Source organism: Centruroides vittatus, unplaced genomic scaffold, assembly GCF_030686945.1.
Source record: "Centruroides vittatus isolate TY-2023 unplaced genomic scaffold, ASM3068694v2 contig_1916, whole genome shotgun sequence".
Classification (NCBI taxonomy): Eukaryota; Metazoa; Arthropoda; class Arachnida; order Scorpiones; family Buthidae; genus Centruroides; species Centruroides vittatus.
In genome coordinates this window covers 91,656-209,044 of record NW_027121179.1, presented here as the reverse complement: position 1 = coordinate 209,044, position 117,389 = coordinate 91,656, and the positions used below count along the sequence as shown (strand labels likewise).

Here is a 117,389-nt window from a genome sequence, read left to right as displayed (position 1 = left end):
AATTTATCTGTCAAATCTTTTGCGCTCAAAAAGAGGACTTTTTTTGGTGTTGTTAACTGTGGATTTTGCCAAGCATGACGTAATTGGCTCGCAAAAACTTACAAACCAATCCACACTCGTGCCTAGTCTCCAATTATGCGAGCGGCAACACAAATGTTTTATGCGGTCCAACTTGCCAGGTAAGACTGTTCGTGTTGCCGTTCGCAAAACTCAAGATTGAGGAATCTGGATTGATTCTTTCTCCCTTTAGTCACCCGGTGCCCCACACTACATACACAAAGACTGGGGCGATGTAAAAGTCATGCTGCTCTATTCTCAACCTGGCATCTTACTTTACTCGTGCGAGAACAAATTTAAATTATTTTGATGGTGGAATCTGCTGCCAATAGTCTGCATCCGGACTTCTCACCAATTGTGTGGTAGTCTGGATGTAGCCTATTAAATGTAACTATTTATTAGATTCATAGTGGAGCTTCTATTATGGGAACAAAATTTAAAACAATTCTCAAAATCACTGTGAAGGATAATAAACCCACAAGAACCTTATTATATCTCAGTAATGACAAATTTTAATTAATCGAAGAAATTAATTAATTAATTTGTCGTTACTGAGATATAATAAGGTTCTTGCAGGAACAAAATTTGTTTGTAGATCCACAGTTCTTATAAGTGGCTCCATCTATGGCATGAAAGAATGACTGTTATGGTAATGCATTTTCAAAGATTTTGTCCCTTCATTAAAGTGAATTTTATTAATAAAACAGTAGAGAATTGTTGCCAATTAACATAAAATTTGTTCAAATGAAAATTGAAAGTGAAATCATTTACTATGATCCAAAATATAACATGAACTCGCCTTTACCTGTAATTCGTTCCTCTAGGAGAAATTTTTAGTCGGGGTGAAAGGAAAAAGATAAATCGACGTCCTCCTCCAGAATTATTCCCATTCTATACGGGAAGGTCGATCGACTTTTCTTCTTTTGATCCAGACTCGGGACTGGCTAGCATCGAAAGTCCAGATGGGATTAAACGATCGCATCCGGCACTTCCGAGCTCCCCACCGCTTAACTTTGGCGATATGATGGGAATTGGTGTTCTTAGGAGAAGTCTAGGAAGAATGAATTAATTGCCGATTATAAAAGCACTTCCAACGTAAAATGAATAGAAACATGATTTTTTGCGCAGCCCTTTGACTGATTGAAACAAAAAGACACTACCATTTTTCAATAATTGTTAACAGGAAGAAAAACCTAAATTTGACATAGATTTGGTTTCAAAATAGTCTACGCTTGTCTTTATTTCCAATTATTAGAGGGTGATTTGCTAATTGTGACTCACTTTTTTGCTTAGTTTCTTTCATGAAGCACCTGTCCATGAATTGTGTTTGTCTGCTTGATGTGTTCTCCATCTCATTGGCTCATAGCATGACATCATTGTTTCCACAATTCGAAGACCTTCTTGCAAGTTTTGACCGATACCAATGATCACTCCTGTTGAATTACTTTCCAACGACCATCTAATGTTGTAGCCTTACAAAGAAAGATGTTGCTTCAGGAAGCCAAATCCAAAGAAATTCATGGGGCTGATGTCAAGTGCTTTGGTGGCTATGTCCTCTGCGGGAATGTGATTTGGTCCACCTCCAGCCTTTATACAACTGCTTATCTCCAGAAGTTATCTATTTGTATGATTAGATGCTTTGTCATGGTAAAGAGTGACTTTTGGCTTCTACAGCTTTGGAATCTCATGTTCCAAATATGGTTTCAAAATGTTCTCCACGTAGTAATTAGTGTTAACTTTCACAATTTTTGGCACTCTGATAAGAGGTAGTGTTTCTAGCCCATCATTCCTCCAACAGTCATAAATCCTTGAGGCCATCTTTTGTAACATTTGACGAGCCATTCTTCTGGCACTTCCTCTCCGGGCAGCACGTACAGAATTTTTTGAGTTCCATTGTAGTAATCAAGGTATATATACACTTCATCTAGGATGGCCATGTACTCACTTTTTCCTCCATGCAGATGCCTCTCATAGAGCTTTTTTGCACGTCTGTTCAGTTCAGTTCTGTTTCTACACAGATGCCTTTTCTTGGTATCTGCTAGCAGATCTTCATGTATTATGGTGTTAACTGTGAACTAAGATATACCCAGACATTTTGCTATAGTCCTTTCAGTAGGTAGATTTTCTTTTCTAATCATTTCCTTATCTTCTTACTCAGATTTGTGAGCCCATGGAAATATTGAATGTAACCAGAAGCACTCGCTTGTCGCTTTTTCATTTTGTTACCGATAACTCTGATAACTGTAGACTGGGAAACTTCAATTCCATTTTTCTTGAGAACTTTTACGACAGTACGGAATGAAAGACCTTCTTTGGAAAGCAGCTTGATGTGCACGTGAACTTCGTTCACAACTGCTGTCTCCATTTTTAGAACAATTGAACTAAAAAAAAAAAAAGACATCTACCAGTTTTCAAAATTTGATTTACATTTGACAAGTAGAACAAAAGATCGTGAATTCGAGTCATAATTAGCAAATCACCCTCTGTATACGCATCCTCAAGGACCTTAACTTGCACTCAAATTTGGTCAGTGTTGAAAAAGACGGTCCTTTAATGTCGGTTGATAAAACCAGAATTTTTGATAATTGTAGTCTTATTTGCTTACTCTGAGTAACATCCCGTATAACAAGTCTCAAGGCACTTACAATAAGTGGATTCTACTGCTTTAGGGTAGCTTAGTTTCCAGTTCACGAGAACGACTGAATAGATTATCTCGTATTAGGCTATGGCTGCAAGTGGTCGAGTGCTGACGGAACAGAAATTTTATTGCTCGTCAGTTGGTTTCATGGTATTCCCTAGTAGTCTTTAGCCTTAGATTCTGGTGAATTATTGTAATTGGTTATGTAAAAAATTATTGACCAATGGGGAAAATTATTTTTCATAAATACTAACTGGCCTAAGTAACATTTGCTTCTGTAATGTGCCCTTGTTTGAGCTTTACGGCTGAGTTATGTCGATTGGTTATATACTTTATGGGAGGATCCAAGTCATGGAGGAAGAGACTTGTTCTCAATTGGAGAAGGACATCTAGAAGACATTAGCAAAAATCCAGTAATGAGTTGCTTAACTTTCCTGGCAACATTTAAAGCTGCATGTGGTGCCATCTGTTATGATGTTTTTATTTACTTTTTGCCATAGACATGCGTATTGATGGAAGATTCTTCTACAGTGATGTAAATGTCCAAGAAGTGTGCTTGGGAAGTCTATCACAAACCATCTACCGAACCTCTATATATACCCGCATTCTCCTGTGATCCTCCGCAATACTTTTTGCCATTTTATAAGCTTAATTTTTGGGGTACAAGTTTTATAAAAAAAATCGTAAATGCTAATAACAAAAAATTGTTAAGTCCAATCTTACTTGACACACAACCCTGACCTTTAACCACCAAAATTTAATAGTGTTGAACTTTCCTAATACACAAACCTGCCTGCAAAATTTTGGAAATTTTCAACAAAAAGCACAGGAGTTAAGCTTTGAAGTGGATGAACAAAGCCAAGCCCCCCACAGGAAGAACCCCCAAAATTTTTTGCATTTCTCAATTTTGGACTCTGGACCTTGAAACAATCTTGGAAGGGGGTCATTTTTTGACTGATTGCAATACTTTTCCTCTGTTATATACAACACAGCCAGGAAAGTAAAAGTCACGAGCCACCTGGTGGACCGAGTTTACAACACTTTTTGTTTGTAAAATAAAATCAAGATTACTTTAAGGTCACATGTAATATTCTGGTTTGAATATCAAAAATATTAAAGTCCATCACTGCTATAGTCAATGTGGTGAAAGTAGACACGAGCCAGCCTTAACAGGAGTCATTGGATGGAAACGTGTGAAAGTTGACACATGGATCTTATTCGTACATCACACACCATTGTATAATATAATAATTCACCAATAAAATTTTACAATATTTTTGGTTGTTCTCGGATTAGGGCTATTTAAAATGATAACGATTTTCTATGATGAAACCATTCTAACATACGTGGGATGATCAAAGTAGTTTTATAAAGCCCATAATGGGCATAATTTTATTGCAGAAACAGAATTTATCTGCAAGCAATTTGGATAATTTTGTTGAGGAATGTCTCATTCCATTTGGGTATTTATTATCGCAATTTGTAGCTCATTTGCCCCGTCCCTACTGCCAAAGACTCCTGGTGACGACACTCGTGCATCGTTCTAATTGTTGAAGTTGCCAACTTGGGCCATTTACTACCCACACTGGATTGCATTTGATGGTGCTTTGATTTTTAACTTGGAACTGGTAAAGTTACTGTGATTCCCTCCTATTTTTTGCAAAAATGCAGCAATGTTACCTAAGCTTTTTTAATTTGCAAAGATGTCTGACGAAGACTAAACTGTAAATCGCGCATCTAATGATCTTGGTACGTTAATTATCAGACTTACAGAAGGAAACTCGTTTTTGTCGTCGACGAAATAATCTAAACATTTCTCCCAATTTATCAAACAGCAAAAATAAAAATTTGTAAAAACTTTATTAGAAACGATAAGAACTGTTTTTAAATTAAAACCTGTTTCTCGAAATGGTGTAAAATAAAAATTAAAAAAAAAAGAAAAAACAATGCAGAATTTCACAAAACCCCATTTTAAACATTCTTCTCTTTCTCTCAATTCTGTCTCTTTTAATGCAATATAATCTGTGAGCAGTGTACATATATAATGATCGACATCTCTTTTTTTTTTTAGCTTGGCAAAAGGTTACATCAAACCATACAATATATACAATTGTGTTTGGGCCACCTGCTTATTTTCTTGTTTCTTCCCTTCCGCAACAACGACCGGTAACAATACATCACAGCTTCATGGAATTTTGATGGCAGTTTCCTTTACAGACATATACAAGAATCGAACGTTGGACCTGTCCGCATAATGGAATGATTTTTTTGTTTTTTTCCTTTCAACTACATATCGAACACCAATTACTTTTCTGCATTTATAGCCTTACAAATAAATAAATGACTTTCAAATATGGCTATATATATAATATATATATGTATATAGGTATATTTATATATAATACAGAAATGAAACTTCCATAATTATCCAATCACTGCAAACTCAACTGGATACACAAAACACTGTTTTCGGTGTATTGTTTGATTAGAGAGGAATCTTTCGACGACGATGTCTCGCAGCTAGACCGACTTGATTCTATAATTATAATTTACAGATTACACATCATTTAATTACAAAGGACACACATTTAATCTGTTCCGAAAAGCCTGAACTTTGCTGGACTTTTTATACAGAGACGCAGCTTTTTTTTTGTGTTACGGATGTTTCTTTTTAATTTACTCTCTTTGTTTTGACTTTTCTCAAAAACTCTCGTCGCTTTCCATCGTCTGTAACTGCATGTCTTCTACGTCTACAACCGAACTGTCGTGAGATGATTCGTGATCGACGGGGCCCGAGCTGACACTTGCGACATCGTCCACTACTAAAATATAAATTTGTTTAAAATTTAGAATATTGTACCAATGGGAAGGAATAAATACGGATGTAAGGCAACAGATGCTGTATGTACTTTTTAATGTAAAAATAGTCTTTTTTTATAAAACAAATTACAATCTTAAAATCAATAAATACATTTACGTGCCTTGTTCGTGAGGTGTAACTACTTCTTCGTCATCATTAGTGTATTGTTTGTCGATTGCCTCTTTTATTTGATTATTAGCACCTTTGGGATCTAGATCCATAGCCCACGAAAAATTCATTAATGCTAGGTGAGTGTTACCAAGCTTTTTATGCACCTGAAAATAAAGGCGTCGTCAATAAAATTTAACTTTCATTTGATTTATATTTAAATACTGTTACCTTTCCTATGAGAAAATATACAAGAGATTCTTTGGGAACGAGCTCCTTCAATTCTTCGAGCTCCCGTAGAGCATCCTGATGGCGATCCAAAGAAAAATACACGGATGCTCTGTGAAATTTACACAATGGGTTTTTTGGATCCATTGCAATTGCTTTGTTTAATGTGGCAAGAGAAGCATCCATCTTTTTCAATGCATGCTGAACCTGAAAATTAATTACAAGATATTTTTCCATCGATAAAATGTCATAGATGACGTATACAATTAATTGTACAAAATACTTACAACTCCAATATGACACATAAGAATTGAACTTTGAGGATTAATCGCAAGAGCTCTTTTGAAATGTGTTTCTGCCAAAGTAAATTTTTCTTGTTTGTAATATATCATACCAACACCGTACCTAGAAAAAAATTTATGTTATATGCAAACCAAACAATTCAATCTTCAGATATGAAAAAACCAACCAACCAAGCATTGTAATGACGTATGTCAATTTTTAATGCATTTCTAAAGCAATGAATGGCACGGTCCATCTCTTCTGTTAATACGTGTTCATGTCCTAGTAATGTATAGGCATAAACAAAATCAGGATCTATTTGTATAGATCTTTTTAAGAATTTAATGGCAGTTTCATGTTCTTTTTGTAAACTAAAACAATTTCCTGCTGTGCACCAAGTCTGAAAAAAGAAAAACCGCATAAAGATGGAAACAGAAAATTTATTTCTAAATGGAAACGATATCTCACCTCAGCTGCCTCTTTGTCAAATTCTGTCAATTCCTGGGCTAAACCAGAAAGAGCTACTTCTTGTTGCATATGCCACAGTGCAGTGCTATAATATTCTATACCTTTCACTCTATGTGGCTCGAGCCTACGAACTTCTTGAAATATGTTAATTGCCTGAATGAACAAAAAGAAAAGTTAGAGTATCGATTATATATTAATTGAGATACTTAAATTAAAATCACCTGTTCATATTCTGCTAGTTCAAAATGTGCTCTTCCTAGTGCTGTAAGCACCCAACCCGTATAGTAATGATGAGGAGGTAGCCTACTAAGAACTTCTATGGCTTTTCGACAACAAAAGTGTCCGAGATATAGACAAGCCCAACCGAGTTCTTGTAGTAGTTGCATTAATCCTTCTACAGTAAAATATTCAAATGTAAGGTATTTTCTATGTAAGAAAATAGGAATTATCATTTATACCTATATTAAAATATGCAGGAATTAGAATTATTTAAGTGTTAACTGTGAACATTTGGTAGATATACAGAATACTTGTCATTGATTGGTGGTGAATATTCATTTGCAAGATGGTAAAATGTAGCTTTTCTGATTTTAGTCTTGATGTTGGCCATTGGAGTTTAAAAGTGCTATGAATTTAATTGGCAGTGTTTGAACTTGATGCACTTGTTCGGTTTTGCTTCATTTTCAACACACTGCACACCTGTTTCGGCTGGTGCCAGAATCATTCGATTGGATGCAGCTGAAAACATTTGCAATGTTGTTCTCTTTGCTGACATAACGGACTCTATATTTCTCTAGCATAAACTGTATCTGTTGCAAAATGAACAGCTGTGAGGTCCAGCCGGAAGAGATACAGGCCATCTGAGTGGTGTTTCTTGAGGAATGGGATTGAGGCTGATCCCAGTTTTCAAACCTCTTCTTAATACACTCCTTTTCGTATACTTTTTTGTTGATGCAGAGGCAAGAGGGTTTTATGAACGCTTGAGATCTTTTAGATCTATTGCTATTCCAACCAACACTTTGAGGAAATTATGAATGGCATTTAAATTTTACCTAAAGATCAAGATCAACCTCAACCCCATTCTTCCAATAGTTTGTGTTGTTCCTGGTGCAGTCACGTCTATCAAAGGTAAAATAAAATTTATCATTCATAACCATACCCAGTCCATTTGAAGCTTTGAAATTGTCCTTGTATATTTTGGGACTGACATTTGCTTGACCAGTATGTTAAGAAACACATTAATGAGATATTTTTAACTTTCTTCTAAGTTTTCTTAATGATTGTCCATCCTTTCTGATCATCTCTCTTTCCAATGACTCTCTCTTGCTATGTCATTGGGCTTTAATTTGAAAAATTTATAGACCTATAAATTTCCACTGCTGTCTACATGTCTGTCCTTCCTTAATCTCGAGAACAGAGTTAGATAGATGAAAGTTGAGACCAGATATGAAAAGCTTAGGACAGGAGGCCCCAATTAACTATATATGTTACCAGCAAAACTCGATTTTACGCCAAACTAGGTTTGCCTATGCCAAACTAGTTTAGAATTATTATTCAAGTATATTAATGGTTAATTTCAGATCATCATAAAACACAAATAAGTTCATTTTTAATTTTAGAAGTTATTTTTATTATTTCATTTGAATTTTTGAAAATATTTTTGAAAAGTAATTACCTTTAAAGTGCATGGCTTAATAAAAAAATACAAATTGATAAGTACTGATTAGCTTATTTTCATTTTGTAGTTTTGTACAAGTGTTGTGTCACTTCTAATCAATGCTGTTTTTGGTTAATGTTACCCTAGGCATCGAAGATGGCGGTTCGTCTCTGATTCCAGCGATCAGAAGACAGGGAACAGTGGGGACACACATTCTAACCTAACCTAACCTATTCTAATAATTTGGTTGCTAATAATTATGGTAATTTGTTAGGTTAGGTTAGAACGCACGTCCCCACTGTTTCCTGTCTTCTGATTGCTGAAATTGGAGATGAGCCGCCACCTTCGATATCTAGGATAACATCAACCCCGTTTTTTATAATTAAGTAGACTATGTTTGAATAAATATTGTTCATCTAATTGATTGCCTTTTAATTTTATTTTAACTATTAATATATTTAACCATTAATATACTTGAATAATAATTCTAAACTAGTTTGGCCTGACACACTTACGCCAAACTAATTTGGCCTAGGCAAAACTAGTTTGGCGTAAAATCAGGTTTTGCTGGTAACATATACAAACTTATCGTTTGCACCAGAAGTCACATTATTTCAATTAAAAAATTTCCTCCCAAAAGAAGTTAGATAGATGACCAGCATAACTCTATTGCTAGCAGGAGAGTATGATGTACAGGGGTAAGACACTAATAATTTGAGGTGGAGAGCATATACAGTGGTGCCTCGCATAACGTATAGCTAGAATAATGGATGCTGCGAACATCGGACTTTCTGTTTGGCCGTTATGTGACTCGAGCAACGGACTGGCTGCGAACAACGGACTTTCCGGCATAATTGGTGACTGCTCCATGGGTGCATTCTTTAATAGCAGTTGCTCTGCGTCTCCACTACTACGGGAGTGTGCTGCTGTTTGTAGGCATTTAGGACGACAGTGAAAGAAAGAAAGATGGCAGCGGGCGCTGCCATCTTTCTTTCTTTCACTGTCGATAGTATCGATAGTTCATCATCAATAGTATCGTGATGGAGGAATCTATAATTCTAAAATATGAGCTTCTAAAGGCAAAAGAAGGGTCCCAATTGTAAAATTTAACCATAAAATGGATTATTTGTTGAAAGAGCATTCAAAATAGCCACGAAAAAAATTAGAATGCCAGCTACCATTCGAAAAAAATTCATAAAGATACTTACATCACCGTGTGCACTAACTCGTGCTTTCACAATTTCTAAATTCTCATTCATAAAACCACATAATGGACCCGGAATTGAAACTATCTTAGTCATGGAGGACACCATGTTGCTTTCCACCGTAAACTACTGCTACAAACAGCTGTTTTTGCCATTTGATGGTGTGCACTCCCACTGGAATTTAGGAACACATTCTGCAGGAATTTTTAAACGGATGTTGCTTGCGCAGAGTTACGTTGAGGAATAAAAGAACGCACCCCATGTTCATTTTTTTTTATGACACAGTACAGTTATTTAATGCTGCGGAACAAATTAGATGTTTTAACATGTATTTCTATGAAAAAATGCATTTCGTATAACGGACATTTCAGTTAACGGACGTGCACCTGGAACAAATTAAGTACGTTATATGAGGCACCACTGTATTTTAAACTAAATAAATTAAAAATATGATGAAAAATTGCAGTCTGGCATTGTGATGATGTTTTTAATTGTCTGTCATTCACATATTAGAAATCTTGCAACATTCTTAATACTTACAGCCTTCCTATGATACTTTAAACTGTCCCCTTCTTGTCATCCTCATAACCATAAAATGCTTAACTGTGAAGCCTCCCTTTTCCTCGTGTTTGTAAAATTGACTAAATACAATTCTTTGCTCTTCATTAAGCTGTCCCTTTTGTTGCCACAACGATATTAATTGAAATCTAGAGCCCAAGCAACAATCTATGCTAGCACATTCTCAAATTTATATTTAAAAAATACTAAATATTTCTATTAAAATTAAAGCACGATTTCCTGTATATTGTATAATGCAACAGAATAAAGGCCTAAATTTTATTACTGCATGCAAATTAATAGCTACAGGACTGACCATTGTAAGGACAAATATATTGGGTTACATGGAGAAATACATGATTATGTGTACAGTTTCTGTATCAGTGCACCTCAAGGTATGCAAGACATGCTGGAATACATATATAAAAATAAATTTATTTTACTACATCCTAGTTATGTTTATTTTTATGTTGGACATACATTCCTACTGTAGTTGCCGTTTTGTAAAAAAAAAGAAAAGCTTAGTAATTCAATTTAATCCATTAATTTATCATATTTTTAAGCTGTTACTACATTTTAATTTATATACCAAATTCTATCAAGATATAGGACCACCTTACTTTTGTTAAACGAAAGAAAAAGTATTTTTGATGTAGAATCATAATATGCATTAAAAAACGAATTCCCATTTAAGAAAATAAGTTGACCTCATTTTCACCAATTGTAGCACCATCTAAGATAAAACTGATAGACTTCAACTGGGTCATAAGGTGGGAATAACATTTTTAGTTGGATGCATATTTTTCAAGTTATTCCAGTGAAGTGATTAAAATGGATCACCCTGTACACTTACAGTGATCACTAAATTATGATCATACACATGAAAAGTGAATGTAGTTTGTCATTCATGTGAGTTGCAAGAGCAAGAGCAAGAGTTTGCCTATTTAGCATAAATAAAGTGTCAGTGGTTCAATAAATAGTAAAATTATGAACATGACAGATGAAAGGAAGATTAAATTGTGGGAGTTTGAAGAGCTGGTACCTTGATTTTCCAAATGGCTGAACTGGTGGTTGTTCAATAGCTGCCATAATTAAAATGTACCAAGACTGGCATCAAAATGCTAAAACAACAACCCAATGGTAAAACTGCAAAATATGGCAAAAGGTTGATGTTAGAGTTGAGCTCTGGGTCCAACAATTCGTAAATGCAAACAGACAACATGTTGTTCAATACAACATGGGCCAACCCAAAAGAATATCTAGTGTAACCATGTGTTGTGCACTCACACATTTGAGCTATACCAGCAGACCACCACTATGAGATTCCTAACCAATGTTCATTGACATAACATTCACTTGGTGCTAAGAATATGCAAATTGGATGTTAGAAAACTGGAAGGTGTGCTGTTGGACAAGTCACATTTTTTACTCCACTATGTGGATGGTTGTGTAAATATTTGGCATCAATAACATGAGGCTCTTGATCTGTTATGTATAGTATCAACAGTGCAAGCTAGTAGGGCAGTTGCAGGGTGTCAGACATGCTTAACTGGCAGGAACTTTGACCCCTGGTGCATGTGTAACAACTTACGACTGGTCCCAACTATTGTCAACTGCTTGCTGACTGTACAGTTTTCCTGCCTTTTTTTCTCTACATTATATTTTTTCAGAATGGAATGATGTCTTTCATGATAATAATGTATAAAGCAATTGGGCACTGTTATGCAGGAATGGTTTGGCAAACACATTTCTGACTTCCAGCATGTCAATTCACCTTTGAACTCCCAATATTTGTTCTTTAAAGTGGGACACTATGGAAAGGCACATCGGGAGTTTGAATATACCAATCACTTCCATACCTATTATGCAGGCTGCACTAAACACAGCTTGGTTGGCCCTACCTTCAAGCTTCAAATCATGTTGAATCAATGTCACATCAAGCAGCTGTTATACTGAAGACAAAAAGAGAATCTACAACATAATACTTAGGCGGTCACAATTAAGTGATTGCTCTCTCTCTCTCTCTATAGTTATTAAGTATACACACCACACAGAAACATCTTAGAAAGTCTAATAAAAATAACTGATGGTAAGACAAAAATAAAAATGCTGTTATTTCAAATAATGTGGATATCAGTGAGACTGATATAGCTTTATTATGCTATATTATTGCATTTATTAGCCTAATTTCTATCAAATTTTTTAGCATAATACTAATTGCTACAATTGGTTTATACATATTAATAGATTGTATATTGTATGTATATAGATTATATCACTGCTTAAAATCATCATTGCACATTAGTAATAAATGTCCTTACCTGCTGAAGACTTTTGCATATTTAAAGCAGTTTGTGTGACCGTTGCACTGTTGTTTGAATATATCTTTTCTTCTAATTGAACGTCTGATTTATTTAGTTCATTTAATTCACTTTCCTTTGGTTGTGTTAAGGAATTCTTTGTAGACCTAGTTTTAGTCTTCTTAGTAGGTGTTTTTGTGGAGATAAATCTTCCAGTTCTGTTGGAACTTTTGTTGTTTTCTTTAACCGAATTAGAGCTACTAAACAGACGTGAACTTCTTCTGACATTACTTAAACTACCGGGAGGAAGGCTACAAAAAAAAAAAGAACAAGAAAAATCAAACAACTGCCTGTTAATTTTAAAAAGCTTTGATAACATCTACAAACCTAGACTGAAGAGAAGGGGTTTGAGAGATGTTAAAATTTGTAGTATTGTTGTTATTTCCAGACTGACTGAAGATTTGAAACTTTGGCGTATTTATTGACTGACTCCTCCTTGTCATTGACTTGCAAAATATAAAAAACATGATTAAATTGAATTTTATAACGAAAATTTTATGAAAATCAAAAATACCTTTTTGGCAGAAGCACGAGGGTCGTTACTCTGTGCATCGATTAAAGGAGAAGGAGAAGGTGTGATATATGCTAGAGTACTACTGTTATTAGATATTACGGCTGTATTTCCACCAGTGGAAGAAGAAGAATCGAGTAATAATACTCCAAAACTACAAGAAAGATTAATGTCAAAAATAAATTTAACAAAATTTAATGTATCTTTATGTATAAAAACTTACCTAGGAGTTAAAGTACTAATTGATGTTGGCCCTCCAAACATGCTATGACAAACACGTGACACTGTTTTATTGCTAATAGATTTCATAACAGAATTATTACTAACAGGTACCCAAACATTATTTTCCGGTGTAAACACTTCTATGTTGTTCGGTTCGACATTAGACCTAATCAATGCTAACGGTGAATGCACTGAGTAAGAGGAAGGTGCCGAGATCATGGAAACTTTTCCTGTAATCTGACTAGTATCCTACAGCAAATAATAAAATTATTCTGGCTGTCACAAAGTGTTTCCTTTCAGTTTTTAATATACAAACCTGATTTATTTCGGGTGTAGAAATACTTTCCGAGACTCCTGAATTTCCTGTGTTTGACATATTTTTATTCATTAAATTTACAAGAGGATTATTACCCTGACATGTGTTGAAATTCTCTAAGTTAGTTACATTAAATATTTTTGTAGGGTCTAATCTTTCACCTGTTAAAAAGCAATAAAAATGTTAGAAGTAAAACAACGAAATATTTCCAAAAAATTAATGAATAAATTACCTAAATTAACTAATGATTCATAAGATGTCCAAAGAAATGGATTAAGTTTAAGACTTTTTCTGAAAGATTCAATTTAAAAAATTATTATTAGAAACTGTTAACTATAACAAAAATAAAATTTGATACAAGAATCAACTATTTACCTATAACTTTCTATTGCTTTACCACGACGTTCTGTTTTTCTACACAATTCAGCAAATAGCTGTAATGCAAATGAAGCTGCATCTCCGTATTCATTTATGATGTCTTCAATACTTTTCGTTTTTGCAATACTACCACCTGTTAAAGCTAGTTCTGCTTCTCCGTATCTAAAAAAATTCCAATACAAAATTTTTAAAAAATTTATACAACAAAAAACAGTTCAAAATTAAGAAGAAATTACTTACTTTTTCAAATCCATGCAGCATCTGGCTAAAAGAAATGAACATTGTGACGTTCGGCAGCCTTTTCTATGTAGAATGGAATAAGCAGATGCTGGTTTCCCCGCCCGATAATAGCATGTTGCCAAAAGAAATAGCGAATCATCAGAAGAAACTAGAATAGAAAGGAGAACAATTATAGAATTTTTATATTTTTACAGAATAAGTAATTTGAAGTACAGTTTATTTCATCAATTTTTAGTATTAATTCTGTAAGTATGAAACTGGTGCAAATTATTATTAGATTATATCTTGAACTATAATCAAAATTAAAAATACCTCTACAGAAGCAAAAACTAGAGCACTAATTTACTTTTTTCAAAGAGGGACCTGAAAGAGGCCTTTCCACAGGCCTGTCTTGAGCTCATCAGGCCAGGTAGTGAGGGATAGGGCTCAATATATTCAGGACAGTTCACTTCCAAAGAACATTGTGGAATTTTTCAACTGTCTGAATTCAGTCCTGGGTCCCCTACAACAATACGCTGATGCCTTAACTATTACAGTATCCGATTGGTGAGGCAACATAATCCTAACTTACCCAATCCCGTCAAGTGGTGCTTATCCAAATCTGAATTTGGATAAGCACCACCCGGCAAATTGGTATATTTAACCAATTTTTAAAAAACTTTAAGTTAAAACCAAGTAGAAAAACTACTCTTTAAAATCCGACTTCGAGTGAGTTAAAAACAAATAAACGGAAACGAAAAGATGTTATACTTTTTTCATAACTTTATTGGTACTATTCCCCAAATGCATTTCGCCAAGACTCATCAGTGGGTAAGTAGGTTCCGACAATCTCCGTTCCTTTTATGCTGGGTGATGTTTTCCCAGCATGCATCTATCTGCATACCGTCATTCAGGTTGATCAAATTTGCATATTCTTTTATACAAAAATGTTCTATTATTCTACGTTTTATACAATTTTCTTCTTTATACAATATTTTTATATTATTTCTATCGATATTACATAAATTATTTTTATAGTGTAGATACCACGGCGATTCTTCTCTTTTTAATCTTATTGCTGCCTCATGTTCTTTTAAACGTACTTCTAACTTCCTTCCGGTCTCCCCGACGTAAGATTTCGTTTGTGGACAAGTACAAGACAATTTATAAATCACACCTGCAACATCAAGTTTGTTTAACGTATTGGCATCATCTTTGTTTATAACATTAATTATATTTAACAATCTGTTTTTTTGTTTTGCCACAATACATATAGAATACTGTTTGAAAATTAATTTATATCTTTCATAAAGTTTATGTACATACGGAAATTTAACATATATAATATTTTCATTATGATTTTTTACGTTGTATCTGTAATCTACAAACTGATTGTACCACTTACATAATAAATTCTTTGGATAATCATTCAATAAATATTTTTTAAAAAGTTGTTTTATTTCTTTATCTATATCTTCTTGTAAGGATGTCCTGTTCACTATTTTTTTAAGGTCCATAGTAAAGACGTTTTTCTTAGTTTCTACGGGACAGTATGATTTGTAATTAATAGTCTTTTTTGTATTACATAATTTTTCGTACTTACGGAATAGCAGTCGGTTTTCCTTTCTTAATATAGTAATATCCAAGTAATTTAGTTCCTGATTTTGTTCTTCTTCACTGGTGAACTCTAAGTTGTTACTCAAACTGTTTGCATAGTTTTCGATATCTTGGGATGAAGTTATTTTTGAGTCATATATAATTAATATATCATCAACGTAACGTGCGTAGAAATTTATACCTGGAGCCTGTGATATATTTTCATCAATCGGTATCATGCAAATATCAGCCAGTTTTGGTCCGACAACCGATCCCATCGAGATTCATACTTTGTCCCGTAGAAACTAAGAAAAATGTCTTTACTATGGACCTTAAAAAAATAGTGAACAGGACATCCTTACAAGAAGACATAGATAAAGAAATAAAACAACTTTTTAAAAAATATTTATTGAATGATTATCCAAAGAATTTATTATGTAAGTGGTACAATCAGTTTGTAGATTACAGATGCAACGTAAAAAATCATAATGAAAATATTATATATGTTAAATTTCCGTATGTACATAAACTTTATGAAAGATATAAATTAATTTTCAAACAGTATTCTATATGTATTGTGGCAAAACAAAAAAACAGATTGTTAAATATAATTAATGTTATAAACAAAGATGATGCCAATACGTTAAACAAACTTGATGTTGCAGGTGTGATTTATAAATTGTCTTGTACTTGTCCACAAACGAAATCTTACATCGGGGAGACCGGAAGGAAGTTAGAAGTACGTTTAAAAGAACATGAGGCAGCAATAAGATTAAAAAGAGAAGAATCGCCGTGGTATCTACACTATAAAAATAATTTATGTAATATCGATAGAAATAATATAAAAATATTGTATAAAGAAGAAAATTGTATAAAACGTAGAATAATAGAACATTTTTGTATAAAAGAATATGCAAATTTGATCAACCTGAATGACGGTATGCAGATAGATGCATGCTGGGAAAACATCACCCAGCATAAAAGGAACGGAGATTGTCGGAACCTACTTACCCACTGATGAGGCTTGGCGAAATGCATTTGGGGAATAGTACCAATAAAGTTATGAAAAAAGTATAACATCTTTTCGTTTCCGTTTATTTGTTTTTAACTCACTCGAAGTCGGATTTTAAAGAGTAGTTTTTCTACTTGGTTTTAACTTAAAGTTTTTTAAAATTGAATATTTTACCGATCCCATTGGTTTTTAAATTATTTAATTAGTTTCAGTATATTTAACCAGTTGTTTGCGCGGTACTCCCACTGGAGTAACCTGTTTTTGTTAAACTGTCGCGCAGTACTCCAGTTAGAGTAAGTGTCAATTCTTTTTCGTAATTAACTAGTTAGTGGCAATTTAAGCACTGATTGGCTTTTACCTACAAAGACTAAGTCTGTTTCAATGAATAAGATATTGTTACTACCCCATATTTTAAAATTTACTAACAAAACTCCTCCTTTCTATGTTAAGTCTATGGGAGATCTTTCATTTGTTCATTTGACAATAAAATCCTAGTTAGCATGCCTGTTGGGCACTAATTGGTATATTATAGCTAAATGACTATCCTTTAACCAATAAGCATCGACTTGGGTTTGTGGGATGGGAAGTTTCTTCGAAAACGTTATACCAACTCGGAGCTACATTGTCAGCTACAAACGTAAACAAACAATTATAAATCATTATTCTTATCTAGTTTTAGCTTGAATTTAATAAATTTTTATGTATATTTATCCTATTTAACAAATAAGCATGTTTTTTAAACCATTCAGCCATAAATCTTTCAAAAAACAAAGTACTTCCAGTTATCGTAATACTTCTGTAATACATAAGAAATATGTGTATAGTCGTTAATATAATAAAGTAATAATCGCTTATTATAGTCTACTATTAGTACAATAGTGTAAATAACATATAAATAGAATCAAATACACATCATCAATAATAAAAGTGTATTGACCTAGATTTAGAAAGGACACCATCCCCCATGCGATTAGCGTTATAAGCTATAGGCTGTAGTATTTCTCTACGTGAATTTAGAAAGCTGCAGTTTTTTTATTTGACAGAAAATAGACATATCTAAGTAATGTATATAACAAATTAATGGAATATTTATAAAAAAACAATTTTTTAAAAAATATTTTAAAATCTTAAATTTTATTAATTTTTTTAAAAATAAATAATATTTTGAAGTTAACAATCATAAAGTGTAATATGTACGTGATAGAAAATTGAAAACAGATCATATCTACGACAATTTTTAAGCGAGATATCGCAAATTGAAAAACCACTTTAAAAACCACAAAACGTCTACGCAACAGCGGTGTTGTTTCAGATTACTGAGATGCACAGCTGACAGGTTAACTTGCAGTGGAATATGTTATGCACCACAAACAACATTATTGCATGAATTTATAACTTGATAATAATTTTTGAGTTTTGATTCACTAGAACTCAGTTCCAATGCTACAGCATGACCCACCTTAAACTGATGTTGAAAAGCGCTAGTTCTTTCAAGGCAACTTCATAGATAATTTAATCGGCCAAATGTACTACGTTGAAATTAAAATGACAGGTGACTGCAACTAGTGTAGTATATATTATACTAGGATCACCTGAAAATTGAGCCAAAAACCCAAATCCCAGCTTAAATCTATGGCAGTTTTGTCCCCACGATATTCCTCAAGCATACATTCCAATCAAGATTCCAAAAAGCTTACAAAATTTGCTGACCCAGAGTCCACATACTCCCCAAATTTGGTCAAGATTGGTCAAATGGTTTTAGAGGATTTAAATCCGATGACATTCGACCATAAAAAAAAAATGAGCCAGGCAAGCAAAGGGAGCAAACAAGACCAAAAAGTACTTAAAATTCAATTTATTTCTGATAAAAATGTAAAGTACAGTAGAGCATCGATTATCTCAATACCGATCAACTGAAACCTCGGTTAACTGAAAGCGTTCCAGTCGGAAAATTCAAATTTCCGCTACCGCTGTGGCGCTGCAATATTTGTCTATCTCTTGGACTACTTCAATATTATTTTTGTTGGTGTGCGTGTTTTAGCTGGAAGCATTGGCACGACCACAAGAGGGTACTTAAGGACGTGCCAGTATTTAAATGAGGCTTTTTTTCCATCGTGAGTGGTGAGCTTTGCTTGTTTTGTGTGGTGTTTTTCTGAGGACCGTATGTCGTGCTGAACTGGAATGTTTTTGATACTTGATTAACTTCACAAATATAATTTTTTTGTTTTTATATTTTTCAATATATTTATTGTGTTTGTGCAAAATAAAGAAATAATTTTTAATGATACAATAGCCACGATTATTATTTTTAAAAAACTTTTATTAGGCATAACATCAACGAAAATTAAACGCAAAGCGACATGCAACGGAGAAAAATTTTAACATGGGATAAGTTAATATATTTTTTGTACGTGATTAGTTATCCGAACAACCCCAGTCCTGAAATGTTTTGGAGAATCGATGCTCTACTGTAATATTGTCAGGTATAGTTTCTTCCATTTCACAAGATTTAAAAGAAAACTGTGATATAAAGTTCTTTACAATTTTTAAAATGTGAGGCATGGGTAATAGACTTCTGCCCAATCTGCTTCCAGACTAATTAATTTAGAAGTTATAACCATACAGGCCATGCTTTGTTTTAGCAACAATGCTCTGATTTATACAGCAAAATTAACCTTTGAATGATTTCTTGTAAACAGTTTTGCTGACTATCCTCCTCGCAGTCCTGATTTAAATCCAATAGAAAATATATGGGGAGCAAGAACTGTATATGCAAATAGAAAGCAATACAACTCCACCTATGATCTAAAAGACGTAATTCTGTCTGAGTGGCAAGCCGTCAGAACACTGTACACAGAAAGTTATTAATTTGACGTTTATTATTAATTTTTATGACTGTTTTTATTTGATGAATCTATCATTTTAGCTATTTTGAGCTCCATAACTACATTTGCTATGGTTTATTTTTCTTATATAATCTGTTGTTACAATGGCCTTTTAACTTTAAATATTAAGCAATCGTTCAATTGAAATTTTATTTTGATGTGTTCTATCATTTCGCAAAGCACTGTATCATCATATAAAAACCAAACCCCAATTGCATTACTAATCAAATAATCAACACATTTAAATTGGTAACAAGAACATATTTAATTATAAAAATAAAATCAATTTTGTCACAATTAATTTGGTGTAATACATAATTTAAAATTAATACCCTTTGAATTTTTTTTTATCCCAAAACTTTTGGTATGGAGAACAGAATTAAAAAAATGTTCTGTATATTAAAATAAATCTTAGGATTGTTTTTAAGTCTGCTCCTAAGTAAAAAGAATAAAAACAATTCAAAATTATACAAAATTTTATAAACAAATCCATTTATCATCATTTTCAAGAGTATTTTCTAATTTTATAAATTTTATAAAATTATAAATGAAACTTGCTACATTCATTTTTTTCTACTTTAAATGTAACCTGAAAACAACAACGACTGAGTGCGGTGCAGATTTTTAAAAATTCGCATTTGTATTTTGCTGTCTTTAAAATTTATTAAAAAAAAGAAGAAAGAGAAACAAAAGACAAATTTTCTGTAAAATTCACTGTCTAAAAAGTGAATGTGATGTCACACAAAATCATGTTATGTAACAAATGAAATCAAATATTATTTAGTAATGTAATTAAAATTGACATTTATTATTTTCTTTCAGTGATGAATTCTCAATTTTATTTAGTAAATCGTAAATTTTTCTATGCTTTACATTGTAATTTTTCTCTTTACAAAATGAATACTGTATTTTTTCACATTTCTGAACTTACAATTCGGAAATATTTAAATTTGGAATGCTTCTTGACTGTTGGATGGCCATTATTATTATTCAAAAGCTCCAAGTATGAAAATTTTCTCTTGTTTATATTTAATTTTGAATACATTATTAACATTTTTACTCTAATAAATTATTTTAAACTAAATTTATTTGCTAATCATCATCCAATTTGTCTAAAAAAAAAAAATAATTTATTAAGAGTGGAATCATTTTAGATTCAGAGAAATATATAGTAAGTTAATTTTATAGACAAGAAATGTTTAATATTCCTTAATGTTGGGGTCCATGAAGTAACGTACACACAAAGAGGAGGGGATTTACAAAAACACATCATTGTACACAATAGAGAGGGTGAAAGGGAGTCTCAAAAAATTGTGGATGTAATTAATAAACATCCCAAATTTAAAGACTTTTTGTATCTAAGAATAAAATTACTATTTTTAATCATTTAGTACTAGAAATCATATCTATGTTTATCTTATTTGTTTAAATATTATGAAACATTTTACAAATTGTAAACTGTGTAATATATGTTATACAGTTTACATTATACAACTGTTACTAATACTGTCTTCTAAGAATATTTCATAACTTAAATGTATGCAAGAGAGCATCTGATTCAACTATATGTGATACTTTCAATAATTTTGATGTAATGTAAGGATTTATTTAAAATTTAAAAACAATTTTTAACATTTTACACTTACATATAAGAAATGGACTGATTGTGTTTTAATATTTTCACATTCTAGCTACAATTTACGCACATTGTACAAAAGAAAATTTGTAAAAGGATAGGGATTAAACAAATTGATAAATGTAATTAGTTTAGAATGAATGACACATTAATTTTTTAAAATTATAATAGAAATAAATTATATAAACTGGATATACAATAACAATGCCTCATCACATTTGTATTTTAAAATATGAATTTATACAAATGTTTTTTTTAGAAGCACACTTTAACAATTAATTATTAAATCATCAAGTGACATTCTGCAAAAAAAATAAACTACCTTAAAATTAATTTTATACGTAACTGATGTATAAATTACAATATAGTGTTTTTACAATATAGTGTTTTTTAATGCACGTTTTAATATATACAGTCAAACCTGTTTTTATGCGCTCTTTTTATGTGCGATTTTTATTTGTGCGATTTTTTTAATGCGAATTTTTAATTTATGCGGTATAGTCGGCGACTAGTCTCGTGCGATTCGTCATGTCTTACGTTGACTTATTATAGCTAAATAAACTTATTATAGCATAAATGCACTTATTATAGTAATATTATTGCATGAATATGCGAAAAATGAAACAATTTACTTTTTAAGTCAACAAAACACCACCTGGACAAAAATATGTAAAACAGACGATAGACCAGACGATGCAGTCAAGTGCTGACATCTGTTGTCAATAAATTCTATTTCGTACGGTTTTGAGTTATTTTCTATGTGAGACTTTTTTTATGCGGTCCCTGTTGACCGCATAAAAAAAAATATTTTTTAATTGTGTTGCGAAAACTATTATTTACAGCCATTCGTGAAGTTTTGTGAGATTTTTTTTATGCGTTCTTTTTAATGCGGTCCCTATCCCCCGCATAAAAACAGGTTTGACTGTATATATATTCACTTTTAACCTTAGCAATTGCATAAGTTAACAGTAATTTAGAATTTTAACTTTTAATATATAGTACAGATTTCATATGAAATTAGAGCAGACTGAAGAGAGGGAAAATAATATGCATAGATAAATATAAATTTATTTTTTCACACTGATTTTATTAAATAAATATTTATGGAAACCCGAGTTAGATCACAGTCAAAGTATTGACTTAATATTTATTGTCTTGCTTCAACTTCCCAAACAAGATTTTATTTAAGTTAGTTATCAGCTTATTGGTTGTAGTGTGATTTATTATTTGATATTATGTTATTGTATTCTAATATTTATATTGCTAATATAGTCTGTTGACCTGTGAATATGATTACAGTTTATACAAATGAAAGCTGTTATTTTTAATTTATTAACAAAGTATTTTATTATTATAGATAGAAATGTATAAATATTTTATATCAATTATTATACCTTATTTATGAACATTCTAAAAAAAAATGTTAATAAATAATATTTGAAGAATGCTGAAAATATGTTATTTAATAAACAATAATTTATTTTACAACTTAATTTTTAACAAGAGATTTTAATTTTTTTATTTTGCTGTTTTGCTATATTTTATTGTAACATCTCAGTTAAACCATGCATTAAATTTTATTTTTTACATGTTTAAAAAAATTATCAATTTACATACTATTTGCTTGTTTTTAAAAGTCTAATTTATGTTTATGATATATATTTATTCAGTTCATGTATTATTATTTTTTAACCAAACCATAACTGAACTTTGCTAAAAATAAAAATGTTTTAAGTATATAAGTTAAATAGTTATAGTGCACTAGAAACAAAATTGATACATATTTTACTTAGTAGAACAGGTAACAATAAAGTACAAATTCCAAAATAACATATTTGAAAAGCAAACTCCCGAAAGCAGATTGTAGATTAAGCTATATATCTACTCTATACAAAAGAATATCAATCAGAACATTGAACTTTCAACAAAAAGTTGCTTGAGCAGCAACATCAACAAATATATCATATATTGATCTTGTAACTTTTAATGAAAGCTATAATTCAAAAGATTAAAATATTTTGTGTACAAGTTTACACAAGTTAGAATAAAAAAGTTTAGGGTATTTTTAAAATATCACAAACTATCCAAAAAATTTTTTTAAATGTTTAGTATTAAACCATGTTACAAATACAAAAACATTCTGCAAATATCTTCGATGAGTAAGTACAAAGAAACCTACTGTCTAAGGTGTCAATCTAAAAAAAGATACTACTATACAAAGAAAGTGATCTTTCATTTATGTTAAAATGACACATGCTTTGAAAACAACTACAAGACATTGGAAACACATCCTTTCTGAATAAATATATAGGATGACATTTGAATCTATTTATATATTTCATAAGTTTATATTTAGCAGTTGTTGGCTAACATAAAGAATTTTTTTAATCAATTAGATATATAAATTTAGAATTATTAACAATAAAGACAAACTCATGAAAGTTTCCATGTATTAATTATTGAATATACTGTACACAAATTTCTAAATAACCATCTTCAAAGAAAAAACATGCATTTTTTAATAACAACATAATTGAAATTTTGATTTTAAATAAAATATACAGTGAAACCTGCATAAACCAGACTCGTACAGTACCAAATATTTTTCCCATTTAGGCAGATTTCCATCTTATTAAGGTTGGACAGATTTTACTGTAAATGTAATTTAACATATTGTTTGTTTTGTCTTTATCATCAACGTTTTGGATATTTATTTTAATTGATAAACAAGAAATGCCGAACTATTTTTCCGATTTCAAAACATTAATTGAATTCTTTCTCTTCAGTATTTTTATTCCTACAAGAATTATATCAAGTAAATAATATTGTGTAATGTATACAACTGATTAAATCTTGTATTAAAATGTGCAAATGAAATAAGGTGATGTTTATTATGTTTCTAAGTAAACTTTGTTTCTTACTGACAAATGATAAAACTTACAGACAATGTGTATTAATTTTAAAACAACTTACCTTCTGCACAGAGCCTTTCAGCCAAGAAAATGGCATCCCCATAAGCATAATGATCTAATGCATGCCAGATAGCTGCCTGAAAATTCAAAAATTCAACAGATATAAGAACGAAGAAAAACAATGAAACATTTTAAAATATCTATCATCATTTTTAAATATTCTATTCTGATTAAAACTAAAAGTATGTATCAGACTAATTACAAAAATAAATCTAATTTTATAAATTAATTATGAAAGGTCAAATAAATGAATGAGAAAAATATGATATCACCCACTATTTCCTTATCAAGAGTAATTAGAACAATCTGCAGATCCATAATTTATAAAAAATGAAAGGAAAAAATAAAACAAAAATTACTTTTTCAAATTTAATTTTCAATTTAATGAATTATTATATATTATAACTTTCATAAATTTTTCTGTATCGTTACAAACTAATTACTCTTGATTATATTTTAATAAAATATCAATCCATTATACAAAATCAAACTATTCAATTCAATTCTAATATTTAATTAAATATTTAGAGTAAAACAACCAATAAAAGTATCTTGTGAATCAAATTTATTATATTATTTTTTATAATATAATCATTTAATTTGCTGTTGTAGCGATGCTTTGATTATATTGAACTGTTTTATTTCAGTATAGAGTCAATTCTGTCCATCCGAAGAACAAATTAACGAATTAAAAAATTTGAATTTAAATGATTTTAAACACTCCAATAAAATATTTGATACATTATTATACATTTATTAACTTTTTTTATATTTATTAAAATATTTTGAGGATTAATTGACACAAAACAAATATGTGATTAAATAACTAAAAATTTAAAATTGTGCTTGGTCATATTGTACAGTGAAGTACGACCGCGAACAATGTTGTACAGTGATACTGCATAATAATATAGTCTATGCACGATATGGTACAACTACATGATAGGAATATGAAGGTGTTTGGAATAAAAACTAACATTAACAAATTAACCTGACAGAGAATGCAAAACTGGGCAAATCATTATTTTACTTTCACAATAAAATGAAGATTAAAAAATCCCCAAAAATTTTTAGTGTGGTCCTGCTCTGATGTATTGATCCCTTCCATCTCCACCTACTGCCCTTGTGAGGATGGCCAAACCACCAATGGGCTTGATGAAAAGACTTTCTTAGTGCCCACAGGATGGCAAGAATTAAAAAAAAAAGAAGAAATTAAAGACAAAAATGAATTTTAAACAGTTGTTTGCAACAATTTCCAGATTTGTTAAATTTTAATTTTGTTCCCAGATTTACTTTTTCTGAACAATTTTTTTTTAAAGGGCAAATATGATAAATTTGCTAGCCTCTTATGACACGACGATAGTCTTGGAGATGAATTCGTGTGAGTTAGCACAGAAAGTGTTTATTCACAAAGAGCCATATTGTAATAGATGGAATTAGTAGTATATAATGTTATGTAAGTATTTTCAAATGCAACTTGTTTATAAACTACTTCAAATATTCCTTAGCTACAAATGATTTCTTGTTTTGATGATATTGGAATATTTAACCGTTTTAAATGATCAATTCCATCGTAAAAGAGATTTTCTGCTGATGAAGGAGCTGCTAAGAGAACATGGCTTTAATAAACTGTTGATTAAATTCAACTATTACTATATAATATCAATTTGAAGAGAATTTCTTCATTAATTGTGTTAATAACAAATGTCACACAACTGTCTATTGGTGTTACAGAAAAATATGTTTAATCCACAAGTACTTTCGACAGTATATGACTGTCCTTTTCAGGAAAAATGGCAAACAGAATGCTACAAATCTAGAGATAGAACTGTTTCTCGCACAAAAGCATGAAACATAAATTACAGATAAAATTAATTATATCACCTCCTTTTTTTTATTACAGTATATCTCTTTTTAATGATTATAGATCATCTAAATATATAAAATTACTTCTCCTGACTGACTGACTAATTGATTCATCATTGCCGAGAGCAAACTGCCGAACCTAGAGGTGAAATTTGGTACACAGTTAGGGTACGTCATGGAAACGCACACTAATAAGGGATTTTTCAAAATTACCCCACGGGGGAGAGGAAGAGCATTAAGGCTTAACCGGAAGAACGGCTTCTACTGTACTATTTTAGATGCGATTTTTTGTTTTCAACTACGTTTAGTCTTTATTGAGTACTTAGGTGTATTAAATTGATAACATTTCAGACATTGTTATAAATATTTTTATACATTTCGATTTCGCGGGTGAAGTCGTAGGTAATAGCTAGTCCAGCTCTAATAAACCTGGAAGGACTTGTTGAATAAAAAAAGTTATAATCATATGTTTCACACATTGGTAATTCAATAACTATCAAAAACTGTAACATTTCTATAATCAAGGCTATATAGCAGGGGTAGCCAACAAGTCTATCGCCAAGCCAATTTTGGTCGATCGCTCGCAATGTCTTGACTTAATGTATTATATTTGTAACCGAACACAACAGTATGCATGCAGTTATGCATGCATACTGTTGTGTTCGGTCAACTCATAAGCAGTGCACCACTTACTGAAACACAGTGTATAAACATAGTATGTATTTCACATCTCCCCCTCCCCACTTACACTATGCTTATGACAAGTCGATCGCGACGCATTTTTAAGATAAAAAGTAGATCTTATGTATACAAAAGTTGGCCACCCCTGCTATATAGTAACTATTTTTCTCAATAACTTCACTATTTACAATAGTCAGTATTTAATTTCCTGCAGATAATCATATTTGTTTTCACACCACATTGTTAGAGCTATTGTATGAATGTAAGATTTGGTAAGAATCAGATAAGAAAAACTTTTTATCTTATCTAACACACATTTTCAGTTTCCGAAACCAGTTGTCGTTTAAGTTTTTCCTTTGCTAATTCCTGAAAATTCCTATAACTGTTATAATACGCAGCATAGTTTGATGGAAAATATTCTAGCCACTTAAATTTTTCAAACTAATCCTTTTGAAAACTTTGACTGTCCTTGTTTTATGGTTATAATTGAAATTTTATCTGCATTATATCTTCACCTTGACCTGTGTCATCAAATTTTGTTCTTTTTCCTTCAATCCTTTTCTTCATAAATATATTTAGATTCGCCTACCTTCATACAGATCTGTTCCATCATATTTTAAAGAAAAAATGTCACAAAAGTAAATTTTAGCAAACAAATCTGTGACATCATATATGCAGACCAATCCACCACTAAACATTACTTCATTTTCAATTACACTTGTAATTATTTCACATAAATTTCAAGGACTCACATAAATTATGATGTGGAAGTAACCAGGCAGCAGTTAATATTTAATCAGTTACCCTTTGTTCACCCAAGTACAGGCAATACGCTTCATTGCTTCTGAAGTAAAATCTAATGACGTGCAAATGTTGAAAGTATTCAAATCTTTCTTTAGCATGCTACAGGACAGCTAATTAATTTTTTTTTTAAATTCTGAATAATTTTAATATGTTAAAAAATGAAAAAGAATTGCTTTTATTAGTCTTTTTTCTTTTTTTGTGACTGGAGTGGCTCCACCCTCGCCACATACCGTATTTACTCGCATATAAGACGAGGTTTTCATTCATTTTTCACTGCTTCAAAAACCTAGGTCTTCCTATACGCACGTGCAAAGGATTCTTTGTTTTTGCAATAATTTTTGTGAACCATCTAATCACGTTTTTTACCAGATACTCACCCTCTGGCGTTTAAAAACAGAAGTATTTTATCTGGATCATTTGAATCGTTCTTGTGTATTGTCAAGACTAAAGATGAATAGCAATAGGAAAAGCAAAGCTTTTGAATTGAATTCCAAAATTACACGGGAGCCCGATATAAGTTTTAATTCATTTCCACGTGAAAACAGATGATTATTTGGAAATCAGAATTCGGAGAAATTCTTAAGTGTAATCAATGGAGAGTGGATTCGACTGTTAAGAATAGGCAAAAAAGGTTCCCAATTGTCCAGCTTTATGTGAACAAATTATGTTGTCGATTTTACAAGATTTTTCCTTAAAGTTTAAAATGCCAGTAATTTTTGCAGGACAATGTGTGCATTTACGTGCATTTGACATAAAATTAGAATTGTATTAATAAATCTAATTTTCTTTATTTTGATCTTTAAAGTCACACCTCGTCCTATATGCGAGATCGTCTTATATGTGAACAAATATGGTATATCACATTAGTATATTTACGCACACATCATGATTACATTCTATACTCAGTTATGTTTATCAGGTTTTGGGTAGGGCCACCTCTAAAACATCATTAAAATGCATTGTCATCAGACTTAAATATGTCCTCTCAAAGTTTCAACCTTTATATTAATTAGAAATGAGTGAAATTTGAACTACGAGAGTTGAGGGCATGATACGAAGCAAGTTTAAAAGCATTTAAAATAAAAAGAAAAAACATTATCATTTCTTTGTCTTAGATTTGTGGCTCGTTCGATGGTTCAAAATTCATTTTTAATAAATAAACTGATAAATTCATAAAATATCTGGCTAAAATGTTGGTAAAGCAGGTGTATTATCTTTACAACTGAACACTTTTGTAATTTTTACTTTATAGCTCATTAATTTGCAATATGACATTTTGATTTTGTTAGTTAAAAATCAGTTTTGAGCAGTGCCTTGTTTACATGTTTATGAACTTCAAGGAAAGTGGATGAACATGCCATTTCTTTGCAATATTTATTATTGATTTTGAGGCTTCTAAAACTATGGGTTTAAGGGTATTAGGGGTATTATTGTTTAGGGGCATATATATACTACGTATATGAGACATTCATACTATGCTACGTACATGAGTAAGCAGTCAAGGCACTTTCCTTAAGCTCAGTTTTAGAAACCCCAAAATCAATAATAAATACTGTCAAAGACATGGCCCTTGTTCATTTACTTTGCTTGAAACAGCATTCTAAATGTTTGTCCAAGCAGCAATCTGAAATTGAAATTTTTTCTGATAAAATAATGCTACGTTTTTCAATCTTTAATTCTTTGTGATTATTAAATTTCAAAATAAGATAAATTTCGTTTTACACTGTAGACACGACACTCCAAAAAAGCATGAAAATATAATCTAAAAAATGAAATCTATGTAAAATAATCAAATAAGAGAAAAACAAACTGGAACAGGAAAGCATCACAGAAGCCCAGGAATCATTTAGGTAAGATTTAGCCCCCATCTAATCATCATCTATAGCCATGATTTTAAGACAATGCTCATCTAGTATCTAACTTTCAAGAATGTGTGTAATTTTTTTAGCCTGACACAGACTTACACCTGTGCACATTGTGCGCGCATGCAAGTGTATGTGCACTTGTATATAGTTATAATGGCATCACTGATTCACTGACAAGAAATGCTTAAGTGAAAGCAGGCATATGACAGAAAAGTTAAATGGCATGGCTGAAAGAGATGTTGAATATGTTACCCAATAACCAAAATCTTAAAAAATTATAAAATATTTGTGTTACAAAGGCCTCAAAATTTAATTCACATTATTTTCTGACTTCTTATTGATTACTTTTTATGCGAATTTCTGATATGTGGATTTGAGTATTTGTAAATGTATATATGAAAAGCAACCCAAACAGTTAAAAATGCTATAATTCTGCTGAAGCAATCAAGGGTACACACAAATGCACACACACACACTTTGATTTATAGATAATTAAAATTAACATAAATTTAAATCTAAATTTTTATTTATGTAATGTGTATATATGTGATGATGAAATAAAAACTGAGCTCACAGAAAGTAGCACAAATTCTACTTTAGATTGATTGTCTAGTATGGAAGTTTCAAACTCAAACACCGGAAAGGGCCAGTCAAGTAGATGTATATCAGACACGGACCATATTCAATATTATTCGGTAAACCAAAACATACTGTAATTTTAAAAAAAAGGCTAACAAAAGCCCTTTTATTACCAGCCTTTATGATCTATGTAAATAGTTAGACATTTGAATTTTTTCTGTTTTAATCTTTACAATGTTACAAATATTGATTTTTAGAAAATAAATCAAGGCTGCAAGCCAGATATGAAGCCATAATGGCCTGCAGGCCACCAGTTTGCAACCTTGGTCTGGTACGATTCCCAAAAAGGCTGCTACCACCCCTAGAGGATGTAGAAGACTCAATTGGGTGCTAGAAAGCAAGGAAGACGAAAATTCATTTTGAAACAATATATATAAGAAATATATGCACTAAAAGAGAACAGTAGTCTGAAAAGTTTGGGAAACACTGGTTTAGTAGTTTTGGGCCTCAAAACAGTCATCTTTTTTGGAAAATTTGTAAGTTATATTACTCATTTGAAATCCCAGCAAGAACTGAAATCGTTATTTGTCATTTATATCTATTCATACATTCTCAACAATGTATATTTTGTCTATAAAATTTTATTATACAGCATAAACAAATATTTAAAAACTTGTCATACTTAAATTACTGTTTGAATGACTAAAAAAATTACATTTAAAGTGAAGGATAGTTTATTTTTTTTTTACTGAATTTTGAAGTGAAGTGGTGCTTAATAATTTGCAAACTAATTTAAATAAGTATTGTACAAGAATTAGATTGCAGCTGCTTTAATTTGTTGTGGAATTTTTCAAATATTCTCTAGAGAAGAATGAAATATAATCTTTATTTACTAAGATAACAAATTGATCAATGCATAAGAGTTAATAAAATATGTTAAACTTTCTTGAAATAATAATAATTTTTATGTTTTCAAACAATCAACTGATAGAACGCTGACTGCAGACAAGCTACTCAAATAACTTTAAAGCAATAAAGAGTATAATCGTAATATTCCAAAAAGTAAATTTTAAATAATCATTTGTTAACATGTTAAGTTTGACTTAATCACTTTATTTATGTCATACAGAGGTATAACATCAATACTGCTATAAATCTGAATTTAAGTGGTTTAAAAACTGATGTGTCATGAAAGATCATTAACAAGCTTTGTACAATTTTTATGAAAGACTTGTTTGTTTTTATGTTGAAATATTAATCAGAAAAGGATTTAAGATTTATATCTTAATTGATTCAACAGTTTTTCATAGCCTGGAGCATCGAATGATAAGGAACAACAATCATACAGGTCTTCCAAAAAAAATTTTAGTTTTGAATTATTATAATTATGTTAATTATTATCCAAGAACATCACAAAAAGTGTCCAAGTTTCACATTTGTCCATTACAATTTCTCAATGTGTGCACCTCTGCCGTACAACACACATCCAATTGATATTCAAATTCTCTTCCTGCAATCACTACAACATATCTGATGTTGTTCCTCTCACAGTATTCATAATTCTATAGCTCCTGCAGCTTACTCTTATCACACAGTGATGAGCAATTTGAACTTTGAAAACTGCAAACTACAAATGCCTTCATTCACAGAAAAATATATTTCTTTTTGACCATACATACATAGATGGGTCTTAGTCTACTTTCTGTCCCTTCACACGCTATTTTTTATCAAATGCTATTATTAATTTTGATGTGCTACCGCTGGAGGACGTTGTTAACTGTTTTACATTTTGGTGGCAAATGGAAACCTCCATAGAAAAGTCCACTTTGCCGCGTGGAATTGTTATTGCCTTGTACAGCATGTGAAGGGACAGAAAGTAGACTAAGACCCATCTATGTATGTATGGTCAAAAAGAAATATATTTTTCTGTGAATAATATAATTTGTCCTGGCAATTTTTATTTTTTACAAATGCCTTCTCTGTTGTGGAATCACCAATTTCATTTACGGCACTTCCTAGAGGTAATAGCCAACAAGATGTTTGAATGCAGATGGCAGATGAAACTCGGATGATTACTCTATTGACTGGTGTAAGTCGTGTACTTCTAGGATAATAATTTACATAACTACAGTAATTTAAAATATTAGCATTCATATTGGAATACCGATAGTTATATTAAAACCAAATGATTGTCGGATTAGATCAAGTTATATTACTGCTACTATTAATAATTAAATGCTAAATAATTTGGCCTAGAGGTAGGCATTAGGCACCATCTCTTATTAAATTTAACAATTATAATTAAATTAATATTTATTAATTTAAAAGGTTCTGGAAGAAAAGAATGGCCCAGAGTGGGACTCAAACTTGCAACTGCTGCTTACTGTGCAGATGCATTGCCAGTTACACTACCCAGACCTTCATCATAGTAGTAACTAATATTTAAGTATTATATATTATAGCAGTAATATATCCCAATCTAATCCAATATTGTTTGGCTTTAATATCATTATCAGGCTTATGGATGTTTATACTTCTATACCTACACAATGCTGAGGTAAAGCGATAACTGGCCAAGTGCTATAGTGGGAGTATATAGGCTGTGGGCACCAAGTCATTTCCAGTTGGCACCATGAGTAACCAGTATGGTTATATCTAAATTAATAGTTCTGAAAGTGAAGATTGGATGTAGATCTGAGTAGATTAACTGGTAACACATCCACATGGTAAGCAGCAGTTGCAAGTTCAAGTCCCGCTCTGGGCTGATTATTTTCTCCCAAAATATTCTAAATTATTTAATTTAATAAGAGATGGCACCTAATGCCTACTTCCAGTACCAAATTACTTAGAATTTAATTATTAATAGTAGCAAGAAAATAGCCTGATTCATTACAGTGTTTGTTTGGATTTGATTAATAACATCAATCTTCGAGATGTTTATATATGTATCTGTTGCAACTATTCTGAAATTCAATTTAGAATTACTTTTATAAGAAATAAAAATAATTCTAAATTAGAGATGAATGTTTTAATAATGTTTCCTGTTAGATTAAAATATCTTACAGAAAATAATGTTAAAATACTAACTCTTTTTGCCTTGTCAATGCTAAGAAGGTCTTTTTTTCATACCCATTACAGATTCAACCATGGAGAAGCCAGATGGCAAGGAACACAGTCCAATATATCCAAGTCAATCTAAGTTTCTATGCCAGACTGGATTAAAATGTGTATCTCCAAAATGATAAACTAGTACCTTTACTGTCTTGGTTGTCCCAGAAAATACTAAAAACATTCAATTTCCAAATGAAATTATGTGCAGAAATTGTATAATTTTGACAACTGGCATAATTTACCTTCCTACATTAAAGCAAAATAATGCAGTTTAACTTAATATTAACAATAAATTATTATTAACTTTTATAAAACATTTTTTTATCATTTAAACAAATATAAACATCCATTAGATTTTTGATTAAGGCCAAATGATCTGCCTGATTATAATCCAATATAATCCAGAGGATCATCTGTCACTTAAACATTGTGAATATTATTGTATAGTATGTCAAGGAGAATATTATTTTTTATATACTAATTGTGTGTGTTGTTTCATCACTAGAATCTATACTGAATCATTCACTAGCTTTTTACCACTAGAAATACCACTCTACATATTACAGTTAGCTTCATTCATTCACGTTATAAGTTATTAATGATCTGAAATATGTTAAATCAACACATTAATATTTTCTGCTAACATTGTTGAGACTTTAAAGAGAAATGTTGAGTAAGGCTAAAGCAAAAATATAAAAGTTCAATATACACAGAAATGATTGTGGAGAAAGCAGTAGAGATGATATAAAACAAAATAAATTATAAAAGAATTTTGTGCTATAAACTAATATATTATACCTCAAAAACAGAAATCCATTAGAGATCAAAGTTAATGATTAATTAGGGTATTAAAAATTTCTCACAGAATAACTTGATCTTTGTATTGCTATATGTGATCAAAAATTTTGACTGCAAAGCCAGACTTCGGTTTCTGGAACTCAAACTGGATTGTTTATTGTTGTGTGAGCTCATATTCAAATACCTAGTAAAAGATCTTGGGAATGATGAGAACTTTTTGCTTATTCTTGATTCTTGTATTCAAATACTCTTAACTTAATTGTATGCTCTTTGGAATTAAGCACAAATTTGCTACAAAAAACGTAACAGAAACACTTTTCTTGATGAAAAAAGGTTTCATTTTCTATTTTTTTTTTTTTTAATGAAAGAAAATGCATTTTGGACCATATGCCTCCTTCAGTCCTTATTACATGTAATGATAAAACTGTAATATAACTAATGGCAACAACTGGAATAACTAAGTGTCAAAAACACAGAGTAAAACTAGTAAAAGTGTAGAATTAAAAAATAAACCTTGCTAAAAAAATGTATAAGTTCTCTGTAGCAAATCTGCACTTTATCCCAAAGAACATAAACCAAACCAGAGAACAGCAAGCAATCAAGTACTCTTAACTTTAGTTAAAATTGCTTTAAATTAAACCTAATAAAATTTTTTTACCTATGTTAAAGTGATTTTACTATAAGAAAATGAATGTAGCTACGTGGCATTTATCTGGTATAGTTTAAACATAAAAAAAATGAAGAAGAATGTACTGAAAATACAGGCAAAATAAAAAAAAAATTTGGTACCATGCAATTCTAGTTTATACATGTTTCGGTGTATATACATTCATAACAATTTCAATGATAAAAATGTACAACAGCTTTTATCACCGACAATTTAAATTTTAAACACAGTTATTATTTCATACTAGGACAGCCGACTTGCAGAGTAACAAATTCCAAACAGTGTGGGAAAATACTATCAACTTGAAAAAGTGATGAGAAAAAGAAAACCTACAAACTTGGAAACATTTTTCCTTCCCTTGATAATTACAATGACGACGAGACAGCTGGATGGCCGAAGCAGTTAAGGCGTCAGCCTACTACTTTGGGAAATTTGGGATAAAATCAAGTAATTTTTCATGGGTGGCCTGTTCCCAATGTATCAGCCCCATCCCTCACTGTCTGTCTCTTTTGTGAGCCTAGTTGAACCATGATGTATACAATTAAAACATGTCCTCTTAGTATATGTACACTTGTACACAAGCGCACACACAAAGGAAGGTAGAGAGAGGGGGGAGCAAACTAACAGGAAAAAATTTTTTAATTATAATTTGTTTGGAATGCCAACTTCTCACAAAGAAAAAGATGATCTAAAAAGAACATTTCCAAACAACTTTTGTTTTCCAAAAACTTTTTAAAAGAATATGTAAATTCTGTTCTCTGAACCGAACATTTGGCATCTTCACTTAATACTTTAATAATTTATTTCACGGACGATACTGATAGAAAATACATTGACATAATCTCATAAGAAAAAGAAAAAATACATAATTTTCTCAGCCTTATTAAAAATAAATGCATTATAATTTATCGAGCAAGTTAAAGAAAAAACAATTAACAAATTGTTTTTTTTTTTGTATTTAATTAATTTGATTTACAACATTACTTATAGTTTAATTGGAATCAGCTGACCTATAGCTAAAACTGGAATTATTAAGGCCTAGCTTCTTTGTGAATATTTAAAGATGCACTGTACATTCATAGTTTTTGTTTCTGTCCTCGTGAAAAGAATTCACTATTTAATATAAAGTAATAAATTTAATCTTTATTAGAAAGATCGGAATGGTATTTATACAACAACATTTAAAGTAATAAATATAATTGTTATTATTTAAATGCTTTTTAAAAATTTCTCTGGAATTTGAGAGAGAATTTTAAGAATGTAAAACTATAAATTCACAAGTACTTTTACTGCTTATCTGTGTGTATTTTTAAATTTAATCAAAAGTAATGAGTTATTGTTTCATTAATAAAATCTTTAATTTGCAAAACAAAAAGTAACACTCGATTGATAATTTAAACACCAAAAAACTTAAATTTTTTAAAGATCGCTCATATGATTAATTATAAGCACATAAAAGTTTTATAAAATGCAAATTAATCTTCATTTCTTCTACCAAAATAAGTTTTTTTAATATTAATAATGCAGCTTTAATAAAGTACAACTGAAAATTTTCAATTGAATATTTTACATTAACGAACTTAATGTATAATAATAATAATAATGCCAGCATATCATTCTTTAAAGTTTCGGATGATTCTAATTAAGCTGTAAATAAACTTAATTCTATTCCGTCATCTTTTACTAAATTAATTATAATAAAATTGTTTGTTTTTAAGTCGAACGGAAGAATCAGCAAGGTTAAACAATACCAAAGATAATTATAATGACACCGCCAGTGTAATTTGTAACAGAACAATAGAAAATTAACAGTAATCTTTCATTCTGTTGGACAAGTTATAATTAATTTAGAAGTAAAAAACACCGGTAATTGAAAATAAAATTTTTAAGCTGTTCAGGTTCTGTAAATGCTCTATTTTCGGATAAAATCTCGGAAGTTAATTTACGAAGAACTAAAAAAATCGAAGAGGGGAAAAAAATAGTGTGAGGATATCCTCAATGAACGTTTCTATAACTCGACTGAATGACAAAATCTTATTGAATGAATGAACGGCTTTAAATGAACGATTTTCTGGTGTTAAAATTATTTTAAAACACTTAAAAAATATTATAATTAGAGAAAAAAAAAATTTAATTTACACACAAATTTTGTCACGATTCGAATTTTTATGTGAAATAAATAAAATTCAGCAGCTGTGCAATAAAAATTTGTAATTTTTATTCATTTATTTGTATTTAACCTTAATAATCAAATATATATCTTGCATAAATATAATCTCTTCACATACGAATATCTGGTTTACAAATAAAGTAGGAAATCAATCTTCGGATGCACGAGTCTATGATAATGGCCTGTAATCTGTTTTTTGTTACAAGGTTACTGACTTCTGTTTATCTAGCAATCATGGATTATTCTTGATTGTTTGAAATATCTAAAACTGTTCGTATCTGAACTAAATAATTTTTTCTTTTAATAATTATAAGGATTCTTAATCTTTAGGAAATCAATAATTTTCAATTAGGTCACAACTCTCTGGATCTCTCATATTTATTTAGAATACATTAATATTCATAGGGGCTGAAAATGGGTTTCTTATGAAGGTACTCGAAAACATTAATCATCTCGTGATGTCTGTGATAAAAATTTAATTAAATGTAAAAAAAAATTAAATTTTTACTTTTTTTACATGAATTTTTTTGCGCTAAAACACTCTACACACAGTAAAATTTGATTATTATGCAGAAATCGGATGTAAATTATACACTTTACCTATTTTCTACTTCAGTTGTGTGTAATAACAAGCTGGAAATGATTCTTTTAACCATGAAACCATTAAAAAAAAAAGTGTGTCACTATTTTCTGAAAATTATTTAAATAAATAATTATAAAAGTCTGTTCTCGAATTTTAACGTATTTTATGCTCATTTTAGTAGATCGAGCTGGATCAAAAACATAAACAGACAGAGATTTCATTTTTATAATTTAGCAGCATTTAAAATTGTAGATAATGTTTTAAATAATATTTTGTAAGCTTTTCCTTACATATATTTGTATTAATACAAATAAATTAATAATACTAGTATTTTCTATTAAATATAAAGTAGATCATCATAGCAGAGGTCCTTGAAAATTAAAATATCGTACATGAATACCATAAATGTAGCTGCTGCTTAGAAAAAAAATTTACAACTAACAGTTCCTGGTAACCATGAATACATGCAATTTGGAGAATTCATTAGCCTATGGGAGATAGCAACTTCACATATAAGACACAAAGTGATTTTTTGAGCTTTTATTTTAGACAAAAATTGCATCTTGTATGCTATAAAGTATGATAATTTTTTTACTTTATATATTTTGAAATTTCAACAGAAAAATCAATCCTACATCCAATTCAAATTGATTTTCTTGGAGAAAAACTTCTTAGGAACCCTAACACCTTTGATCATCTCTTGAAGAGTTTATAGCCAAAACAGCGAGAGATTTCTAAAATATTTCTGTCCCGACAAAAGTAATCTGAATTAATTTATGTTTGAGGAACTTCCTTAACAAATTATTAATACTTCTACTTATTCAATACACACACTTTTTTGTTTGGTAATATATGTAAGAGTTTTAAAGACAAATAGATAACAATTAATACATTGAACTAACTCCAATATAAAAATTACTTATAGAAATCAAAAAATTAGTTTAAAAAGTAAACTTAAGTTTTCACAATTGAATTGAGTTTAATTTAGCTATTCATCATTACCTGTCTATCTGAATTATGAGTCTAGCCCAGGGGTCCCTAACTTGTGTTCTGTAGAACCGTAGGGTTCAACAATAAAATCTGTTGATTCTAGTGATGTATCAATGTGTCAGTGCAGATTTGGAATGTGAGGTGTAACGCTTGACACGGCAATGAAATCCATAAAAACAGTAAACTTAACCAAGAGGCAGAAAATCATTTAAAAAAAACTTTAAAAAGTATCCAACATATAAATAATAATACAATTGTTAAATATGCTTTAATTTGTCAATATTTGCAGTGCAAGCCTATTGAATGTAATGACGAGTGGCCAGTCAGATGCCTGATGGTACTATACTGTACAATACATACTACGGTACTAGTGATGAGACACTCATGTCAGATGAGTGTCACTTGTCATCAAGAGTTCGATTAATGTCCCATTATCTGTAGTGCGTTGTAGTGCAATGGTATAGTGTAGAAGCAGACATACCAGATCAAAGACTATTAGAGTTTTGCACTGCAATCATTTTGTGATATTTTAAGTATTTTTCATAAAAAAATATAATGGAAATCATATACATTTATAGTGCCTTTAATATTATGTATATCCTGAAGTAAAAAATCATGGAGCATTAGCTGCAAGAAGAGTTTTGAAGAAAAATGTAGCAAGTACTTTAAATGTTTCTGGTGACAAGGAGATAAAGAGTGCACACAGATGAAAGTACAAATCCTGGCAGTAGCTCTGTCTACAATATTGAAAGAAAATAAGTTTAACCCTTCACATTAATGACCAGTTTGAATTAAGTGATATTAATTGCTTTCCATTATTAATCTTTTTTTTTTTGTATTTTCAATAAATTGTTTTTGGTGTTTCTATTTGCTGTTTTATCTATAATCACTAAAAATTGTCAGGGTTCCAATATATTTTTTATTAAGTTCTGTAATAAAAAAATTAATTGGGAACTGCTGGTCTAGCCAATCCACATAACAAGCATGGAAAAGACCCTCTTAATGACTGCAAGAAAGCAGAAGAAGGATTCTTAATTTTTAATGTAATGTAATACTTTACTACAAGTTATTTGTAGTCTATCTTCCAGAGTATCAAAGTCAGAAACATCTTTCAATTCCGTATTAGGCTCTTCTGAATCAACAGTGGATTTGATGTTCACATCTTCCTAGGTGCATATTTGGTGACATTTACAGCATCAGAAATGTAACATTTCCTGAAAGAGTGTTGCACAACTATTTCTGGAATTTTCATCCAAGAACCTTTTGATGCTACTGAAACAGGCTATCAAGATTTGTGCTAAGGATGGCCAACCAGTGGTACATTCACCAAAAGTGGCTTATTGCATGATTTAGAAGTGATGCACTGAACCCCAGAGAATTTCTTTTTAAAATTTCTTATATTATTCATATACATCTAATTCCATTTTTTACACAAACGTTTTTAAACAATTTTGATTTAACACAATTTTAAAAAATAATAATTTGTCAAGTATGATCCTAATGAGAAACGAATGTTTTAAAGTTTTAATGTGATCTGAAATTGTTAATGTCATCTTATAGAGAATTATATAAAGTCCTAGCCAAAATACAAACCCAGCCATTAATAACTGAATTCATTCATTAAACCACTAACATCAGCACCACAGGACAATACTGCTAACGTTGTTCAGGAGTTCACAGAAAGAACTTCACCTGTGGACAAAGAACACGATACCAAAAGCATTTTTAGTGATAGTAGTGATATTGCAATTATGTGCAAACCTATGCATTCATTGTCAGAAAGTGACAGCAAATAAAATCTTATTTATAATTCATATTACATATTCTGCCCAATTTTTATGTTCTAATTCTTTACGTTTTTTTTGTTTTTTGAGTAAATTCCTATAATTCATTTTTATCTATGTGCAATGCATATGCAAAAAAAAAAAAAAAAAGTAAGATTATAACAAGATTTTTCATACAGTTTATTTCATTATTTTCATTGATTTCTTAGGTCATACTTTCTAATTTTCCATATATACAATGCATTTTTTACACGAATTTTACACGCAATTTCCAGAAACCAATTTATCATGTAAAAACAGCATTAGGTGTATATGATTTTTAAACTTATAGAACTGTATTAGGCCTTCATGAAAACAGGAATCTTATCTTAAACTTGTAGAACTGTTTTTGAATGTTCGTAATGTTTAAAACAATAAAATAATTTAAGATAAATTATTTAAAAATAATCTTTACTTTTTGAAATAATTTTTTTACAGTTAGTTATCCATTTCTTTGCAAAAAAAAAATGAGGATAAGAAAAGCAGAAGGTGCTATCAAGTGCCAGTTTAATGAACTGCAGGAAAATGAGTTATTTACTGTGTAGGTCCTTCAGGAAAATCATTGTGCATAGTTTGTGAAAGTACTCTCTCAGATAATAGAAGACATGATCTTAACAGACACTGTAGAAAACATCGAACTTAATCAGAAGAAAACGGAAGTTAGTTTGTGGGTCTGAGTTACGGAAAAAATATGTGGCTAAGAAAAAGGAAAAAATGAAAAAGAGAGAAAATATATTTGCAAAACAAAGTTGCAAAAGTATGGCAATGCTGGAGATGTCTTATGAAAGCCTTTGTGTTGGCTAAACAAAAACACAGGCCTTTTTCTGATAGTGAGGAAGTTGTTCAAGCCCTATCTCGAAAAATTTGCAAAATCTCTTGGTGATAAGAATGTTGAAAGAAAAGTAAACAAAATTGCTCTGTCCAAGCAAACAGTTACAAGATGCATTGAAGAACTTTCCCATGATGTTACTAAGCAATTGAAAGACCATGTTCATGCTTGTTCTTTCTTTTCTTTGGCCTAATACCCCGTTTGCACTGAGCATTTCAATCTAGATTGTGATCAAGGTCAGCGACTATGCTGTGGTGCGACCTCTCTTGACTGTTTCAATCTCGACTGAAACGAGGTTCAATCACGATTGACTGAAGGGAGTTCTTGAAACTAGATCCACTCATAAGAGAGATCCCAGAATCCCATATGTGAGAGAAAATACAAGATGGCTGCAGAACACGTGTCGGACTGTTGACAGAGAAATAAAAAAGATATTTGGAAAGATGATGACATCTGTCTATTAGTAGATATATGGCAAGTATTTACAGTAAGACCCCACTTAACGCGTGGAATGTGTTCCTAGATGACAAAGCACTAAATGAAACAGCTTTAAACGAGGTCATTTTAACATAGAATAAACAGGAATAGGGGAACACGTGACCAAATATAAACAAATTTTACTTTAATTTTAAGTTATTTTTATACTAATTTATGTAATAATATATGTTAAATAACACAAACATATGCACACAGAAATATAAAGTTCATTTTTTGTGATGAAAGTCCCGATTTTTCTGAAATTCTTGTTTTTTTATTTTTTTGCAATAAAGTCGTGAAGTTTCATTCGCTTCTTAAGCAAATGTAGATGGCAGAAGATTGCATCCAAAACACCTTGTTTTGCTTTTGAACTCCTTTCAAACTCTGGATCATTTACTATAATTTGATCAACGATTTTGGTTATCATTACCAAACTTTTACTAAGGAAATCTGTAGAGAAATTTTTTGGGTTCTTTGTTTTCAGAATCTCTATTTTCAAGTTCTACACAAATTCCTTGTTCTGACAGTTCTTGAAGGTCATTGTTGGTAAGACTCTCACCAGAAACCTGCAGTAACTCCTCAATATCCTGCTCGTCTACATCTCCTAGTCCTGATGCATAGATTAGGTTGACTTTGGTCAACCTAACAATACAGTGATAGGCTCTTCTCATTGAGAATTCTTGGATACCTTCAGCCATAACTTCTTCCACGCTTCATTCATGCTAACACTTCCACAGTATTTTCTTGCTAAGCGAAGCCGATATTGCCTATGGCATCCATGATGTTATACTTTTTCCAAAATCGCATCAAAACAAACACAGATGATTTAAAGAAAGTACACCTTTTTGCTATCTTTTTCTCATCGGATCGGGTTTGTAAATAATTGTATTATATACGAATCAATGAAATGCCGCGATAATTTAAATCAACGTAAATTTTGAGGTTTTTTTTAAGGCTTCGAGCAAACCGCGTTATATTGAATCAGCGTTAAGCAAGGCCTTACTGTATTTCTAACCAAAACTTCCATTTTGTTTGTTGGTGTTCATGACTTACTGTGTAGTTATGTCAATTTTATCATTGTGTGTAATAGCCAGGTTCTCCTCTGCAAACAGCTTGACATTTGACTGGCAACGGTTACAATCCAGATTGTGGGTAAATCGACATCGAAGTCGATCGTGAATTGTGTGTGAATGCAGTATTACACACTGACATATGTGATGTAGCCCAATTAAGCATTTTTATAAGAGGAATTGACGGTAATTTTAAAATCCTTGAAGAACTTATTAGTCTTGACTCATTTGTCAAGACTCAAATATGTCTAGAAATTCAACAACTAGATTTTAGTAAGCTCATCAGTGTTTGCACTGATGGAGCACTGTCAATTGTAGGTAGAGTTTATGGGACTGTAACTTTACTTGAAGGGTTTTTAGGCTATTCTGTACTAAAGTATCAATGTATTATATGTAAAGAATCTTTGTATGGAAAAACTCTAAATTTGAAGAATGTTATGATACCAGCTGTAAAATGTTTGAATAAAATTAAACAGAAGAGAATTCAGAGAATATTGTGAACTGTTAGATATGGAATATGGTAATATTATCTTTCATTGTGAGGTGCACTGACTTTCTATAGGACAAATTCTTAGTAGTTTTTGGAAGCTGAAAGACAGTGTTCATAATTTTCTGAAAGAGAATGATAAGCCACATGAAGAAAAAGCCCTGTTATGTGGTGAGAAATGGCTATTTGATTTAAAATTTTTTGTTGATGTTACCAGCCACCTCAATGATCTAAATTTGAAATTTGCAGGGCAAGAACAAATTGTTTCCTAGCTTAATAACTGACATCAGTGCATTCAAAATTTAATTAAAACTGTTCATCTCCCAGTTAGAAAATAGGGATTTAAATCAATTTGCACATTTGAAAGAACACAGTGAATCTGTTGAAGATAATGGCAATCATATACTGAGAAACGCAGATTATTGAAAGTCCTTTAACAATTGTTTTAGCAATTTTGCCAAAGATGCATTTATAAATATCTTTTCACTTATTACACAAAAACCTTGACAATGTCTAGTAACATACAAATAAAATTTATTGATCTCAAAATTCTGTTTTGAAAGTGAAATTTAATAAACTTCCATCATTCCCAGATGCTTCTGATATAATTAACTTCTGGCAATTGTTGCCCTGTAAATGTTTTCCAAAACTGAGAAAATTTGCTCACAGTTCTATCATTAGAACTGTGAGCAAATTTTCTCAGTTTTGGAAAACATTTACAGGGCAACAATTTAGTTACAGACCACCTTAGTTAGACATATCTGTCATTTTGAAACAACATATAGATGCAAACAAGCATATTCATCCATGAAAATAATTAACAACAAACTGTGGTTACGACTGACTGATTCAAATTTGAAAAACTGTTTGATGCTTTCTGTAATTGATTTAACTCCAAACCCTACAAGGTTAGCAAATCAAAGCAATTTTAAAAGTCTCATTAAAGTAATTAATATTTATTTTCTCTTTATATGAAATGCTTTTATTTAAAACTACTATATATATATATATATAAAATAAATAATTTTATGCGTAACTGTTAAATATATCCATATTACCAAATTTTAAAAAGGCTGAAAGGGGATATAAGTTTGTATTGCACATGTTAACTAAAAAATGAAAAAATTGATGCCAAAACTATAAAAAGTTGGCCATCCCTATGCAAAGTCAACCCCTTATATATTTTCTATTACAAATATTGGTTTAATAAAATCATTAAAATGACACAATGGAGTTACTAATAGTGACAGAGTAACAAGAGGCATGACACGAGACCTCCTTGAAACTTGAGAAGAAAAATGCATCTTACGTTTACGTAAATACAGTATTGCCTACTCATTTTCCATCTTAAATTCTATTACAATATCAACAACATTTGTAAAAATTAAAAAAAAAATTTTAGATTTATTCATTTTTGACATAAAAAAATTGTTAAATAATTCTTAAGCTAATGTCAAAATTTTTAATAAAACTCTTAACTTCATCATTGCAATATTCTAATTATTTTATTACTTTTAATTACATAATATCAAGAATTTACAATAATCAATGTCCTGTTTTAGAGAGCTAATTTAAACTTTTATCTTTAGGAAGTTACATTTAGCCATTTCAGAATATTTATCTATTTACTGATAAAATTAATGCAGTCTGATAAGAATACAAAATATCAGTCAGATCAATTAAGCCATAAATAGAACAACACTTGCACTTATTATTAATATTGATCTGCCATTTTTGTCATCTAGAAATTATTTTTTAAACAAACAAAGATAATCATCTCACTAGCAATAAACAGATCAAACCTTGCATTAATGAAACATATTACAACTACTGACTAGGGAAGGAAATCACAGTTATCCAACCTGTATTTTGTTTTTATATATCACATGCCCCACATGCACACACAACAGACGGTACCCAAATACAAAGAAACGCATGCAGATAGAATTTAAATTAAACAAGAGAAATAGGACTTTCAACAAGAATAAAACTCAGTATTTTTATATCATCGATAAAATAATCAACAGATAAATAAGAACGATAACTTAAATATTTAATTCAAAAGAAACAAAACCAACAACTTCCTATTTGTTACATAAAAATGTTAAATGTGCAAAATCAACTTGCTTAATGGCTGTACTTTTTACATCATAACTCAAAAATTTTTTACAATGTTTTGTTGTTATTTCATGAATTTATGAAATTTAATTTTGTTTGTATTTCTATATATATATATATATACAGGGAAAAAAATCATATAGTAAATTTATAATGAACATTCAATAACTGTTGTAATATGCAAATTCTGTGTCATTAATTTTATGATAGAGGAAAACTCTAAATAAAATTTTAACTGCTTCGTTCTTTGTTATATAAATGGAAATGTGGTTAAGTTTCCAAATATATCATTATTGAGTTGTCTTTTAGTGACATTTAAAGGAAAAAATATGTATATATATTTTTCTAAATATAGCTTTTAAAGTTCCTTATAAAACATTAAAGATAAAATAATTTGATTTTTGTACACAGACTATGCTATTTTAAAATTATGGGATTTAAATTTTTCAATTTATATACTCTATTTGACAACAATGTTAAAAAATATATATATATATTGTATGAAACACTTCTTTCTTAGAGTAAAAAGTTCCAAATATTTGTAAGCTTATCAATCCATCTTTAAGTAAATTAATTTAAAAATAACAGATTAATTTTATATTACGTTCCCCTAAGATGGCCTATAAGCCTGAAGTGAATTCTGTATATATATCTTAAAATAATGTTCATTATACTGTAGTATTTTGTAAAATATTTTTTTCATGTAACTAAGCTGTTTTATAAAAATTTAATAATTTCCTTTCCATATTATAATACATTTCAGAACCAGAAAAAAAGAAACTTTCAAAAAAACCTTTCTTGATACGAAGTGAACTCACTGTGTACGGCATTACCAAATATTTTTCTTCCAAGCGCTTTCGACGAAACATTCACATTCGCAACATCGTACGAATTTGAAAATTGTAGCGGATTCGTATCGAATGTCGTACAAAAACCGTTTTTATTTAAATTTTGTATGTGTTCTTCTTTTCGAATGTTCACGTTCAATATAAAAATCTCTTATTCGCCTGAAGACGACGGAAATACATTCGTCAAAAGCACTCGGAAGAAAAATATTTGGTAACGCCGTACACAGTGAGTTCATTTTGTATTAATATTACTTGGCATGAATAGCATACTAGACTTTTATTAAATAACCTTTCTTCATTAATCATTTTTAAAATCTTTGACAACATTTTCTAAAACAATGAAAGATATTTAAATATTTAGATGAAACAACAAAAATAAATTCTGGAAATCATCATCTTATTTCTATTATTATTATAATTTAAAAATCACGATAAAATTTAAGAATTACCTGCATTATAAATTGAAATTAGAATGAACTTTTCTTAGAAATTACTGAATGAACGAACATTTTTTCTACTATTTTGAGCTGTTCTTTTTTTATCATTTTGCAGTATTTCTTTCTCATTTATTGTGGTAATCCTAAACTTTGTCTATTTGTACAAGAATTTATCATTCTCTCATGATTTTCACTAAATTTTTTTCTTATAGTACCATACATTTAATTAAATTCACCTATCTCAATCATCTTTAAAATATTCCTCTTCTAAACGAACAATTATTTATTGTGACATGGTCACAACGCCAGGCTGCAATTTTTAATCATACTTTTAATTTATTTAATTTAAAATATATGCTCTCCACCTCAAATTAGTAGTAGCTTATCCCTGTACATCATACTTTAACTTTAACATCAGAGTCTTGCCAGTCAGCTATTAACTGCTTTCAGGGGAAGTTTTGAATTGGAAATAACATGACTTCTGATGTTCATCAGCAGTTTGTTTGTATAGTTAATTGGGGCCTCTTGCTCCTAAGTTTTCCATATCTGGTCTCGGATTTCATCTAACTCTGTTCATGAGATTAAGTAAAGACACATGGATGGACGGACAGATGACAGTGAGAATTTCTAGGTCTACAATTTTTTCAAATTGCAGCCCAATAATTTCTTTTATCCACTTAAATTAACTCTTATTTTTCTCTTCATCTGTATTTTGAAACCATTTCCTATTTCTGGATATCCAAGGTTTTAATTTTCCAATAAGACAATTAAGAGCTCTATAATCATTCTAAATTGTAGATTTCGCAGCGAGATTTTTACTTCTGCTGAGCATTGTTAGCACTCAGCTAGAATTACATGCTGCAAGAGCAAAAGAAGCATGAATCAAGGAACAACTTTGATGAAATAAATTTGCTTTCTGTAGTTCTAAATAATTTTTGCAAAACTTGATGAAAATTTCCAATTAAAACAATTTGTACAGTATCCTAGTATTTAAAATTATTGTTGTTCTCTTTATGAGCAGACACTATAACTGTTTACATGCTGCGAAGTGTATTACCAACAGGATGGTGTTTGCTAACATATTTGGTAATTCGTTCTCAAAGTATGGTCTGTGGGCATTTTTTCAGTTATAATTCTGTGCTGTTTAGCTAGAGAAAAGAATATTTTCACACATGACAAACCTTTTATGTTAGGTTCTAAATAGATTGTGCATCATAATATTTTTTCTCTCATTATTTAAGGTGATTTTTACAAGATAAGTAGAGGACAGAAGACAAAGGTGGTCTGTGGTTCATCTATGACCAGTTTAAGTGGGCTACAGATTGCTAATTTTGAGAACTACTGATTTAGTACATATGTTGATACTCTCAAGGTAAACTGTTTACTAAATGTATCTAATATAGAGATACAGTGAAACCTTGCTTAACGAGCACCTCGCACAACAAGTGATTCACATAACGAGCAAAACAATTTTTTAAAAAACGACTCACTTAATGAGTGACATTTTGCATAAAGAGTGATGAGGAGAGAAGTCCCAGATTGTGCGCATGCTCCATCCTTGCTATTATCTGTGATTTTGTTTTCTGCAAATCGAATTCGCATTCCAGGTTGGTTCATTCTGTGCTAGAAGAAATGATGATGATGATTCACACTCTTTAACAATGTATATTGGATAATTTTCTTTGAATAAATGTTATACATAAAATATCGTATTTACTCACACATAAGATGATCTCACATATAGGACAAGGTGTGACTTTAAAGATCAAAATAAAGAAAATTAGATTTATTAATACAATTCTAATTTTATTTTGTTTAATCACAAATAAATTATCAAATGCATGTATTAAGACAAACAACCATGTTTTCTTGATGCTATCATCTTTTGTCTACTCGGACTTGCCCTCTGAAGCTTTGTTACAATTCTCTGCCTTTTCACTCTTACTCCACAAAGCATTGTCCTCTGATCTATCCAGTGAATTTAAAATGCAGTATTTGTTGAATGACTGCTATCAGCTCTTGAAGAATGCTTTTCCACGCACCTGATACCCACATAGCAAAACCAAAAAATTATAATGCACGTGATAGGAAAAAGTTCATTTTTAATGATTCAGAATGTACAAATATTCATTAAAAACACCAATTTAACAAATATGAAATAACTACATTTATAATCATTGCTAAGTGACCAGCTATTTTCGGATCATCTCTTTAAAAGCGACACTCACCTTGACCTCAATAGCACTCCGCTATAATGGCAGTATGAATTATACACAGTTCACAAAAACGCACAGAATCCTTCACTCACGTGTATAAGACGACCTAGGTTTGTGAAGCAGTGAAAAATGAATAAAAACCTTGTCTTATATGCAAGTAAATATGGTATTTGAGTATTTTTTTTTTTTTTTGGAATGGAACGCATTATCTTATTTTACATTAATTTCTATGGGAAAAATTGTTTTGCTTAATGAGTGTTTTGCATTACGAGTAAGGTCCTGGAACGAATTATGCTCATTAAGTGAGGTTCCACTGTAATAAGATTCTTCTTAATGAACAGTCAAAAGAAAGCTTTAAAAAAATAAAACCAATCATAAAAGTTCATAAAATTCAACATCAGCTTTACAAATAATTAATTAAATTACTGCTTATTTCACAGAGCCAACACTTTTTCTTACACAAAAAATTGTTTTCAGTGAAATACTGTACTGATCCTCTACAGCTCTTCTACATAAAATTATATCTATAGAACAATTGTATCTCTGTTTTAAGTCAATATTGTAAATATACAATGTATGTATGAAGTTAACAATGTTTGGATATGGTTATTATGGCTTTAACTTTTCTTCTTTCTGCAAGAAGTTACTATCAAAATTTACATAAGAAACATTTATTACAATTATTTTCTAAACTTATATTTAATATATTTTATTTTATTTATTTATTTCATTTGACATGTTCTATTGTATTTGTTTATAATTTTCAAAACTTTATTCTCTTGTAATTGTTTTGAATATTTAATTTAAATTTTGTTTCAATAAAAATTTTGTTCCACATCATTCTACTATTAAGTAGATGATTGTAAGCTAAAGGTTAAAACACACTGGACACTATATATACCTTTGTGACATTGCGGCAGTGATAGATGTACACTTCCACAAGTCAAACCTATAATTTATAGCTGAGTCATATTCACCTGTTTTGCCATCTCAATAACATGTTTAACTTTGGCATTAAAACAGATGATGATGTGCTGGGTGCATGACATTAATGTTGTTATTTTTGTAGTCTGGGCTAGTTGTTAACAACAAAAAAAGACCTGTCACTTCTACCAGAGCCTCCATAGAGGTTGTCAAAGGAAACAAACAGCTCTGTCAAAAATTTGGAACAGTGTAGTGTTGGTTTCCAGCAGAACTGTGACAATAACAGGAGGGAGGAATTAACAGGAATGCATGCTTGTACATACACTAGTTCCACTATACACCATAAATGAACTGTAGACTGTATACAACCCAGAACTGTATGATATCACTTTATGTACATAGAACATAGCATGCTGTAAACTGTACGCAGTGTTCAGAGCTTCATTTGTTCAATGCTATATAGTATAGCATTATAGCACTATATATTAATATTATAGTGCCTGGTATGTGCCGGTCTTAAGAATAGTCAGATATTTGACCCCACTGTTTCTTTTGTTTGTTAAAAACTATTGACTTCATGAAATAAGCAGAGATTTAATTAATTTACTTACAGAACCAAGTTTTGGTATGTCTGGCCAAACCAGAATTAACTAGAACAATTATAAAGAGAACTTTAGAGAAGTGTATTGCTAAGGGTCATTAAAGGAAAGGACCTAGATGCATCATTCATTTTGTTTTACTCATATAGGGATTGCCTACAACTTTAGTAAGGTGTCCAGTATAGATAAATCTTGCCAATTTAGCTATTAAATATTTTGGCATTCCTAGAACTGCAGTTTCACATATTTAGAAATTTTATGTAATATCTAATAAAGAATGCTATGTAATATTAATTTCTGAATTTGATAGAATTTCTGCACTATTATTATAAACTAGTTACAGAAATTTATCAATATAACTAACCTATTTAATAATACTAAATCATTTTATGTTAAATGGCAAATAATATAGGTAAACAATTCAAACTCACACATTTAAAAACATTTAGAAAAGAAAGATTAAATATTTAAAGTTTTAGTGTATTTTACAAGATGATATTTGTTTTTAGTTACTGTACAGTAAAATACAATCATTTTAGAAAAAGAAACATGAAATAATCTGGTTTTATATGCAGTAAAACATCTTTATGATGACCATCTCTGAAACTTAAACTGGTCTTTTTAAAGGAGTTGATGAAAATACAATAGATACAAAGTAGTAAAACAGATTAGTATCTGTAGTATTCTAGTTTAACACTACATAGGCTAATGTGTAGGCAATAATATAAAAGCTGTTTAAAAAATGTTATGTATTGATCAACACTATACTGCAAGAAAATTAATTTATTAGTACATTATATATAATTCTGTACACTGTACATGAAAATGTAATGAATACAGTCTTAAATGTTTGATTTAAAGCAATGTTTCCCAATCTTTTTGGATTAGAGGCACACTTTTGAATTCAGCAGTATGATTTTCGAGAGAGAATAATTTTTAAAATAAACTACAGTTGATTTTAAAAATTTTGATAATATGGAAGTTAAACTTACCAAGAGAAAAACACAATTTTAAAAATGTACTACAAAAATAAAAAGACTATTTGAATCAATGCATAAAAAGCTATTATCATTTTTAAACTGGTAAGCTGCAACATTTATAGAAGCTCCAAAGAGTTGATGAACCAATATACACATAGATGCACACAACTTTTTGAAGGGGTATGCCGATGCCACAAATTTTGCAACAACTGGCATATTAACAAATACCTCTTTTTCTCTTCATTTGGCTGGTGGTAAAAAGATGAAAGATAAATGAAATACCATATATTTCTGCAGATAAGACGACCTTCAGATAAGACGAGGTATAAATTTTTTCAGTTTTATAGTTTTAGCATATATCTGTCCTATAAGACGACCCCCAAACTATCAATGTCCTATGAACTTAGTTTAGATCAGCGATCATCATCTAGATAATAATACTGTATAGCATGTATGGAATTATGTCCTATTTGTAATTTTTCGAATGAACAAATTTTATTTTCTGCCTTGCTATTGTTGCAAACGTTTGCACTGATTCGGGCATTCGGGTAATGACCTTGACTATTCACAAAAATGTCATATGGGCTATTCTATTTCATGGACATGCCCTACTCTCTACTAGTAAATAATTACAGTTTGTCCATTTTTTTTAAATGGTTTTAATTTACATAAATTTTAATCTAATTTTTTTGTATCTGTCCTATGAGACGACCCCGGATTTTGGGGGCCTTTTTTTACGATTCAACTATCATCTTATCTGCGGAAATATACGGTATTTTAAAAAAAGAGCTCATACAAAATTTTTTTTAAATATTTAATATTTCTATGACACTCATGATACACAAGTGTGTTGTGGCACACTGATTTGAAGTAATATGAAATGCACATTTGCTTTCTCTGTTTTAACATTTTTGAAAAGACAAGGCCTTTGATACTTTTTTTCTATTTTGTCAAATGAATTCTGAAAACTCCCCAAATCCCATCTAAACTTGTTGCCATCAGTTACCATTTATCTATCCCTATCACTGAAAAGATTAAATTCACTAACTTTAATAAGAATAAAGCATAGTCTAACTTCTTGTTGATGATATTAACAGCAAATTGTGTATATTCTCCATAATAGATCCAAATAGAAAACAACGAAAACATTAAAGTTGGAAGGATAAAAGACTGAGATCAACTTTTACACCTAATGCAACAGTGCAACATTCCCAACATTGTACATTGTAGGCCTACATACCCATGGTTTCAATTTTATCATCCCATCTTGAATGGTGAAACTGGTCACCTCAAAAAGGGTATTTTATACAAAGAGATTGTGTTTAGATGGTTATTGGTTAGGTAAAGGGGTGGTCGATTTAAAAAAGTCCAATGGAATAAAAATTCTGATCTAAGAAAATCTGGTCATCCAGTCATTAATAGGTGAGATCATATGGAGAAGTTTTACTGTATTAAATATTCATAAATTCAGAATTTTTTATTTATTTTAATAACAATAAAATTGATTATTTATAATTTATATTAAAAGATAAAAACAATCAGATTAATAAATTTATAATTTTTAACTTTATTATAGGTTAATACCTATAATAAACAAACTTAGTGTTAAGGAATTTATGAATATTTAATAAATAAAACCAGATTATAGTACAATACAACCATTTTGAAGAAAACATGAAAGAAACTAACTAAAAATAAAATTAATTTTCCTTATATAACAAGAATCTTCATATAGAAAACATTCAATATTTAAAATATCTATTCTATATGTATATAAAATACTTAGCTTAAAATCATCACCACACTTTTTTCTGTCGGAGGGAGGAAAGAAGTGGAAACAGTAACACCAAGAATCAATGAATTGTGCTGAAATTTTTGTTATTAATAGTCTATATTGGGAATAATGATACAAAATTTGTGGGGCAAGGAAATAAAGCAAGTGGGAGCAAAGCCTCTAGTATATTATAATTGCTAACAATAATAAGAATTGCATATAACTCAGGATAACATTAATCATTTCAAAAAGAGAATTTTAAGAAGCATTTAAATTAAATATACAGTAGAGCATCGATTATCCGACCCCCGATTAACCGACTTATCGGTTATCCGACCCCCGATTAACCGACCGCGTTCTAGTCGGCAAATTCAAATGTCCGCTCGTGATGTGGCGCTACAATATTTGGTTATGTCTTGGTTACTTTAATATTATTTTTGTTAAATTTTTGCATGTTTTAGCTGGCAGCACTGGCTCGACCGTGAAAGGGAGGCTAGTATTTAAACCAGGCCTAATACACTATACTAATAATGTATTTTTTCATACTTTTCGGTTATCAGACTTTTCAGTTATCTGACCAACCCCAGTCCCCAATTGAGTCGGATAATCGATGCTCTACTGTATATTCATTTTTTAAACATTTCATTGAATTCATTTAATCGATTACATTATAAATCAATTTTAAAAGTAAATCACTAAAATATTTTAATTTAAATATTAAATAAGCTATACCAGAAAACTATTTAAATATACATTGTTTATAGATGCATTTAGTGTCATGAAAAACGTTTAAATCTATAAAAAGTCACTTTAAAAAAAATGAATTTTGAGAAAAATTCATTTGAGAATTATTAAACTAAATCTTTTAAATAGAAGCATATCATAAGAAACAATTCATATATTTTAAACTATTGTTTCTAATAAATTAATATCAATTTTTCTTCCAATAAAATAATAATAATGGCATTTCATCTTAGTAAAAAATCTTTTTCAATAGACTTAATAAGAACTGACTGAGAATGAATACTTAAGAAACTATTATATAAACTTTGTCCACATATGATCAATAACTACAGGTTTATTTTATATTTATTGTTTGGCTACATTGATAATACATTAATATTTAATTTAAAATGTATAGTTTACTTAATAATCTTATGAACAAAACTGAATTCTTATATAACTTTTAAAAATTTAGTTGATAGATTCAACTAAGTAATACTTTATCAAAAGATTTTTTCTGTGTCACAACATTTAAGAAATCTTTCAACAAACAATTAAATTAATTTCTAAAATTAGTCACAACTCACAATCCACACCGAAGCTCAAATAGCTTAAAGGAAAACATATCAACAAAAGAAAATTTAGTGTTTACATATACATAAATGTGCTGATTATCATCAGCACATTTATGTATATGTAAACACTGAATTTAATTCATCACAATATTGTAAAGAAACAAGTCTCTTTACAATATTGTGACGAATTAAATTGCATGTAAAATAACCTCGTTAAACACGATTCCATCCAAAATATACGTAATAAACTATAAATTTTGTTTTGAAATCAAAAATATGTCATTAGTTTAAGTATAGAAACAAAAAGGCTTAAATACGCAACCTGATATGGCATCTATACTGAAGATAAACGGGCCGAAACAACAAAAACTGGCAACGAAGAAGAATTTTAACGCAAAAGCAAACATTTCCCGCCGTATCAAATTGTCATCCACATTAAAATCCTTCTCGGTTGCTGGTTTCGTCACGTTCGTCACCAAGTATATCGTCGGTGACCGACGGCGTCCACACCGAAGTGTATTATTGTTTACATCAGAATAACGTTGATAAGGAAATTAATCTTTTAACTTGAATGCTTGATTAAGTAAATATATTCATTTGACTTGTATACTTGTTATTAATTAAGAATTAAAGTCAAGTAAAGTAAATCATAAAGAAACAATGAAGCTCAGATGCATGTGTAATGCTTAATTTAATAAGCATTATGATTAAATTTGGCTTTTGTATAGAATATTTAAGTGTGTATCATTTCAATTGTTGAGCATTACATAAAACACGAGATTATGCAAGCATAAATTTAATAATATAATCAATTATTGAAGTTAATTAATTAATTATGTAAGATTAAATTAAGAATTTGAAAATCCAATCAAATAATTTATATGAAAATATTACCTGAACTGGCTCCTGTATAATCATTTTATTATTATTAAAAGATATCTATTTTCAATTATATAACTTATCATAAAACCGTTTTATATCAAAGTACGATTTGTAATTAGTTAAAAGGACTTTTATACGTTAACTAATCCGAAGCTCATCGGCCATCTTCAACAACATTCAAAAACTAACAGCTCCGCACTATCGGTCATAAACGGAAAAACACAATATATCGTTTGGTTTTCTTTTATTTTCGTTTTCGTTTTTATTATTATTTTTTCTCTCTATTCGTCCGGTATTAATCGGTTTTATTTCTTGTTTGAATCTTTTTGATATTTTAAAAATTTTTTCGGATTCGTTAACGGGATATTAATTAATTTTAAATAATAAATGAATGAGGTTCGCGTTTGGTGACGACATTTCGGTTAATAAAAATTATTTTTTTGATGTTAAACTGTAATTATCGTAAAGAATATTTATGAAAATGCCTTTTATATAATATTTCCAAATAATTTATTGCATTTTACATGCGTTTTAAACATTTTTTTTAGAAGCGCAAATGGATGGAAGAGGCGGCAATGACGTTTTGAAAAATCCCAGAAGGCTCGTAAATTGTCATTGTTGATCCGGATATAACGAATCAGTCTTTCGTCCGACTGTTCTCGAATCCAAGATGGATAATTAGAATAGTCATTCTATAAAAATTCCTGGGTATTTCGACTGTTTGGATTTGATCCCGGGTCTGCAGAGTAATAGGCTGTCATCTTAAGTACTCGGCCATCCGGCGTCGGCCAAAATTATGATTACCAGCCTATAAAAATTATTGTAGTCTGTAATGAAAGGTTTTTGTAAAACAATAAGTACAAATGAACGTTTGGTTTCATTAAATGACTTTTTTTTTTTTTTAACTCTTTCCGCCCTGTGGGCACTAAGAGGGCCTCTTTTAGTAGGCCCATTATGGGTTCGGCCAGGCCCACAATGGGGCGACCGGGTGGTGAGGGACGGGGCCCGACATATCCGAACGGACCACCCCCCGAAAAATTCCTGGGGATTATTCGACCCGTTCGGATTCGATCCCGGGTCCCCCAGAGCTGTAGGCTGCCACCTCTACCGCTCGGCCATCCGGCCAATTCATTAAATGACTAGTTTGAGATAACACGACAAATTAAGACTGTAAGTCTTACTTCAATTTTGTCCATTATGGAAATGCCCAACTCACAATTTTGGGAATCGAATTTTCTATCGCGTGTTAAGCTAAATAAAGCACAAAATGTTCAATCAGAAATGTAAATATAAAGAAAAAATTTGGTATCAAGTAAACCAAATTTGTTATGCACGAAGGTTTCGATGCGAAAAAAAAAAAAAAAAAATTAAATTTTAAATTTTAGCCTCTGAGATAAAATTTGGCTCTCTTCAAAATGCAAAACATTATCATAAAATTTTCAGTAGTCAAAAGATTTCTTCGTAAAGATCTTTAACGCCAAAATTCCTTAAATGTCAAATTTGCATTTAAAATTAAATAAAGACAAAATTAAGTAGCTTTTATTATTTTCTATTTCTTTCTTTACTTAAATAAGTTGGGTTCGTACTACGAATCCGGCCTTACAGTATTTTATAACTATCGCCATATGTATTAACGTTGCAAACACTAAAGGATACGATATCGATATGGTTACAATACGGAGTTTATAACCCAGCCCTAACTCACTCAGGCAAAGTGAGCGCCTGTCAAAATCGTTCTCGACTTTTTAACATCCGAAACTCATTAGAAAATATATTTAATGTATACATTTCGGAAGCAGCAGCTCCAAATTTACAAAATATTATATAGCATATGTATTTGCTGATGCAAAAATCACAAAATTAAATTTGTGCTAATAATATTTTTAATCAAAGAAGGAGGAAGCACGTAAAATTTTTGACACGGGCTAGTTGCGCCAGTGCTTGAAACATTTCGGTTACTTTACCTTTAATAATGATCGTATCTTCGCTATCATATAAATATTCTCAGAATAGAAAGACAGTTAACAGATAAAATTAAGTAGCTTTTATTATTTTCTATTTCTTTCTTTACTCAAATAATATAGCAGACGTGAACTTTTGTTTGTGTTTTTACTCTTTCCACCGTATGATCACTAAGAAAACCTTTTTTTTTTTTTAGCATGTCCATTATAGATTCAGTCAGAACCACAGTGGGGCAACCGAGCGATGAGAAATGCCCAACGTGTCTGAACGGAGTATGGAAAAATTCCTGCGAGTTTCTGATCCGTCCGGATTCGATCTCAGAGTTTTTCAGAAAGATGGCAGACCGCTATGTTTTTAAATTTAAAACATATTTTTGCATTACTTACTAATAAAAAAAATGTTCTAAATGATAACTTTACTCCAAAAAGAATTTGATGTTTAATGTGATTTTGATAAAAGGAACCGAAATTAATGTTTACTTTAATTATTTTCTATAAGAATCCAATTAACTCTGCGTATTTTTAGTAAACAAAATCAAAGATGTTTATAATGACTTTATTATTAATGCATTTATAAAATTTGAACTTGTAATATTATATATATATAGAAAAACTTCTACAATTTTATGAGACTTCGTTCAAACAACGCATTGATGTTAATGCTATGGATGATTCGGGGGAAATTCTCTTGTCGGAAGTAGTCGGACAATTTCTATCTTGCATTATGTTATCTCGTTTTATAAATGTATTATCCATTGACATGTTCTTAGCTTTTTTCTTCGGCCCAAACATAACGCACAAAACTGTGCCCACACTAATTACAACTGTAGCACATCCGATAACAGTTATAATAAGAAATTGATCTTCTTGAATGACTGGAACTGAAAAAATGAATTTAATAAATAACTGTTTCAAATGCATAGGATCTTCCAAAATGAATGCTACTATTCTGAATTACTGTAATTATGCTAATTATTATCTGAGAGGTATCTGGTGTACATAAATCGATAGGGTAACTGTTCGAATTACATCTCTCATCTGCGTTAAAACACCTTGATGTATACTATCTGTAGGAAACGCCGTAATCGAAAATATCGGCCCTGCAGCAGAGATGTTTTGCGTTCTTTGGTTTGCAAAATCCAAATTACTCATCATAGTGCAACGTGAGCTTAGCAGACAATTTTAATCTGATCCATCATGTAAGACAAACATTCTTCGGTGATATCGATTTCCAGGAGAACACAGAACGATTCCGATTTCGCTGAACACTGCTGTACATAAAACGGCGTTTCTGTTGTGGATTTGCCATTTTTGTTTACGGTTCTTTCTCGAGGCAGCAAACAACAAGACGTTTGAATGCAAAGAGTGGCGTAGCGTTGGTGTCAGCCGCCTGGGGCGGAGGAAAATTTCGCCGTCCCCTTATTTAGGTATTTTTACAAGATATTATTTATTGTGAAATTTTGCGCCCCCAATAAGTGCCGCCCGGGGCGGGCCGCCCCTGCGGCACTTATAGGGGCCCCACCACGCTACGCCACTGAATGCAGATGAGATATGAAACTCGGACAGTTACTGTATCATCTGGCGTACATCGCATACTTCTCTGTTAATAATTAACATACAGTAATTTAAAATGGTAGCATTTATTTTAGGAAACCCTGTATTGCTAATAGGTTTGTGTAATTAGAAATACCATCATCATGCAACGTTCTGTGCACGAAGTGATTTTGTTCAGCATCCATTCTAGAATCTTGGACATTATTAGAAGTCGAAGATAATGCATCTTCAGTTCCATCCAAATCTTCCATTACCGGATAGCGAACATGTTTCGTTTCTGTGACTTTTTTATTGTTCGGTACATGTATTCTAAAAAATGAAAAATATATTACAAATTAATAAATAACAAAATAAAATATTTTCAACTACAGTTAAATATAAGGCTTATTGTTTTTATTAAATTTAATTCATTTTCAGTGAGATAGATTTACAGTGAATTCAGCAACATACAGATATATGAAGGAAAAATCTGTAAATTAAACTGTTTTTAAAATTTTTTTAGATTTGAAAACATAAATACACCAAAATGATTGAATTGATGGAATAAGGCAACACAACACGTGGGCAATCTGCCAAGTGAGATGATTCCCGGAAAGACTTTCTTTTGGAAAATTGGGTCCTATTTTGTGGTAGACTCCCGGAATTTTCAGATTTTCTTCATGTGGTCACTCTAACGTGGCCAGCCCGGTAAAAAAGCGCTAATGATGGATTGACAATATTTTTCAATACGTTACTTACAAATTAGCGTTATGATAATAAATTCTGGCAATTCTTCATAGATATTTCAATACATATTTTAACTTACGATGCTTGAAGGGAAAATATCTTTGGTAACAAGTTGCATTGGACCAGATATCGTCGAGTGTTATGAGTCACTACATCTTTATTTTCAAACACGACTACAGTTGTCTGGATTTCCGAATTATTCTGAAAATATAATATAATTTATTTACAAGTTTTACAAAATAAAACTTAAAAAAACACAATCAGATCTCGAGAAAATATTATCTCATTCCTGATACATCAGAATATTTAAAGCTGTCGAGAAGACGTGCTTTCTCCGAATTGTTATAAATAAATGAATTCGAAAACTAACATAAAATCACATTCTCACAATTCGGTGGCTGCCACATATTTCATGATGAATTCTCAAACTATAGATGTCCTTCGAACTGCTTCTGTTTCCATAGACTGAACATCTTTCATCATTGCTGTTCTCTACTGTTATTTTCCCTCCGAAATGAGGACCCGTTCTCACCGCAATTTCAGACCATTCTTCAACGCATCGACTGATTTCAGCTGCAACTGTATAAAAATATGGTTGAGGTACATTAAAATATTTAAACAAAATATAATATAAAAATAATCATAGACGTTATAAACTCTTTCTGCCTTGTGGACACTAAGATGGCCATTTTAGCAAGCTCATTGTGGGTTCGACCAGACCACAATGAGTGACGGAGTGATGGTAATGAGTGATGGTGCCCAACTTATTCAGACAGACCATCCTCGAAAAATTCCTGGCGTTTTTCAAACCGTCCGGTTTTGATCTCGGATCTACCATAGTGGCAAGTTGCCATCTTAATCACTCGGCCATTCAACCGTCAAAGAATTCGTCGCCAAATGACGGCCGGATGGCCGAGCGGACAAGGTAACAGCCTTGTCCGCTCTGGGGAACCTGGGATCGAATCTGGACGGGTCGAAAAATCCCGAGGAATTTTTCAGGGGATGGTTCGTCCGGATATGCCGGTCCCCGTCCCTCACCACCCTGCCGCCCCATTGTGGATCTGGCCGAACCCATAACGGGCTCGCTAAAAGAGGCCCACGGCCCACCAGTGACCAAGAGGTCTTCGTTCCCTGAACACTGGGAGTTAGGACGTGGGTTCGCGCCTCGCTCGAATGGGCTGGCCACGTGGAGTTTTCCGGGTTTTCTCCACGTCTGTAACGCTTAAATAGAGGCCAGTTTCCCTTAAAAAGACCACCTCCCCTAGGCAAATCGCCCAAGTGTTGCGTTGCCATAACTAAACAAACAAAAGAGGCCCACTTAGTGCTCACAGGGCGGAAAGAGTTAAGAAAGATTTAAAAATTTTAACATTTTATAGTGTTCCTTTAATTCAAGATATGAAAATAACAATGAAATCTATAGATAAATACAACTCATAAACTAACATGATTGATGAGGTACTAACGTGACTGACAGTAAAATGTAATTTAAAGAATGAGAATTGAACAAAAAAAAAAAATAAAAGAGATTCAGATCGGTCGTCCTGATTTGCTAATATCACGTAAATATCGAAAATAAATTTCTGCCGTCGTGCAAACCCATTATTTAAGAAAATAATGGCCTAAAACACGCAATTGCTCGAAGGCCAAATCGATTAGCGTAAGTGCTCGCTGCTTTGAGGAATTTGGGTTTGAATTCGAGTCGAATTCTCTAAATTCTTTTAAACTCTTTCCGCCCTAAAGTGCTAGAGGACCTCTTTTATTAAGACCATTATAGGTTCGGCCACGAAAAAGCGGCCAGGTGTTGAGGAATATGGTAAAACTTTGGGTGATTTGATCGAAATGCTTCAGGCCCCATCTCTTAAAACCCCTACCGCTTTATTGCAAGCTTGCCGAAATGAGAAAAGAAAAAAGGACCAGTTTCGTGATTATAAGGCGAAATAACTATGTTTCCGAATAATTACAAGCACTTACAATTAAAATAATAATAATAAGTAACTTACATCCATTTGTAGTAACAGTTATGCTTGGTACTTCGAATACTTTAGCTCTCTGTCTAAACTTATTCAATACGTTTTCTGTGAGTTGTTCTTCATATATTTGAGGTTCTATCATAAATGTGTAATTAGTTGACATTCTTAGATCATAAATTGTTGCGTGATAAATTCCATTATCTGTTGGAGGATTATCTTTTGTCGAAAGATAACGTTTTCTGCAACGGTATTTAATACTCCAAACTAATTCGCAATATTTAATGAGGAAATGCAATGGGCGATCTTCGTCTTCGAATTTCCAATTCAACTTAACCGATCTATATCCAGGTTCTGCTGTTATTTGCATTCCTAAATGAAAATTTTCTATTGATATTTTATAGAAATCATTAACTGTTATTGCTATATTTTGTAAAGTTGATGCTTAATGTAGGGATATATTTTTACAGGAATAGAATCCTCATAAAAAGTTCTACAAGGATTCTACTTTTATAAAGATAAATGCACGAAAATCTTGAGGGTTTTTGTAAACTTTTACAAGGAACGTTTTAATTGCATTCGTTGAATGTAAAAAATAAATTAGAAAAGGAGTTAATCAAATTATTTATTTATTTTTTAATAAACATTATAATGGCACAATTGAACTATTTAATTTCATGCTTCACTTTATCATTTCATTGTAATTCACAAAAGTCTTTATCAGAATTTAATTTCGTTAAAAGCATAATTAATATAAGATAACAAATAAAATTATTATATAAAATTCAATATTTTTAACAGAACTGATCCGTAAATAGTAGTATAACTGTCATAATACAGGTTTAAATATAAAACTACTTTTTAGAAGGAAAATAGTCATTAATTTCATATGTTGTGTGAGCATACCAAGAGAGTCCCTTGTAAAAATCTACAAAAATCTTTCTACAAATTTTGGCAAAGATTCAGTTTTCAAAAATCAAATAAACACAGACAGAAAAAAAATCGAATATAAATGTAAAAAGGGGAAAGAAATTCAATTAGATATAATCAAAATTGTCAATTGAATACATATTTTACCTTGATCAAAAGGGTGAGTGATCTCATTAGAAGTGACAAAGCATCCATTTTTAGCAATGGCGATGAGTACTAACAAGAGCATTTTGAGAAAAATATTAACCTATACGGGCAAAAAGACAATATTGAAAAAGAACGTTGTAATATACAGTATATTTTTCATCAAAAATTCAAAAAAATAAAGGTATAAATACGTTATAAAACTTACTTTAATGTGTATCGGGATGCATGACGTGGACGAAGTTTAGATCCAGACAAAACTGCATCATTGGCAGGAAGATTCTAAAATAGTGCAGGAAAAACACGGAAATATAAGGACATCCTGTCTTTTGTGGTAACTCAATTTGTGTTGAGACTAGTACCTGATGTACGTGTTATTTATGGGTGATTCCTGGGATTGTACACAATAGAAAATTTAAATAGTGTAGCGTAGTTGGAGGTGATTTTTTTTTATTTTAATGTAATTTTCTACAGTAATGAAAGATATGGAGAAACTTTCGATTAATTCGAAAGCCAATTTCTTCCATTTATTCCTTAGATATTATCCAATTTGATTAAGAAATTAATGGAAATTAAGCTGTATTTCTCCGGATTTACTGTTTATAATTCAATTTAAGGAGAATTTATAGAAAATATATTTACATTCCACTATATTCACTAAATCTTTTACACCTCATCCGTATAATGGACAACTAATTAGAATTAAAATCAAATTTATATTAATAATTTAACTTCAAAATTTATAATTGATACTCAATTAAATTTAATTATATAATTAAAAATTAATCAATATAACTTTAAATTATTAATTGATGAAATTAATGATTAAAATATTTTTATTTTTTTTTTTTTATTATTGCTGATCTTGTTTATTTTTCGATTCTTTACGCCCTGTGGGCACTAAGAGGACCTCATTTAGCAAGCCCATTATAAGTTCGGCCAGGCCAATAATGGGGTGAGGGAAGGAGTCGACATATCCGGTCGGGCCATCCCCAAAAAATTCCTAGAGACTATTTGACCAGTCCGGATTCCGGGCCCCCAAGAGCGGTAGGCTGCTACCTTGACCGCTCAGCCATCCGGTCGCTAAAAGTAAGAAGACTTTTTAAGTTGGCCTGCTCAGGATACCGAAGTATCCTGAGCAGGCTAACTCTCGAAAAATTCCTTTTCTACCGCCCGAATTTTATTATGGGATCTCCCAGAGCGGTGGGCTAACGCCTATAAGGCATTCAAATTTTAAAAAGTAAACCAATAAAATAACACTAATTGATTATCAAATAAAATAATAATTGATCCACAACGTATGTTAAATGCAAATTTGAATGCATTTTCTTTGTATAATTGTGGTTTATCAAGATTTAAATATATAAAAATGCCAGTATGGAAATTAAATATACAGGAAAAAATGTTTAACTATTAAGTCCTTGTGTTTTTATTCTAATATTTTATATTTCCAGTTCAAGTTTTGTTAACGTATCATACGCCCGACGAGACGCTTCGTGATGATATAATTATTTTTCTAGTGACCTATGTAAAGCTTGATCCTTGGATCAGTGCCACAGATAATAACGTGTATCCGGTCATCGCCAAAATCAAAACTTTTATTTTTATTATATTGTAAATAATACTGTTGTAAATAATAATAATACATTATGAATAAATACATAATAAAAGTTTCATATACTGTTACTGTTGCACTCATTTTATATATTGTAAAGTTCGTTTTAGTATAGATTTAAATATATATTTAGTTAAATACTTTTTTATACTATTGATTATTTATTTTACAGATAAATTGTTTATCCAGATCTATGGATTATATATATTTTTAAATTAATAATTCTGTATTTAAAGATGGCGTTACTCATTTTAGATAGTGGCGTCACCTAAAGAATTTTTTTCTTATCATTATTAATAAATGTTTAAAAATTATTTAATAAATTTTAAAATTAATTTATTTGAGTAACTAATATTTTCTTTATATGTTTGATTTGGAATTTCTGCAGTTTTGTAGTTTGTATAAATGATCGTCATCACCCGAAATTTTCCTGGGGTTTTCGACCCGTCTGAATTCGATTTCGGGTCCACCAGCGCGATCGGCTGCCATCTGGGGCAACCATATAGTGAGGGATGAGGCCATGCCTATCTGAGATACACCGCGTATTAAAAATTGGCCGCCCAGATTCAATTCTGAGATCTCCAGAGAGGTAGACTGACGCCTTATACCCCGTTCGCACCGAGCATTTCAATCTAGATTGTGACCAAGGTCGGCGACTATGCCTTGGTGCGACCTCCCTCGACCGTTTCAATCTCGACTGAAACGAGGTTTAATCGCGATTGACTCGAGAGAGTTCTTGAAACTAGATCCAGTCATAAGAGAGATTCCATAATGCCACGCGCGCGAGAAAATACAAGATGGCGGCGGAACACGTGTCGGGCTATCGACAGAGAAATAAAAAAGATACTGTATTTGGAGAGACGATGACATCTGTCTATTATTAGATAAATGGCAAGAAAAAGTACTGTATTTATTTCTAACCAAAACTTCCCTTTTGTTTGTTGGTGTGTTTGTGACTTACCGCGTAGTTATGTCAGTTTTATCATCACGTGTAATAGCCGAGTTGTTCTCAAGCAGACTGCCTGTGCGAACAGCACAACGTTCGACTAGCGACAGTCACAATCCAGATTGTAGGTAAATCGAGATCGAAGTGAGTCGTGGATTGTGTACGAACGTAGTATTACAGCCTCAACATCTGACCGCCTTTTTTAGAAAGGTAGCAGTACCCGGTGTTCCGAAGTCATGTTTTCCCGCGCATTAACCGGCCCTATACCTTTAAAGTTTCATCTTGATAATCAAAAGGGGAACAGGTGCTTTCGGCTTGATATGGCTGCTGCCAAAACTATTTTTTAAGTTTTTTAAATAATGAAATGATTTTTTTCTAAACACAGTTTTGTAAATGTTCGCTTTCGAAAAATCGCCATTTTTGATAATCATTCAAAAAATAATAAATATACTATAATAAATATTATTTACTTAATTATAGAATTATTTATAACTGAAAAGATATAAAGAATTACATTTTTTTTATTAGAAATTTTTGATTATTTCGGCTATTTTATTATTAGTCGGACGAAGTAATCTTACTCCTCGATTGCAGCGCCTCCCAGACAAAATATATTCTAGGACCTTGCGTCTCACAAGCTATTTGTTTCTTCACACGCCATCTGCCATTTTGTTCTCGGCTCGGTTTGTTCGTAAGGAAAATACAGAAAATGGTAATAAAATTTTCATTACTAAAATTCTTAATTTTTCTAAAATAATTTAATACGAAATGTTTTAAGTTGTTATCAAGTTATATAATAATAATCCAGCCATTTGGAGTTATAATTTATGATTGTTGCTCGTGCTAAGCCTAACTCCACGTGGCGTGAAAATTACTCTGGAAATATGTCTATTTCTAAGTGAATATTTATTATACAATTGCTTATATTGTAATGGCTGAATTTTTTTTATATGGAAATAATTGAATCGAGTGCATTTCCTTTCTTTTGAAGCTAGCATATCCATATTTTTCCAGGAATATTATCACTCTAAATATTACCAATTAATATATTAATTATTGTATACAGGCACAATGAAGTGACATTTTCCTCAACACTAGGCTAGTTGAATCTTTTATTTAGTTAGTATATCTAACTAAATAAAAGATTCAACTAGCCTAGTGTTGAGGAAAATGTCACTTCATTGTGCCTGTATACAATAAGAAAATACAACACGGTTTCAACAACATCAATATTAATTATTACTTATAAGGTCTCTCTATTTGCATAAAAAAATAAGTAGAAACTGAACGTGGATCTTAATGTGTAGTTATGTTGAGTTTTCAATAAATTCTCTTTTTATTTTGTTAAAATAACATCTCAGATGTTGAACAAAGACTGGGCCAATCAGAAATTTAGTATTCTTCATCCTAATTTTTTATTTTCTACACATTTTTATACAAAGTTTAGGAGAAATCTAAAGTTTTTCTTGTGTATAAATGAACAAAGAACGTTTGTGATCCATTGGGGTTGATTTACCCACAGCAGTGGTGTGCTGGCACGGTGACCATTTGGTGCAGTAAGCATTGATAAATATCGCACATAGCCAATCACTTGTATGATTGACAGAATACAGATCAAGTGTTGTAGATGAAACTCTGATTGGCTATGTATGATATTTATCGATGCGGTTAAAGTTTACCTAGGGAACCCCAACAGCCGCACTTCTGGAATCTCAATAGCATTTGCAATTAGAAATGCGAATTTTTTAATTTTTGTGGACCCGAGGACGCACGTTCTAACCTAACCTAACCTATTCTAATAAATTACCAAATTATTCGTTTCTTCTGTTTGCTGGAATCAGGAAACATCATCTAACCTAACCTAACCAATTCTGTTCCATAATAAATTACCAATAATTCGGTAATTTATTAGAATAGGTTATTTTAGATCAGAACATGCGTCCTGGGGCCCATGAAAATTAAAAATTCGCATTCTAATCGCAAATGCTATCGAGATTCTGGAAGTGCGGCTGTTGGGTTCCCTAGGTAAACTTTAACCCTACTTGTACTCCTAATTTACATTAAGTAAGTATAGCATTTATTTGAAAGCTTTTTGTTTTAAATCTGCTTAGGATTTTTATAACTTTGATAATCTAGTTTGCTGTGTTTCCTATCTATGGTGAGTGCTCAGTTTCTTGTTATAGATGTAACTCATGTTCAGTGTGTACATTGCGGGAACACCTTCAATGATCTTATGGAATGAGTTCGTCACATGACACATTCAAAGTATTCATGTTACTACTCAAATAACTCAAGATTTTGTTTCGATTCAGAACAGAATCACATGTTGTTTTTAATGGTGTAAAGTTTGACATAGTTAACTGAGATAACTGACATCAGAATAAAAAGAAGAGGGAATAATAAATTTAACACAATTTCTACACAAATAATTATATATAATTTTTAATTCAAGGACAAAATAAGCAAATCTTACTTAAAATAGTACAGTCATCCCTCAGTTATAACAGTTAATAGGGACCAGAACTGGCCGTGATAAGTGAAAAACCGTGAAGTAGTGTCACCCTCTCATTTTTAACACAATCGTTGCGGGTAGCTTCGGATAGAGCTGGATCGTCGTGGGCAGCTTCAGATAGAGCTGGGGTAGCTGCAGGAGGCAGCGTAGAGGCAGCAGAAGGAGTTTCTGCAGAACGTTTTCAGCACACGAGGAACATTGTGATAGGGAGTTGTGACCGTTGTTTTTTCTTCTGAGCAAAGATGCCCTTGTACAACGCCATTACACCGTCAATACGGTTACTGAATTCTACGGCTCTGACCATGTTGTCGTTGATTTCTTGGGCCCTTTGTTGCAGAGTCCGTGCTATACTGCAGAGCTCTTGCAGGTTTTCCAAGGTAAGGCCATGTTCTTCAGCTTCGTTGTCGTCACCGTTGTCATATACCTCCTCTTCCTCCTCACTCACCGATCTTGTCATTTCGACGAGTTCCTTGTCGGTTAAGGGGTTCGAGTGGCACTCGATCAGTGTGTTCACTTCTTCCATCGTCATGTCGGAGAACCCGTCATTGGCTACCAACCGAGCCAGCCTCACAGCCTTATCTACGGCGGAGTGGTGAACTTCATCAGATGTAAATCCCTCGTAGTCATGGGTGACGTTTTTTGGCCACAATTTCCTCCAACTTGCAATCAGTGTCTGCTCTTTCATCTCATTAAGAGCATTCTGAATGTTGACCATGCACATTGCAATGTTGTATCCCCGCCAATAGTTCTTCAGGCTGAAGACCACGTTGTCTTGTCAATGGAGGAAATGGGGCCCTACATCGTGGACCTCGTGTAGAGGGCCTTGAAGGCCCGAATGACCCCCTGATCCATGGGTTGTATAAGGGAAGTGGTGTTGGGGGGCAGGAACTCCACTTGGACCCCGTCGTAATGGAGACTGGTTGCATGTCCTCCTGCACAGTCCATGAAGAGGACGACCTTAAAGGGAAGCCCCTTTTCAGCGAGGTACAGCTTCATCTGCGGGATAAAGCAGTTTACAAACCAGTCGAATGTGAGGGCTTTTGTTATCCATGCCTTTTTGTTGTGCATCCAGTAGACGGGCAGCAAGGCTTTGTTTTTGTTTTTCAAAGCCCGAGGATTCAAGGACTTGTAAATTAAGCCGGGCTTGAGCATGAAGCCCGCAACATTCCCACACGTGAGGAGAGTCACTCGATCTTTGTGGGCCTTGAACCCTGGCTTCTTCAATTTGTCCTTGTAAAGGAACGTCCGGGACGGCATCCTCTTCCAGAAGAGGCCAGTCTCATCCATGTTAAAGACCTGCTCTGGGAGATAACCCCCTCATCAATTATCTTCGGAAACTCTTCCTCGATGTAATGAAGAGCTGTCTCTTGGTCTGCCGAGGAGGCCTCCCCATACAAAGGAACGCTGCGAAGGCCAAATCTCTTGAATTTTTTGAACCAGCCCTTGCTGGCAACAAAATCACATTTTTCTTGTGAGGTAGGATCACTTGAGGCACTGGTACTAGGCTGAGGTTCATTTTCGTTGTCTTCATTCAACTCTCCTTCAGGAACAAGTCTATCATACAGGGCTTTGGCTTTAGTCCGAATCATATTGGTATCGAGAGTAACCTTCTTTTCCCAACAGTCCAATATCCACACTGATAAGGCATTCTCCATTTTCACAATTCGTTTATTACAAGTCAAAACTCGCTTAGTGTTCTTGGAGAACGATATCAAGGCAGTTTTACGGATATTTACTTCATCCTTTTTTATGTAGCAAACCGTCGATTTGTTCAATCCGTAATGGCGTGCAACAGACGCATAGCTATGGCCTGCCTTAAGAATGTCCAATAAATTAACTTTCTCGTTCAATGTCATCATTTTTCTCTTCTTGGGTTCACTAGAGGATTTAGAGGGTGGAGGACGTTTAGGAGCCATTTTCAAGGGCGTCACAAGCACTATTTTGAACAAAAAGACAAGAGAACAACAAAAATTAGCACACCTCGAGACTAAGCATCACTCAAACATTGATTTGAATGAGCGTGGTCGTCTAGGCCAATTAGCTAATGAGATTCGTCTAGGAAGAAACGTCTAGGCCAATCAGCTTGCGAGATTCCTGAGTCGGGAGGGATATCAAATGGTGGGATGCTAGCCAGCCAATCAGAGACGTGGATTTCGAATTGTGTGGGCACTCCCTGCCTTCTGCTAGCGTGCGAGCAACTTTCGCGTCATAATTCCTCAATTTTGAGTTTTTGATGAATATTTTTGAACAATCCGTGATATACTGAGGCTGTGATAAATGAAATGCGAAGTAGCGAGGGATTACTGTTTTTTTTTTTTTTTTTTTATCAAAAGATCTTAATTAAGGAATAAGTATATTTTGCACAGCATATTCTTTCTCAATTTAAGAAAATATCTCTAATCCAAATCGTCAGTCAAATCTTTGATGATGTCTAGGTAAATAAAGCAACCTGTACAAAATGAAATTTGTAAACACGAGAATAATGGCAGTATTGGTATCATCGACATCTTGAGTATTATATGTATCTAAACAGATTGAGGAGTCAAACAAAGTTGTGAAACCTATCATTCAAAAAAACTTTCTCTTAAGGCTGTACAAAACCAGCAAGACCAATTTTTTGTTATGGTAGGCCTGGACTGAGAAAAACTGTCATTAGCAGGATTACTGCTAATAAAATGAAATTTATGAGAAGAAACATAATACACAATGAAAGACCATAAATGCAATGATGAAGCACTTTAGGAAGTTGTAAGTAAAAAGGTTAGTTTACATGCTATAACTACAATTAACATTTTGTTGCACCCAAAAAACATATCAAGATTTGTCAATGATTCAGATCTTTACATGATGTGCTAGAATATGACCTGTAAGTTGTTTTGAACATGCACAATAGCATTAATTTTTTTCAGATTTGGTAAGAATATAATCTAACACAATTTCAATCTTGTCATTGGTTTGTTCAACAATGCAACATGTGAAAAATCTTAGATATGGTTACTCATTGAACCAAGATTGTCAGTAAGTTGTGAGTTTGTTTGAATGAGGAAATTCATACATATTGCAGTTTCAAGTAAAATGTTTGTAGTAGGTCATATCTTGTAAACAAGTCTTAAAACCAATGATTGACTACATACACAGCCATCAAGCACAATGGAAACAACACATTAAAAACATGACATTGGGTAGACTACTAACCCGGTAGGGGTCACATCATTTGACAGTTCATAGGGGTCGCTGCGTGTCACCTTGACCTGCATTTTAAATATTAATTTATATCTTAACAGTTTAACTTTTTTCACTTTTTTCTTTTAAATATTATTTCTCATTCTGTTTAGTAATTAAATAAACATATATGTTAACTTTGTAAGCCTTAGTTAATTATTTATTAACATTTGAATTTGTGTGTTAAATTTTGGGGAAATTTTTATAAGTATCTGAAAAATTCTATTTAAAAAAACACGAAACAATTAGTGATGATAAAAGTTATTTTTATTATAGAAAAGGTATGTCACTTCATGATTTAAAAAAATTATATTTATTACATTTACATTACATTAATATTACAAATTTACACAGAAGTTAAGGGTCACTGTGGGTCTCCGTGACCCCAAAGAGTCATTATCTTTTAATGCATTCTGCAAAACTGAGTAATGGCCATACGTTCCGATAATAACAAAGAATATAGGAAGCTACTGTGAGTCACATCAGTAAAACATAATTACAGTAGAGAGTCGTTAATCGGAATCGCTGGTAATCTGAACGATTTTCAGTCGGACTGTGTCGTGCTGAATCAAACATTTTTGATAATAGAGATACTTCTAAAGTATCATTTTCATGTTTTTATATTCTTCAATATATTTATTTTGTTTGTACAAAATGCAGAAATAATTTTTAACGATACGATAGCCTCGATTATTATTATAAAAATTTTCGTTAGGCTTAAAATCGACGAAAATTCAACACAAAGCGACACGCAACGGAGAAAAATTTGAACATCGGACAGGTTAATGTATTTTTTCGTACATAATTGGTAATCGGAACAAATCACTAATCTGAACAACCCCAGTCCCCAATTGATTCCAATTAACGACTCTCTACTGTATTAATGATTTGGCAAATCATAATATGAGATGTGCGGGCCAGAATGGGACATGCGACCCCTACCGGGATAAGGAAATACTAAATTATCAATCAAATTAATCTCTCCGAGACAGAGAAAAACTCAGCAAGATAAGAATGGATGATGACGACGACAAGGTATATTAGAAAATTGTGTTTAACTGTTATAATTTGTCTGAATTTTTCAACATTTTTGTAAGAAATTTGAAAAAAATCACTTAGTGTCATGTTTTATTTGAATTTTTAGAAGTTTTTGTACTGTTGCGTTGAATAAAACAACAGCTTTGTTGCTGTGCTACAAAGTGATACACATTCAGAATCGGTTCCATTCTTATTCTTGGAAATAGTATAGTACTGGTTTCTGGATACTGATGTATCAACAAGTATATATTTCAAACCCTAAACTATGACCCCCTAGACAAGATTAAGTTGCCTATGCTTAAAAACATCATAGAGCATAAATTTTTTAATAAAATTGAACTTCTGCCATGTTTCCATACTGCAGCTGCATTACAACATTCAAGATAGTGATTAAAGTACACAGAATGAGAATTTTCTCTAAACAAAATGAGAAAAACATGTAATATATGTAATCTGTTTATTTAATCACTAGATCAGACCATACCATAATGAGGTAAAAAGAACTTGTTGGAATTTGGTTAATGGTGAATTTCATTGAGTAAACTCACCTGTATTAGTTTGTTCTTAAACAAGAACTAGCTGTCATATATATATATATATAAAACAAAACAAAAATTTTTTCCTATTATGGTAACATATAATGGAATAAGCATTTGAACAGTATCTAAGCAATCATCTTTTGTCAGAACCATATGAGAAACTTCTTGCCAGATTTAAAATAATATTGACTTGACAGTTTGAAGCTCTACTTTGTTTAATACTTTTATTTTCAGAAGACAATATGATTCTTAATGGTTTGCACTTTCAGGACTCTTGGTAGTATTTGCTATGACAGTGACTTAAAAATTCACTAATTTTAAAAGCGTCAAGTTTTTTGTGAAGTGTTTGAAAAAATGTACACAGTTGCTTACACTAGATAGAAATAGCTTCATGTTTTCAGATGATTAAAAAATTTCGGTTAATGTTACCTATGGTTCCAAGATGGCAGCTCGTCTGATTTCAACAAGGAAACAGCGGGGACGCATGTTCTAACCTAACCTAACCTATTCTAATAATTTTGTTGGTAATAATTATGGTAATTTATTAGAATAGGTTAGGTTAGAACGTGCATCCCCACTGTTTCCCCCTTCTATTCGCTGGAATCAGAGACAAGCTGCCATCTTGGAACCATAGGTAACATTAATCAAATACAGGTACTCCTCACTTTACGACCGAGTTCCGTTCCAACGACTATGTCGATAAGCGAGGAACTTGCGCTGGGAATATAGGATCGTTGTAAAATTATACAAGTTATGCAACAAACTTCAAATTTATTCATAAAAATCTTATAGTACAGTTAGTGCACATGTCACCATTCGCCACTGATCGACACTCAAGCTGAGAAAGGGGATTCCCCGAATTGTAGGTCAAAACTCGATTGGTCATAAGTGTGAGTGGTCGTTAAGCAGATAGGTCGTAAAGTGAGGAGTACCTGTATTCATATTTTGAAATATTTAACTCTTTGCTCTTCGGATATTAAAGGTGGACACTTTAGGGCAGGGGTGGGCAACCCGCATCCCGTGTTGCATAAAATATGAATAAATATACCAATTTCCCAGCTTAAGGCAGTATTAGCAAAACTTCAAATGTTATTTTATACAATGGTGGTATGTGAACAGTTTTTCCTGCAATGAATTTAGTAAAAATTAAAATAGTAAATCGCCTGACTGACTGACATCAAAACTAATTTAAAACTAGCAGTGACTAACATTTAACCAAATATATTAACTCAGAGTGACATTTCATCAGGATAACGAATCATCAGATGTTTCTATCAAAATCACCGAACATGCTTATCTTTTTTTCTGCTGAATTTTTCATCATCGCCGCTATTATCTTCATCTTCAACTGAACATTGACACAATGTTTTCCATCTGTGGTTATAATGAAGCATTCAAAAACACTAGATTTAACCAGAGTCATCTTAGCCATTTTGTATGGATCAAAACTATACCTGTGGGACACATTGTATTGACGTGCCATTCCACACATTGACCACCAAGTTACACCAAACTAAAGTCGGGGAATTTTTTTTTCAGGACCCAGTATAGTAATAATTGTGGTATGGCCTAGAAATCAATTAATTACTTTAAAATAGATCTTATATCTCGTGGAATAAATCATTAAAATGTAATGGAATAGAAGCTTTATATTGGGCTTATTCAAATGTGTTTTATCCTGAAGAAGGCATTATGTAATGTTTAAAACGTTTGAGTTACGGTAAAATAATGATCTTTGTACTCATATTTTTGTTATAACATGTTAACACCATAAACTGGACTTTTTCTGCATTGTATTAAAATGATAGTGAATAAAATTGCTTAATACATAATTTATAGCATTCTAAAGCAAAAATACACCATAGTACTTACTCCAGCATAAAATTTTAATGGAATTACAAATGTTTTTGGCTACATTCACCTGATAAAGGCTCCTAAATGTGGTTGAAAACATTTGTAGTTTCATTAAAATTCTGTGCTGGAGTAAGTACATATTGTGTATTTTTGCTTTACTGTTAACTGTTCCATATTTTGAGTTAAATTTATGGTATTAAAAAATACTTTTATATATTTTCTGACATGAAAGTCTATTATTAACTTCAACAATCAATTTTTCCATATTTTTGGCCCACTTGATATTTACACTGCACGTTTTTATATTTAATATTTGTATACGTACATTAGTTTTTATTTTATGACGTAATATACGAAGACTCGTATGTAATTTTTTCTTTCAGACTTCTAAGAGACGTAACAATGGACGTAGCAAGCATGGACGAGGACACGTCAATCCAGTCCGTTGCACCAATTGTGCAAGATGCGTTCCAAAAGATAAAGCAATTAAGAAATTTGTAATTAGAAATATTGTTGAAGCAGCAGCTGTGAGAGATATCACAGATGCAAGTGTCTATGAAAGTAAGTATTTAATCTTTATGTATATAATAATATCAATAGCTTGTTAAACTTTACAATTTCTATTGAGCATGTTCTCAATGAAGAAGGTTGGCATCTTTAGTAGGGATTGCTTAGTTCAAACAAAGCATAAATTTTAGTCATTTTCTCTATTTTTAAGGAAATTTAGAAGAAAGGTGATTATTTTGAATTGTTAAAAGAATGTATAGAATGTTCCAAAATATACAGTACTGAAACGAAAAGACAAACAATATTAACAATATTATAACTTCACTTTTTCAATACCGGAATGTAATCTATTACGTATCTCAAAGCCTGTTATTGGTGTGCAATTAACATCAAAAATGAAAAATTAACTTCTACGAATGTTTTCATACCTTCAACAGTTCTTCAGACAGCGACAAATTTCTGTTAGAATGCCATTAAATTCTAACGGAATTTAACAACATTCTAATTTATTATTCTATTATGATCATTCTAATTTAATGACATCCTAATGGAAATTTGTTGCTGCCTGAAGAACCATTGAAGGTTTGAAAACGTTCGTAGAAGTTAATTTTTCGTTTTTTGATGTTAATTGCACATTGGTAACAGGCTTTGAGGTACGTAATATATTAACAATATTACCTTGTTGTCATCTGGAGTTTATTTCTTCTGAAAGAAACTAACATACACATTATTAACCTGTTGATTTACCACAGTATGTACAATGTAAGTGTTTGAAGTGTGCACCACTGGCTAAATTGTTCACACAGATTCTCAAACATATCCTGGAACTGGTTGACCAGACCTTTTCTGTTGGGCAGTACACTATCAGAAGAGTAAATTTTATAGCAATAGATAACATAACTGTGTTACTTGGTGCTGTCTTTTTAAATCTCTCAGAATTGTTTTGCCACCTTTTTCAAACTGTTTCCCTTTACAATCACTTCTATGTAAGTGGAAATACAAGGGTCATACAATTTTTCATAAATCAGATTAATTTGCATTTGTTTTTCCGATATCACTTTATTTTTTCACATAGTCTCCATTTTTTTTTTTTTCTCACCATTGTGGGAGCTTGAAAATTTCCTTATGACAGAACTTTGTTCCAACACTATGAAAAAACTGATGTCCTGCACTGTTTTATAACATGGGTCTCATGTGTTTTCCTTCACAACACCAAAAAGGTGATAATCAGAGGGTACTAATTCTGGACTGTAGGCAGGATGCAGAGGAACTTCTCGTCCCATTTACTGACTTTCCTCCATGGTGTAAGGAGCAGTATGTGGCCTTTCATTGTCATGCTGAAGGATGATCTTCTTTCCAGGACATTTATCAGGCGATAAGCGACAGAGCTTATGAAGTGTCATGACATACCAAGCAGCATTAATAGTTTGTCCGGGTTCAAGAAATTCACCTGAATCACCCCATCTGACTCCCAAAAAACAAAGCTCATAATGGAGCTCCACAGATGGCTGCTACAAGACTGATCTTTGATGCTTGGGTAAAACATTTTAAAGATGGAAACCCATCTTTTAACACTGTTAGCACCCATATACACATTTCCATATGCATGCTGAAGTTTCTGGTGAATTTTTCTACTGCAGCCACTCTTTATAGAGAAATTCAATCACAGCACGCTGGTGAAACGAAATATCAGTTGCAGCCATCTTGTATTGGCTGTCTGTCGTCACACGATGGAAGCTAATAATGTCATGACTCACTCATTGCACTGTCTATAGTCTATAGATTATGACAGTGTTCTTAGTTTTTCATAATTAATAGATTGATTTATAAAAAATTGTTGCTCATGTCTTTCAGTGTGACTTACATAATACTCAAATATGAATACTTTTTCCTATGTCGAGAGACCCATTCCCAACAACAACTGCACAACACAGCTTATTTTTTCACCATTGGGAGCACTTACAGCTGGAGCTATGCCCCGTCAACAAATGCACGAGTGTTCACGATGTGCATGTTTCAGTACTCTATATTTTGGTGCATACTGTATTTCTGCAAAAGTACTTGAGATTCAGTTATAGTTTGTTAGAATGTTTTTAATTGGATATTTAGAAATGCTTTTGGTTTATCAAGGTAATAATTCTTGTCTTCTGTGAAGAATCTGGGAAGATATCAGTTTGATAATCCTATTTAAAATATAAGGCAAAACATTTTCTAACAATGTTAGTCTCACACGTTTATAAATCAATTAATGTCATTTTATTATTATTTCAATGATATTAATTGGTTTATAAATGTGTGAGTTTTGTATTATTGTTAAAAAAATCTTTTGTCTTACATTTAAAATAGGATTACCTAACTGATGTGGGCCATTAACACTAGAGGCCAAAATGCATTGTATGAGATATATAAAGCATTAATGTATTAATCATCCACTGTATTTCTACAAAGTATATTGTATTAATTAGCATTTTGTGTATAATAAATATAAGTAACCTGATAATTACTTCAAATATCAAATGAAAAATCAATCCAGATGCGACTTAAATCTGCTCTGGGCTGATCTTTTCTTGCAGAATATTCTAAAATTGTATTTATTTGTAATTATTGTGTTTAGCAAGAGATGTCAGCCCGGTGGTTAGCCTCCTGCAAAATTGCTTGGTAAATTATTAGCCTTAATAGCTCGATAAAGGAATCTGGCTGTTTGTTTGATATTTGAAGCATTTCCTGTATTTATAAATCATTAAAATTGTTTTAGAACTTTGCAAATCAATTTTAATTTTAAAAATGACAGCTTCTGCTTCTAAAAAGAAACTAAATTTTATATTTAACAGCTTACGCTCTCCCAAAACTATATGCAAAACTCCATTATTGTGTGTCTTGCGCTATTCACTCCAAGATTGTCAGAAATAGATCAAAAGAAGCCCGAAAGGATCGTACGCCACCACCTCGATTCCAGCGCCCACTAGGTGTAAGTCAATAGCTACAATTTATGAAATTCTGGAGATTTCTAAGTGATTTTTATAATACCTTAATTATACGTGTAATCTCTACATAATTTATTTAAATGATTTTTCTATTCACATAATAGAAAGTTATCTATTATAAACTGTATCAGTTATATTCTGGGGAGATATGGGTATTTATTATATAAAATGCTCTATGTAAACTCATAAGCTGAAATCAGGTGTACAAGAGAAAATACTGTCTTTGTTGCCAAAAAATCTGCTCAATAATCTCTCATAGAAATTTCATAACATTCATCTAAAAATGTATGATAAATCTAAGGATTATGCTATAAATTCTAAGATATTTACCATGTGATTAATGAAGTGTGGATGCAAAACAATTTTTCTTAGTAGTTTTAAACATGTTTTTTGTTCTTTTTATGATGTAAAATAAGGTTAACAAGGCTAGTATTTCTTATTCTTGTAATAAATTAATCGATAGAAGATAGACATTCAGTGATTTATATTGTAAATTAAAAATTGCAGTCGACTCCACATAAGTCGACTGTATTTATAATTGTTTTAAAAAAGTTATTAAATGGTTAATATGTCAACTAACTTTCAGGAGTTAACAGATTTTTATGATTCTAAATTTCTTATCATAATAATAATGTAGTTCAGCAACAGCAATAAACTGTACAGAAAAAATTACTTCAAAATTAACAATTCTTATTATATTTTAGCTTGAGAACTAGCTTTAGAGGATAATAACGCTAATAATAACTGGAATTTATAATAGAAAGTAGATGATCAAATTATATATAGTAATATTAAAAATCTTGCCAAAAGTTTATTTAATTACACGAATGCTATTGGAGGAAAAGTAAAATACCGTAAGCAATGGAAAGGAGGAGGACATTCTAGAATTTATTGCGTAACGCTTATCCTTTTTCATCATAATTTTTGGAAATTGATTTCTGTAGCCAGGTTTGGCTGTCAACTGTTACCAATTTTGTTAAAATAGAATTCTTTGTTAATTAAAATATTGGAAAAAAATTAATAAATTATTATGTTATTTGAGTGAAATAGCAAATGTGAATGCTACTGTTTTTTTTCCATGTTTCGTACCTTTCTCAAAATTATAGTTTTGTAATGTTTGCCAATATAAAAATAAAATTATTTTAATGCATTTTTTTTGTCCAGAGTTTAATTTTAACAGTTTTTTTTTCAAATTGATTTTAATAATTGTAATAAAAAATTTCTCATAATCAGTTAAATAAAAGAAAAATTCTAATTTCAGGACATTGGAGCTCGTGGTAACATCCCCCGTGTCATTAGCAAATAAAATGCTACTGTAATTTTGAAATAAAAGAATTACTGTTTCCGTACTTATGCCTGTTTATTGTCGTTTATACAATAGTTATAACGCGAATTTAAACCACAGATTTCAAAGAAGTTACGTTAAAGTACTTCATGTCTTTTTTTCTTCTGTAGCAATTTATTTTTTGCACTAATGCTTTTGGATATGTTTAACACTTGTCTTCAGGCAACTATACACAGAACGTTACAGCTTAAATTCCAAAAAAGGACACACACCAAAAGTTTAAACATAATGTCTTATCAACAAAATCACAAAATTTGAACACGAAACATTACATAATTCGTTTATGTAATCTTTCATGCTCGAAGTTGTGATGTTCTGTGTGTGGTTGCCTAAAGATTAGCATTAAATATATCTGAAAATGTCAGTACAGAAACAATAAATTGCTAGAGAAAAAGGCATAAAGTGTTTTTAACATGATTTTCAAGCTTTCATTTTAAAATATATTTTGTTTTTTACATTTTATTAATTTAATTCTTACACAGACCTTCAAAATAAACATGTAACAACTTATATTTTGGGACCTTATTGAAAGTAATGTTCTAAAATTAAAGAATGGTATTGAACTTAATTAAGACAGTGTGTGTTTTTGGAGTGAATCTAAAATATTTTTGAGCCTTGATGTCTCGTTTTTAAAGCTTTCAGAGAATATCCATCAAGGCTTAAAACACTGTTCAAGCATTTCTGATAAAGTGACTTTAATACAGCGGATAAGCAAGCCAACGACATACCTGTTTCGTTTGATACAGACTGTCATTGGTTTGCTTATCCATGTGTATTAACAAACAAACAATACTGGAATTAAATTCTTTAATATTGAAATCACATATCAAAATTAGTAGGTTTTCTTTAAAACTCATCCTTTATATATGCGTTATTTGTAACTAATTTTTGAATTAGAATGTATTGCCAAACACCAGGACATCGTGCAATCAATTTCTAGAAGAGAATTGATTCGCTCGCTGTGAAATTTCGTTAGAAAATCTCTGCAAGCGTCAAAGAAAAAAGTACAATTTGGAAATTTTAGAAATACGAAGCTGCGATTCCAGTTCCAACGCCTATTAGATGCCATTACTTTTCGAACATTGAATATGTGACTTGGATTGATAGAATCGAATTGGTTCGGTGATGTGATTCCGAGCGAAAAATCCGACATTTGAAACACAGTTGCGTTGTATATGTCGCAAAACTGTTTAATTAAATGGGCCTAACCAGTGTATATTGCAATTTTGGGCGTGCATTGACTGGACTTAATACGTCATTTTACCCAGCGAAGTCTGTTTATATAGTATTTTAAAATATGAGCATTGCTAGAAGTGTTTGATCGATGTGATTTCGGCACAACTACGAAGCCTTCGTACGTATTAGAAATTATGCTTTCCGTTAATTTCCTCACAGATATTAATTTTTTTTCCGTGTTCTTTCGCGCTATGTTTGGAAATCATTAAAGTATTTCCCGATAAGTTGTCTACTGCATGTTCCCGAGGTTCGGTGTCACATTTTAAATCAGGACTTCGAAGAAGCCGCATCATTCCATCATTAAATTTGTCGTGAAGATATTCTCTAGAAATTCAGGACAAAACCTCATATACTTTAGAGCCATCCTGTAAGATTAGCGAGGTTGAGGCCGAAGTTTTCAACGCGAAAACGTACTTCGGACGTTTAGCGCCTCTTTCCTCTAAGCCTAGAAGTTTGACAATGGCGCTTGGAAAGTCAGTCAGAATCATACTCGACATTCCAAAGGCCATTGTCAAACTTCTAGGCTTAGAGGAAAGCGGCGCTGAACGTCCGACGTACACGTTTTCGCGTTGAAAACTTCGGCCTCAACCTCACTATTAACTTTAATCCGCGAACGCTTATTGGATAACTTAAAAACAGCTGTTTTTGTTTTATGTTATTATAGAACATAAAATAACATACACAAATGCAGGAGAATAAGATTTTATTCTGATAATTTTGTCGTCAATATTTTTATTTCGGGCATACAATAATTTATGCAGTATTGCCGAACATCGTTTTGTATTGTATGTAATGGTTAAGATGGGTTAATTATCTTTAAAAATGCAATTTATGTAATGGAAACTTGTTTAAAAACAATAAAAACTGATTAAAATATTTTTAAAATATCGCATTAATGAATATAAAGAATATTTTCCTCCAGGCGGCGCAATACTTAAATTCGCGTTATTGTTCGATTACTAGATGGCGCTATCACGAAAATATGCTTTTGTTTTTATTATGTCACGAAAATACTATAGCAACGTGAAACGTGGCAAAGTTTAAACAGTTCGATAGTAATAATAATCTGTTTACACACGTAAAGAGTTCAGTTACATAATCTTTAATACAGCGATACTAATCGACCAATCGGAGCACGTATCCTGTAATACACGTGGCTTATAATTCGATATATAAAGGTACTGTGCCACGTGTATTAAGTGAGTTTCGAATCCAAAACAGTAGAGATGTACACACGTTATTTAATATTCTCTCTGCTTTATATATCGGTAATAAGCGAGGATTCAGAGTTAGAAATCGATGTATTACATAAGCCAACAGAATGCGAGAGATCGACGAAGAGGGGCGATATGTTGTCAATGCATTATAAAGGCACTTTAGATGATGGGAGAGTCTTCGATTCCAGGTAAGGTACCGAGATATAAACCCTGATCGTCATAAATCTCAACTGTTTATGTCATAACAGATGTTCTACAGATTACGTATGGTAGATTTTAACAGCATATAATTTAAAAAAAAAAAACAATTCTCTAGCAATTTAACAATGATTTAAAATGGCAATCTTAATGTATAATAAATACAATGCTGTTTGGTGTGTAATTATGGAATTTATGACTAGTCTATAAAATAATTTATTATATTAAAGATAATTAATATGTCATTTAATGACGAAATAAGAGATTGAAGATGATAAAATAAGGTTAATGTTACCCTTGGTGCCAAGATGGCGGCTTGTCTCTGATTCCAGCAAGGAAACTGGGGATGCACATTCTAACCTAACCTAACCTAACCTATTCTAATAATTTGGTTGCTAATAATTATGGTAATTTATTAGAATAGGTTAGAACGTGTGTCCCACTGTTTCCTTGCCGTAATCAGAGATGAGCCGCCAACTTGGCACCAACGGTAACATTAACCGAAAATAATTCTATTATCAATTGAATATTTGTAGATCTATTGTAATGAATCTGGATACATAAGTAAAATGCTTTTATTTTAGCCACGATCGATCGGAACCTTTCAAGTTTCAACTTGGCGTCGGTCAGGTTATTAAAGGTTGGGACCAAGGATTGATAGATATGTGTATAGGTGAAAAGCGTAGATTGACCATTCCGCCTCATTTAGGATACGGAGATGCCGGAGCGGGTGAGAATGTAACTTTAATACTTTATAAAATAAAAATAAATTTGTTGTATCTAGGTGACTTTCAAAAAATTTTCTGCAATTTTTGTATTTATCATTTGTTTGTGTTATCAGTAAAAAATGCAGCTATGAATGAGGCAATTGGACCTTATTAGAGCTGTGAATATACTCATAGGAGTAAAAAAGTCACAGGAACCAATGGTCTTTGCAACCTTTTGTGAGATATAGCCCCGAAATTAGCCTGTCTGAAATTTTGAAGACCCTAAAAATGGGGTAAAATTTAAAAGTGAAAACATCTGGAACTATTTCTCAGAATAATGCTAAAAATCAACTGTTTTCCACTTTATTGGTGGTGTAAAAGCTCATAAAACACGAGAAATGCACTAACTACTTCCAGGATATATCTATATACTATATACTTCATCATTATATTCCTTGAAGGGTTATTTGTAGACCATTGGTTCCTTTGACTTTTTACTTTTAATGGCATTGTCTGAGATAGGGTTTCAATTGCATTTGTACTGTGTTATGTTTAATTTGAAGAAATTTATACATAAAATTTTTTACAAATTATAGTTTTTTTTTTTTTAAATCAGTTTATGAATGTTATGTCATTTAATAACAACTGATTGTTTTATAAAATTAGGTGATACTATCCCCCCAAAAGCAACTCTTTATTTCGAAGTCGAATGTGTTGGCATTGAAGATGGACCTCCATCTCTGAATATTTTCAAGGAAATTGATTCTGATAAAGATAATCAGCTTTCAAGAGAAGAAGTAAAATATAAATTTTAATTTTATAAACTTTTTATTATTAGTTTTTTTATTTTTAATATGATTATTATTAATTCTAAAGGTTAGTGATTACATCAAGAAGCAAATTCCTGAAGCGGAAGCAGCGGGAATGAAAGATTTTCCGGACCAAGATAAATTAGTAGAGGATATTTTCCAACATGAAGATAAAGACAAGAATGGTTTTATATCTCATGAAGAATTCAGTGGTCCAAAGCATGATGAATTATAGATTATTTTAGTCAATGTTTTTATTTTTTTTAAGTAATTTTTCTGGAGTTAACACTTATTTAGACGTCAGTAACTTATATGAACACATATCAGTGACTAAATGATCAATTCTCGTTCCTATTTAATGTTGTTTCATAAACGGTTCAAAGTGATGTTTCTGATATTGTTAAAATTTTTTATAATATTAAACATCAGAAAATTTTGGATCTAGATTTTTCATAAAAGCAATAAATGTTTGTAAAACCTGTCAATCATAATCTATAATGGTACAAAATTATCCACATAATATGCCAAAAATGTACATACATGGAAGGAATCAAAACTTAATTTTGATGTAAATTTCTTTGGTGGTAGTGTTTTGTTTTTGGTGATTTTACACTTTTACAGGTTGACATAAAAAATCAGTGTTTTGATTTTCAGTTTTAATGGTTTATTTGGAATTAAATACCATAATGTACCGCTTTTATAACCAATTGATTCATTTGGAACTGTTGTAATGTGGGCCATCCTACCTCTTGTAAGTTCAGTGTCATATGTTGAGGTGGTTCTTGGACATAGTGCTAAACCTAATACTATGTCAGAATGGCCAACAAGAAGGTAGACAATATAAAGTACTGTACAACTTGTCATCTGGACACTAACATAAAGTTAGTGTCCAGATGACAAGCACTAAACATGCGATCTGTTACTTTGAAGTACCTAGATTTGAGTCTGCATCAGATCATCAGGAACTTTGATGTTTTGATACAGATTATATTGGACCTAATTCACTCCATGTTGCCACTCGTAAACCTGGAAAAACCCATAAAAACGGGTTTTAATTCCCACAAACTGGTTAAAAAAGTGATGGATTGTAAATCATGTGTTTACTGTATTCCAAATAAACAATAAATGTAAAATTATTTATTAGCGGAATAAAATTTATTCAGCGTTATATATAATAAATGTTTATCATTATTTGACGTATTAAAAGTTATAAATACAAAATTTATTTTATTAGAATCTTTAATACAAAGTATAAATTGAATAAAATTTTCTTTAAAATTTACAACTTTTAACGTGAACTCTGATATATCTATTCACCCATAAAATTCTAAATTTATAGTTTGTAGGAAGAATTTTATATATATGTTCACTAGTTCCAGATCATAGCTTCTGAAAAATAGAATATTCATTTTATTTATGAAACAAATATGTTATATTATTAAAATGGAAATTTATTATTTATTACAGATGTGAGCAAATGCGACTCTTTTTGAGGTACTGTACATGCAGCTCTTGCTGAAGGTGTTAATTTCTGTTTATTTTTATAATTTTGTGAAAATATGTTTATTAAAAAAATTCAATATTTGTTTTATATTATATTTATATCATATAATAAAATTGCAAGCCTTACCATACTATCCGTCACGACAGTACAGAACTGCGGCTCCCATGCATTTTGCAAAACCTACATTTCGGCTCCCACTGAACTCTTGCTTGCCCACCCGATATATTACTTTTTATGAATTTTGACAGAGCAAATTACTGTTTTGCTCTTTCAATACCTATTAAAGAGTAGAAGAATTAATTTCTTTAAATTAGTGGGTTTATTAATTTCTATTTAAAATTGAAAGGTATGGTTTAACTGTTAGGTTCCATTCTTCCCATTGAGCCTGAGCCCACTAGTGAATAAAACCACTGATAGTTGGTTGTGGGTCTATACCTGACCATATGGAATTTTCTGTTTTCTTCACATGTTTAACATCTAAATATAGGCCAGTTTTCCATAGAAAGCCCTCTTGGGAAGTATGCCCCTTGTCGGATCACCCATGTATTGTGTTGCTTTAATCCAGGGCTGGCCAACCCAAATTGTTTTGCTGGCCACTTTGATCATGCGTAACATTATGGTGGGCCACAATTTAGGCAAACATGCTTTTAAAAAAGTAAAACAAATACAAAATAAATAAGTATTTATTATTATACCAAGAGTTCGTACTCGCACTTGCACATTGTAACAATGACACATGCAAGTTTTCATTTATTTAATTCATGGGTATCCACATAACAGGAAATGAAAGTTTTAATAGATATATAATATCTCTTAGCGGGCCACACAATTTAACGTGACTGGCCTCGGGTTGGCCAGGCCTGCTTTAATCCATCAATCCAAGCCATTAGATTGGTTCTAGGTGGGATGGCAAAGTATCTAAGGTCTAAGGAACCCAAAGAGTGGTCCGTCCCAGATATGTTGGGTCCAGTCTCACCTGGCTGAACCTACAATAGGCTTAATAAAATTCCTCGCCGCCTTGGTGCTCACAGGGCAGAGAGAATTTAAAAAAAAAAAAAACATTGACAGTATATTTGGCACTTTCGCTTGTAGTGGCTGTGCTACTGGCCCAGGGTTGCTGACCTATTGTGAAACCCCTAAATGGCTTTTTTCCAGGTGCAATGTATGTCAAAAAAATATTCATCTTTTGGCAATCCAGAGAAACAAATTTTCACTTTAGGACGCAGACGGCGTAGGTACAGTACATTAGACTAAAAGTACGGCAACATGGGGCAAAATATCCAACGCAGCTAACACCCAATCAGAGGGAGGGCAAACAAAGCAAAAGCATGTAAATGCTTTTGCTTTGTTTGCCCACCCTCTGGTTGGTGGGCAAACAAACCTGATGAAGTAACCTGCTCTGGATCTCATCGCCAGATTCATGACTCATGATATGTCTGAAACTCCACTAAACAATATGGGCAGACTTTAAATAACCCATCCTGCTGATTTGCCCCTGAATTTAGTGGAAAAACCTCTAAATCTGTATTCCTCCAGCAAATTGGAACTTTTTTGTATTTTTTTTTACACTGGACAATAAAAGAACAATAAAATTCAACAATGAACAAGATGTTTGATAATTTTATTTATTTGAAAAATATTTATATTTTATACGCATCCTATATTAATACCAAACTAAATTCTTTAGATTGCGGTAAAGCTGTTAACGAGCGTAATAGGAATAACATGTGTTGCGTAGTTATTTTTAATATTTTAGCTATATCGAGAAGTAATAATATAATGTACCATATATAAATAAAAGTAATAATACACGTAGTGATGAATTAAATTTCGCCGACATAATTTACCCTCAAGCAGACAAAATTAATCGCTTATTTCATATAACCTTCAAAGTTTTATATAAGGATGAATTTTATTAGTAGAGTTTTAATATTTCCAATATAAGTTGACAATTGTCAAGCCAGACTTTTAAAACTCTTTCCGCCCTACAGGCACTAAGAGGACCTCTTCTAGCAAGCCCATTATAGGTTTGGCCAGGCCTACAATGGGGCGGCCGGGTGGTGAGGATCACCCCCGAAAAATTCCTGGGGATTTTTCGACTCGTTCGGATTCGAACCCAGGTCCCCCAGAGCGGTAGACTGCTTTCTTGACCTCTTGGCCGTCCGTCAAACCAGACTAAACCATTTTTTAACCAGTTGTAAAGAGAGACTGCTTTATTAGTTGTAAATAGCTAATTGTTTATTGCAACTCTGGGCCATTGGATGTCTCTTTCTTCTCTATGAATGGTTTAAAACTGGTTTAGTCTGGTTCGACTTATATTGGAAGGACTATATATAGAAAACTATATAGACATATAAGCTTTGAAAAAGGAGTTCTTTTCATATACATTATAGGTATGCGTAAGCTCAATATGAACATCTTTCATCAGCCAGGACAATTTTGTAAGATTCGACACGAACTCGAACCCTGAACCTTCGCGAACAGGATGGTCGAAGCGTTTAAGCACCAGTCTTGCAGCGCTGGAAGATCCAGGATCAAATCCGAGAGAATTCCTCACTATCCGGGCGAGCCTGGTCGAGCCCACGATTGCCCTGGAAAAAACGTCTTTATTAATCCTCATGGGAGGAAAAGAATAATCCTGTATATAAAGAAAACAATGTCCTCGAATCCCGAGCAAGCCGACGTCTTTATCGCCCGGAGAATGCAATCGTCAAAAGGATGATTCGGAATATTTAATTAAGGAAATGAAACAAACTTATTAAATGACAAAATATTAAGCTTTCATTTTATTATGAAGCTTGTATTTTTAAGAAGTTTCAAATTCGAAATCGAATTATTTCAATTTTAAAATTTAAAAAAATTACTATAAATGGCGTTATTGACTCATAAAATTACTTCTGAATAATAATTATAAAATTTATTAATGATTATTTTTTTTTCCCAGTAATCACCAAGAAATTTTATGATATATTATCTGATTTTCGTCATATGTTTATGAAATCGTAAAGTTATTTAAATATATTTAGAAAAAAAACGCTGACGTAAACCAATTAAAATTTTCCTCTCATTATTGACAATCAAAACTTTTGACAATTTTAAATAAAAAAATAATATTTAAAAATTAAATCGAAACATTTTATTTCATGTTTAAAACATTTTAAAGATAAACGATTAAAATATAATTTAAACTAAACAACAAATAAACTTCACACACGAAAACATTCGATATCAACTTATATATAATAAAAAATTATTGGCCAATCGAACAAGCTGATTTCATCATTAACCAATCGGACATTTTGTAAATTACAAATCAATCGACGTAGATTTATTTTCGTCTGTACTGTACTTTCGTATTATAGTTTCGACGTCGATAAAGGCGTACAAACCGTTTAAATTTTTATTAATTTTTTGCTACGTGAGTTCGAATTTAATTAATATTTATCAAAATTTTCGATTCGGTAACGATCGATAAAACTTTGTTATAATATTATTTTAGCGTGGAAACGGAAGAAGGACAAGATGGCCACTACCGTAGACGGATTTATTCGCTTATTTAACAACAAAATGTAAGTCAAATTTCGATATATTAAGGTGTAATGGCGAGAATTACGCATAATTAATTAATTAAACGTTAAAAATGACGTCGTAAGAACGTTTAGAACGTTTTATTTACAAATATCGTGACGTTATCGATGGAATTGCAACTGCGACATCACCCCGTCGGCCATTTGTGGGAAATGTTTCCCCCTTTAGTATCTGTTTTATTCCGTATCTATTAAGTAAATCAAACTTTGTCTGCGTAAATGCAGTTTCTAAATGTAATTGGAAGCGATTTAATTTATAAACGAGTCGTTTTAATAATACTTTTTTTAACTGGTGTGAAAGTATGTCATCGTGTTAATACGTACTTATTTGGACATTAAACGGCGTAGAGTTATAAAAATTAGTTTTATGAATATGTTATAACGATACTTAACTAGTTTATTTGATAAAATGATGGCTAATTTGTTCATTGCGCGTATTTTTTTTTATATGTTTGATAATAAATTGATAGAAAATTCCTGAAATTTACTTTTTTTTTTTTTTTATTTCATAAAAATAGTATTTTTGAACTGCTGCAATTTCAGGTTTATGTACGTTGTTTGTTAGTTCGGGGCAGGTTTCTGACCTGTTTGGACCTACAGTGTATTTAATCATTTGAAGATTGTGGCTTGTTTTTTATTTGATTAAATAATATATTGGCTGACAGGTCAATTATGAAGCTCTCTAATACTTTGGTACAAATGTTTCGGATAACGGGTGTACTATAGATTACTCCCTATGGAATTTCAGGATTTTGATTATATATTTGAACTCGGGGACCGAGATGAGTTCAACGGTACCCTATTTTTGGACCGGAGACGAAAAGTAAAAATGTTATCACACTTTTTAAGTTACCATACTTTTTTAATGCTCTCATGCAGACGGCACCGTAGTTGCTAGTATTGCCATCTTGCGGTAAAGTCTGCAAACCGTGACGTCGGACTACGTCATCTCCCGGAGCGTTAAACACGCGATACGAGAGCGGAGAGAGCGACGCGACTTCTGATCATCGCGCGATCGCCATTTCGGTAAATGTTACTTATGGCAGCGAACATGGCGGCCCGACTGACCTCTCGTACGGGCGCCACCACACGCCGCCATGTGCTAAACTAGTGATCGATTCACGGTAGTTCTTGAACAAAGTAAAAAAAAGGGGGGGAAACGTCTACTAAAGGCAATTTTAACGGCAAGCGATCGCGATAGCGAGGCCGACTTAGCGGAGAGCGACGCGACTCCCTATCATCACGCGATCGCCGGAAAAAAGTATGATAACTTTTTTATTTTTCGTCTCCGGTCCAAAAATAGGGTACCGTTGAACTCGTCTCGGTCCCCTGAGTTCAGATATATAACCAAACACACGAAATTCCATAGGGAGTAATCTATAGTACACCCCGGATAACTCCTAATAAATATTGCAAAAGATTGCATGTAGACCTTCGATTCCTTCTGATGTCTTTATTCCTATAGATATGGTCTAAGGAGGGGAGGCCCATCAGTGTCCAAGTGGTTCCGTTCCCTGAACACTGGGAGTTCGGTTGTGGGTTCACGCCTTGCCAGGATGTGGAGTTTTCCGGGTTTTCTCCACGTCTGTAATGTCCAAATAGGGGCCAGCTTAAAAAACCTCCTGGAAGGCATTCCCCTTAAGCAGATGCCCGAGTGTTGCACTGCTGTAACTTAAGTAAACAAACAAACAAAGGCGGGGATGGACGACTTTTTCTGCAAGGGTCGTGTTTCGAGCTTGAATTGACACGGCCTGCACGCAGGAGAAAAAAAGAAAAAAGAATGTGGGTAAATTGCAATTATTTATTTGCGCATGATTATAAATTAATGTAAGTACACTTAATTTGACTTCTGGAGCTGATGTGAATGTAATATATCCAGAATATTTGGTTGGATATTAGTTGCTGCCAGTTTTGGTATGAGTCTGTTAGCCAATTTCTTGTTGTACTACTACTTACTAAATTTGTTGCAGAAAAAACTGTTCATGTACATAAGTTGTAAAAAATGACGACAAAATTTTTGTGGCATACTTCCTTAAATATTACAGAAATTTATATATATATTAATATTTTGTGTGATGTGGACTTCAAAAATATTAATGCAGGCTGTGGGTTGTGCACCCCTGGTCTTTAGCTCTGATATAATTCCAACTGCTTTATTTAAAAGCTGCATTTGTACCACTACATTTTTTCTGTGATAGGTTTTTGGTATAAACTTCTGAAATATTTGATGTTGTTGAAACCGTGTTGTATTTGCTTATTGTATACAGGCACAATGAAGTGACATTTTTCTCAACACTAGGCTAGTTGAATCTTTTATTTAGTTAGAACGTTTTTTCCATACATCAACGTTTCGGGCATCAGCCCCTCTTCAGCTAACTAAATATATAAAATATTTTACAGGACACAAATAAAAATCAGAAAACTCACATAAATTCCTTGTAAACCATACCTCACCTCAGCATGGATATTACACACACAGCAAAAATTAGACGACGCTTAGGCTTTTAACATTCTCGATATCAGTTTTTTATCATAATTTTAACCTTACAGGTCTAAAACAGAACTTTTTCTACATTTACTTACTTAAATAAAATAAACTCTGTAAACTTTAAAAACCAAAAAACCTACGAATTCCAAAAGGATGTTTTACCACCTCATCTACCAATCTGACAATTCTCATATAGCGCTGTGTTCTGTAAGTTACACTATTGACAAACCAATCGGCAACCATTTGAAAAACATTAAGGAAATCACAAAAAATTTTTTATAAAAAATTTTTTGTGATTTCCTTAATGTTTTTCAAATGGTTGCCGATTGGTTTGTCAATAGTGTAACTTACAGAACACAGCGCTATATGAGAATTGTCAGATTGGTAGATGAGGTGGTAAAACATCCTTTTGGAATTCGTAGGTTTTTTGGTTTTTAAAGTTTACAGAGTTTATTTTATTTAAGTAAGTAAATGTAGAAAAAGTTCTGTTTTTAGACCTGTAAGGTTAAAATTATGATAAAAAACTGATATCGAGAATGTTAAAAGCCTAAGCGTCGTCTAATTTTTGCTGTGTGTGTAATATCCATGCTGAGGTGAGGTATGGTTTACAAGGAATTTATGTGAGTTTTCTGATTTTTATTTGTGTCCTGTAAAATATTTTATATATTTAGTTAGCTGAAGAGGGGCTGATGCCCGAAACGTTGATGTATGGAAAAAACGTTCTAACTAAATAAAAGATTCAACTAGCCTAGTGTTGAGAAAAATGTCACTTCATTGTGCCTGTATACAATTCTGAAATATTGTTGCTGATGTACAAAAATACATTGTTAGTTTTTACAAATTTTTAAATTTGTTGCTTTGGTTTTTTTTCTCTCTCAGCACACTTGGAATGACTTCATTGTAAACTAGTTGGAAACAACTGATTCAAGATAATACATCTTTATGCAGGGTTATGCAGAGGGTAATGTGACCTTGGGCAAAATTCATTGAGTTGTTATATTAAAATAAAGGAAGTAAATGAAAAAGGAGAAAACATTAAATTGATATATGTGCCCCAAAGCTTTTTTAGAGATCCCAGTAGAAATATTTTTGAACATAAAATAAAATTTATAGGTGATAAAATAAAAGAATTTAAAAAAAAAATAAGTACAAATAATTAATACTATGTATATGTTTGTATAAATATGATCACTAATTTTAAGACAAAACAAATGTTCAAACAAACTTAAAATATTTAATACATTTTAAAATTAGTTTGGGCTGTTGTATAGATTGCACCCTATGGAATTTCGGGACTTTGAGTATATATTTTAACTCGGGATCAAGACGAGTTCAATGATACTCTACCTTTGGACCGAAGACCAAAAATAAGAAAGTTATCATATTTGCAATTTCTTTCCTTTCACAATGCATTCTATGCTATTTTAGAGTTTTCCACTAGGTGACATTTGACTGTTCATGCTCCCAATGGACTCCTCCCGGGGGGGGGGAGCCGCCAGCAGGCCACCCAGTGTTTAATGTCACTAGTTATTGATTCATGGTAGTTCTTGAACAAAAGGAAAAAAAAAGGAAACTTATACTGAACTATAAGCAGTGCCACTAGGGTTTGGGTCCCGGGACATTTTCTAAATTTAATTGTCTCGGGTCCTGGGACTTTCGGGTCAAGACTCGAGACACGCTTGTCGAAAAATGTATTGTAATAATTATATTTTCAAAAGGTTTATTAGTAAAGTTTATTAGCTTCCTGCACTCTGCCATCTGTTAGCCTTTTTTTTATTTATTTATTTAGTTTTTTTTTTTAACTCCTTCTGCCCTGTAGGCACTAAGAGGGCCTCTTATAGCAAGCTCATTATGGGTTTGGCCAGGCCCACAATGGGGCAGCCAGATGGTGAGGTACAGGGACTGACATATCCAGATGCAACATCCCCCGAAAAATTCCTGGGGATTTTTCGACCCGTCCGGATTCGTTTCCGGGTCCCCCAGGGCGGCAGGCTGCTAACCTTGACTGCTCGGCCATCCGGCAACCCCATCCATTAGCTTAACGAGTAATTACTTAACTTTAAAAAACACCCGACTCCAATAACAAAAAACAAATATTTATCCAAAACCTATCCAATGTCAAAATTTCTGTTTGTCATTCTGGGTTGAATTTTTGTTAATGCCTAACAAAAATTTTCCTATTTTTGAAAAAAATAATTGTGGCTATTGTATTGTTTGAAATTATTTTTTTTATTTTGCATAAACAAAATAAATATAATTTTCTTTTTGTTTTTACATTTATTAATATATTTTGGAATTGTATTAATATAAAAAAATTATGAATAGCATCATCTAGTTTCAAAAATGTTCAGATGCTGAAATGATATCTTAGGTCAATCAGTCAAGATCAGCACGTTGCAATTAGAGATATGTCGGGAATAACACGGGACTGGCAAATAGGTTTTTTTTAAAGATTTATTTGTCAAAATTTGATTTTGCAACATTTGCATTTCCAACTTCCCAATGAGCAATGCATGTGCAAATCTCTCACTAGTGCCTGTTTGTAGAAAGAGTGTCATCATTTTGTATTTTATTTTGACTCTGTTCTTAGTACCTTGAGTAACTACAAGTATGATTTTTTTTTTTTTTTAATGTGTGCGTGATTTTGGCACCTAATACTCTGTGCCAAATTGCAACTCCTGACATGTACTCCTTCATACTTCTAAGATATGGAGCTGTTGACAGCACTGCGATTTTATAAACAAGACAGTCTTGTCAAAAAGTTTTTTTATTATAAAATGGCAAAAAGCTTAATTTTGAGGGTAGGGATGGGTTTTATAAAAAATTGTATCTATGTCCTTGTTCCACCAACTCCAACCAACCAAGAAATTGTAAATGCTTGTAACTAGTAAAATCATCATTAAGTCTAACGCTGCTCAAGATATGACACTACCCTCTTTATCTCCCCACCCCATTAACTTTTAACCATAAAAATTTAATAGCATAAATCCCCTAATAAACAAACTTCCCTACAAAATTTCAGAAATTTTTGACAAAAAGCACAGGAGTTATTAAGCTTCAAAAAGGGTGAGCGAAATTGTGTTCCCCAGGTACAAACATTCGTACATACAGAAAAAACCTCAATGTTTTAAGGTCCTGAGCTCAAAAAGAAAACTCTTTTGTTTTTTTTTTTTACTGATTACAATAATTTTCTTCTGTCATATATAACAGAGCTGGAAAAGTCAAAACGTGTTGAATAGAAATAACTAGCATAGTCAACATGGCCCCATTCATCTGAAAAATTTTTGAAATTCTTTGAACTGATGGTATTGTGATGTCAATGGTCAAGTACTAAAACTTGATGGTAGAATGAATTAACAATAAAAACAACTGTATAACTATAATAGTGCAAGTAGTACTGCTGTATCTGAGTCTAAACTTGATAAGGTTCCTTCACAAAGATGGAAGGTTGCTTAAGACTTTTATGCAATTATGACTAAATTTTTTTAAAATTATTCCTACACACAAACTTTTTACATTATGAAAAATGTTGACTAGTTTTTATTTCAGCACCAGGACTCGCATCCCAAATTATTATGCTACTGAATATGCTGAGAATATACTTAATATACTGAATATGCATAGAAAACAAACTGATAATTTTTTACATTTTGCAAAATTTTAAATTTCATTTAGATTATGAGAGAAATAAATACAGAAGACCCCCCCCCTATAACATGGTAGATATGTTCCGTGTTATACGAATCCGTGTTGTGCGAGTCATTTAAATACATGAGCCAATCACAGCCCGGTACGTGTGCAGTTTAGGGGCTACGGCTGTTTGAAAGGTTTTCTTCCATAAAATTAATCGAATCTAGACTAATTTGACTCAACATTTCCAAATCACGTATAATGTAACGAATAGTATATTTGGCCTCAGTTGAATACCGAATATTCGGCTAGGAGTGTGGCTGAATGGCCGAATATTCGGCCAAACTATTCGGCTTGATTAACGCACGTACGAAAATTGGCGCGCAAACCTCATTATGGCAAGGATCGCGCACTCTGCTCTCTATTGGACCGCTGTCACTACGATTTTTTCTTCCAGTAGGTCTAAATTATTTAAATTAATTAATTAAATTATAATTATTAAAGTTAATGTGAGATGGAGCCTAACGTCTACCTCTAGTGCCGAATTGGTTTATAATTTATGTAATAGCCGTAAATAGCCCGATACGATTCGGCAGTTGTTGGTATTTAAATGTAAGTTATAACTTTAAAGTTATTTTATTTGCAATCGATCTTTTTAACTTTTTAATTAAGCACTAAAATTTTGTTTTTACTACATATTTGTATATTGAATAGTACCCTAAGGATATACTTCAGTGAGGACATATGATCTAGTTTCTCCCCAGTTGTGGAACAGTTCAAATATATTATTGGGGTTTCTATTTGTGAAGTTTTGTGATATTTTGTTGCTGTTGTTTTTGTCAATATTTTTAAAATTTAACATGATTTCAAATGTTATCTTTTGTATATAATTAGAAATGCTCATTCTTTGCTTTATATATAAAATAAATTATATATTAGTTACTCATCTTCTAGAAATAGATAAATAATTCTTTCTTTAAATACGATAAGTTTCAATAAAACGTCTCGTAAATCATTTTGAAATATCGTAAAAAATATAAAAATATACGCGAATATGAATATAACATTAATGCCCGATACATTCTAACCTACACGCCATCAATTCCATAAGATATCGGGCTAGATAAAGGCTATAATATTATTTAATTACAAAATAATTTAATACTAGAGTTAGATGTTATTTCTTATTAACTTTAATAATTATAGTATAATTTTCAGTATTAATAAAAGTTACCAAAATGATTAATTTACTGTGTTTTTGTTATTTCTTACTCCTGTTTTTAGGTATTCGGTATTCGGCTGAATAGTGACTAAATATTCGGTATTCGGCCGAATAGTGAAAACTAGGCCGAATACCGGGTAGTAACCGAATATTCGTTACATCACTACGTATAATTTTTTGGGAATAATCCATATAAACTATGCTATAAACAAAAATTTGTAGGATTACTTAGAGTGTGCACTGTTCGACGACTCTATTGCTTAAGCTTGTTTTCCTCGCTGAGCGGCTCATCGAATGGCAGGTGCATGTTTCCTGATCAGCAAATTTTTTGCAGAAAAATAACTTAACTTTGGAGACATCATTAATAAAAATATAATTTTTATGGCCGTTAAATAATAAATGTTTTTTAGTAGGTCCAGTGCTCGTTTAAACTTAACGGTTTGTACAATATCCGCCATTGGGACCAATGCAGATTCGACCAACAGATTCGACCAATCCTGTCGCGACACAAGTCGGCAATGACATTGTAATGTGTTATACGAGTCTTTTAGCATGTTGTGATCGTATTCATATAATTTTTTCACCGTGTTATATGAACCCGCGTTATAGGGGGGTCTACTGTATTGCCACTTTGTTTGAAAGAAAGGAAAAAAAAAGTAGGAAGTTATGGTACAAATACCAGTAATAGATGATAATTAAGCAATTCATAAGTAATTATTTATCTCTCTAATTATAGTTATTATTTCTAGAATTATCTGTAAATATATAATACAAGGAAATTCTTGAAAAAAACCTGAAATACAAGGAAAATATAAATATAGAGATAAGGAAATTTTAAAGCCTAAACAATAATTTTTAAATTTCAGGTTTTAAAACTCTATTCAAAATTGAAATTATCTTCTATAAATATCAGCATATATATGAATATATATATATATTTTTTATATCAAATAACTACAAAAACTATGAGCTGGTGAATGATATGGAATAGTGCCAATCAGTTTGAGATGTCCTTGATAGAAGAAAATGATAAGAACGTTATTATCGAAATTTATGCTAGAAAAGTTTTATAGTGAGATAATAATATAACTTGAAGTACAGGAAAAATAGTTTTTAAGTTTTGAGAGGAAATTTTGAAATCTACAAAATAATTTAATTTCAAATACAGTCAAACCTGTTTTTATGCGGGGGATAGGGACCGCATTAAAAAAAACGCATTAAAAAAAATCTCACGAAACTTCACGAATGGCTGTAAATAATAGTTTTCGCGACACAATTAAAAAATATTTTTTTAATGCGGTCAACAGGGACCGCATAAAAAAAGTCTCACATAGAAAATAACTCAAAACCGTACGAAATAGAATTTATTGACAACAGATGTCAGCACTTGACTGCATCGTCTGGTCTATCGTCTGTTTTACATATTTTTGTCCAGGTGGTGTTTTGTTGACTTAAAAAGTAAATTATTTCATTTTTCGCATATTCATGCAATAATATTACTATAATAAGTGCATTTATGCTATAATAAGTTTATTTAGCTATAATAAGTCAACGTAAGACATGACGAATCGCACGAGACTAGTCGCCAACTATACCGCACAAATTAAAAATTCGCATTAAAAAAATCGCACAAATAAAAATCGCACATAAAAAGAGCGCATAAAAACAGGTTTGACTGTATGTCATATTTTTGTATATTTTTTCTTTTTGAAAATTTATCAATTTAAATTCATTTACTATAAGCAAACTTTTCATAAATAAACATAGATTTTACAAAATTTGTTAATTATATTATTTTAAATTTATATAAAGTATGGTACTTAGGAATTTTTTAATTTGTATTTTTATTTCAGTATATTAAAAAAATAAAAATAACTTACCTTTTGCAAATGTAAGTTTTGTCGTTTAAGAAATTTCATCTTGTGTCACAGATTAATATAAGAATAAGTAATTTTAAATTCAAAAGTAGTTTTAATTAGAAAGTATGGGTTGTAGAGTTTTATATTTTCCTAATTGCAAAAGTTTAAAGAGAATTTTTTTGTGACAATTTCTATAAAAATAAAGTTTCAAAAGAACATTTATTCTGCTTTTTTTTGTTAGACCAATGCATACCTATCATGATGATACTTGTTAAAAAAATTTTTTTATATATATAAGAAATTAATAGTGTCATGTTACATTGTTTCGACTAATCTGTTTTCTGATTTTTTTTGGAAATTTTTATTATCTAGAATGGGAAGAATTCCGTCTATTAAAAAGTGTGTTGTCTGTTATCTTAGTGTATCCTCATAAGATATAATAAAAGAAAGTTGTCATTACAAATTTATTATTAAAATTGTTTTCTTTTTTTTTAAATTAACCTTTTTAACAATTTAGAATTTTTTTTTCACTTTTTAATTTATATAGAGAAGCCCCAGTTCAGCGCCATTTGAAAAACGTATACAGTTGTTTGGCAATATCTACATTAGCAGCTGCTGCAGGAGGATATGTTCACATTTTCACTGATATTTTGCGGGTAAATAACTTTTTTAAACTTTGTTTATATTTATTTTATAATTGTGTGTATAGACTAACATTATATATGACCCAGTTTGTTGACAGAATTTGCCATAAGTAAAGTTAAACATTTTACTTAATTTTTAACTTAATTAACAACTGAAAGACTAATAATAATTATGTTGCAAATGTTATGCTCAGTTGATACAAGTGCTATGTGCTATGCCAGACTAAAGTCAAGGCATATCTACTCAAACAAACATTAAGCTTCTGTATTGTTGGTATGTGTGTCCATGTCTAGAAATTTCCTAACAGCAAGGTTCCCTCTAGGCTACTGCTGTGCACTGCTTAAATTGTTTCCATTCACGAGAATTTGTGTTGCATGGGCGAGCATGCACACTAATTTTAATTGTTGTTTACTGATTTCTTAACAACTGTCTGCAACATGATTATTGCTATGTATATTTCAATTGAATACATTAAATCATTGATAAAAGATAACATTTTGTATGGAAGTATGTTTTAAAATGAATTTTAATCTTTATAATTATTTTAATTTTTAAAGGAAAAAAATAAGATTGTCTATTTATCTGCTCAGCAAAATTTTTTTGTTCAGAGAAGTACAGTACATGCTCTGTTCACCTACAAAAAAATTCAGAGGGAACATTGCCTAACAGTGTGATATGTCCAATATTGTAGCTTTCTGTAGTGTCATATACATGTTATTGTTACAGTTTCACATTTCTTGACTTTTGTGTAGTGTATTTGGTAAGACACCAGTGGAAGAGAGGACAATAAGCACCCTATCCATTCTACATAGTTGGCTTATTTTTTGGGCGAGTGGAGTGTACTTGTTAGCCTTTTTTCAGTGTGTGTTTTTCATGTCATGAGTGTTTGGAATGGCAATGCCTATTATTATATAAGTGATATTATTCAATTTGTCAATAAAATTTGTTGTTGTTGTTAAAAAATATACTTATCACAAAAGAAAAGTTGGATATTAATATGATAGATAAAAATTCAATTCAATTCCATAGTTTTTTCCTGTTAGTATAAAGTTTTAAAACTTAAAAGGGAAGGTTAAGACACTGTCCTTGGGATTTCATTAAAACTACTTGTGTGGCTAAGCCTTGCTATGAATCTTTATTGAGCAATGGAAGAAAATGCACTTCTCAAATGCTATCAAGAAAATTTCAACTTAAAAATCCTTTCTTGAAAATGTTTGAGAAGTGCATTTTCTTCCATTGCTCAGTAAAAATTCATAGCAAGATTAGCCACACAAGCAGTTTTAATGTAGCTTGGCAGGGTTTGCCTGACTTACATTTGTAAGATTGCTAGTGTGCATCTTGATGAGTAAACTTTTTCAGATCAGTGCCATTTTTACATAATTGTAAACCAGACAAAATGTATAAACACATTGTATGTTTATACATTTGGCCTATTATTTATTTTTATATTAAAAATAATGTACATTTTCTTTTTAAATTCATTTTTGGTTAAAAATAAAACTTTCTGCATGTGGAAATGTAAAAATGTGAATAATTTGACACACTATCAGGGACTGTGAATGTTTTTGAGTCTGCATGCCGTATATTGAGCATGCTTATCTTTAAAAATGTTTGTGCACTGAAGTATTAGACTTTGATTAATGACTTTCAAAGAAATTGACTGCAACATATATATATATATTATAGGTGAAATTGCATGTGCAAAATGAAATTTTTAGTTGGAATAAAAATGTATAAATCATTATAATGTAATATTTAGATTAATGCATATTTAGAAGTAATTAAATCTTTCTGAAATGAAACTGAACATGTTGAGATAGATTTAAGATTATTTTTAGTTGCTTTTTAGCATTTTATGAGTTTAACTACTGAACATTGTTCTTTTATTTATTAATATATTGCCGTATTACTATTTATCAATCTTAAATATTTTTAATTGTAAAATCAAATATTAATTACGTGATAAATTATAATAATGTAATTTATGTTTGTAGTATTAAACTTGTATTCTAATTAAAGATATTATTAAAAAATAATATTAAGAAAGTGGTTTTAAAAGTTTGTTTATCCAATAGGGCAATTTCTTGACATCATTAGTAGCCTTAGGGCTAATGGTTGCTCTTGACATTATTCCATATGATGGAGGAAAGAACAATTCCCTGAGGCTTGGTTTATTAACTGCCTTCAGTTTTGCAACAGGTAAGGACTTTGAGCTTTTAATAAAGAATTGCCAAATGATTAGAATAATAGTAAAATAATAGAATTATACTATAATTATAATTTTTTTTATATTATAACTTCTTTTTATTTAAATTGCTTTGTATCATTCCAAATCTTGCAACTCAAATTTCATCCACTTGTAATCAAAATAAAAGGTATGTCTTACAAGTTTCAGACTAAAGCCCTTGTCATACCATGCAATTTCCAGCACGCAGGCGACTGCAACCACGACAGCTGTTCTCGTTAACTAGTAAACTTTCTTTGAAAACCATTTGCGGCTGCAACCGCAACTAGAAACAAAAAGTTGTTCATTCTACTCGCGACGGTTGCAAATGTGCATCCAATCAGAAAATGGCTTTGTGCCACGTCATACGGTGGCAACATTGAAAATACAGTAGAGCGTCATTTATCCGAAAGCTGATCAACCGAAACCTCTCCAGTTGGACTGTGTCCTGCTGAATCGAACGTTTTTGATACTAGATTAACTTCCAAAATATAATTTTTTTTGTTTTTATATTTTTCAATATACATAACAAAATAAATTTGTTTGTACGAAATAAATAATTTTTAACGATACAATAGCCACAATTATTATTTTAAATTTACATTAGGCTTAACATCGACGAAAATTCAATGCATAGCAACACTCAACAAAGAAAAATTTCAACATGGGATAGGTTAATATATTTTTTCGTACATAATCGGTTATCTGAAAAATAAGTTATTCGAACAACCCCAGTCCCCAATTGATTTGGATAAACGACACTCCACTAAATGTGACAATCAATGATAATACAGTAATCTGTCTGATATTTCTGCTAAAACAAATGTTGTCAGATCAACAGTGGGTTTTATAATTACCAAATGGAGAGTATAGAAAAAAGTGTCGTCCATTTCTTGATTTATCTGCCATACAACTGTTAGACCAAATGAGACAAAAACAGTTAGATTATTAGATTAAATGATGTAAAATTATCATCATAATTATCTCCTGACTTACTCTTTAATTTTAAATCAGTTTACTTAGACTAATATGAAATGTTAAAATAATTGGATTCAAACATTTAAAACATTTATTTTGTTTCAGGCTTAGGTCTTGGTCCACTTCTTGATGTTGCCATTGTTGTGAATCCTGCAATAATCCCAACAGCATTTTTAACGACTTGTTTGATATTTGTATGTTTCACTCTTTGTGCATTGTACAGTGATCAGTACAAATGGATTGGCTTAGGTGGTAAGTAATAATACAGTTGATTCAACTTCTATTTATATGTATATACCGTATTTTATGGACTATAAGACGCATTTTTTTCTTTGAAAAATTGCCTCCAAAATTCAGGTGCGTCTTATAGTCCGTAGCATCTTATATGTATTTTATATGTATTTAAAAAAAAAAAATGCTTAAAAATTAAAGTGCGTCTTATAGTCTGTAGCGTCTAGTCGTAAAATACGGTATATATAAATAGAAGTTGAATCAACTGTATTAGAGATATATATATATATATTTAAATTTGAGGAAAAAAGTTTTCTTTTCTGGTTTTAAAAATAGTATAAGACTTTGTTTTCCTTAATTTTAATATTTTAGGTTCTTACTGTTGCTGAATTTTAAGCCTATTTAAATTTGTCCTGAAGATTTTCATTTAGAATCTTTTTGTAAATTTTTATTACAAGTTTTAACATATAAAAGTAAACTCTTGAACTTTTTCCACTTCATTAAAAAAATTATAAGATTCTCAATAGTCTTGTAGACCTTATTACATATTTTAAATAAAAAAAAAAAGAAAACAATTCTGACTATGACGATGTATCTCACTATATTTTTACAAAACATATAGAATCAGTTGCCACATATATGAATTACCAATAATTGTTTGTTCATTTATATGGGGTCATCAAAAAAGGTGTCTGGGATTTCATGATTAAATAACAACACATTTTATTAAAGTGCTTTGTTTTTATTATATATAAGATACAGAGAATCTTTAAGTTTTTTTTGTACTTTTTGTAGTATGTTTTAATGTGAGCACTCCTTGTTGCTTGACAAACAGGTAAATAAGTCTTTACCTGTGTATTCACAATCATTTCAGGAGAGAGTTACTATAGCAGCACCGGTCCTGTCTCAAGTGTTATATATCATGAAGTCTACATAGAGAAGGTATGTTTTTAATAGACCTCCCAAAATAAAAGTCCAGAGGATCTGTGTTTCTTGCTGACCAGGAAATAGGACACTGCTGTTCGAATCCAGTGATCAGGGAACATACCATTGTGTCTCAAAATAATGCAATTGTAATGGAGTAGCACATGCTGCATCAGTGTAAATAGCGCACATTTAATGATTAAAAGGGAAATATTTGTTTTTACACAATTTAATGCAACAATCAGAGATTGGTTGATTATTACCCAAGGTATTTCTCATTGAAATGAACAATTATTTATTGTGACGTTGTCACAATGCTTGGCTGAAATTTTTAATCATATTTTTAATTAATTTTAATTTTAAAATATATGCTCTCCACCTCAAATTAGTAGTGGCTTGCTTCTGTACATCATACTTTAACAATAGTCATGCCATTATCTATTAACTGCTTTCAGGAAGAAGTTTTGAATTGAAATAATGTGACTTCTAGTTTGCATTGGAAGTTCATGTATAGTTAACTTTAACTTCAATCCAGATAATTACTAAATTTTCCTTGAAATTAGGAACATCAAGTGACTTTATTGTGCAAAATTGCAACTTGATAAAATTTTTAGTGAAGGTTAATTGCATTTATCACTTATCAGCCAAGTGTAAACATAAATACATATATTTGATTAGATAGTTTTAAAAAGTTTATTATGGCAAAAAATCTATAGAATACAACTTTTTCATATCTAAAAAAGTTCATCAGAAAAAATTTAGCAGTAGAAAGAAAATGGTTTTTTCTCTAAATTTTAAGTTTTATATATTTCTAGCAATGCCATTTTTTCAGATAAAGTTTTGATTTTTAAATTTTTAATGTTTTAAATAAGTTATTCAAATTATTGGAGAAGAAACAGGATTTTGGCATTTTTTAAAAATATATCATCATTGAAATGCATTGCATTTATAATTTTATGAGTGTTTAACAAAATAACCGACAAGAAACTTCAAAGATTTTAAAGTTAAATCAGCAATTTTGATGCCTTCTGGATGTAGATTTTGGTCTCTCTGGAATTCATTTTCCTTTTTCAAATGGAAAGTAGTTTTGAAAGATTTTTTTTTTTCCTAAATAGAAATCTATTTGTTAAAAGTATTACTATTAATATATTGGTTTTGTTTATTATACAATATTAATACAGTTGTATTATTATTACACAATAACATTGTAATTGAATTTTACATTTTATTTATATTTATTTTTGGATGAAATCAAAACTCTGGTTTCTATTTGTTCATTTATTTATCTATATTGATTCTGAAATTCAATTAAGGTATTATTAATTTTCTTCCAATTTCAGATTTATACTTTTAGCTTCTATTAATGAAATTGCTGACTTTTTCTTTAATTTTAATATATTGTAAAATGGTATCTGTTATATATATGGTATCTGTTAAGGAAGCTTAACTTTTTTAACAGATACCATATATATACACACATATCAGTGATGTTCAGTTTGTTCTATTTATATAAATTTTCAATTGAAATTATCATCATTCATACTTATATCAGTATAAATTTTTCATTCATTTTAATTTTCAAGTGAAAAGGCTATGAAGTAATTTTATGTTAATTTATTTGAAAAAATTCATGTTAATATACCTCACACAAAAAATATAAATGTCTTGAAGATAATTTCTGGTGAAAAAATTTGTTTAGTATGATCACAGAAATGTTTTGTGTAACTATTATGTAAGCTGAGCATCACCTATATTAATAAAATTATATTATTTTATGTATTTATATATTTCAATATTTTAAAAGAAAACTAAATAAATTTAGGTACACTTATGTCTGGATTACTTTTGACATTGCTTCTTGGATTTGCTACTATTTTCACTGGCTCCAGATTCCTGTTTCAGGTAACGTATTTTCTGTAGAAAATATTTTCCTCTTATTTAAATTCGGTATACATAAATGAAAATGATAAAATTAAAGTGTGATATTGCACTTGTTGGGAGACAAAGAAAAAGCGCAATATAACCGAATACTAAAAATTCTGGGATTTTACTAAACAGATAGAATATAGGATAGATTCCATGACATGTATTTCATTGGCAAGTGTTTCTGATGTAAAATAAGCATTTGTTATTTTTGCAATACTGAATTTTGTGGTTATGTTGTATTAATTGAAGTTTACATAAACATCGATACCACAAATGTCCATTTAGCATTATTGTTTCTGTAACAATGACATTTAAAGACAATACTGTCCATATAAAACAAAATATCAGTTGCAATTTTATTACACAGTACTATATTTCGTAATAAATCTTTAAACTGATTTGATTGCTGTTATTTATGAAATGAAAAATGGAAAACTTATAATAATTTTAAATTGGCCAATTTAATAATTCATAATCATGATATTGTTCCTGATAATATCCTAATTAATGCTTTGAGATACTTTAGTTTGTTTGGGGGTAAATTGATTTTTTATATTACAATTTATTTAAAATAAGATTTTTCAAGTACAAAAATTAGTTTCTCAAGTGAGAGTTTTTTTCTTTAAAAAACTTCAAGCAATAATATGGCTGTTAGAGATGATTTTTTTTTTCTAAAATTGATTTTTTTGAAATTCATCAAAATCTAAATGAAACTTCTTGAATATTTTCCTGTAAAAGAGTTTTTTTGTTTGCTCATTTTTTATATTATTTCAGCTAATTATGCTACATGACAAAGCTGCTAATCGAAATCATATCAGTTTGCAAAATTCTACTTATAACCTGTGGGCACAATAACTTTACTGGCTGTATGTTAGTTTAAAATTACTGCATATTGGAAAAACTGAGCATTTGTGAACAGTTTAGAAAAGTTTTCCTAAAAATGGGATTTAAATTGAATTAAATATATTTGGAAAAACTCTAGAAATCAAAATACACTTTTAGTTTGGTATTTAAAGTGTGTTAAATAAAGTTACTTAAGATAATAGATATGATACTTATAGAGATATTCCATTAGTTGTTAAATTTCTTTGTTTAATCAGGATAAAGTTACTTATAAAATATATATAAATTAAAATTCTCATATTTTAAAATGAGTAATTGACTTGCAGATTTATATCTATTTGGGACTCGCAGTGATGTGCGCCTTTATTTTGTATGACACTCAAGTAGTGGTTGAGAAATTTCGCAGAGGTGAAGAGGACTTCATTTGGTACGTATAACAACATTTCATTTTATAGATAGTAAATGTTTTTTTAGTTATTCATAAATCTATTAACTTAAAAAAAAAATAATAAGATTTTTGTAATAGGCTTAAGTTTTAGGAAATATTATTTATAAATTAAACTTTAAAATCCTAGAAATATTTCAATTAGATTTGAATATTTTTGAATAATAAAACAATATACAGGGTGAGTTAACAGTTCTTGCACACTTTTTTCATTCCAAAAGTACTAAAGATGTTTTGTTTATGTAGTTACTTAGAAAGTTGTGCATGGAGAACTGAATTGCTCATTGAGTTACAATGTAACATAAAATTTCCAGTCAGAGCACCATTTAATGTCTAAAAACACTTTCCGGATTCAAATAAATAAATGAGGATGACTAAATTTATTTGAATCCAGAAAATTAAATTGCAACTTAGAATTTTCAACTTCAATTGTTATATTGACTTCAAATCTGTAAAATTCTCTACTACTAAATAATGAAACACAATTAAAGTATGATATAGAACTCAAGGAAGTGTCCCTGCATGTGTTTTAATGAAATTATGAACAACACAAATATAATTATTAGAACATAATTTGAAGAAAATTGATCATAATTAGTCAGTGTAGTTTGAGGAACATGTGATTAATAACATTGGTCTTTTATATAGTAAACAAGATTGTTTATTAGCAGATGCATTTACAATCAATAAAATAAAACCTCTGTTATCCAGTGTCTTTTTAATTGTGTACAATTTTGTGGAAAATATGATACTACTAAATTTGCATTATCATAAGGTTGTACAAGGGAAATATAGTTGGCCCAAGATTCACTTGCAAGATATGATGATTTTCGTTAGTTGCTTTCACTAAATGTGACTGTCACAAAAAGTAATGCTGTCCTAACTGATATTTCTAAGATTATTTTAAATGATTTTTTTGGCCATCATGTATTATAAATTTATATGCTTGTTTTTTATGTAAATCAAACTTAACATTGTATCTAATGTTATTGATTGGTATTTCACTTAATTTACATTTAACATGTTCTAGGCATTCCGTGCTGTTCTTCATAGATTTCGTAGATGTGTTCCGTTTCCTGGTGGTGATCTTGATGGATAAGGTAAGCTTTACATTTAATATATTCATATTTTTCATTTACTGCTGCTTATTAATTCATAATTTTTAATTTTTTTTTCTCTTTCAGGAGCAGAGCAGCAGGAGAAAGAAGGATTAGAAGCAGTTGCAATAACTTTCCAAAATTTTTAATTTGCTCATCTACTATTGGTGACAAAATTGATACATTGGTATTTGATGTTCTTGATAGATGTAATTTTGTTAATTGAAAAGTTCTGTTTTTTGGGATTTAAGATAAAAAGTAAAATTTGTCTCTACCAATTTGTATTTTATCAGAATAGAATTAACCAATAAACTTTTGACTTTGGATGTAAGGTATAGACTCACTCATTTCTACCAATACTTTTTTTTTTCCTTTGGCAGGAATCTCAACGCACATTTGTCTAATTGTTCTTAATATCGATTGCTTGCCAGAGCAGGACTTCTTATATGATGTAAATTATATTTTGCCTCAACGCTGCAGTTTGATGTCAGTTAAAAATAGTCATTGTCACCATTCATAATTCATTAAGTGAAAGGTGAAGATTACTCCCGATAGTTACCATATTTGATGTCTTATAAGACATTGCAGCGTGGAAGACATACCCTAAGTTTGGAACATTAAATCTAAAAAAATAGTTTTCAAAAAAATTTAATACAATTGGGCCACCTCAAGTTCCATTATCCAACTACAAGTTTTCTTCCAAATTTGGCCATTTAGATGCAATTTTATAAAGATTGCACTTTGTTTTTATCAGCTTCTTGTAATGAAACAGCTCTTGTTTTCCATAGATAAATCATCCTCTCAGTAGATAGTGATCTGTGGAAATGAAGAATAAAATTTCATTCTCCTGCTCAAGCCATAGTATAATTTTGTCTTCGTGATCCGTTAACTATGTTTTATTACTTACCTACTTCTCTGTCTTGCACATAGCCATGGTTGCTTATAAGATGCAATGCAGCATATGTGATTAAAAAAATTACCACTCATATATATATATAAAATCAGATTAACTTCAATTTTGTATTACATTGTTAGGGTGTAGCAGATTTTTGTAATGTCTAAGTTGACACGGCCAATCCTGCCTATACCATATTTTATACAAATTCAATTCTCTCTCAAATATTTCTGATATCTCTTGTTATTGCAAATCGATATATGGTGCAATTATTTTGTAGTGCGGCATGTTAAGAGTATAAACTACATGCATAAATTCATACAATACATATTTTGTTCCCATTTCCAATAAACAAGGGATTGCACTCACTCATGCTATCTATTACTTCTTCACCAAATTCTTCTAGACACCTCCATTTCCGTACACCTTTTGTGCTCATAATCTTCCATTCCAAATGCTCATTGCCTCTTTCAGTCAGGATTATCTCGGTTGCCTTCCATTTTGCTCTTTTCGAATAATTCCTCTTCCATTCGTTCTATCAACACAGCCAAATCACCATAAAGCAGATTCACTCACCATATTCCTTGCACATTCCATTCTCATCATGCCATGCACCCTGCCTCGAATATCTCGCATGGTGCGATCTGCCACACTCGCGTCTCACTACCATATGTCTAAATGGGAACCACAACCCGACCATTTTGACAAAATTAGTGTTTCCTCTTTAACATCAAACAATAAAAAAATAATTATGTATATAATTGTCTTTAAATTTATTAAATATTTAATTTATTTCACAGATGAGCAACTTTTGCAACACAGTTCCATGTTTTTAAAATTGCTAAGTGGAAATTTGACCTTCCACATCTTTAATTATAATTAAACACATGCAATCTCTTCAACAAAAAACCTTAACAGTAATATAATTAATATACATTTATTTCCTTTAGGAATCAAATATATTATAAGCACTAAGTGCGGAAACAATTCATAATATATATGTATTTATATATTATTTTTGCTTCTTTTTTTAGTTTTAATTTTGATTTACAGCATATTACCGACACTCACACTAACTGTTAATAATTGAGCAAAGTCAACACTGCATATTTACATAGACGTGTTTATTAAACAATGACTTTTTAACAATTTATCGCCCATACCGAAACCCAACATCAATTAATAATAATAACGCTAATAGAGTTAAATGGTCTTGTGCCAGCCTCTTCCTCTTAATTACAATTAAACCTTCCAATGGAATTAAAAATTAATGCACGAAACTTAACAGTTGAACAGTGTTTTATATCTAAGATACACTCTCTTGAACACCGCCTCATCTTTTTGATAATTTATCTTATTTACAAATGTAATTTTCCATACAAAATAATTTTGATGTAGATCAATTTTTACCTGATCCGAGTACAGTCTTGCAGGGCCTGGATTTACTCCTTTTTTAAATAAGCTGGGGCCTACAAGCAAAGGTCTTAACTGTAAGCAGTTGTTGTCGTGCTTTCAGTATTTGGCAGGGGAAAGGGCCTGTGTTTATAGCTTCTGTAAGCCTAAACTGCTTACAGTTAAGGTCTCTTTGCACTTTTAATATTTGGTTGGGGGAAGGGCCTCTGTGTTATAGGTTAGGGTCACGTGTCTGTAAACTGCCATCGGTATCAGGTAAAAATGTACAATTTTATTGAATTATTATTGATTTTATAGAATTATACGGACAAACTATCCAAAATCCAACAAAATTGCAAGTAGACCGGCCAAAAATAAGCGCAAAATTTAATTTAATAATACAAATTGACATGCCAAGTGGACTTTGGATTGTTTGCCGCATCTTTATATTAAATATATTACATTTATAATTTTTTTCTATATACAAACAATTTGATGTATTATTTGCCAACAAATAACATTAAATAATACATTTTTTCTCTTCTTTTTTTTGAAACAAAGGATGTGATTGGGTGCTACACATTTAAAAAATTTAATAATATTTTGACTATTTTAATTTATTATTTACATGCTATTGTGTCATACATTTATATTATACAAAAATATTGTTATTAAGCTAATATTATTTTTTGCTTTGCTAAAAGTATATAAAATTGATTTTTAATTTTATTGGAAAGCTGGAGATGTTTATAACAGTTTTGGTTCAATTATGTTGTGTGAACTCGCTATGTAAGTACATGCAAAGTGTATCAAGAAGTGTGACCATGTGAGGCACACTTAACACCAAGTGTCTGTGGTGTGAAAGGTTTCGTGTTGCTGCTATTCAATGCTTGGTTTCACATGATCGTGGGAATGTGTCCTTTGTTATACATGCAACAAAAGAGTGTGTCATACACGACAAAACTGATATAAACTTGTTTTGTGTAACACTTGCCTGTGTCCGGATTTGAAGAGGATAGAACAGTGGATTTTTTAAACCCTATTGTGGTGTGTATGACACATCTATACCAGGGATACCATACACTCTGCTGTATGTCTAGTGTTAGTTATACAGGCGGTATCATATTGGTGTATATTTAGTGTGTATTGCTGAGATGGTGACATGTAAGTCAGTTTAAAAACTGTAGTATTAGGACTGTAGAAATGTTTTTAAGCAGTTCAAACACCATCCAGCCATTGTTTAAATGATCATAAATAGTTTCTAGAGTGAGTTTTAGACCCACTATTCAAACAGCCCGAAATTTGGATCTAGGAATCTCACGGGTCAAACTGTGTAACAAATTGTATACCACACGTTGCACCGATGCAGTCAAGCGATTTCGTACGCATAAAAATCACGTGATATGTTTATCACACCCGATTATCTGGGAAGAGTGACTTAATTGAGCCGAAACTGTTGGAGTTCTAAGATTTTCTTTCTGTATGAAAATGCTCAATTTCAAAAACATGTGCGAAATCTTAATACTGATAGATTTTCCTGTCTAAAATTCGATGTAATACTGTTGATTACTGGAAATGTACACTAGAAATGTAAATTAAATGCATAAAAATACAATATTTTTACTGGTATGACACAGTAGCAGTAAATACCTTTTTAACATACAAATATTCAATTTTGTTTCTCTTTCCTTCCGCACGTTTAAAAAACCGGGAGCCGTAAGTGAAACTATCCACCAGCGTTCCCTTAAAAATTAAATGCCACTAATGTAAAAAATTAGGCATTTTTATGTATTTAAAAATCAATACATGTAAATTTTTTTTACTGTTTTATCAAAGGATATTTAGGATTTGAGCCTCTAAAACCTGTTTCCAAAAAATACAGTAATACTTCAGTGCCTCTACAGTTCTGGGCATTACGCTTACAACTGAATAAATGCTCGTACGGTCGGACAATTTCACGAAATCTCAAATAATGTGAAAGTTCAACGAAGATTTCACGATACAGGTATTACGGATATACCCAAAAAAACATAAGTAACCCAGTTCGATCCTGTATTTCTGCGCGTAAAATCTCAATACGATACAACACGTTACATGAAATGTAAAATTGCATGCAATTTCACCTGGAATAAGCAAAAAAACTACCATAACAAATTGCTAGAACTCTTGCAGTTGAGGATTAAAATTAATTTGAATCCCGCTAGTGCGGGGATGGTAGATTTTTCAGTGTTTTTTTTTTTTTTTGTTTTTTCCTCTAGTAAAAAAATAATTTGCAAAATTAGAAACAGCAGAAAACTCTACGGAAAAATTTATGTTAATATATATATCACAAGGAGATTGTATATTGCATAAATTCTTCACACGTGTTAAGCAGAATAGATTATATTTTTTTCTATATACAATCACTCTATTATATCGAAAGGCATCTACAAGTGGATTTATCCATATACACTTCTCTTTAAAGATATGTTACTTAACATAAAAACGAAAAGATCGACATAATCCTTAAGAAACGATATTGCAACAGCCGTAATTAAAGAAAAGTTACGCTTAAAAATGCACCTTTATAAGCCAGCGTTACGAGTTAACGTTCCTATATACAGAGCCAGATTTCACATGTAAGCTTTTAGGGCCTCGTGGTTTTTTATATGGTGGAGGGGGGAGGCCTCTGTAACTGCCTAAGTAACTCTGTTATAAATCACAACGGGGGGATTAAGCACGCTAGTATTACAGGAATATTAAACAATAAACGTTATATAAAAATGTTAATACTGTTTTCTGGATATAACTCTGTTACCCACAGCTTTTGCTGTAGATAATATATATAACTGATAGGTTCAACAGCACGGTTTATATATATATTTTTTCTTTGTTTCTAACGTAATTACATGTATAAAAGCTATCACTGTATACACACGACAAAATATGTAACAATTAATTTTCATGAAGCATCCCGAAACTACTCTTGCGACGGGTAGAAAAGTCGTTATTTAAGTCGATCCAAGTTACCCCTAGCTTTTTAATTTATGTATATGTATAACAGCCCGTAACAACAATTATCAGCAAACTTTTCTTAGAATTTGGGATAAATGAACAATATATCAAGCACCATTTTCATTATGTTAATGATAGTCATTCATGCATATTAACTATTTGAGCCAAAATTAAAAATTATATATGTCCCTGAGAAGGAAATGACACATCTTAAGTAAGGTTGATTTGTACATAAATTTGTCGAAGAACAACGTAACAGTGTTTTTGTATCACTAACAATATTCAAGCTCCTATTATTATGTATAAGGGTCAAAATTAAGGTCGCCACTTGAATTTAGGATTGTCCCGTTTCCTAGAAAAATTTTGCAAGTTCTAATTGCCTAGTAGGGTACCATTTGTGTAAGGCGTTTAGTAGTGTTCTACCACGTGTCTGGGAGCGTTCTATAGAGAAAAATGTGGTGTATACGCTGCCCTTTTAGTGTATTTGCTATGGCATGGGGCCTTCTAAGCTACAATGCATTCGGTATTCTGAAAACTACAAGTATAACACGATCTGTCTAGCGTGTTTGGTGTTCGGAACGGACTGCTCTGTAGCACAGTTTTCTGAACCGTAGGGCCTCTCGAAGAGTTGTAGCAAGATTTAGAGCCATACGGCCTTCTGAAATGCAAATATTGCTACATCCTCAGCACAGTTAAGAAGGTCGTGTCTCTAAACCTTTCTACAGCTGCAATAGAATTGTCGGCCTTCTGAATTATACTGTGGTCGTAGGGCCTTCTGAACAATAGTGCATCTAGCAAGGAAGGGCATCTACAGAACACATTCCCAAAGCGTGGCCAAACATTATAGAAACACCCGGTATAGTATACCCATCTCTACACACTCATACAGCACCTACACTATTACAGCAACAGCAACCTCAATTTTAGAAAGTAATTGATAATCCTTCAAGCTATTTTAACGACTCCTGTATTACAATTACTCCATAGATATAACTTTTTAAAAAGTTTGATTATGGGTTATCCTATACAAATCTTTTTAAAATGAGTAATTCCCAATTGTGCCAAGTGCACTTTGAATTATTATTTAATAATTATCTTTACTTTTTCATGGGGGCATAAATCCAAGTTTGTATAAAATAACTTTTTTTTTTGGAAGAATTATTTGAAAAATCATTATTATTATTATTATTTTTTGTTTTTAAAAATCTATCACAGATAAGACATGAGTGAGAATTATCATTTTATTACTATACTAATTAAGAAAATTAATTATAATTAAAAGATAATTAAAATGAAATAAACTTGGTTTAAACGAAATTTTACATAGTGAAGTGAATGTTAATCAGTGTAAATTATACAGAAATTCCGTTGGAAGTAACAGAAAGCTACTTTATGATTTGTTGAGCAGCGGATTTTTTGCCGACGTAGAAGATACACGACCAATGAAAGGGCCAGAAAGACTTGAAAAACATAAAATAACATCTCCTTCCTGTCGTATTTGTTTATTGAATTGTATTCATTAAAGCAAAAAGATTTTTGGCTTTCGATTTTCTGTCCGTTTTTACTCGCCGGTGGGCAAAAAAGAAAAAGAAAAAAAACTCAACTGTTAATGGTAAAAATCCATGTTTTCTTCCAGTTTTTTGGGACTATTTGATTACCCTTTTTGTCCCATTAATAGGTGGTGGTTTTGGGCCTAGTCAATACAGGCTTTCGTCTATGGCTTCGTTCTCTTAGAGGCCTCAGACGGCCTTGCTGACACGGTCTTGTTTTGGTACTCCGGTTCCAGCACTAGTAATCATGTGATACTGATTTTATATCATATATAAAAGGAGGCTTGCAAACCTAGAGCCAAATACTTTTAAGGCATCAGACAGCTAAGGTCTGAGGCCTTAAAGCACTTGGCATACGGTCTAAGCTCCTTCAATATAGGCTTTGCATACGTAAAAGGGCCTCGCGTGTTACCTAGATGCTTGATGCCACACTGCCACCGCCATTTTAATAATTTCTGGAAGCACACATTGTTAATTTGGTCATATATTTCATTAATTTAGGATACAAAATTGAGCCTATAAAACCTTGAAATACTTTGGCACTATGAGTATTTGAGATATATACCACAGGTTTGAACTAGTTGGGAAGGCACATATTTCAGACTAATTTATTCAATGTTTTAAAATTAAAATTGAGCTGTATAAAAGAAAAATAGATTTGTGGAAATAAAACAGGATTTTTAAAAACGAACCAATTAAGAAAGCCGTAACGAGTGCGAGAAGAAGAAAACGAGGAGGATGCGATTGAACTCGAACAGATAAATTGATGTGAAAATTCATAAAATAAAATGAAATCCTTGAAATCCTTTTTAAGAATTTTCTAAATTAAAAATTCTAGTGCACGTTCTAATTATAAATATCGCTTATATTCAAATTTTACTTTGAAATTTGGAACTTTCTGGTCTATATTTTTGTACATTTCATTATGAGGATCATTAATAAATCAATTTTAATTATTAAAAAATGTGCATATAGTTTAATTAATGAGTAAATTAAGCTGTTAAACTGCATCACTTCACAATGTAAACATTTCTGTGTGCTTAGTCTCCAGTTAATTGTGCAGCAAAGCAAGGTGTGGAGGGTGCCACCGCTCACTACATGAGCTCTTATTGTACGACGCCTTCCTTGCATCTGTATTGCTACACAAATAACGTGACACCAAGCACCCCGGATGTAATTATAACTAAATTGCATGCAGAATTAAAGAAAAGTAAGGAAAAATAATCAAATTGGTGCAAAAAATCCTATTGAATGGTGCAAGTAATGTTATCTGATTGTCATAAAAACTTTCAATTATTGTACAGCGTGTTACCTGAGAAAACAAAGCTAGCACTTGTATTATACAGTAGTAATGCATTCAATATTTAAAAATAAATAAATAAATAAAGTAAGGTGCAACTGTGTGAAATGAAATTAAACACCACTCGCAACATATAATTACTCCATATTATCAAAATACTTTATTATAAAATAAAGTTATTTGTCTCTGTTTTATTCTCTGTTGGAAATAATTTGCGTAAAAATATTCTCGAGCTTTCAAAAGTGTAGATAAGTACAGGGTGGGCCACAGAAAATGCCAGTGCGTGCTAGGAGCAGGTTAATTGTATTGAATGCCCAGCAACTACACAACTATGGCATGCGCAGCTTACACTTCTAGTGAGCTACCCTGCTAATTTGCATAGCTTATGCTTCTTAACGTTTTGTTCGAGTGGAAACATGCCGTATTCAGGAAAGCAATGTGCATTCATTCTCAAGCATTGTTTTCACACAAGATTATTACAAACTCTTTGCAGTTGTCTCAAATTTTGGTGCGGAGAGCTCTTGAAAAATCGGTATTTATACAGCAAGAGCTTGAGCTTGTAGACGTGCCTAAATGTCTTTGCTTCTGCAATTGGTTACTTTGTTTTACAAACCATGGGAATAACATGGATGTGATAAAGCATGGTGAAACCATGCTTTATCACATCCATGTTATTGCCCAAAATGCCAAATGGATGTCCACAAAGCTTGAAAGCAGTTTGCATCCAATGCATCATTTTATGGTGTCGCACAATTGACCCAATTTTTTTTCTTCATATTAATTCACGTATCTAGTACAGAGACGTCTTAATGCAGTGTATTTCGTTGTTGGAGGTGGAAGAGAGGGGCTGCACCATTGCATGCCTACTGCACATACAGCACACAACAGAATGCCATTCTTACAGAAGATTTTTGGTGATTGTATTGTTTCACACAGACTCTGGCCACCATGCAGTTCTAATCTGTCTCTGCCATACTATTTTTTTAAGGATCTTTCAAAAATGTCACTTTTGAAACCAATCCAAGGTAAGAGCAAAAATTTCGCCTCAAATTTCTAAACGTGTCATAAAGTTATAGTGTTGCCAAATATGTAGAGATGTAAGTGGTGGGCATTTTCAGCACCTATTGTAATTGATAAGAATAAAATACTAATAACTTGAAGTTCACTTGCATTTTTCGTGGCCCACCATGTAGTTTGCAGTGCATACAATTAACGTCGATTGCTATATGTATATATTTTTGCATACAAACTCGAATGTTTGTGATTGATAGAGGCTTGAAATGGAGGTTTTTTTTGGGATCACATTTCTAAATTTTCAACAATTAAACTGAAAATATAATCAATGATAGCTTGTGTACTGCCCTATTTATAAAATAGGAGTGTAATATACTACTAACAGTCTGAAGGTGCAGCAATGTTTATGCATAACATGTACAAACCTGTTTAGTTGTATTATTGTTATACAGTTCTAGAGCACTCTGAATAAATCATGTTAAATGCATAATAATGCAAGTGCTCCAACAGAGGAGGCATGGTTATAAAGATAATGTACGTACCTACTCCTATAGACGAGATAGGTAGGGTATTAGGTAATGAAAGAGGGTATGTCGTCACGTGCCATCTCTCTACAGAAGAAATTAATAGATGATACACGACGATGAACTTTCTACTATGGAAGAGGTAGATGGTTGCACCGTGACTTTCTTTACTAAGAGCGGGTACATATGTATTTCGTATCCCTTCTACAGGAGTACGTTGCCTTATAACAATGTATATGCTCTTATATAAAGAGATGTCTAAATTTGCCTTATGAGATTATTATTCTACTTTAATGACAAACACTGACTGTCAAGCTAAAAATTAATGACATTATTTGGTTAAATTATCAAAAGAAAGGTATTGAACGTTTCAATAATGACAGTTATTGTGCAGAGACTCATTTCCCTAACTCTCTAATTATGATGTAAACTAATTGGGTTTAGTGCCACTGTTGTGACCAATAATCTGATTAAGAAAAGAAATTAATTTCTAATGCCAGATGGTACTAGAAGATCAATGCGTAATAATGACGTTTGAACTAATGATAAGTTCAAATTTTCAGTGAAGAATTTGGTTGTGATATTACTTGAAATAAATGTTATTTGGTACCAGCTCGATAACGTGCACTTGAGGCAAAACCTTTGCTTCCAGAAAGGTTGTCAATAGAGAGCACTTCTAGTGTTGGCACTCTTATACAAACCATGGATGAGGCAACATGATAATTGCCACGAGTGGCAATTATCGTGTTGCCTCGTCTATTGAGCTGACTCCTTTGATGTTGATCACATAATTTTCTTAAATTCATTTAAACAAATTGCCAATAGTAAATACTGTACTAAATGCTGTTTGTATTTCTGCCAATAACAAAGGGTGTTGTAATTTAACATGCTCACATTCCTAGTCACCTTGCTTTAGCATGAAATATTGTGATATTGATGAATTGCTTAATAATATACATAAAAACACCACTTGTATGTAATAGATTGCTGTTAAACATCAGTATAAATTATCAAGTAATTAATTTTTTAATAATGATTCTTAATTAATTGAAGGGTGTGATG

The 117,389-nt window shown here is 31.4% G+C and overlaps 5 protein-coding genes across 6 annotated transcripts; 3 read left to right on the top strand and 2 right to left on the bottom strand.

The window, feature by feature from the left end:
• Nucleotides 1–4,649: 4,649 nt before the first annotated feature.
• Nucleotides 4,650–55,248, bottom strand: Cdc27 (cell division cycle protein 27). Of its 2 annotated transcripts, none has more exons than XM_067264723.1 (17): nt 55,057–55,248; nt 24,170–24,245; nt 14,089–14,236; nt 13,846–14,010; nt 13,703–13,761; nt 13,471–13,631; nt 13,156–13,403; nt 12,936–13,086; nt 12,749–12,867; nt 12,383–12,672; nt 6,863–7,035; nt 6,642–6,794; nt 6,365–6,573; nt 6,179–6,296; nt 5,895–6,098; nt 5,677–5,830; nt 4,650–5,517 (listed from the first exon to the last, which is right to left on the bottom strand). In XM_067264723.1, exons 1-17 carry the CDS (start codon nt 55,078–55,080, stop codon nt 5,396–5,398), a joined length of 2,574 nt encoding a protein of 857 aa, XP_067120824.1. In that variant the 5' UTR covers nt 55,081–55,248; the 3' UTR covers nt 4,650–5,395. The 2 variants fall into 2 exon arrangements, with proteins under 2 accessions (XP_067120824.1, XP_067120825.1); XM_067264724.1 differs by having other exon boundaries at nt 5,407–5,517; nt 5,667–5,830.
• Nucleotides 55,249–57,545: 2,297 nt separating this feature from the next.
• On the bottom strand, nt 57,546–62,445 carry LOC136970338 (uncharacterized). The gene is made up of 6 exons (XM_067264772.1): nt 62,330–62,445; nt 61,286–61,624; nt 59,674–59,864; nt 59,365–59,486; nt 58,696–58,868; nt 57,546–57,886 (listed from the first exon to the last, which is right to left on the bottom strand). The coding sequence occupies exons 1-6, from the start codon at nt 62,409–62,411 to the stop codon at nt 57,630–57,632; spliced, it is 1,164 nt and encodes a 387-aa protein (XP_067120873.1). The 5' UTR covers nt 62,412–62,445; the 3' UTR covers nt 57,546–57,629.
• Nucleotides 62,446–65,497: 3,052 nt separating this feature from the next.
• On the top strand, nt 65,498–78,892 carry RpS26 (ribosomal protein S26). The gene is made up of 4 exons (XM_067264771.1): nt 65,498–65,599; nt 74,436–74,613; nt 77,391–77,527; nt 78,805–78,892. Exons 1-4 carry the CDS (start codon nt 65,597–65,599, stop codon nt 78,847–78,849), a joined length of 363 nt encoding a protein of 120 aa, XP_067120872.1. The 5' UTR covers nt 65,498–65,596; the 3' UTR covers nt 78,850–78,892.
• Nucleotides 78,893–81,123: 2,231 nt separating this feature from the next.
• Nucleotides 81,124–84,234, top strand: Fkbp14 (peptidyl-prolyl cis-trans isomerase Fkb14). Its single transcript, XM_067264722.1, has 4 exons — nt 81,124–81,529; nt 82,124–82,269; nt 82,913–83,043; nt 83,123–84,234. The coding sequence occupies exons 1-4, from the start codon at nt 81,351–81,353 to the stop codon at nt 83,288–83,290; spliced, it is 624 nt and encodes a 207-aa protein (XP_067120823.1). The 5' UTR covers nt 81,124–81,350; the 3' UTR covers nt 83,291–84,234.
• Nucleotides 84,235–87,822: 3,588 nt separating this feature from the next.
• Nucleotides 87,823–106,984, top strand: BI-1 (Bax Inhibitor-1). Its single transcript, XM_067264725.1, has 9 exons — nt 87,823–87,977; nt 88,059–88,128; nt 97,893–98,001; nt 100,066–100,189; nt 101,298–101,444; nt 104,170–104,249; nt 105,443–105,543; nt 106,592–106,661; nt 106,746–106,984. Exons 2-9 carry the CDS (start codon nt 88,082–88,084, stop codon nt 106,773–106,775), a joined length of 708 nt encoding a protein of 235 aa, XP_067120826.1. The 5' UTR covers nt 87,823–87,977; nt 88,059–88,081; the 3' UTR covers nt 106,776–106,984.
• The last annotated feature ends 10,405 nt before the right edge of the window (nt 106,985–117,389 follow it).

What these genes read in the sequence shown, in the direction of transcription:
- Cdc27 (XM_067264723.1), bottom strand. Translation starts at nt 55,080, where the DNA reads ATGATTATACAGGAGCCAGTTCAG. An exon ending in CTACACCCGAAATAAATCAG is followed by an intron (nt 13,404 to 13,470) that starts GTTTGTATATTA and finishes TATTTGCTGTAG; the next exon opens with GATACTAGTCAGATTACAGG. An exon ending in ATTAGTACTTTAACTCCTAG is followed by an intron (nt 13,087 to 13,155) that starts GTAAGTTTTTAT and finishes TCTTTCTTGTAG; the next exon opens with TTTTGGAGTATTATTACTCG.
- LOC136970338 (XM_067264772.1), bottom strand. Translation starts at nt 62,411, where the DNA reads ATGCTCTTGTTAGTACTCATCGCCATTGCTAAAAATGGATGCTTTGTC. An exon ending in ATATTTTCCCTTCAAGCATC is followed by an intron (nt 58,869 to 59,364) that starts GTAAGTTAAAAT and finishes TTCATTTTTTAG; the next exon opens with AATACATGTACCGAACAATA. An exon ending in CAGAACGTTGCATGATGATG is followed by an intron (nt 57,887 to 58,695) that starts GTATTTCTAATT and finishes TCATTTTTTCAG; the next exon opens with TTCCAGTCATTCAAGAAGAT.
- RpS26 (XM_067264771.1), top strand. An exon ending in AGATGCAAGTGTCTATGAAA is followed by an intron (nt 74,614 to 77,390) that starts GTAAGTATTTAA and finishes TATATTTAACAG; the next exon opens with CTTACGCTCTCCCAAAACTA. An exon ending in GATTCCAGCGCCCACTAGGT is followed by an intron (nt 77,528 to 78,804) that starts GTAAGTCAATAG and finishes TTCTAATTTCAG; the next exon opens with GACATTGGAGCTCGTGGTAA.
- Fkbp14 (XM_067264722.1), top strand. Translation starts at nt 81,351, where the DNA reads ATGTACACACGTTATTTAATATTCTCTCTGCTTTATATATCGGTAATA. An exon ending in GGGAGAGTCTTCGATTCCAG is followed by an intron (nt 81,530 to 82,123) that starts GTAAGGTACCGA and finishes CTTTTATTTTAG; the next exon opens with CCACGATCGATCGGAACCTT. An exon ending in ATCAGCTTTCAAGAGAAGAA is followed by an intron (nt 83,044 to 83,122) that starts GTAAAATATAAA and finishes TTAATTCTAAAG; the next exon opens with GTTAGTGATTACATCAAGAA.
- BI-1 (XM_067264725.1), top strand. Translation starts at nt 88,082, where the DNA reads ATGGCCACTACCGTAGACGGATTTATTCGCTTATTTAACAACAAAAT. An exon ending in TGCCTTCAGTTTTGCAACAG is followed by an intron (nt 100,190 to 101,297) that starts GTAAGGACTTTG and finishes ATTTTGTTTCAG; the next exon opens with GCTTAGGTCTTGGTCCACTT. An exon ending in CAAATGGATTGGCTTAGGTG is followed by an intron (nt 101,445 to 104,169) that starts GTAAGTAATAAT and finishes AAATAAATTTAG; the next exon opens with GTACACTTATGTCTGGATTA.